At 35.2% G+C, this 144,179-nt stretch overlaps 1 pseudogene; it reads right to left on the minus strand.

Annotated features, from left to right (window-relative positions):
- Window positions 1–60,249: 60,249 nt before the first annotated feature.
- Window positions 60,250–61,102, minus strand: LOC123845016 (glyceraldehyde-3-phosphate dehydrogenase-like; annotated as a pseudogene).
- Window positions 61,103–144,179: the final 83,077 nt, after the last annotated feature.

Genomic DNA, 144,179 nt, shown 5'->3' on the forward strand with positions numbered 1-144,179 from the left:
TAAAAAAAGTCCAATTCACCATTTGAGCCTCAGAGACGTTATATGGTCGAAAGGACACTCAAATCCAAATCTTTAATACCTATCCAGTGTGGGCTTCTGGTTGGCTCAGCTGGTTAAGCATCTGACTCTTGATTTCAGCTCAGGTCATGATCTCCAGGTGGTGAGATTGAGCCCAGCTTCAGGTTTCCTCTGCCCCTCTCCCACTCGCTTGCGGGAGCTTGTGATCCCTCTCAAAAAAAACAAAAAAAACAAAAAAACTTAATGTCATTCTTTATCCACCAAGTGGGTATTCATATAATATTATCATTGTGGTCATCTATTTCATTTATGCCAAATCATGGTATTTATTTGCTTTCAACTCCTTTTTCTCACTTCATAACCTTCTGATTATTATAGATAGAGGCCTATCAACTTTCTCCCGTCTTTGTCTGCAATTCCACTCACAGTTTTTATTCCCTCCCCATTATTAACTACAGGCCTTTTATCACCAAAACCTGCCAGTTCCACTTCCAAAACCACGCAAAGTCTCTTCATGTCTATCCACTTCTGCTCTCACCCTAATCCAAACTGCCATCATCTCTTGGCTATACGACTGCAGTGGCTTCCTACCCTATACTGACTTGTGCTGGTTCTTCAGGTCCTCACTAGACACAAAAAAAGTCTCCTATGTTCTATTGGAAATTTTTATAGAGAGACATAAATACATAGGTTTCTGAAGGGAAGAAAACTGTATCTGAAAATCTTTACAGTGGTTACCTTTGCATATTGCCTCTCTCATTCTTTTTGCTCAGTTAATTAACTGTCAGCCACAAAATACTTACGGAATACTGGGCAGAAAAGACCTGAACATTCTGACCCACTCTGGTTCAACTGTGTGACATGGTTGATAAAAAAGGCAACTGCACTAAAACTCTGTTGAGGTTTTTTTTTGTTTTTTTTTTTTTTAAAGGAAGTATAATTAAGGCAGAAAGTCTACCCCCTTTTGATAAAAAAGACGTATGTTTAAATTTATAAAATGCAAAAAATTACACAATGAAAAGTACAGTAACTCCTAACTACTAATTCTTCCGCTGAGAGTTAATTCTTATTAAGCATTTGTTATCATTTCTTTAAGAAAAAAGTATATTCCAGCATATATATGTATCTATGTTTTCTAACTTCTACAAGTATAATTATACTAAGTTCTGCACCTTTTATTTTTCACTTAATATAGCTTGTATACTTGTCCATATAGCTCAGATGGATATACTTCATTCCTATTGATGACTATATAATATCCCATCAAACGGATGTGCTTAACTAGGCTCTTCAATATCATCATGTCTACTTTTTTTCCAGCTTTGTTGAGATATATAGCATATGTAAGTTTAAGGTGTGCAATGTGATTTGGTACACGTATGTATTGGAAAATGATTACCACAATAAGGTTAGTTATCACCTCCATTCCCTCACATAATTAGCATTTTTGTGTGGTGACAGCATTTAAGATCCACTCTATTAACAATAAAGCATATAATAAAGTATTGTTAATTATAGTTATCATGCTGTATATTAGGTCCTTAGAACTTATTCATCTTATAGCTAGAAGTTTGTACCCTTTGACTAACATCTCTCCATTTCCCCCACTGCCCCCCAGACCCTGGAAGCCACCATTCTACTCTCTATTTCTATGAATTTGGATTTCTTAAATACGGCATTTAAGTGAGAACATATAGTATTTCCTTTTCTGTCTGACTTATTGACTTATTTCACTTAGCATAATGCCCTCAAGTTCCATCCATGTTGTTGCAAATGGCAGGACTTCCTTCTTTTTGTGGCAGAATAATATTCCATCATATATATGCATATATATATACATATATATGTATATATATATATATATGGATGTCACATTTTCTGTGCCCATTCATCCATTGATGGACACTTAGGTTGTTTCCATTTCTTGGCTATTGTGAATAATGCTGCAATGAACATAGGAGTGTAGATATCTTTTTGAGATAGTCATTTTCATCTCAGGGTACTCTTTTATTTTTGGAAAGCCCTGTTTAAGAAAAGTACTTCTTATAACTGAGCTTACATTTATCTCTTCATAATTTCTACCAGCTGATACTTCTCTTCAGTCTTATCTCTACACCTTTGTACCCAAAATTCCTATTACCCAGAATGCCTTATGTCCTTATCTCCTGATTAGCTGAACTCTGCCCATGAACCAAGGGCTTATTCAAGCCCTATCTTCTCTTTAAAATGTCTTGACTTTCTGTTGCTCAGAATGTGTAAATACTGTTTATCTGTCCTCCAGTTCTCTAATTTTATTTTCTGTCATATCCATTTTACTACTGAGCATATCCAGTGAGATTTTTTTTTTTTAATTTCAGCTATTTTATTTTTTAGGTTCTATAGTTTCCAACTGGCTCTTTTTTTATAACCTCTATTTCTTTGAACTTTCAGTTTTTTCCATTTGTTTCAAGAGAATTTATAGTTATTTCTAAAAACATATTTATAATGCCTGCTTTAAAATCTTTGTCAGACAATCTCAACATCTGTTTCATTGGAGTATTGGTGTCAATTGATTGTCTCTTCTCATTCAAGTAGTGTTTTTTTTGGTTTGTTTTGTATGACTAGCGATTTACAGTTGTATCCTGGACATTTTGTGTAGTATGTCTGGAGACTCTTGATCCCATTTAAATCTTCTATTTCAGCAGGCAGTCATCCCATTTAGGTTTTGCCTGTAGGTTGTTGCCTACTTTTGTGAGCTGTAGTTCAAATCATAATTTTCAGAGCCTTGGAATTCTATTCTGATTGCCTTTCTGCTTCTGGTTCCACTGGAGCTCCTGCTCAATTCTTGCATGTGCTGCCTAGGCTACCCAGTGTCATTTAGTGTGAAGTTCAGGAAACCCTAGGTTTTGGTTGCTTCCACTCTGTAGGATCAGTGTCACTGCTCTCCCAGGGATGTGACAGGGACACTCATGTGCTTGCTGCTATAGCAGATTGGGCTATCACTGATTTGGGTGGGGAGTGGTGAATGAGTCCCTGACTGGTGCCATACTCCTATTGTGGAAGATAAGGCTGCTGCTTCTCTGGGTTTAGGAAAGGGATCCTGCTGTTGCTCTTCTGTGGTGGGTTGGGCTCCCACTCTGGATGTGCTGTGTGAGATGGGTTTTTTGCCGGGCTCTGTTAATGCCGCTTCTACAGAAGATCTGGCCATTACTGCCCTGGGTGTTAGACAGGGAACTCTTGGCACTCCCACTATTGCAGAAAAAGCCACCTGCCTCAGTGTACCATAGACACTGCCATTGCTGCTACTCCTATGGTTGGTTGAGGCTACTCCAGGTGTGAACTTGTCAGTATGTCCATGTTGGACCCCACATCTCCTGTGGCTGCTCTGTAGATCTGGCTGATTCCGTCCTGGTTGTTGGGCAGGAATAAAGCTGTTACTGCTGCTGTGTTAGATTAGGCTGTGCGCTGCCTTGAATATAGGGTATGGATGGATTGCTCTACTAGGTCTTTGCTGGGCTGCCTGTTTGGAGTCCTTTGGCCAGAAATATCAGGATTTTCTTGTTTTCTTTTGTTTCTCTTCCGTGCTCATTGGATGTTCTATACTACAGCCCTCTCTAGAGCCCTGTCTGGAATATATGGGAGATAAAAAGGAAAAGCCAAATTCTTCAAATACTGAGGTTTCTAGCCAGTCTGCCTTTTTCTTTTCATCCTTCAAGATCCTTTTATGATGGTCTATTGAACTATTTCAAGAGCATGTAGTTGTATTTAGAGGGGAAGAGCAGGGGAAAGTGAACGCTATCTTTTCCTGGAACGGGAAAATCTATGCCTTTTTATGATGTTTAATAACAGGGGGATGAGGGCTTAAGTATTTTGCAGGGTATATGAAACTAACCTACTGGGATCCATGTTGGAGCAAGATATTAAAAGTAAATATCTGCACTCCTTTCTCCCTTCATATTTAATAGTGTAATTGTGAAGAGGATTAGATATTTGTTTGGCTTTTATTTCTTACTAATGAGGTATCAATTATCACAATGAAGAATCATACCCACTGGGTATATTACCTCCATTTCAGTTGCCATTCGTGTAACAAAATGGGGCATTTCTTTTGATTTTCTGGGATTTTTCTCATTTTTTTTTGCAGTGACCTTAATGATGTTTGCATTCTAGATTTTAATATTAAATTTTGCATAAGGATAACAGATGACAATTTGGAAATTCTAGAAAAAATATTTTACTTAACACAGAGTGAACAATTATATCCATGACTAATGAGGTTTTTAATGCACTGAGTTTCTAAGAAATTTTGCCTACCATTTTGACTAACATGAAAAGATAGAGGATTTAATTAAGCATAACATTTTTGAAAGGTCATTGTTTCAGTAAGCTTTCATCTAAGCCCCAGCCTTCTTTACCACTTGTGATTCAATAAGAAGTTGATATTTTGTTTTGTCCCCAGTTCCTGACACAGAGTTCCTAAAACACTTGGATTGAGTGATGAAGGTGATAGGAATATCTTTTGTTATTTATAACAAGCCCTTTCAACCATACCTACATTTATGCTAATAAAGAGACTCTTGGTGAGCCTCTGGATAGCTTTCAGATGGGGATGTTTGTCAGAGAAACATGTGATTAGAGCTTTGGGACTTTCCACCCCATCCCACACCCCTGGGCTTCCAGGGAGGGGAGAGGGGGTAGAGATTAAATTCAATCACCAGTGGTCAATGATTTAATCAATCATGTCTATGAAATGGGACCTCCATAAAAACCCCTAAGTGATAGGACTTAAAGGGCTTCCAAATTAGTAAACACATCAATGTATTTGAGAGTGGCACACCCAACTCATGGTGACAGAAGCTCTTGCAGTCAAGACCCTTCTGGACCTCACCCTATGTACCTCTTCATCTGGCCTTTCATTTGTATCCTTTATTATAAACTGGCAATAGTAAGTAAAGTACTTTTGTGAGTTCTGTGAGCTATTCTATCAAATTATTGAACCTGAGGAGGGGCTTATGGGAACTCCCTGAATTTATAGCTGGTAGGTCACAAGTACAAGTGGCAACGTGGAACTTACAACTGGCACCTGAATTTGGGGCAGGCCTGTGAGACTGAGCCCACAACCTGTGGGGTCTATGCTAACTCTGGATAATTAGTGTCAGAACTGAATTGAATTGTAAGACATCCAGTTGGTGGAGCATGAAGAACTGGTTAGCATGGGAGGAAAACCCCCACATGTTTGGTGTCAGAAGTGATGTTGGAGAACACTACAGACCACAACCCCCATTGTTTCCCTCAAGTAGATATAGATCTAGAACTGTAGCTGCTGAAAAACAGTGGAATAGTAAGAAGTATTGAGTAAGTAGCTTTTAAATTATCTCTGTTGTCTTGAATAGTATGTAATCGTATCTGGCTTAAATACTTCTTATTCAAATGGAAAGAGTCCACATTTCATTAGAAACTTATATTCTAAATACATACATACATACATACATACACACTCTAGGTTATACTACAATGAAACTTTCTCTTGTAGGAAAAGGATTATGTCTTATGGCTTTCTGTGTCCCAAGCATTTAGCCCACTGCTCTACAACTACAAAGTGCTCAATAAATGTTTGCTCTTGATGATATTGATGAAATTATCATTCCCACAGAGGACACCCTGTACCCTCTGAAATGGAGCAAATATACCACTGCCTTGAACTCTTTGCAGGAAGAACACTTTCTAAGTGACAAGTACAAGTAAGAGTTATCTGAGTGTTTGTTAACCTTTACTATGAAAGCAGATTAAAATTCTCCAGAGTGTAGTAAGTCCCCAGGAGACTGTTCCACTTATTACAAATTTCCTTCATTTATCTCATTACCTGAAGTGAAATTTAACATCTTGCTCAGTTGGAGTAATTTGATCTAATGCACATTATCTTTCTTCTGAACGATGATGGTTCTAGTGAAAGATGAAAGCTCAGTTTTAACAAGTATTTTGTCAAATTCATATAGTGTTGCCAAAAATGTTGCAAGTAGTAATTTAAAGATACTGTCTTTTTAATCCATTTTGAACTACCACATTATTTTCTACTAGCTCTTTTCAGCCTGTTACCTCCAAAATTGTGTGCCTGTTTTTCCACATAATGAGTATCTTGACTTTCCTATTATCCCTTTTTCTGGCCGTATTAACTTCCCTGGTTTGATGCTGTTTTGTCTGCTAGCCAAGTTGATGAGGTCTAAGGTTGGCTATAAAAGAGGCATGGAACTTGAGGTCTGCTGTGAAAATATTTCTAGTCCTTATCATTATCTTTGGTATTGGCTCTTGTCAAACCTGTTCCATTGTAATACACTCTGGATGCGATACTGTAATTTTAATAACCACATATTTGACTATTTGTTATAATATGTTTGAATTAATACTCAGTTCTCTACATTCCTGACTGTAGTTGATTAACCACCAGATGCCTTGAATGGACTCTGGTTGTGCCAATATACTGGAAATTTACAGCCATTACTTCTTAAAAATTTGCTTGAAGGATACATGCTTCCCCTGGAGGAGCTAGCTCCAGTTCCTGAACTGCCTAGAGCTCCACTTTAGGCTCTAAGCTTCCCCAGTATTTTCAATATTTGATTACCTCAGTTTTTATTAACCTCAGATCTTTTGTATACAGCCAAAGAATGCTAATACCCCAAAACCTAATGCAAGGAAATGAAAAATCTCTATTAACACCATACATTTAGCCTAGGAGATATGGATTACATTCTCCCCGTGTGATGGTTAATTTTATGTGTCAACTTGGCTAGGCCACAGAACCTAAATATCTGGCCAAGCATTGTCTTGGATGTTTCTGTGAAGGTATTTTTAAAATGGGATTAACATTTAAATCTGTAGACTTTGATTAAAGCAAATTAACCTCCATAATGGGGGTGGGCCTCATCCAATCAGTTGAAGGCTTAAGTAGATAAAGACTGGCCTCCCAGAAAGAAAAAGGAATTCTGCCAGAAGATTGACTTCAGACTCAAACTGCAACTCTTCTCTGGGTGTCCAGCCTTCTGACCTATCCTGCAGATTTTGAACTTGAACTTGCCAACCTCCACAGCCGTGTGAGCCAGTTCCTTAAAAACGCGCGCACACTTGTGTGTGTGTCTCTGTGTGTGTGTGTTTCCTATTCTCTTCTCTGGAGTACCCTAATATCTTCCAGAGTCACTAGTAGGAATTAAACCTTCTGAAATAATCACTGAATTTTTGAGAAGGAAGAAACCATTTATTTCTTTTTCCATTCTGTTATCTCTAATAAAGTGGATGAAAATGAAATGATTTTTAAAACTTTACTATGTGTTACCTTGCTTTTATAAGCACCAACCTTATGAGGTAAGGTAGTACCATTCTACTTTATAGATTTAGAAACTGAAGATCGTGGAGTTAAATTATTTTACTCAAGTCACCCAGCTAATGAGTGCTAGAGTTAGATTTCAAACTCTGTTTAGCATCAAAGTTAATATTGTTTCAACTTGAAGCACTCACAGAACTCTGTCTGTTATAACAATGATTAAGTCACTTGTTCCTTATACAGATATCTTGGAACATAATGATGGTGACATATCTAGAATAAAATTTTGGTCCATATGTCATGAGAATTTCATCCTGTGAGGGTGATTAAGTGGTTACATATATATTTTGTGTCAAAATCATGAACTGGTGCCTAACCACAGGAACTGGGCAGGTTTGCTTGTTTTAGCACAGACACTCTGATGTCCCACAAAAGCCATCCATCCTTAGCAAACCAGCAGTCAGTCACCTTAGGTTAATTAAACTAGCCCTGTAGAAAACAGAAGTCAGGGGCGCCTGGGTGGCTCAGTTGGTTAAGCGACTGCCTTCGGCTCAGGTCATGATCCCAGGGTCCTGGGATCGAGTCCCACATCGGGCTCCCGGCTCAGCAGGAAGCCTGCTTCTCCTTCTCCCACTCCCCCTGCTTGTGTTCCTGCTCTCTCTGTCTCTGTCAAATAAATAAATAAAATCTTAAAAAAAAAAAAAAAGCAGAAGTCAATAGAGAAGGTTTCCTGTGCAATAAATGAACCAAAGTTTTGCATGTAATTTAGGACAAACCTTTATACAAATAAATTACTCTGTTCATTTCCTTAATATTGGCCTATTAATAGTTATTAATATTTTGATGTTATATGTGGTTTTTGGATTTTTACTGCCCTGTATTTCAAGTTTGTGGAATTAAACATTTGTACTATTATTAACCTACTGACAAGGAAAGTCAACCTATCTAATTAAATATGTAATCATATACATAATTTTTTCCATAAAATATAGATTTTGCAAATCCCTTTTAAAAGTGTTAGGTCAGATAACTTTTGAAACTTGACATTTCTACGATTTTTTTAAACACTCAGTTTAATTTCACAATCACACAGCATCTAGACTTATTTGGCTCTAGTTACTATTTCCAGGGAATGAGTTCCTTAAAAGCAAAGTAACTTTTGGACAGTCCACAATCATGAAATGCTTTACCCCAAAAGAGCAATCAGCCTACATGTGTTGATATAACACCAGAATAGCTAGTTGAAAACTGAGAGATTTAGTAAATAAATCAGTTAATTTGGCAAAATGTCAAAGAAATAATTTGTTGTGTTTGAACATTTTCTCACCACTTAATCTAGCCAAAGACACAGAAAAAAAAAATACCTTTTAGGTAAGCTATTATTCTATGATGCAGTTTCCTTATCACAACCTGATTTACCTTAAAGCTCTTGCTATTATCACACAATAGTGTCCGTATTTGGGGGAGGACTTTGATCTGGAGGACAATTACAAATTATAAAGAAGAAGAAAATTGTCTTGAAAACCCTTTTTCTTTTAGGTGTCTCTAATTATACATTCATTACCTTTTCCTTATCTGTTTATCCATGGGGAAGAGTTCTAGATTTGAGGAAGTTTTTCTTCTTTGTCAAATACCTCTTTTTCCAGTGCTAAGCTGCCCCTCCCATGGTATTTTTATTCACCAGCCATTCTACTTACATATAGCCCTGTCATACTACTGAGTAGTCTCTAATCCCAAAGTGGCCCTATCAGTGCCATGCTATATTCTCCATATTCCTTAGGCAAAGACTTGTCTGGTCTATGTATTACAGAAAGTCCTACCTTCTAAACTATGCTACACTCTTTTGAATAACCTTTCTGGTGGTTTTCCATGCATTGTTTGTGGATCATCACAGAGGAAGAGAAATTTATAGGATTTGCTCAAACAAGGTAGCAGAGAGAATTCTAAGCAATGAAAATGACACACAAAGACTGTAGAAAGAACAAGAAGGCTACCATCACAGTAGCATAGGTAATAAGGTGACAAGTGTCATGAAAAGAGTATGTAATTTTAACTCAAAGCAGTGAATAATATGGACATTTCAGGAAATTTTATGTCTAATTTGGAAAATACTTACAGTCAAGTGTCTTTTGTTCATGGTTTTTCTTATATCTTGGAGGCAATTTTCTATTGGGCCTATGAAAATTAGACAGCTCTATTCAAAACTTCATTCATTCCCCCAAAAAACTTTTAAAGACCCTTTCACTAAGTGACACTTTCTTTAGGGCATATGGACTTCTTCATCCATAGAGGGTGTTGTTATATGTTTTGAGGGCAAAAAAGCCTGGAGGATGTTTTTGAGCTTGACTTCCTTGAAAATATCTGGGTGCTAGAGATACAGTGTACTTTTGTAGAAAACAACAAATGTGGGAATTTTTGTACATATTTCAAACCTCATTTAGAATCTGGATGCTATTTGAGCTGGTGTCAAGGATGCATGAAATTAAATTTAAGAAAGCTTAGCTTTAAGAATTACCAATTTCTTTCTGCATTGGGTAGGTAGATTCTGAGTAGGAATTAAAACTGGTCATTTTCCCTTTGAAATTAATAACACTGGTGAGTTTTTTCATAATTCCACAATAATTTAAGGGGCTGACGTTAGATTCAAGGAGTCTTATAAAAAGAAAAGTAGGTTTGTGGTGTGGAAAAACATCTCATGGGAGTTTGATACTTTCTGACTAAGGGGCAAAAGTCAGATTTTTAAGTGTGTCAGCAAAAGTCATCCTCATAGAAAGTATGTTTTTAACAGAATGATAAACCATATTTTAAAAATAATATTCTACTAGGTGTTTTAATTTAGAAGACTGGAAAACCATATGGTATATTTTGTGAATAACTTAGAGTTTGAATGTTCAAGTTTTCAAATCAAGATATATTTTATTATTTAATTTAAAAAGGTTCAATTTTTAAATATACATTAAAGTGGTTTCCATATACATTTTTAATTCACATGAATAATACTAATGCAATATATTCAAAAACTTTATTGGAGAAAGATTGTTATACCATTTTATAAATGAATTGTAATATGATTTATAAAATTGAACAAACATCACTGGTACCTCTTAGTATATTTTTAAATATTTTTAAATATGTTGTTCTATGCAGTGGGATATTTTTTGAAAGATAGTAACATTTACTTTTTCTTATATTGCAAAGTTTCTAAGTTCTGGATGAGACAGTCATTTTCTCAAGATTCTTTGAATTATAAAATTGTGCATTTTCAATTGCTTGTCAATTTGAACCTTTTTTGACCCATCTCTTGTCATTTGCCCCCTTTTTAAAGATTATTTATTTATTTATTTGAGAGAGAGAGAGAGAGAGAGAGAGAGAGACCAAGTGAGCACGAGTGGGGGAGGGCAGAGGGAGAGGAAGATTCAGACTCCCAATGAGCAGGGAGCCCAATGTGGGGCTCAATCCCAGGACCCTGGCATCATGCCCTGAGCTGAAGGCAGATGCCTAGCCAACTGAGTCACCCAGGTGCCCCTCATTTGACCCTTTCAATGACCCTATGAAATAATTAGAACTGACATGATTGATTATAGATGAGGAAACTGAGATTCAGAGAGCCAACAAGACAAATTAGGATTACAGGGTTAATGGGTTAGAAAGGGAAGACTAGTACTTGGGATCTGTAGCTCCTAATCCATTGTTCTTTCCATTTTGTGTGGTCTCTTCTCAAATTGTCATAATCAGACCACTTAGTTCAACCTATTTCCCCAAAATTCAAGGGCAGGGTGTACCTTATTAATAATGCTACTGACTTGTGTGTGATGAATCTGAAAAACAGAAACAAGTGGATCATACGAATTGCTCATGAAATGGGGAGGATATTAGGAAAGAAATATCAGCTAGTTTAACAAGTTCAGCTGGGTAAACTTGGAAAGACAGTATGGTGCCTTTCACAGTCCTCTGACAAATGGCCCAAGTGAGAAACTGTCACTTAAGTGTCATTTATTTATTGTGCTAGGCACAGTGGATATAATCTTGGCCCTCATGGCATTTACATTATAGGGGAAGATCTAGACAAGTAAACAAGCAATTAAAATAGAGAGTGTTAATATTACAATAGAGGACATATATGCTATAGGAATACCAGAAAGGACATCAAACACTAATTTAGGGACTCATTGGAGATTTACTAAAGAAAGACCTAAAAGATGAGTAAAGAGTTGGGTGATGTGTATTCCAAGTGGAGGAAAGAGGATGGGTTGAGACCTTGAGAGCATAAAAGATTTGAGAAGCTGAAAGGAATTTATTATGGCTGGCATAGAAATCACTAGAGGAGAAATGATGATCAAAACATTGTTTCCATGATCTTAGAGAAGTCTGAAAGAAAAATGAAACGAGGCAAAGTACCAAAGGTAAACCCTGACCCATCTAGTCCAGTTTCTAAATTTCCTATTGTTACCAGGACATTGTTTTCCATCCCTCACAGAGTTGTGTGGCTATTAAGGAAAGGAGCTTTATTAAATGCCAACTCTGACCCATACCATTTCAAGTGTGCCATTTCATTGCAACCTCATGTCCCATGAGGCAGGTACTGGTGCCCCGACTTTACAGAAGAGGAAATTAAGACTAAGTTAGGGAATGAAAATTGCCCAAGGTCCCATGATTAGTAAGCAATGGAGTAAGGACCTGAGCCCACATTTCTGTTTCCCAAGGCAACACTGTTCAACTGTTCTCTGCTTTCTCTTCTTGGTTTTTAGAACCATAATTATGGTACTTCTACATTACTAGTGCTTCAGTAAAATGATTTAAAAGAAAATGATTTGGTTTATCTTAGCTAAAGATGACCTCCTTTGGGTTTACAGGTGCCATTGAGCCAAAGGTATATTTCCTGAATGAATGGATTTCAGAGCTAACCAAGGTGATGAAGATATGGCTAGGAGTCCAACAAGGACTTAAAAACGTTTTTTGCATGTACAATTCATACATTCTCAGATCCAAAGAGAGACTTCCCTAAAGATTTTACCATTTGGCAAAATTCCAGATTGAGACAACTTAAATGACAGAAAAACAATCTCTTGTATCTGAGAGGATTCTCACTTGATAGGTTTTTAGGAATGGAGAGTAGGAGGTGGTAGGATGTAAAACTGACTGGGATCTGTTCCAACTTAAGCAAGAAGTCACATATGTGAAACCTAATATTAGAGAAACTGAATTGGCACACAACAGATTCTGTTATAAAGGACATGCCCTTCTTATGTATTTTTGTAACAGATCTAGCCTTACATTAATGGCATCTATGAAGTAAAATTGTGCAATTATTTAATATTTAAAGGACCTAAGATTGTACAACTGAATTTCTTTCCCATTAGTTTTGAATTCATTTCTCTCAGGACTATTATTAAGAGATAGTTGTGATACCTTTATTAGTTTTATTTTATAATTAATTCATATGAGTCTCAGTTTTAGAGGAGTAAAATAAGTGTATGGTGTCTTTCCTCTTCTGTGTATTATCCTAGACTTTCACTTTTATATTTGAGGCTATTAAAATTGTTAATTTGAATATGGAATACAAATTCTTTCTTGTTCAAAGTATTTAGAAATAACACCATGCATTAGTTTTGCATTGACATTTAATTCAATGCTTTTAATAAGTAGCTAAATAACCAGGAATTAATTTTAATTTATGTACAAACTGTATTTTCTAAAAAATAATAATATTCCTTTTATATTTTAATATGACTACCCATATATGAACAAATTATAAATGCAAAGTTCTTTCAATTTCATTTCTGGCAGTAAAATGAAGAATACTTGCAAGTCATTATTTAACACATCATATGTGATATTCATTATCTTAAAGTGTTGCTTGATATTGTTTGGAATTGATAAATGCTCTGTAATTATAAAAATTAGTTGCTCTATTGAATATAAATACTATGTAGAATATAAATTTTAATTTTTTATTCAGTAAGTTACCAAATATTGCTATTTTTTGATTTTTCTAAAACAAAGTACAACCTGAAGTTGCTGCTGGTGCCTGTCCCTAGGCCCTCTGAGACACTTAGAGTAGTTTAGATTGTTTCAGGCTGTAAACCTAGATAATATATCATGGGCTTTCCAATACAAACCTGAGATAAGAGATGAGAAATTACCTTTAGACAGAAGTGTTTGTGAACCAATGCTTTGCTTCTATATAAGATAGAAAGAAAATAGTACTTTTCTTTTTTGAATAATTTTAATGGACTCTGGTTAAAACTATCCTTTATGGAATCTAATATCTGGTAAAAAAAAATCCACTGGGAAAACTTAGAGATAAAAGGAATTGGAGGCACTGAGGACAGTGATAAATACAGGGGTAGGTTCATAGGAAGTCTTGAGCCTTAATAGAATATGCCTTAGCAAATTTCAAGTATACAATACCATATAATTAACCATAGTCATCATGGTATATATTAAATCCTTAGAAATTATCCATCTTCTGACTGATAGTTTATACCCTTTGACATACATTTCCATATCTCCCCCACCCCTCAGTCCCTGGCAGCCTCCGTTATATTCTCTGTTTCTATGAAATTGACTTTCACTTTTTTTTTTAAAGTTTCCATGTATAAGTGAGATCATACAGTATTTGTCTTTCTCTGCTGGCTTATTTCACTTAGCATAATGCCCTCCAGTCTCATCCATGTTATCACAAATGGCAGGATTACCTTCCTGTGGCTGAATAATATGCCATCGCTTATATATTCCATATTTTGTTTATCCATTCATCCACTGAAACTTTGTTTCCATATCTTGGTTATTGTGAATAATGCTGCAATGAACATGGGAGTGCAGATATCTCCTAGAGATACTGATTTTGTTTACTTCAGTTATATACCAAGGAGTTGGATTGCTGGATCATATGGTAGTTCTAATTTTGTTTTTTTGAGGAATCTCCATACTGATTTCCATAGTGGCTGCACCAATTTATATTCCCACCAACAGTGCACTGGAGTTCCCTTTTCTTCGCATTCTTTCCAGTACTTGTTATTTCTTCTCTTTTCGATAATAGTCATCCTAGCAGATGTAAAGTAATATCTCATTATAGTTTTGATTTGCATTCCTTGTTGATCAGGTCTTAGGCATTCTCAACACACACATACACATGCACACACACAAGAGTTAGCTATGTATTTAAAAAAAAAGTTAGCTATGTAAAGTGATGGATAGGTTAATAGATCTTGGTGATCATTTCATAATGTACATGTATATCAAATCATCACATTGTATACTTTAAATATATAAAATTATATTTTTCAGTTATTCCTCAATAAAGTTGGGGAAGAAAGAAAAGAAATAGACCACACCTACTTCCTATCCATTAGGAACTGTGGATTAAACCAGGTACAATAAATGAGACATTCATTGAAGTACCCAAAAATGATTTCTAGCTTAAACTAATGCCTGATTTGTAGCCCTTGATTGAGACTCCCCCATATTCCTGCTAAAATATCAAATGTAGGCATGGATTAATAATAAATCTCACATCACCTCTTAAATCTTGCATCACCACTGAAAACTAATACTGACCTAATGCTAGATTCTAGAAGGAATTTCCATTACCTAAAAGTGTATGGATATGGATTAAGAAAAGGCCTTCAAGTCTTGTCCAATGAGCTCTTGGATTTCACTTGATGAAATAATTTTTCTCTAAAAGGACAGGAAGAAACCAGGAAGTCAGGGGCAGCTATTCTTGTACACTAAAAACATCCAGAAACATCAAGAACAAAAACATACCACCATAGGAAAAAAGCGATATATTTTCTAGAAATAAAGTTTTGTTGTGGGGAAAGCCAGGTAGGGAGGAGAAGAACAGAGAGAGGAAGAGTCCTGGGAGCCATGTAAACAATTAGTCTATGTGTCAGGAAACCAGATAAAGTGGAAGAAAATTATCTCACTTCCAAACATCAGAACTGTACTAAGTAATAGCTGCTGAGTGTGAGTTTGGGATAGAAACTATGCACATCAACATGCCCCCAGAATTGACTTTAAAAATTAATTTATCTATAAATCAATGAGTAGAAGGCAGTCCTATGGACTGTCAAATGAGTCCAGATAAAGCTTTACTTCATTCAAGGAAATATAGAGGAAAAAAACAAACAAACAAACACAATCACCACCAAAAGCACCTCCAGTTTATGGGAAATATACAGAAAAAGAGAATGGGAACACAAACCCACACTTTCAAAGGAAGCGAGTATATTTGAGAAACAAATGGCCTACTGAATAATTATGAAGACATTTCTAAAGAAGATGTTTGGCATCCTCAAGAGACTGCAAGGAAGAATGGTCTTTTCAAAAAGGGAGCAGATAATCATAAGAAACAAGGTCAGATGTAAACGAAAATGGCTGAAATAAGGAAAGATTGCCAAGAAATTATACTATAATAGAATTAACATTCACATTGAACTGTGAGTAAAGAAAATAATTAAGACGGTCAAAAATCATTTCTGTCCTGTAAGTGACAAGAGTAATACATTGTCTCATACAATAAAGGAAAATGACAAGGACCAAAACCAAACAAACTAGAAGATAATTACAGAGAAAAAGACAGGAGAATAGAAATGTAATCTAAGATGTATAAGTGTTCCTGAGGAAAAAATAGAAATAGCAGTTAGAAATAATTGATGGCATAAATTTTAAAAATGTGAAATGAAAGAAATTTGTGTTTACAGATCGAATGTCCCACAGTTTTCCTTGCAAATTAAATCAAAAGAAAGCCACATTGATATACATTCTTGGAAATTAATCACAAAATAAAGAAAATAACATAAGCATCCAAGAGAACCTCATATTAAAAAAATTAAGTTTAATTAATTTTTAAAAAGTTTACCAAAGTGATTGAGAGCTATACATATGGTCATCTCAATAGATGTTGAAAAGAGTGATAAAATTCAACATCCATACTAATGTCAAAAATTCTTAGCAATAGTGCAGAATGCTACTGGCCAAAATGGATTATAAATATAGATGCAAAAATCCTAAATAAAATATTAGATAATGGAGTATAGCATTATATGGTAAAAGATTAATGCACTATAATCAATACAGTTTATTCTAGGAAGTCAACAATGATTCTAGGTAAGAAAATCTATTGATAAAAATAATAGAAATAGATCAAACGACAAATGTACCCTCATCTCTATAGTGCAGAAAAGGTAGTTGATATAAGTCACCATTTATTCCTGATTAAAAAAATCTTAGAAAACTAGAAAAACAAATCTTCCTTAATACATTAATGAATATGTATCTCCGTCTTACAGGCTGCATCATATACTGTTCAAATTCTAATCACATTAGAATAAGCAATGAGGCAAGTCCTTCTGCAAATCTACTTATTGTCATCATTCCAGAAATATTAATACACTAAAACATAAATAAGAAAGCAAAATCATAGTTTTTGGAATGAAGGAAACAAAGATATTAATTATTAGGAGGTGTGTTTGACTGGAAAACTCAAGGCAAAATAACTGAAAAATAAGTGGATATTGTAAAATAATCTGGATACAAATTTAAAATATACAAATCTATTACTTTATAAAATTAAATAATCAGAACACAAAAAATTAGAAATTATACTTGCCGTGACAGCTATGCAGTATCTAGAAATTAAATAAGTTGTTTTATACTAATTTTCTGAATGATTCAGTAAGTGGAGAGACCTAGGTCTCTTCTCCTGGAGTAGTGACCTACATTACCAAGCCATGAACACTTCTAGAAAATACTCCCTATAAGCTCCAAAGACCTTAAGAATTAAAAGAGTCATTGAAGATAATTCAATTATCTTTCAAATGAGGAAACTGAGACTCAGAAAAATGATGACCAAGGTTAGTGGCCTGGAACTAAAATCCAGGTCATCTGGCACTAAGTTAGATACTTTTTCCATTAAACTGTTTTATTTCGGGAAAAAAAAAAAACACACTTAGAGTTAATTTTCTTCAGATGTTCCTTTCTCTCCTAACATTAAAATGTTGGAGAAAAATTCTATTTAATACAGGATTCTAATTTAGTTTTCTCAGTAGACTTTTTTAAAAAATAAAATTGGAACCATGCTCTATACACTGTGATTCCGCTCAATTTTCCCCATAATAATAAATACAAGGCATGCTTCTAATTTCAGTAATTGTAGGGTAGGTAATTAGCCCTCCCATTGATGAAAACTAAAGACCTGGATAATAAGTTAAAAATATTTTTTAAAGAGCATGCAAGTAATAAAAATATAGTAAAGAATTAATGGGCTGAAAGCAAACACAAGATGCCAACCCAGTGAGATGAACTACTATAGCTTTCGCCATTTTCTAATCTAGAAAAAAGGAGCTACAAAACTGAGGTGTGATTTAGTTGGCAGTGAAGTGAACAGAATTCAAAGTGCAAGGCATAATAAAATATGGGGAGAGTCTGATGAACAATGACATCCCTTTTTAAACAGGGAACTCAAAGGGCTATAACCTCACATGAAGGGTGAACCAAAAATATTCCAGTCATAAACCAGATCTCCTATGGATTTGCAGCTTGAATCCATGACTTACTTGGGTGGTCCAGAGGAATCTCAAGCCTTGATCCTGGATGAAGATAGTCCCAAGTCATTTCCCAGAAGCATATTAATTTTTTTTTTCTGGAAGAAGATAACAAAACCCCTAAATCCCAAATATTTATATCATTTAATAGAAATTTGATGAATTACAGGAATCTTATATTAAAGATATCAGAGGGTTATTGAGAGGAAACAACTAATACTATATAAATTGGAATTCCAGAGAGAAATTTTATTTATTTGCAAGATCTTATTTATTTATTGACACAGAAAGAAAGCAAGAGAGCTCAAGCAGGGGGGAGTGGCAGAGGGAGAGGGAGAAGCAGACTCCCAGGAGCCTGTTGTGGGGCTCAATCCAAGGACCCTGGGATTATGACCTGAGCTGAAGGCAGATGTTTAACCTACTGAGCCACCCAGGCACCCCAAGATGAAACAATTTTTTTTTTTTTTGGTATTTGCATGGGGCAACATTTTTGAAACCTGAAGAGACTTTGATATGGTAAGTTTTCACCATGAGATTTTGCTGACTTCTGGGACTGCCTGAGAGTGGTAGGTAAATGAGGCCACTTGGTTTTGAAAAGCATACTGAAATTATCTGCATTCTCGTAGTGCTTAAGAGACCAAGCCTAGCTAGGAGGAGAGCACCAGCTTTAAATGCATGGTAATTCTTTCCATCAAGGCATTTTCCAGAATTCAAAGTTGGGGGAGTGAGTGTGGGGCAGTTAAAATGCTGAGCTCAAAAAAAAAAAAAAAAAAAATCCAAAGGCATTTCCTCTTTCATAAATGAGGAAAGGAAGATCCAGTAAGTTTTCAGTAAAAAACCCAAGAAGGCCATGCTCCCAAACAGACTGAAACAGTGGTGTGTTGAATGTTACCAAAACATCAACCTGGTCACCACTCAGCTTATTCCTTGATTGTATTCACATGATCACCTCCTCACTCAGTTCTCCCAAAAGAGGGAAGGGAAGATTCTCTGACAGAAAATAACATTATTTAGAGTTTCTGATTTTCTTTTTAAACAATAAAATTTTCTGGACATGAAGAGAGTCATGAAAATGTGGCCAATAAATAAGAGAAAACATCAAGAGACAGTAACAAACCTTCAGATGATACAAATCTTAAAGAGGATTTTGAAATAACTCAGTTATATTCTAAAGAAAATAGAGGACAAGATGAACAAGAGGAATAAAAACTACAGGGAATAGGAATAAAAATGAAAGCATGAAATGGGCATTTGATGCATGAAAAATACAATATCTAAAGTTAAGAGCTAATTGGATGAGCTAAATTGAAGAATGGACACAGCAGTAGATGTGATTAGTGAATTTAAACAGATTAAAAGAAAATATCCAAATTGAAGCACAAAGTAAATTGTAATAGAGCAGGAGAGAGAGTAAGAGACATGTGTAGACACAATGTAAAGCATGTATGTAATTGTACTCCCAGAAAGAAAAAAGGAAGAAAATGGCAGGATGCAATAGTTAAAGAGAAATCGATAAAAAATTTTTCTAAATTGATGAAGAGTATTAATCACAGTTTCAAAAAGCTCAACAGGACCAAGCAGGTCAGAATATAAAGAAAACCACATGTAAGGACATTGTGGTCAAACTGCCAAAAACCATAATTAAAAAGAAATCCTTTAAGGATCCAAAGAGAAAAGATACATTATCTATAAAAAGACTGATGGTTTATTTTGGGTGGAAACTGTGGAAGACCTGAATCAATTTAATGACACATCCAAAATGCTTTAAAAAAAGGAAAATAAATTCTACATTTGTTAAAATCTTCCTTCAAAAATGAAATAAATATGTTTATGAACAAAATATGAGATAAATCATTGCTATACAACATGAAAAACTAAATGGAATTCTTCAGGCTCCAATAATATGATGAAGCCAATGATATTCTATGTGATATAGAAGCACAGGACTGCAGAATAAAATGTGTAACACTAGAAAGGGTAAATAAGTGTGCAATTTATAACATATGTGGAAGAAATATGACCATAGGACAAGAATGGGAGAAGCTAAATGAAGTGAAATTCTTGTAGGTTTTTTGCATTACTTGGAATGTGGTAAAATAAGTGATTTAAGGTAGAATGTAGTAAGCCAAGTATGTGTATTCTAATCCTTAGGGTAAGCACTAAAAGGATTATACAAGAATGTATAACTAAAATTTGGTTGGAGATGTTAACACACCTTTCTCAGTAATTTTAGAACAGACAAAAAGAAGTCACTAAAGATATATAAAATTTGAAAAACGCAAACTAACTGACATATTTTGAATACTCTACCAACCTAACTTCAGAATACTCATCATTTTCTAGAGCATAAGCAATATTTACCAAAATAGATTATATGTTGGACAATAAAGAAAGTCTCAGCAAATTTGAAAGAACTGAAATCACAGAGTATGTTCTCTGAAAACAGTGGAATTAAGCCAAGAATTAACAAGAAAAAGATAATTAGAAAATTATCAAGTGTTCAGAAGTTAACAAACTTCAGAATAACTGACACAAAGAACAAATGTGATGAAAATTAAAAAAAAATGTTTAAATTGATGGTTATGAAATCATTGAATATAAAATTGTATATGATGCAGTGATATGCAAATTAAAAGAAATAAGGCCTTAAATGTACATGTCAAAAAAATAAGAAAAATAAATATCAGTAATTCAAGTATCCATCTAAATAAGCTTAGGATAGAACAGCCAGTCAAATTCAATATATGTAGAAGAACATAATAAATATAAGATATTTTATAGATTTATATAAGATGAAAGTGAAGACATTTAACAAAGCCAAAAGTCAGTTTGTTGAAACGTAGTGATATAACTTTAACAATAATGATTAAAAGCAAAGAGATATGAAATATCAGGAGTGAAAATTGGGGCAGTTTTACTGATCAGACATTAAACTTATAACATATGGTACATGAATTTTATTTCAATGAAGATACTAAAAATAGTGATAGCTTTAGGTAAATACTATAAATGAGTTAAAATCCATAATATCCTGGAAAGCAGAACTTACCAAAACAGACACAAGAAGATATATACAGTCTGAATAGTGCTCTATCTATTAAAGTAGTTGAAACCATGTTAAAAATACTCTAAGTCCAAATGAACTGTTGAATTTTTTCAAATTTTTAAGGAATAAATAACACTAATTTTACATAAACTCTTCAAGGGAATAGATAAGGAGGGAAGAGTCCAACAAAAAAGGGCAAAATGTTTAGAACAGACAATTCATAATGAAAGATTTATAAACAACCAATAAGCATGAGAAAAACATAGTCCATATAATAAGTCATTAAGGAAATGCAAATTAAAACCACAATGTAATAACATCATACACCCACTAGAATGGCTACAATTATGAAGACAGTCAATACCAAGTTAGGAGAAATGCTTTTCCCAGTAAGAAACAGCAGCAGGAAGAGTCAATTCAAAACCACAAAAGTTTGGGAGATCTGGCCTGCTAAAACCTCTATGGACAATAGCCAAACTATGGAAAGAGCCCAGATGTCCATCAACAGATGAATGGATAAAGGAGATGTGGTTCATATATACAATGGAGTATTACTCAGCCATCAGAAAGGATGAAATCTTACCATTTACAATAACATGGTTGGAACTGGAGTGTATTATGCTAAGCAAAATAAGTCAATCAGAGAAAGACAATGATCATATGGTTTCACTCATATGCGGAATTTAAGAAACAAAACAGGAGCATAGGGGAAGGGAGGGAAAAATAAGAAGTCAGAGAAAGGAGCATAATCAATTAATCACATTAACAAAATAAATGAAAAAAATGTAAGCTATTTTAATATATTCCAAGAAAGAATTTAGTAAAAGTTAATATTTATGCAGGGTGAAAACCCTTAGAATACTAGAAATAGAAGAGAAATTCCTCAATTTGATTTAAAAGTATCTGTATAAAGGAAACCAGTACAAATGTACTTGAGAGTCATCACTGAAATGAAAATTAAAACACTTTAGATTATATTACAAAACCACTAGAATGTCAAAACAAAGAAGGAAACAGAAACCTCAAACTATCCAATGATGGCAAAAATCACTAGGTATTAGTACAACCACTTTGAAAACCTTGGACATTATCTGTAAAACTGAACATATGCCATATCCAGTGACCCAGTAATTCTACTTCTAGGCACAAACCTAACAGAAATGCGTACATCTTGCACTAAATATATAGACAAAATATTTATAATGACATTATTTGTAGTAAGCAAGAAGGTGAACAATACAAATGTCTATCTGGAGTGGAATGGGTATATTGTGGAGAATTTTATGCAATGAAATATACAGTAATTAAGAACAAACTACTGTTTATGTTTTGGATTAATTTCACAGATATAATGTTGAATAAATGAAACCAAACATAAACGAATAGAAGCCATGACAGTAGTTACCTTTAGTGGGCAGTAATGACTGAGAGTGCTCTTGGTAGGGATAATGCCTAGGATTGGATAAATAAAGCTTCCTATGTTTTATATCTTATTTTGGGTGGTGATTATTCTGGGATGTTCACTTCGTAGAAATTCTTGGAACTGTAAACTTAGGATGTATGCACTTCTATGTACTTATATTGTGTGTGAGTGTGTGTGTGTGTGTGATTTCTGAAATTAAAGGTATGATGTTTTCTAACATTCTTACACTATTTCTTAAACTATTTTAAGTATTGTCACCTTACACTATGGTTTGTAGATCTCAGTTCAAGTGTACATTAAGTATTTTGATTCTCAAAATTGACTTGACTCATTTGTCTATTAATTATGGTATCTTATCTTTAGAGTCAATTTATTAAGTATCGAAATTAGTCCTTTTGATATTCTTCTTTTCTTAAATTCATAAAATAATTTGGGGTGAAATTATATTTCTTAAGACATAGACTTCAATATTCAGAAACATTATCTCTCATTTACTCAAGTTTTATTTCATCTTATTCGGTATATACTTCTCAATATTTTTCATATTAAAAAAATCTAAATTTTGCTTTCTTAAATTCAAAAATATGTTTACCATAGAAAACTCAGAGCATAATGTTAATCAAAAGAAATATGAATCATCTGTATTGCCATCTCAAAGAGATACACAACGTTTATTCTGTTTTGTAGTGTGTGTGTGTACTTGTTAAAAAAATAATTGCATAGAAGTAGGTATATTTGAGGACAACTTTTTACTAAACATAAATTATGAAATACTTTCTATATTATCAAAATATAGTTTTGCAATCCATTTTTAATTTCTGCATAAAATCTCATTGCATAGATTTACTACAATTTTCTAAAGAAAAAAATTGTATGAACCTTAATTTGTTTACTCAGGCTCCTACACTTAGACATGTAAGATATTTCCTATTCTGACAGACATTATCAAATTAATTATAGCTAAGCCCCATGCATCCTTAATTATTTCCTTAGGATAAGTAGAAGTGAAATTACTCGAACAAATGAAATGTCAATTAATATCTGGTACAAATAGCTACATTGTTTTCAAGAAAGTTAATAAAAATGTTTACTCCAACTAATAGCTTGTATGAATATCTGCTTTCTTGTCCCCATGAAAACTAAATATTATCATATTATTTGTTTTAAAGTTTGCTAATTTGATTGGCTAATTAGTTTCTTGCTATTAGCTTGTATTTGTTGACTACTTGAATGTGAACATATATATATATATATATATATATAATTGGGCTTCTGTGTTTATTTTTCTGACTTTTACATTTATATACTCTGTTTATTTTCTATTGGTGTGTTTGTCTTTTTGTATTTATTCATAAGAATGCTTTAAATTTCATTAAGGAGGGCATGTGTTGGGATGAGCACTGGGTGTTATATGCAACTAGTGAATTGTTGAACACTACAAGAACTTATGATGTACTATATGTTGGCTAACTGAATATAATGAAAAATAAAAAAAATAATAAAGAACTCTTTAAATTTCAAAATATTAAAACTTTGTGAAATATATTACAAATTTTTTCACCACTCAGACCAGAAATCAAGTTGCTTATGTTAAGGATATGGTTTAATCCATATGGATAGGTCATGTGATATCTGAATGTCCAATCAAAAAACTTAATTTTTTCTAATCTTAAAAGATAAAAAGATAAAAACAGAGAGTGTGGCAAACTATAAGAGACTCTTAACTATAGAGAACAAACTGAGGGTTGCTGGAGGGGAGGGGAGTGGGGGGGATGTGCTAAGTGGGTGATGGGCATTAAGGAGGGCACTTGCTGAGATGACCACTGGATGTTATATGTACGGGATGAATCACTAAATTTTACTCCTGAAACCAATACTACACTATATGTTAGCTAACTTGAATTTAAATAAATGAAAAGAAGATAATCTTTTATTTACACTGGGATATCATTTCCAGTTTTTTTCTAATATGCCATTCCATTCACAATAAAACCAAATCATAAATCTATCCTACAATATAAGCAGTAGAGGAATTATCAGGAGGAATGGTAAGAATTATTCTTTATATGCAAACTTCACCTCTAATTTGGGTTTATCCTACGGTGTGTTATCCAGGTAGAGTATTTTCATCTTATGAATTCCTGGCATACTTTGAAACACAGCATTATTTAATAATACTAGAAAACTCCCCAAATGGATCTGTGTGTTTCACGATTCTGATGACAAAGCTATTTCTTAGATCTGTATTCTGTGAATACATAGTCAATATCAAGCTTGCATAAATTCTAAGGATCCCAGTTTAGACTTTTTAGTTATACCATGATTACTAAAGGAGACTGTAAAATACTCTATGATTAAAATGTATTCAGTATATAAATAGGTGTTAAATTATTTCAAAAGATATTATTTAAAGATGTAAGAAAGAAAGGATTATAGACCTGTGTAGGTTTGAAATATCCATTGGTATTCTTTTCTCTTTGAGCAAGAAGACCAGCATAACTCACCCCAATTATCCTGTGTGTGTGCATGAATGCATGTGTGTGTGATATACATATATACATACATATTCAAATATAAAATAACAAAGAAATTTCTGGTTCAAGATAGCTATCTCTCGATAGATAGATAGATAGATAGATAGATAGATAGATAGATAGATAGATAGATGGATAGATTTCTTCTTCCCTCCCAAAATCCCACTGAAATGACAAAAGAAGTGTGAAAAATTATATATATATATATATATATATAGAGAGAGAGAGAGAGAGAGAGAGAGAGAGGTAAAAAGAAGAGACCTACAAAATATTCAATTTCCCAAGATAGGCTAAGATGGACTTCTATGTCAGTATTAGAACCAATGGGGCTGGAAGGAGAAGGATAATTCAGATAATTAAAGAGATGAAACAGCTATGTTAGTCCCCTACCAAAGCAAATAATTTAGGCCTTGACATCCCACTTAAAGCATACATAGAAAGCCAAACCGAGAAAGCTAGTATTGTGTTTACTATATACCAATTGCTGTCCTACTCTCATATTTTAACTCATTTAATATTGATAACATTTAGATAAATTTGATAACATTATTAATCCCATTTAAAAATCTAAATTTTAATTATGTAAATATTATCTAAAATATCTGAAATATAGTGAGTGAGTCATTTACCACAAGAATCGTTAATATCTGAGCCAGGATTCAAAGCCAGACAGTAATATTCCAATATATTCCACTATGCTGTGTTGCCTCTCATAAGACCAAATATATCAGCTATCATAATAACTAAGACAGGGTTCTGATTCAAAGAAAGTGAATCACACATTTACTTCTGATTATGGAATAACTTTTTTTAGAGGATTTTATTTATTTATTTGAAAGAGAGAGTGAATGAGAGAGAGAGAGAGCACAAGCAGGGGGAGAGGGAGAAGCAGACTCCTTGCTGAGCAAGGAGCCTGATGCGGGGCTTGAGCCCAGGACCCTGGGATCATGACATGTGCCAAAGGCAGGTGCTTAACTGACTGAGCCACCCAGGTGTCCCATGATTATGGAATAACTGTTAACAGACTTGCCATCCCTCTGTAAACAGCTATAAAACTGAACAAAATATATGAAACAGATCTTTTTAGGCATTATCTATCAGGAGGAACAGAAAAATATTCCTTGAGAGAAGGGAATCCAGCAAAATTGAGCCCCAGATTCACCTTGCATTCCTTATTGGGACACTTTCCATAATATGGTTCAGGGCAGTGGAGCCCACTTGGAGCAGTGTTTTTGCTAAATTGAGGATGCAAAGATCAAAGTTAAGGGCAGCTGAAGAAGGTGAAATTTGCTTGCAGAATACTGGAAGATGGAAGAAATTCTAACAGGAAACATCTAGATATAAAAGTCTATCTGAGATTTGAGCACTGATCCCTGGCCATAATCCACAAGCAGTTCTGCCAGTCCAGGGACACACCAGGAAACATGCTACTCAGTGCCCCAGAGACATGGCAGCCAAACTTGGTTTAACAGTAGATCTTGAAATAACCATATGACTTGGCTGCAGCCCCTCCCTGCTGTGCTCTGAGAGCAGCCCAGTCAAACTCAGGACCCACTGGGAGACATTCCAGTTTGTGCCCCTGGAGGCAGGCCAGCTAAACTTGGTCCAACAGTAGATCCTGAAACAGTCATGTGACTCAGATCCAACCATTCCTAGCATAGTCTATGAGCAGTTCTGCACAGAGACCCACCAGGAGATATATTAACCATACAAATCATAAAAAATATAGATTAGACTTAATCAAAAACTTAAAATTTCTCATTAAGAAAATGAAAAACTGAGCTATATATATTTATATAAAATTTAATATATATTTATATATTTAATATATATATTTTATAAAGGGGGAAGAACATAGGGGCTTTCAATATAATATATTGGACAGAGGGCTTTCATAAAAATAAAAAACTTAAAATTCAGTTATAAGAAAACAACCTAATTAAAACGGACAAAAGTTTTGAGCACTCATTTCACCAAAGAAAGTCTATAAATGGCCATTAAGCAAACAAAAAGATATTCTACATTTTTATTCATGATAGAAATGCAATTAAAATCACAATGGAATATAACTATACAACCACTAGAAAGGCTAAAATTAAAGGCTGGCAACTTCAAATGTTGGCTAAGATATGGAGCAACTTGAACTCAAACACATTGTTGTGTAAAATGATAAAATGAATTTGTAAAGCTGGTGGTTTACAATTATATTAAGCAAACCTACTCTATGACCAAGTAATTCCACTCTTAGGAATTTATGCAAAAGGAAGGATAGTATACATCCACAGTAACATTTTCCAGGAATTTTTGTAATAGCTTTATTCATAAGAGCTCCAAATTGGAAATAACCCAAATGTCCACAAAGAGTTAATATACAAAGTATGTTAAATTCACACAATTCAATATTACTGTGTAATTTCAAAAATGATATTGACAAGCACAACAATTGACTAATCTTACAATTTGGTGAGCAAGTCAGTCATCAAAAAATTGCATACTATATTATTCTTTTAGATGGAGCTCAAAAACAGCTAAAACTAATAAGATACTAGAAGTAAGGCAAGTAGCTGCCTTTGTGGGGGCAGTGATTGCCTGGAACAGGGAAGAAAATGACTTTCTGGAGTGCAGAAAATATTTTTATCTTTTGATTAGATTGCTGTTTACATGGGTGAATACATTTTACAAAATTCATCAAATGGTGGTCTTAAAAATCTTGGCATTTCAAAAAAAATTTTGTCATTTCAATGTATGTAAAATTTACCTTGGCTTATTTTAATTGTGGTAAAATATATAACATAAAATGTTCCATTTTAATCATTTTAGCTGTACAGATTAATGGTGCAACCATCACCACTATCTATCTCTAGAATTTTTTTATCTTCCCAAAAGTAAACTCCGTACCCATTGATCAATAACTGCCCATACTACAATCCCTTCCCCATGCCCAGCCCCTGACAACCACCATTCTATCACTACTCTAGATATCTCATATAACTACAATCATATAATATTTGTGACTTATTTCATAGAATGTTTTCAAGGATCATCCATGTTTTAGCATGTGTCAGAATTTCATTCCTTTTTATTTATTTATTTTTAAGATTTTATTTATTCATTTGAGACACAGAGATACAGAGGGGGAGAGAGAGCATGAACAGGTGGAGAGGCAGAGGGAGAGGGAGAAGCATGCTCCCCACTGAGCCAGGAGCCCGATGTGGGGCTCGATCCCAGGATTCCGGGATCATGACCTGAGCTGAAGGCAGACACTTAACCATCTGAGCCACCCAGGTGCCCCTTCATTCCTTTTTAAAGCCGATAATATTCCATTGTGTGTATATACCACCTATTACTTATCCATTCATCTATCAATGGATATTTCTGTTGTTTTCATCTTACGGCTATTGAGAATAATACTGCTGTGAACATTATTGCATAAATATCTGTTCAAGTCTCTCCTTTCAGTTTTTTTGGATATATATCCAGAAGTGGAATTTCTGGATCATGTGGCAATTCTACATTTATTTTATTTTTAGGAACTTATTCATGGTGCATAGATCTTTTTGTGTCATTGCATTCAGTTTGCTGGTATTTTGTTGAAGATTTTTTCACCATGTTCGTAAGTGATACAGGTCTGTAGTTTTCCTGTATTGTTAGGGAGTGCTCCTTCCTTTTCAATATTTTGAGTGTTAAATATTTTCAATATTTTGGAAGAGTTTGAGAATAATTGGTGTTAATCCTTTTTTAAATGATAGAATTCATCAGTGAAGACATCTGGTCATGGGCTTTTTTTTTTTTAAAGATTTTATTTATTTATTTGAGAGAGAGAGAGTGAGAGAATGTGCACGAGCAAGGAGAAGGGCAGAGGGAGAGGGAGAATCTTAAGCAGATTCCCCACTGAGTGCAGAGCGCAACACGGGGCTGGATCCCAGGACCCTGGGACCCTGAGATCATGACCTGAGCTGAAATCAAGAGTTGGACACTTAATTCACTGAGCCACTCAGGTGCACTGGTCATGGACTTTTCTTTGCTGGTGCACTGGTAATGGACTTTTCTTTGCTGGGAAGTTTTTGATTACTGTTTTAATCTCCTTATTGGTTATAAGTCTACTTAGATTTTCTGTTTCATTATTCAATTTTGATAGGTTGCATGTCTCTAGAAATTTGTCAATTTCATCTAAGTTATCCAATTTGTATACAATTGTTCAGAGTATTTACACATCATCTTTTTATTCTGTAAAATTGATAGTAACATCCCATTTTTCATTTCTGACTTCAGTTATTTGCATCTTTTTTCTTTTTTTCTTCATCAGGTAGCTAAAGGTTTGTCAATTTTGTTGATCTTTTTGAAGAACCAACCCTTGCTTTCATTGATTTTCCCTATTGTTTTTGCATTCTCTATTTTGTGTATCTTTTTCTAATCTTTATTATTTCCTGCTACCTGCTCACCTTGGACTTAGTGTGTTCTTTGATTCCTTAAAGTGTAAAGTTAGGTTGTTGATTTGAGATATTTTTTTCTTTTTTAATATAAGCTTTTACTGGTATAAATGTCCCTCATGGTACTGCTTTTGCTACATCCCATAAGTTTTGGAATGTTGGGTTTTAATTTTCATTTGTGATTTTCTAATTTCCCCCCTGATTTCTACATTGACATAGTTGTTTAATAATGTGTTGTTTAATTTCCACATAATTGTATACTTTCCAGTTTTCTTTCCCCTATTGATTTCTAGTTGCATTTCATTTTGATCAGAAAAGATACTGGTCTTATTTTCATTCTTTAAAATATATGAGGACTTGTTTTGTGGTCTAACATATAACATATCCTGGAGAATGATCCCTGTGCACTTGTGAAAATGTATATTCTGCTGTGTTGTGTATGTCTGTTAGTTCTAATTGGTCTCTAGTGTTGTTCACATCATCTATTTCCTAATTTGTCTTCTGTCTGGCTCTTTTTTTTTTCTTTTTAAGGAAATAGAAGTTTATTGAACATACCACAAGGGAGCGGCAGGCAGGACAGCAAAGGAGAGGCTATCTGCCTTCTGTCTGGCTGTTCTATCCATTATTGAAAGTGGTGTATTGAAGTCTCCTATTATTGTAGAGGTTTCTATTTCTCACTTCAACGCTTCATGTATTTATGAGCTCCGATGTTCAGTGCATATATAATTGTTACATCTTCTGGGTCAATTAACCTTTTATCACTATATTATCATTCCTTGTTTTTTGTAACAACTTTTGACATAGTCTGTTTTGTTTGATATGAGTATAGCCACTCCTGCTCTCTTTTGTTTACCATTTGTAAGGAATGTTTTTCTATCATTTCACTTTTAAACTGTATTCTTATATCTAAAGTGACTTCTTATAGTTAGTATATTGTTAAATGATGTTCTTTTAAAATCCATTCTGTCATTCTGTCTTTTGACTGGGGAATTTAATCCATTGACATTTAATTACTGAGGGAAAGACCTTCGTTGTTTTGTGATCTATTTTCTGTATAATTTCCAGCTCTTGTGCCTTATATCCTCCCTTACTGCTTTACTGCCTTACTTTATGTTTAGTTGATTGGTTATGGGTTTTTTTTGTTTTTTGTTTTTGTTTTTGTTTTTATATGGTGACGCATTTTGATTCCCTTTTCATTTCCTTTTGTGAATACAATATAGATATTTTCTTTGTAGTTATTATGGAGATTACATAAAACATCCTAAAGTTATATCAATCTTTTTTATTTTTTAATTTTTAAACTATATTTTATTTAAATTCAATTAGCCTTCTATATGTTGGCTATATCAATCTTTTTTAGATTGATGCAGATTTAATTTCAATCACATACAAAAACTATTCTTACAGCTCTACACCCACCCACTTTATATTATTAATATCACAAATTACATATTTATGTATCTTGTACCCATCAACATAGATTTGTAATGATTTTTCATACATTTGTCATTTATTAATTCAAATAATTTCTGCTTCTTTCTTTCTCTCCTTTTCTGGGAATCATGTAACATATAAATTGGTCTTCTTGATGGTGTCCCATAAATCCCTTACACCTTGCTGATTTTTCGTCATTCTTTTCTCTTTTTGCTTCTCAGACACAATAATTTTAAATGTCCTATCTTCAAGTACACTGTTCTTTCTTCTGCCTGTTTGAGTAAGCTGTTGAACCCCACTAGCGAATTTTCAATACAGTTCCTGTATGTTTCTGTTCCAGAATATCTGTTTCTTTTTATAATTTGTATTTCTTTGTGATATTATTATCCTGTTCACATATAGTTTCCCCAATTTTCTTTAGTTCTTTGTCCATTTTTTTCTTTAGCAATTTGAGTATATTTAAGATGATTGTTTTAAAACTGTTGTCTAATATGTCTAATGCTGGTGTTTCTTCAGCGATGTTTGCTGCCACATTATTTTCTTCCTTTGTAGCATGTTTTCTTGTTTATTTATATGCTTTGTGGATTTTTGTTGTTGTTGCAAATTGTTTATTTGAAAAAAAGTCAGTGACCTCTTCCAGTCTTTGCAGACTGGTTCTGTACTGGGAAAGACCTTCACTAATTAGCAGGTCATTTTCTGCACCTTGGGATCAGCCTGGGAAGAAAGGCTTAAGGTCTGCTCATATCTTCTCTGGTTATGCATTTTGCCTTGTCCTGTGTGTGGACAGGACATATCTTGTATGCATGGCTGCTTTTAAATGTCTTAATTTCACAAAGAATCTCAGCTTAACTTGTCCTTGGTGCTGTCCATGTTCTATTGTAGTCCTCTACCTGTAATCTTTTTCCCCAGATGTCATGGATTTATAGTCCCCCTGCATCTTTCATAAGCATGCCTGCTACTTGCCCTGGCTTTTCCTGACCTGTGATCCAAACTATGGTGTTATTCCTCATCTGACCTGAATCAGACAAAACAGAGACCAGTCCCTCAGACAGCTATCACACAGGGTAGAACATTGCAAATAAGATATTCTCTGCTACCTCTGGTTTGAGGGAGGGAATTGGAAACTGGGCTACTTCTCCCTTCAGATTTTGTTGCCATGTGCCCCAAAGGGCATAAGGCAAGAACCAGTAAAAATGCCAAAAAAATTCCTACCATCTTTAATGTGTTTTTTTTCTTGATTTAGCATTTGCTGTGTTGCTATAGGACATTATTTTCTTCTATAAAGTTGTTTTAGTTTTTTTAAAAAAATGTTTTCATGAGAGACTAAAGACCTCAAGCTTCCTAGTTGGCCATTTTGCTGGTGTTACTCTTTTTCTACCTGAATTTTTGAAAAGACTAATTCTCGGATTTGCTTTAAAAAAATTGGTCAATACACTTAAAATGGCATGAAATGAAGAGGTCAGTAAAGACAGATGATGCAAATACTAAAAATTGAAATCAGGTTTGGCACTATCAATATAATAAAGATAGAACAATATGGTGAAAATGATGTTGTCTGAGGTGTGGAGGAGCTGTTTTGGGTGGGTAGGGAGCAGAGAGAGAGAGGGAGGAAGAAGAGAGGAGAGGGTAGGAGAGGAGAGGAGAGGAGCCAAAGTCTCTATTTAGAGAAAATAATGATATTTGACACTCTGCATTAATTCTTCCCAGAGGCTAATCCCATTCCTGAACTTTCCATTGTGTATTCACATGAATCAATAAATACCACATTTTTCTTAACCAAGCTTAAGTTGGTTTGCAATTGGAGTCTTGACTCAGTGTATCTAAGATAAACCTAATAAGATTTGTGCAAGTTCTATATAAAGAAAACACATTTTCTTAAACACATGTTAGTGAATCTGAATAATGGACACACACAAATTGTAGAAGATGCCAATTCTTCCTAAATCAATCTATAAAATCAATGCAACATCTCTCAAAAATCCCAAAAGAAGTGTAGTTTCATCACATTTTTCACTTGAAAAAAGTAAACTGATGTCTGAATATAGGCTCCCATCTGGAGTTAATTGTGTTAACTTTACCACATTTCTTATACACTTGAGATTTTAGAAAATTTTATGATAAAAAACCATACACAATTCAACATATTATATTTACCAAGTGACAGAATTAGCATAAGTATTTTTTAATTTGTTTTGTAGCTTATAGTATGACTTTATTGACTTAAACATACCTATCAATGAGTACATAGAGGATAACATCTCCAAAGCTTATTACATGTTATTCCAGATTGCAAGCATTATTTACGACCATATTTCCTATTTACTATATTTTGTTTGGATTTCCACTGAAATAAGGATATTTTAATTTTTATATCCTTGCAGTTTCCTTTCACTGGGTATGATGTTATTGAGGCTTAGAATATTCCCAACATGAAGAGAAATTGGACCTTTGCAATTTTGATTCAGCAAAATAAAACAAAACAAAAAACTCTTCATGTTCTTCTTTTTCTACATTAGAAAGATATGATTGGATAGGAAAAAAAAGAACATAGATCTGATTATTGCCTTCTGTCTGAGGCATTTCACAGTATGGCATCTTGCTGCTGGAGGATGCAATTCATGGTCACCCTTTTGTATGAGAGCAGCCTGGCTACTTCTGAGCAGCAGGCTGTCCCTAGTAAGAACTTTATCAGTCAAGGTTCACAAACTGCAGGGCTCCCTGTCTGGCTTAGATTATACTGATAGACTTTTAAGAGACTATGTAGAGCCTTTTATCAGAATCATTTTTTCAGACTTGGATGAATTATATAATCTATGAGGGAGAATACCAAGGGGGAATAAGGCAAAATAGCATTCCTTCTTGGCATGCATCTGCTGTTATTTCTGGATCTCTGGTGACAGTTTTATTGATTATACATTCTCAAAATAACCTGTGGAATTATATGCTAGTAAGAACTCCTTGAGAAGAGATCAACTTATATTATAAAATTGTATGTCAATGTTTTTGTCCATCCATTGATACAGATAGAGGTGGGATGATGGATGTTAGGTCTCTTTGGGGAATTTTTTGTTAATGGTTTAGCCTTAGTCTCATTTACCTGTGAAATGTGACACAATCATCACAGTTCTTTGTTCTTTGTCTTCATGTCACTCCTCACGTGTAGGTTTCAACAGGAAACTTTATATAAGACCTGTTAAAGCATAGGGTTCAGACAGAGCTGAGTCCCTGGGATCGATATTATAGACAAGTTAATACTAAAAGGTGAGGTCCAGAAATTATTTAACATAATCCTCTCATTATTTTATTCATATTTTATTTTATCTAACCAATATTTCCTTCTTCTCTGGATTATTTTGAACCTATTCATTGTGTAATCTGAGACAGGACACCAAAGCAAGTATAAAACTGTCCTGGGGCCACTCTGTGCTAAGTGGTCAGAAAGTGAATTGAGAAATCAAAGTCTGGTATCTTCTTGTGGAGCCTAGAATGCATTGCAGTATCATGCTATGTCTTGACCTTTCCACACACTGCTTTGTGGTTATTCAATGTTCTATAATTTGTATTATATAATAGTGAATGGGATGATGATACTCCATGGCATATGTGTACATTTTAGAATAGAATAGAATAGTTTTCCTTTACAGTTTCTTTCAGTTTAGTTGTACTTTTCATCCACATTTGGTTGTTTAGGGGGCTGAATTTTGCTTGAGTACAATGCTTAGCTTGATACTCTGCCAATTTCTTGTTCTTTCACACTTTATGATGTATTCAAGCTAGAGCTTAGCTATTTATCTATCACTTTTGTCAGATCAATTTCAGAATCTGCCTTTTTTGATAAGAGCGATTGCTAATTTCATGTTGATGATAGCTTCCACAACCTCCAATCACAGTTCTATCTACTCCATTTCAACACTGCTGTGAATTACTTACATTCTACAATAGCAGGATTCAGCTTTTGAAGTGTTAAAGCAAAATAATTAAATTGAAGTGTTTACCTTTGCTCAGTCTAGCTTTTTTTTTTTCTCCAGTGGTTTTGGAAGTTGATAACAAAGTTCTGCTGTTGGTCTGGATGCAATGTTCTTTCTTTTGCAAGCTGATAACCTAACACTGATAATATGACACTTTCATAAAAACAAATGGGACGATTCAACCTATGTTGCCTCATGTGATGTCCACCATCAATATTTACTGGAAGGATTGATTTAAGAGTGACTCCACCTTCATGAAACTAGTATCACGTAGAGCCTGGCTTGCTGGTAGGACAGCATTTTAGATTGGTTGCGGGCAAGCATGCTCCCTCGAATTTATCATTATTTTCTGTACAACTACCTGGCTGCTGGGTTAAGTCAATCACCACCTTCAAGGTGAGCAGAAGTGATATTTTCCCTTTACAATTATGAAAATTGAATTACTCACAGATGCCACAAGACCAAAAACAGGAATAACAAAAGCCTGTACATATTATTTATTGATCTCTTCATTTCCTTGGGCTCTTGCTTCAACCTGAATTCCCAAGGATATATCTGTTTTCTATTTCTTTCACCTAGTGCGTAGAACAGAACTGTGTCATGTTGCATAAATATCCCTAGGCAGTAAAGAATATAGTTATTTCTCTGGAATGTGTTTGTAACAAAATAAAACCTATAGCAGTGAGTCAGGTGTGTCTTAGCCAATTATTCTAATTATCTTGGGCTAAATCTAAAAGAAATCAGGTGAGAAATAGGAAAAAGCACAACTACAACTTTTATTGGGATTGTGCTCTATAGATTAATGAGAACTGATTTTTTTATTGAGGTATAAATGACATATAACATTATATCAGTTTTAGGTGTAAAATGTAATGATTTGATACTTGTATACACTGTGAAATAATCACAATAAGTCTAATTACTATTCATCACCATGCAGTTACAAATTTTTTTTTTATAATTTGAACTTTTAAGGTTTACTCCCTTAGCAACTTTCAAATATACACCATAATATTATTGACTATAGTCAGTATAGTCCTCCGCATCCTCACCAACACTTATTATTTCTTGTCTTTTTGATAATATCCATCCTAACAGGCATGAGGTGCTATCTCATTTTGATTTGCATTTCTCTGATGATTAGTGATGTTGAGCACCTTTCATGTGTCTGTTGGCCATTTATATGTCTTCTTTAGAAAAATGTCTATTCAGGTCCTCTACCCATTTTTATAACAGACTGATTATTTCTTTCCTGAGTTGTAGGAGTTCTTTATATATTTTGGATATTAACCCCTTATCAGATACATGGTTTGCAAATATTTTCTCCCATTCAGTAGGTTGCCTTTTCATTTGGTTGATGGTTTCCTTTGCTGTGCAAAAACTTTAAATCTGTTGTGTTTCTATATACTAACAACAAAGTATCAGAAAGAGAAATTAAGAAAATAATCCCATTTACAACTTCACCAAAAAGAATAAAACACCTAGGAACAAATTTAACCAAGGAGGTGAAAGACCTGTACACTGAAAACTGTAAGATATTGATGAAAGAAGTTGAATAAGACACAAAAAATGGAAAAATATTCTGTGCTCATGGATTCAAAGAATTAATATTGTCAAAATATTCATATTACCCAGAGTAATCTACAGATTCAATGCAATACCTATCAAAATCCCACTAACATTTTTCACAGAAATAGAACAAACAATCCTAAATTTGTATGGAAACACAAAAGACCTTGAATAGTTAAAGCAATCCTGAAAATAAAGAACAAAGTGGTTAAAATAGTAAAGATTCTATAAATATACTGTACTTACAGTATGCTATACTTTGGATGTAAGACTAAGTCTATTCCACACTCCAAGGTGTGAAAAATTAAGATCTAACTTTTGGGGGAGTATTTATGTATATTTAGAATTTTCATCTAAGAATTCATCTTCTAATCCACTTATTTATTTATCTAATAACTTATGTCAGTGTGGGGTCATGTATATTTATTTTATACTTTTGATTAAAATTTAATATTATTTGTTTTGCTGCTCAAAATAAATTTATTTTATATAATAAAATATAAACATAATATATAATAATAGGCAATAGTGTATATAATCTATAATGTATATTTCATATAATAAAATGTAAATATTAAAATATTTTTGCATATAGTACTATGTTGTTTATTTTATTCTAATTTTGGCCATTGGGAGCTCTTTCAGATTGATTCCTGTGTCCCTTTGACATGCCTCCATCCTTGTGTATCTTGAGCACAATCTTGTTTTCTGGCACTATAAGATGCTACAAGACCACCTTCAGTTTCACTTGCTCCAGACTTAACATCAGCCATCTCTCCAATGAACTCGAGTTTCTTTATTTGGAAAGTGATATTTAGAAACCAAGATCTATGCACAAGGTATGCTTTGCTACTAGGTTGTCAGTGTTTCTAAGTCTTTTCAATAGACACAACTAGGAAATGTTTGTATTTATACTAACCCATGCTTATATCTTTTAAAAAATGAACTTAGTTCCCTGTTACCCTGCTTTCTTATTTAACATTTTACTCTCTGGTTTGGTTGTTTGGATTTTTGTTTGGTTGCATTTGTTTTTGTTTTTGTTTTTTATTTTTTTCCAGTATTCTTTAAAACCCACCCATGCTATACAACTATAAGTATTTTCTATTTTCCTTTTTCCTCTCCTTTTTCTTTGATTTTTTAATTAAAAAAAATTAAAAGATTTTATTAATTTATTTGTCAGAGGGAGAGAGAGAGAGAGCACAAGCAGGGGGAGTGGCAGGCAGAGGGAGAGGGAGAAGCAGGCTCCCCGCTGAGCAAGGAACCTGAAGCAGGACTCGATCTCAGGACCCTGGGATCATGACCTGAGCTGAACACAGAGGCTTAACTGACTGAGCCATCCAGGCATCCCATTCTTTGATTTTTTTTTAGATGCATAATTTTAATTTTCTTGTAATACATAACATTTATAGTTTTGTACCTTCATCTTCACCTAGGTTTTAGTCTTACAATATACACTTATGTTTTTAAATATTCAACATTAGTCTTTTGCTGAAGTTATCTCTGTCATCACTTGTATAACAATTCATCATCTAGTAGATTCCTCAAGAAAGGCTAATGGGTGCAGAATTCCTTAAGTTCTTTTTAAAAATCTTTCCATATATAGTGAGGTATAATTGGCAAATAAAAATTGTATATATTTAAGGTCTATAACATCATGATTTAGTATATGTATATATTGTAAAATGATTACCAGTCAAGCAAATTAACATATCTATTGCCTTTCATAATTACCTTTTTTATGTGTTAAGAAAACTTAAGATCTACTGTCTTAGTAAAGTTCAAGTATAAAATTCAGTATTATTTTTTAAGACTTTATTTATTTGACACAGAGAGAGGTAGCAAGAGAGAGCACAAGCAGGGAGAGTGATAGGCAGAGGGAGAGGGAGAAGCAGAATCCCCACTGAGCAGGGAGCCTGATGTGGGGCTCAATCCCAGGGTCCTGGGATGACCTGAGCTGAAGGCAGATGCTTAACAAACTGAGCCACCCAGGTGCCCCTTAATAACATTGATATTTAAAGGACACCTTGGCTGGATATAAAATCCTTGATTCACACTTCTTTGTTAAATAGTTTAATATTTTATTTTATTATTTTTTTAGATTTTATTTATTCATTTAAGAGAGAGAGAGACAGAGAGAGACAGAGAGCTCACACAAGCAGGGGGAGAGTCAGAGGGAGGGAGAAGCTGACTCCCCGCTGAGCCAGCCAGGAATCTGATGTGGGGTTCCATCCCAGGACCCAGAGAACATGACCCCAGCAGAAGGCAGACACCTAACCATCTGAGCCACCCAGATGCCCCCACTTTAATATTTTAAATAAACTTTATATTTTATGTGTGTTTTAAATTTATAGCAAAATAAGTAAAATAGTATGGAGTTCCTATAAATTCCATATCCAGTTTCCTGTTATTACATCCTTCTGTACCATGGTATATTTGTCATGATTAATGAGCCAACATTGTTACATTATTATTAATAGAAATGAATACATTATTTATATTTCCTTAATTTTTATTTAACATTCTTTCTGTATTCCAGGATCACATCTAGAGTACCATATTACATTTAGTTTTCATGTCTCTTTAGGCCCCTCTTGGTTGTGATAGTTTCTTAAACTTTACTTGTTTTTGATGGCCTTGACAGTTTTCAGGAGTACTGGTCAGGGATTTTTGTAGAATGCCCCTCCATTGGGTTGTGTCTGATGTTTTTCTCATGATTAGATTGGAATTATGGATTTTTTTAAAGATTTTATTTATTTGACAGAGAGAGACAGCAAGAGAGGGAACACAAGCAGGGGGAGCAGGAGAGGGAGAAGCAGGCCTCCTGCTGAGCAGGGAGCCTGATGAGGGGCTCGATCCCAGGACCCTGGGATCATGACCTGAGCCGAAGGCAGAGGCTTAAAGACTGGCCACGCAGACACCCCTGGAATTATGGATTTGAGGGAGGAAAGCCATAAGAACTAAAATGCCATTCTCATCATATCATATCAGAGTACATATTGTAATATAACTTATAATTCTGATGTCAACCTCAGCCACCTATAGCTGAATTAGTTTTTTTCATGGCTCTCCACTGGAAAGTTACTCTTTTTTTTTTGAAAAAAGTCATTATGTGCAGTCCACACTTAGGAGGGGAGATTAAAGTCCGTCTTTATACCCCCTTACAAAAATCCTGTGATTCATCTATTCAACCCTCCCCACAGTAAACCCATGGCAACCACTGATCTATTTATTATCTCTAGAATTTTGCTTGTATCCAGAATGTCATATAAATGGAGTCATATAGTATGTAACCTTTTAAAGAGTGCCTTTTTTAACTTAGTAATGTGTACTCAAGATTCACCCATGATTTTGTGTAGCTTCATGGCTCATTTCTTTTTATTGCTGAATAGTATTCTCTTATATAGATATAGCACAGGTTTTTTTTTTAAAAAAGATTTTATTTATTTATTTGACAGAGAGAGAGATAGCGAGAGCAGGAACACAAGCAGGGGGAGCGGGAGAGGGAGAAGCAGGCTTCCCGTGGAGCAGGGAGCCCGATGCGGGGCTTGATCCCAGGACCCTGAGATCATGACCTGAGCCGAAGGCAGACGCTTAATGACTGAGCCACCCAGGCGCCCCTAGCACAGTTTTTTTATCCATTCATGTATTGAAGTACAACTTGGTTGCTCATAAGCTTTAGAGATTTTGAATAAAGCTTCTATAGATATTTGTAGGTGTTTGTATGGATATAAGTTTTCAAATCAGTTGAAACTTAGGGTCATGATTGCTAGATCATATGATAAGACTATGTTTAGCTTAGTAATAAATTGCTAAATTGTCTTCCAAAGTGGCTGCATCATCCCATTTTCTATTCCCAACAGCAAAGAATGAGATTTCCTAGTGTTTGTGTTTGTTTGTTTTGAAAGTTTTTCATATTAAGTGCTTGCTTTAATATATTTAATTCTTGTTGTAGTGTAGACTTGCAGTTTTATTCTGCTTCAAATGTGTTTTTCAGGTTTGGTTTACTCAGTTGATTTTGCAAATATTTCTCTATGGGTATTATATTCCTCCTCCTCATTTTTATGGCATTGGGGTGATTTACAGGATTCCTTGTTTAATGTTGCCCTTTATTGTCAGTCTAGAAAAGTCCAGGTGCTACAGTAATGTTTTTTATTTTGTTACCTTGATGGTAAAAGAGGGGTTTTGAATGTTGTGAATGTTTATTTTTAAGTTTATCTTGTATTTTTCAGGACTTTAAATTTTCATTTTTTTCTTATTTTTTCCCATTATCATCTAGTTGCCATAGACTGATTTTTCCTTCCTTTTACCCTTTATTCTTCCCCAGAAGCTAAGAGATTGTAAAACTGTCCTTTCAAATTTTATATATCTCTATAAATTGCTTCTGGCCCTTTAAATCAAACTTATTTTGAAATTTCCTACCTGTACTCATACTCTGTTTTGCCTGGATACTTTATCACTGTGTTTAGATTTAGGGTTGGTTTAATCTTTTAGGTGCACATTCCAAATCACCCTTAGGAACCTTTGCTAGCCCCAGTCTTCCTCACAGCTTTTCCCAGTCTGCATTTGCTCATTACAAAGCTCTGTAGCAGGGCAGAGGTGTGGGGGAATGAGTGTGAGTGACTGTGTGCTAAGTATTGTTGATTTCACTTTGTTTCCCTCAGTCATTTTGCAGTTTCATTATTCTGTCTTGAAGTAAGGCTGAGGTGTGATTTTGGTGTAAAATGTTCATAGTTCTGAAATTATTTCACATACTTAGTGGAGGAAATTTTGGGAGTTGATAACTACACTATCTGGAAGTTCCAGCTCTATCTACCTGTCTCTCTGACTGTTTCTTTTATTAATGTCCATTGTAGAGTATTAAATTTTTCAAAGATAATTATAAGATAAAGAATGCAATTTGGTAGTTGTGAGTGGAAGCCTTGGACGCAGGTTTGAATTATAGTTTTGGCTTTTCTGTTTATCTTGGGCAAGTTATTTAACCTGTTTGAATCTGTTTTATAATGTTATTGTGAGGAATAATAAAAAAATCTAAGAAGTACCAAGTGTAAAGTATGCCACCTGTAAAAGTTTATTGACTATCAAATCTTAGTGGCAACGTATCAATATGAGAATTATAGTTGGTTTGCATATCTTCTATTTTTGGATTATTTCTGCATTAAAAACTCACAAGCTCCATTTAGTAAGTCCATCCATTACTAAAATATTGTATTAGAGTCCAAACTGCATGTTGCATTATAGATAGAAAACATTATAGACTTGTGAACCATAGGAAACTTTATATTTAAATTTAATTTCACAAACCAAAATGCAAAATAATAGTAATAATCGGCCAATACCATAAGAGGTAAAATCTGTCAAAACCAAGGCTTTTGGAGAGAGGAAGATGGCGGCAGAGTAGGAGGATAGTAGGCTCACCTCATCCCACAAATACAATTAGATAACTATCAAATCATCCTAAATACCCCCAAAATCGCCCTGGGACTGACAGAACAAACTCCACAACTAAAGAGATAGAAGAAGCCACGTCAAAGAAGACAAGAAGTGCAGAGACATGGTTTAGGGGAGAAATGGGATCCTGGCTGCTGTGGAAGGGAGGACACTGTGGTCATGAAGAAGGGAGAGAGAGAGAAAGAAAGGAACACACACGGGAACACACAAGGAGATTGTTTACCTATAACCATTGGCTTGGAAAACAAGAGGGGCTGAATTTCATAAGTTCTTGTAGCCAGGACTTAAATCTTGGCATTTGAAAGGTCATCAGGCTTGGCTGGGACAGAACATGGAGGGCACTGTGCTACTCTTGGAGAGAAGGCAAGTGAACAACCCCAGGGACATATAGTATGGAAACAGTGATCAGAAGAGCATCTGGGGCACACAGTGGGAGTGTATTTGTTCTTCTTGGAGCATGTACCTGAGAGGCAGAAATCATGGAGACACTGCTCCAGGAACAAAGGAACTGGCCAGGAGCATTTCCCTCCCCTGACCCTCTGCATAAACACAGAGCCACCTGCAGTAATCAGCAGAGTGGGACACTGGCTGCCTAACTTGCTTACAGGAAGCCCCACTCTGCTGTGCTTGGATGGAACACCCTTTCTCAGTGATGCTTACTTTGGTCCCAGGGCAGTGGGCCCCTGCCAAAAAAGACCAGCACAAACCTCTGCCCACAAAATGTCTCCCTATCAGAGTTCTGCAGGGCCTCAGTTCTGGTGGAGGTAGTGACAGGTGTCATTTCACAAGGAGAACAGAACACACCTAGTGAAAACTTACCTTATTCAGGCCAGAGACCAAACACTATGGACAGCAGGCAAGGAGAGCCTCTCCAGATGACTGGCCTGAAGAATACAGCAGCCAGAACACAGCAGCAAAGGTCACAAAGCACATATTGGAGGCACTCCCTGAAGCACAAGGCTGTGGGCACCACAGGACCTCTTCTTGATAAGGCCATTACTTTCAGGAGAAGGAGACATAAATGGCTTTTCTAACACTAGAAGAAGGCAGAGACTTGGTAAAATGAGAAGACAGAGGAATTTATCCCAAATGAAATAACAGGATAAGGCCATGACCAGAAACCTAAGCAAAATAGATATAAGTAACATGCCTGATGGAGAATTTAAAGCAGCAATCATGAGGATACACACTGGGCTTGACAAAAGAATTGAAGACATCTGTGAGACCCTTACCACAGAGATAAATGTACTAAAAAAGAATCAGAGATGAAGGGTGCAATAAATGAGATAAGAAAAATGCTTGATGCAATGAAAAAGCAGGATGGAAGAAGCAGGAGAATGAATTAATGCCCTAGAAGACAAATTAAGGAAACCAATGAAGCTGATCAAAAGAGAGAAAGAAGAAATATGGTACATGAATATAGACCTAGGGAACTCAGTGACTCCATCAAATGTAATAACATTCATATTATAGGAGTCGCAGAAAAAGAAAAGAGAGAAAAGGGGCAGAAAATTTATGTGAAGAAATAGTAGCTAAAACTTCGCTAACCTGGAGAAGGAAACAGACATTTAGATTGAGGAAGTACAGAGAACTCCCATCAAAATCAACAAAAGCAGTCCCACACCAAGACATTGTAATTACATTTGCAAATTATGGCAATAAAGAAAAAGTCTTAAAGGCAACAAGACAAAAGAAGTCCCTAACTTACAAGGGAAAACCTATCAGGCTAGCAGGAGATTTTTCAACTGAAACTTGGCAGGCCAGAAGGGAGTGGCATGATATATTCAAAATGCTGAATGAGAAAAATCTGCAGCCAAGAATCCTCTATCCAGAAAGGTTATCATTCAGAATAGAAGGAGAGTTACAATTTCCCAGACAAACAAAAACTAAAAAAGTTCATGACCACTAACCCAGGCCTGCAAGAAATATTAGAGGGGACTCTTTGAGTGGAAAGGAGAGACTGAAAGTGACAGCAGAAAGGTAGAAAACACAAAGGCAGTAAAAATGAATATTTTTGTAAAAAATCAGTCAAGGAACTCACAATATAAAAGGATATAAAATATAATAATATACCTGAAACATGGGTAGGAGAGGAGAAAAGAATGGGTTCAAACTTAAATGACCATCAACTTAATATAGACTGCTATTTGCAGAAGAGGTTATATACAAACCTAATGGTAACCATATATCAAAAAAATACTAATTAACATGCAAAGAATTAAGAGAAAGAAATCCAAATATATCACTAAAGAAAACCAGCAGAACATGAAAGAGAGAAAGACAAGAAACGATTAGAGAAAATCTCCAAAAACAACCATAAAACAAGAAACAAAATGGCAATAAATAAATATCTATCAATAATTACTGTGAATGTAAAAAGACTAAATGTTCCAATCAAAAGACATGGGGTATCAGAATGGATAAAAAAAATCCAAGACCCATCTATATGCTGCCTACAGGAGACCCATCTTAGACCTAAAGACACCTGCAGATTAAATGTAAGGGGAGGGAGAAACATTTATCTTGCAAATGGATGTCAAAAGAAAGCCAGAGTAGCAATACTTATATGAGACAAACTAGATTTGAAAACAATGACTGTAACAAAAGACAAACCATGACACTCTAATAATAAAGGAGATGATCCAACAAGAAGATATAATAATTGTAAATATTTATGCACCCAATATGGGAGCACCCAAATATATAAAACAATTAATAACAAACATAAAAGAACTAATCAATAATAGTACAATAATTGTAGGGGACCTTAACCCCACTTACATCAATGGGCAGATCATCTAAACAGAATTTCAACAAGGAAATAATGGCTTTGAATGACACATTGGAAGAGATCAATCTAACATATATATTCAGAACATTCCATATTAAAGTGGCAGTATATACATTCTTTTCAAATGCACATGGAACATTCTCTAGAATAGATCATGTATTAGCCCACAGAACAGGCCTCAACAAATACAAGAAGATTGAAGTCATACTATGCCCCTTTTCTGACCACAACATCATGAAACTAGAAGTCAATCACAAGAAAAAAATGTGGAAAGGCCAAAAATACTGGCAGCAAAACAACATGCTTCTAAACAATGGATGGATCAACCAGGAAATAAAAGAAGAACTAAAGAAATACATGGATACAAATGAAAATGAAAACACGACAGTCCAAAACCTTTGGGATGCAGCAAAAGCAGTTGTAAGAGGAAGTATATAGCAATACAGGCCCATATCAAGAAGCAACAAAAATCTCAAATATACAACATAACCTTACACCTAAAGGAGCTATAAAAAAATAAACAAAGCCTAAAGTGAGCACAAGGAAGGAAACAATAAAGATTAGAGCAGAAATAAATTATATAGAAAGTAAAAAACAAACAAACAAAAACACAGAATAGATCAATGAAACCAGGAGGGGTTCTTTAAAAAAATAAAATAAAATTGATAAACCTCTGGCCAAACATATCAAAAAGAAAAAAGACCCAAATAAATAAATAAAATCACAAATGAGAAAGGACAAAAACAACCAACATCTCAGAAATACAAACAATTATAAGAGAATATTATGAAAAACTATATGCCAACACACTGGAAAACTGAGAAGAAATGGATGAATTTCTAGGAACATATAAACTACCCAAACTGAAACAGAAAGAAATAGAAAACTTGAACAGACTGATAGCCAGCAATGAAGTTGAATCAGTAATAATAAAAACATTTCCCAACAAACAAAAGTCCATGCCAGATGGCTTCACAGGCAAATTCTACCAAACATTTAAAGAAGCATTAATATCTTTGGGTAAATACCTAGTAGTGCAATAATAATAAAAAAAATATGCCTAGAGGCAATTTTTTTAAAATACAGAAAAGTAAAATAAAGAAATGATCTCTTCTCTTAAAATAAATAAATAAATAAGCATTAATACCTATTCTTCTCAAGCTATTCCAAAAAATAGAAAAGGAAGAAAACCCAAATTCATTCTGAGACCAACATTACCCTGATGCCAAAACCAGATAAAGACACCCCAATAAAGGAGAACTACAGGCCAATATCTGATGAACATGCAAAATTCCTCAACAAAATACAAGCAAACCAAATTCAATGAAACATTAAAAAATCATTCACCATGATCAAGTGGGATTTATTCTTGGGTTTCAAGGGTCGGTCAATATTCACAAATCAATCAGTGAGATGCATTATATTACCAAAAGAAAGGATAAGAACCATATGATCATTTCAATAGATGTAGAAAAAGCATTTGACAAAGTATATGTATTCATGATAATAATGCTCAACAAACAAGGTTTAGAGAAAACATACTTCAACATAATAAAGATCATCTCTGAAAAACCCACAGCCAATATCATCCTCAATGGGGAAGAACTGAGAGTTTTTCTTCAGTCAGGAACAAGATAGGGATATCAACTCTCACCACTGTTATTTAATATAGTACTGGAAGTCCTAGCCACAGCAGTTAGATAACAAAAAGAAATAAAAAGGCATCCAAATCAGCAAGGAATAGGTAAACCTGTCACTATTTGCAGATGACATGATACTATACAAAGAAAACCTGAAAGACTCCAAGAACCTGCTAAAACTAATACATAAATTCAGTAAAGTTGCAGGATACAAAATCAACTTACAGAAATCTGTTGCATTTCTGTACATGAATAATGAAGTAGCAGAAAGAGAAACTAAGGAATCAATGCCATTTACAATTGCACCAAAACCTATAGGATATCTAGGAATAATCCTAACCAAAGAGGTGAAATAGTTGTACTCTGAAAACTATAAAACACTGATGAAAGAAATTGAAGATGACACAAAGAAATGGAAAGACATTCCATGTTCATGGATTGGAAGAACAAATACTGTAAAAATGTCTATACTACCCAAAGCAATTCGGAGATTTAATGCAATCCCTATTAAAATACCAATAGCATATTTCACAGAGCTAGAACAAACAAACCTAAAATTTGTATGGAACCACAGAAAACCCCGAATAGCCAAAGTAATCTTGGTGGAGGCAAATTGGAAGCATCACAATTCCAGAATTTAAGCTATATTACAAAGCTGTAGTCATCAAGACAAAAACAAACACATAGAGCCATGGAACAGAATAGAAATCCCAGAAATGAACTCACAACTGTATGGTCAACTAATCTTCGACAAAGCAAGAAAGAATATCCAATGAAAAAAGTCTCTTCAACAAATGCTGTTGGGAAAACTAGACAGCAAGATGCAGAAGAATGGATCTGGACCACTTTCTTACACCATACACGAAAATAAATTCAAAGTGGATTAAAGACCTAAATGGGAGACATGAAACCATAAAAATCCTAGAGGAGAACACAGGCAGTAACTTCTTTGACATTGGCTGTAGCAATTTCTTTCTAGATATGTCTCCAGAGGCAAGTGAAAGAAAAGCAAAAATAAATTGTTGGGATTTCATCAAAATAAAAAGCTTCTGCTCAGTGAAGGAAGCAGTCAACAAAACAGAAAGACATCCTACAGAATGGGAGAGGATATTTACAAATGACATATCCAATAGAGGGTTAGTATCCAAAATATATAAAGAACTTACAAAAGTTGACACTGAAAAAAGGAATAATCCAATTAAAAAATGGACAGAAGACATGAATAGACATTTTTCCAAAGAAGATGTGCAGATAATAAATAGACACGAAAAGATATTCAACATCACTCATCATCAGGGAAATACAAATCAAAACCACAATGAGATACCACCTCACACCTGTCAAAATGGCTAAAATTAACAATTCAGGAAACAATAGATGTTGGTGAGGTTGTGCAGAAAGGGAAACCCTCTTACACTGTTGGTGGGAATTCAAAGTGCTGCAGCCACTCTGGAAAACAGTATGGAGGTTCCTCAAAAAGTTAAAAATAGAACTACCCTATGATCCAGCAATTACACTACTAGGTATTTACCCCAAAGTTACAAAAATACTAGTTCAAAGGGATACATGCACCCCAATGTTTATAGAAGCATTATCGATAATAGCCAAATTTCAGAAAGTGCCCAAATGTTCATGGACTGATGAATGGATAAAGAAGAAGTGGTATATATATACAATGGAACATTACTCAGCCATCAAAAAGAATGAAATCTTGCCATTTGCAAGACATAGATGGAGCTGGAAAGTATTATGTTAAGCAAAATAAGTCAGTCAGAGAAAGACAAATACAACAGGATTTCAGTCATATGTTGAACTTGAGAAACAAAACAGATGAACATAGGTAAAGGGGAAAAAAAGAGAGGGAAGCAAACCATAAGAGATTCTCAACTATAAAGAACAAACTGAGGGTTGATGGAGGGAGGTGGATGTGTGGGGGGATGGGCTAACTGGGTGTTGGGTATTAAGGAGGAAATTTGTTGTGTTGAGCACTGGGTGTTATATGTAAGTGATGAATCACTAAATTCTACTCCAAAAACCAATATTACACTATATGTTAACTAAAATTTAAATACAAATTTGAAAAAGAAAAAAATGAATGAAAAAATAAAATCTTCTGCACAGTGAAGGAAACAGTCAACAAAACCAAAAGGCAATGTACAGAATGGGAAAAGATATTTGCAAATGACATATCTGAAAATGAGTAGTATCCAAAGTATATAAAGAACTTATAAAAGTCAACACCCAAAAAAGGAATAATCCAATTAAAAAATGGACAGAAGACATGAATTGGGGACATTTTTCCAAAGAAGACATGCAGATAGCCATGAAAAAAATGCTCAACATCACTTATCATCAGGGAAATGCAAATCAAAACTACAATGAGATATCACCTCATACCTGTCAGAATGGCTAAAATCAACAACAGAAGAAACAACAGATATTGGAGAGGATGTGGAGAATGTGGAACCCTCTTACACTGTTGGTGGGAATACAAAGTGGTGTAGTCACTCTGGAAAACAGTATGGGGTTTCCTCAAAAAGTTAAAAATAGAACTACCCCACGATTAGGCAATTGCACTACTAGTTATTTACCCAAAAAATACAAAAATACTAATTCAAAGGGATACATGCACCCTAATGTTTATAACAGCATTATACAATAGCCAAATTATTGTTCATTGATGAATGGATAAAGAGGTGGTACACACACACACACACACACACACGTATGCCTATATACACACACATACATATATATGTATACACACACAATGAACTATTACTCAGCCATAAAAAAGAATGAAACCTTGCCATTTGTAATGATATGGATGGAGCTAGAAAGCATGTTATGCTAGGCAAAATAAGTCAGAGAAAGATAAATACAATAGGAACCAAATGGGAAAAAAGAGAGAGAGAGAGAGGCAAACCAAGAAAGAGACTCTTAACTCTAGAGAACAAACTGAAGGTTACCAGAGGGGAGGTGGGTAGGGGGATGGGTGAAATAGGTGATGGGATTAAGGAGTGCTCTTGTTGTGCTGGGCGCCAGGTGATGTATGGAAGTGTTGAATCACTGTATTGTATATCTGAAACTAACATAACACTGTATGTTAACTAACTGGAATTTAAGTAAAAACTTAAGAAAATACAAAGTTATCCAGCAAACAAACAAAAAAAAACAAGTTTCTTCTAGTAGATACTTAACTGGAAAAACAGAATAGATTATTGATATAAAACATTTATTAATTTTTTCATTTTATGACTCTGGAGTCAATGTTTACAGAAAAATTGACCAAAAGAAAATTTCAGGGCCTCTTATTTGACTAATGTTCTGGGAATGAAATTTCGTGTGCATGGATAAATTCATTCTTTTTTTTTGTCCTAGTATTTGAAACTATCATCATTTTACTCTACTGATTTTATTTAAATTATTATTCATGTAGTAAGGAAATAAGTAATATTCTAGTTCCATTGTTTTGTTTTTGATTCACTAATAATTTATCCATTAAAATATTTTTCTCACAAATCCAAGCTTTGTAACTAATATGGCAGAATTTTAAATTGATCTAATTGTGATTTCATGAATATTTTTTGGGGCAAAAAATATAATGAGGTACTGTTGGACAATTTCTAGTTAGAAGATGATATGAAAATTAAAAATCAGCTTTTGAACAATCTTTTTCTTTGAATTTAAATATGTTTTGATAGCTCCAAATAATATTTGAATTGAAAAATTCCTATCTTTTGGGAATTTAAATTTTATGAACAGTGTTTTTTTCAGGCTACTTGAAGCATACATTTTTTATGGATATGCAAGCTACTTAAGAACATAGAATTTTATAAGAATACCAATACTTAGTTTCTGAAAAGAAAAAGAAATCTAGTATATACATTTGGCTGTATTTGCACACATGTATTAAATTATGAATCAAAACATCAAAGTTTTATAGCATAGTCCACCATAAAGTTTGACTGGCATATCTGGTATGTTTCATATAAATCAAATTGGCACTACTAAATGCTTATGACCCTAAGTTAAGGCTTTTTGCCTACACCATGTAGGTATAACAAAGTACTCAGATGTGATGTGTAGCTGTTGTCTGGCAGGTTTAAAAGACAAATACCTAGTTTCATAACTTTAGTAGAGACTAGCAGAACATTTAAACGTGTTTATTTTTTCAAAAGATACATTAATAAGCATTCTGTTTTATTTTGTTCCCTAAAGAAAATATTTCTCTCTAAGCTAGGGGAACTAAGTACCTGCGAGATTTAACTAAATCTATGCCATTGTGTCTAATAGAACTACTGCATAAAAGCAGATATATATTCATTAAATAGAGCAGAAAATCATATTCATTAACCTGAATATATCATGAATGAATAACTTATCCAAAGCAAAAGGAAACTCTTTCTGCAATTTATAACATGCAAAATTTTGTTGGTGCTCATTAACAAGAAAGATACCCATTTCAATTTGGCAGCTGACTTAAGATCCCACTAATACAGTTAAGTTTTTTACTTTTTATCATATCTTGCCCTAGGATGAAATAAAAAAATAATCTGTATTTTTTGTAGCCTCAACTTGTACTTTATGGGAAAGCTGAATATACATTATATAATGCCAACCTTTTTGGTTAAATAGATGCTATGTGTAAAAATAGAAGCTACATGGCCCTGGTTGCAATTTTAATTTTTTTCTTTGTTTTTCTTTTATGGTCTCTGAACATTGATGACATTTTTGGAAAAATTACCAAAGGTACAAACCATTTCTCTTTAGAATGTCTCTGAAATCCTTCACAGCCTAACCCAGTCAACAGAGTACTTTAAAGATTTTATTTATTTATTTGAGAGAGAGAATGACATAGAGATAGCATGAGAGGGGGGAGGGTCAGAGGGAGAAGCAGGCTCCCCGCCGCCGAGCAGGGAGCCTGATGCGGGACTCGATCCTGGGACTCCAGGATCACGACCTGAGCCGAAGGCAGTCGCTTAACCGACTGAGCCACCCAGGCGCCCCAGAGTACTTTAAATCTTGATTCAAATGTTCACTAATAATTGATGTGAATAAAATCAAAATATATTTCCAAGCTAATAAGGAGTAAAGTACATCTTCTAACTTGATTTTCCCCTACATAAAGATTTGAACATACGAGGTAGCAGGTGGTTCAATGCCTAATAACTGTTTCGGGGCCAGGAGGTCTTATTTTGGAGTTCATGGATCCTGGGTTTTTGCTAATTAAATTCAACTGGTATGTGAATTTGCATAGGGAAAATTACATCTCTTTTTTTCCCCATCCCCTCAAATTAGCATTTCCTTTGATTTAGAACGTAGGCAAGAGACCACTGTAATACAAAGACCTTACCTATGGCTTTGTCAGCAGTAGACAACACAGATAATTCCATGTCATGTAAAATGTTATAATTATATTGAAATAAAATTTGAGCTTATCTTATTTCAAGTTTATGGTCATTTTAGACCTGATAATCTTGTTATCAAATATGTTAAAATGAAGAAAATATATTACTGTATTATATAAATTTAAAGATACTTTGATAACTGTATTTCAATATAACTTTTTTATTTGTAAATGAGTATATTAAAAGTACCTACTTCAACTGGTTATTCTAAAGATAAATGGGTTAATATACATAAAGTGCTTAGGATCAGATCTGAGACAAAGTATATGCTATTGTTACCTGTTTTTAGAGATTTTGTAATTCTACTGGATATACAGAACATGCTTCCATGAAAGTTACATATATGAGACAGAATGTAATATGTACCAAAATGAATAATAGAAACGATATTTATTTTAGGAATCCGAAGAAAGGGAGAAATTAGAGTTGTCTAGCATTCTTCTAGGATGATCATGAAGGAGAGATTGGGTTCAGCTGGATTTGATGGAAATGTTCCCACGGTGTCCTCAAACTCATAAAGGTTGATTTACTATACTGTATATGTGCATTGGTGAGTGTAAGCAATGGCTCTGGAATGGATTTTAGGACCACTTGGAGGGGTACTTGAGATGGTACAAAAAGATGAATTACTTCTTTGACAGTCTCATAATTTGCCTATGTGATTACTGCTGGTGCTATTATGGATAACTGATATAGTTCCGTAGGCAAACAAGAAAAGCAGTGTGGTGGGGTATGGAAAGCATGGATTCCTGAATCAGTTGTGCATGGCTTTAAAGCCTGCTTCTGCAGCTTTTGGAAAATTTCTTAAATTCTCTAAGTTTTTTCACATGAAATTCTGTTTGCTCATTCATTAAGCAAATGTTTATCACTTGTTTATTTTGTGCCAAGTACTATGCTAGGTTCTGACGATAAGGCAAATAACATACATAAATCCTTATGGAATTTAAAATCCCTAAAATGAGAAAATTATACATACCTCATAGGGTTGTGTTGGAGATTAGGAATATTATGAATTCATTTTGTAATACTGTGAAATGTAAAGAAAGCAATATATTTAAACTCTGTGACCCCACACCTGACCTATAGTAGGTCCCCAGTAAATGGTAGCTGGTCTGACTGGTATAAACTCTGAAAAGTATTCAGGTGAGTCTAATATGCAGCCAGACTTGACAACCACTGATCTGGAGCAGTGGTTCTCAAACTTGACTGAATGTTGGAATCATCTGGGGAGGTTACAGATTACTGATCATGGGTCCCACTCCCCAGAAATTCTGGTTTATTTCATCTCAAGTGTGGCCTGGAAGTTGGGATTTTTAAAAGCTTCTCAGTGATTAAAATTTGCAGCCAAGGTGGAGAAAAACTGAGAAAATACCAAGCATCCAAATATGCTAAATATGAAGTATTTGACTTTTTATTTTCACTCTCTGTCCTAAGTTTTTGATGATAGCATTCATTAGAGATTTTGACAAATGCAACTTTACAATGGCAAGACTCCTTATATGACATAAAATTGGAGAAAAGTAAGAAACATGAAAACATTCATTTATCATGTTTTTTTATAGCATTACAATGAAGGAACATGTGGAGCCAGGCTTAATTAGCAGCACTGGAGGACATCTACCTGTTCACGCTGTATCAGGAATTAAGGTGAGTGTGTTATGTCATTGTTATCGTCCTTGCCATTATCATGTCAGCACTACTTATTGGGTTTTACAGCTAGAAACTAAGAAAGTATGTGTGTGTTTGTATACTTCTCATAACTACCCTATGATATAATATTATCCTATTTAGATATGTGTAAAGAGGTTTATGATAAATAACTTGACCATGGTAATAAACCTATGATGTTTTAAAGTCTTGGTTGAAAACCAATTCTGCTAGACTCCAAAACATGCTTGACTACTTTATACTGTCTCATGAAGAGGTGACTCTGTGCCTGTATTTTAGAAGTCTTTCCTTGCTTTGACCAGAAAATATTCCCTCATGCTCTTGGCTGTCATTTGGCTCTTGATTTGTTGCTTTTCTAGGTTCCCAATGTTTATGTATGCTATCATTATGGATCTCAACCTGTAGTGACCTGCAACTTTATGTGACATTTAGAATCTGTTTTAATACTCGCACAAAGGTAAATGCAGTGATTGTATATTACAGATGAGAAACCTGAGGCTCGCAAGTTAGGTAACTTGCCACAGGTAACAACTAGTTAGTATTGAAGCCAGTACCAGAATTCAGGAATACCAAAGTGCATTCCTTCAACCACTACAAGGGAATCACACAACTATTCCACCCTACTCCCCTTTTCATATCATTTCCCATCCCCCTCCCAGACATCCAACAACTGTCTGCAAGAGAACCACACATGGCAGTGGGGGGGAGGGAATCTCCATCAGGGCCTGAGCTACTTAGGAGAAACTAAAGCCCATCAGTTTAAGATCACATGCAAATTAAAGTTAACTTGATAAAGAAGCATTGAACCTGATATTCTTAAATGGGACAGCTGATCAAAAGAAAGGAAATAGTGCTATGCCACTCATTTTGTGCCTCAAGTAATCAAGAAAAAGGTTTAATACAATTTGTTAAATTAGTTGAATTCTAGAGGTTTCATTTCAGAGATGACTAAATAAAAGGGGGAATGGTTTCGGAGCTTAAATGTATAAGTTGCTGGGCGCCTGGGTGGCTCAGTTGGTTAAGCGATTGCCTTCGGCTCAGGTCATGATCCTGGAGTCCTGGGATCGAGTCCCGCATCGGGCTCCCTGCTCAGCAGGGGGTCTGCTTCTCCCTCTGACCCTCTTCCCTCTCGTGCTCTCTGTCTCTCATTCTCTCTCAAATAAATAAATAAAAATCTTTAAAAAAAATGTATGTTGCTGTTATTTAGAAAATTAATGTATATATGCTACTTTATTCTCTAATAAGAATAAAATAAGCATATATGTAATATAACAACTCCTTTTTGGTAGATTGTTATCTCTGAATTGGAATTTAATGTTATCCTCCCAGCTTTTATCTGAAGATGCTATAAGAAGCAATTCACAACTGTACTTGCTATGGTATTTTTCTTTTTTCTTTTTTTTTTTTTAAAGATTTTATTTATTTTTTAGAGAGCGAGCGAGAAACAGCATGAGAGGGGAGAGGGTCAGAGGGAGAAGCAGGCTCCCCGCTGAGCCGGGAGCCCGATGTGGGACTCGATCCCAGGACCCCGGGATCATGACCTGAGCCGAAGGCAGACGCTCAACCATCTGAGCCACCCAGGCGCCCCTATGGTATTTTTCTTAAGGACATATCCACAATGTTATTTAATGTCCTGTATAAAGGCATGCATACAAACACTCATACATACACATTCCTTTCACACCTATTTCTAGTTTAGTTAAAGCTAAGCTTCCCATAAATAATAGTATGGTTTATAATCATGAGAATGTCTTAAATTTGGCTGAAAATTATTTAAAATGCCAACAGTATTGAAAGTGATTTATTAGGGATGCAAAGTTGCCCATGGAATGTACAGATGGCTTTTCAATAACGTGATAATAAAGTAATTAGACCAGCATTTCCCAAAGCTCCTACTAGAGAACATTAATTTCATGGGATATATTTTTTTAAAGATTTTATTTATTTATTTGAGAGAGAGAGAGAATGAGAGACAGAGGGGCGCCTGGGTGGCTCAGTTGGTTAAGCGATGGCCTTCGGCTCAGGTCATGATCCTGGAGTCCCGGGATCGAGTCCCGCATCGGGCTCCCTGCTCGGCGGGGAGTCTGCTTCTCCCTCTGACCCTCCCCCGTCTCATGCTCTCTGTCTCTCATTCTCTCTCTCTCTCTCAAATAAATAAATAAAATCTTAAAAATAAAATAAAATAAAATAAAATTGGTATGCAAAAATATTCTTAATAAGTCTGAAAACACTAGGTTAAATGTATATACATTTTTTCTTATAGGACTTCTCAATGACTTTAATGTGCTAGTGCACATTTTGATTTCCCCAAAGGAGAAGATATTATGCAACATTTCCCAAGCTTATTTTACCATTTAACTATTTGTTTACAGGGTATCCCATAAACACAGAAGAGATAATGTTGCTTTAGATATTTTAATGAATAATGAAGGTTTGGGGAATTTGTACTGATGCTGAATTAAAGGAAAAGAAAGGAAGTAGAATTTTAGCAAGGCTTGCTTAGCCTGCTCCTCTCTAATCTGAAACAGCTGTTTTAATGGCTTTGAAGGACATTAAGATATTCTTGTTTGGTCAGGGCTGATCTGGATAAGAGCCAGATTACAGGTCCATTTGGGATAGACACACCCCAGGAATAAAAAGCACCTTGGGACTTCATCTCAAAAGAATGGAAGGAATATTTCTAAATACAGATTTCTTTTTTTCTTTGTGTTTATTCACTGTATGATTCTATTTATACAATGAGCAAGTTAAAAAATCTAATCTATTATGGTGATAGAAGTTAGAGTAGTAGTTACCTCTGGGGGTTAGGTATTGACTGGGAAGGACACAAAGGGAACTTCTAGGTGATGGAAATGTCCTATATCTTGATCTAGGTGAAGATTATGTATATAAGCAACTTGATACATTTTTTACACATATATATAAACTTATATTTATAAATACATATATCTGTAAAAATGTATCAAGATGTTTACTGAAGATGTGTATACATTATAAGATGTAACATTTACACCAATAAAGAGTAAAATTTAAAAACTTAGATAATAAGTATCTATATATACCTCTCTCTATATTTTTTCTTACCTATTCAATACAGATTTCTTTTTTTTAAAGATTTTATTTATTTATTTGAGAGAGAGAGCATGAGAGGAGGGAGGGTCAGAGGGAGAAGCAGACTCCCTGCTGAGTGGGGAGCCTGATGTGGGACTTGATCCTGGGACTCTGGGATCATGACCTGAGCCAAAGTCAGATGCTTAACACACTGAGCCACCCAGGTGCCCTCAATACACATTTCTTAATAGAAATTTCTTAATACAGATGTGTAAAGGGAACTCTGCACTGCCCTGGCAACCATATCAACATAAAGAATGGAAGAGTGACTGCACATTCATAAGTAATATTTACATGTTAGCACATATATTTGCCATTTGCTGTTAGAGAGCAGCATACGAAAGGAAGGATGGGCAATGGGAGCAGTCTGCCTCAGTGAGGAAGAAGGTGTTATCACTGAGGTTATTTGAAATTGCTGGTGCATGGTGATATTTTTAAAAAAACTTTCAGAAATGTTATCATTATTTTTAAATTCTCCAAAAGCAATGCACCCCCTCAGTGCCTGCACCTAGAGTGAACCACTTCCCCTAGCCTATACTTGGTATCTCACTGCTCTTAGAAGTTGTCTTTAAATAAATCCCCACTTAAGACATTAAATTGCTAACAAACTTTTACACAATAATGATTGATTCATATGTCTTTGGAAACATCTAAAACAAATTTCTGTCAATACCAGATATTTTCACATGTGCTAAGATTTATTCAAAACTAAAAAAAAATATGGAAAAAATTCAGTAGAACTTCTAAAAATTGGCATGAATGTGACCATAGAAGTGAGTAGTTATAAACCTTGGCATGGTTATTTTGAAACTCACTTAATAAACCTGGAAATTTTAGTTGCATAAATTTACCCCCACATGATCATCTTCATTAAAGTAATACTTAAATTGATTATCACCTGCATCTCTTATTTCTTGTATTTTGAATGTACAACATATTTAAAGTGGACCAAAATGATGTCCCTAGCCAGACACCAAATTAGAAGGGCCATTATTAATTGGGCTCCTCTAGGATTTCTATTTCTACCTCTTCTCTCCTACAATCCTAATTCTGCTTGGAGACCTTATATTTCTTTTTCTCTCCAGAGGTTTTCACTGGCTTTGTGTTATGCCCTCCAGTCTCTGATCCAAAATTACTTTTGTCCCTGAGTACATCCTCTTTGCGTCTCAGAAAGAAATGACACAGTATAATCTTATTACTTCTTTTATCTGCTGCAAATGGAAAAAAAAAAAAAACTCAGGGCCTGTTAGAGAAATAGAGGGTTCAAATGTCTTTCAGCAATATAACACACAATCCAGAATGTGAAGAGGACAGTAGTGGTACTTTACTAGAGGTAGCAGAAATGAAGATAATATAATTGCTAATTAATGATGGGATTAAGGTCAATGTTTGCTAAAATAAGACAAAAATTTATTTGTATTCTGCATTTTGTTTCTTGAATTGCTGTTAAAAGAATGAAAAAATCCATCTGGTCTATTTAGTTCTAATAATAACATACTTTTATCTAAAAGATCAATATTATAATAATAATTTATCACATCTATATGATAGAATACTACAGAAATGTATCAGGTTAAGGAATTTGGCTTTTAAAAAATCTTGAACCCAACTTCCAACAGTATACAAAAACTAAGGTATATTAGAAACTGATAATTATACTTTCAGAATCTAGATGCAATTGGTATAGATAATGCTATTCGGAAAATAGATTCCTGTCTCACATTCTTCTGTTTTCCAAATAGTATTACCTATGTCAATTGCATTTAGAATCTGAAAGTACAATTATAAGCTACTAAGTTATCACACACACAAGATGGATATCATTATTTAAAATAAATCAATAAAATAATAAATGTCAGCTATTAAAAAACACAAATAATCACTTGTTGAAAGAGGACTGAACTGAGAAAGTGTATTTCTAGACGTTCTGTCAGTAACCAGCTATGTGATCTTGGGCAAGTCTCTTAACTGCTCTGGCTTTCAAATTTCTTATCTATAAATGAAAGAGTTGAGTAGATCATCTTTAAAGTCATTTTCAGCTCTTTTAAAATATATCATTTGTAATGTCATCACTGTTTGACCTGTAACACCTCATTTATAGAGAGTCAGCTCTTTTCTGTTTCTTCAAAGATAATTTTTCATCTTAAAATTTTCCATGCTATCCATGGAAAATTTTTAGCTTTTTAGGCACTTTATTAATGAACTTCTGATATCATTCTAATGTATAGATAACAGGGCTTAGGTTAATTCTCTAGGGCATCTGATAGTATTAACAGGAACAAGAATATTAACAAAATTCCTAGGAGTTAATCATCTATATCTCAGTTTGAACTATGGTACACTACATTCAATTTTCTGGTTAAAGAAAAGACCACCACCTCCTTCTATCTGTGACTACTGCCAGTCAATTTCATATATTCAATTCTGAAACTTTACAAGAGACATGAATCTAGCTTAACTATAAATTTTTCTTGTTCTTCGAGGTAGCATGATTTAGTTCTTCATACCTACCACCTTGATAATTACTGATGTCTGGCTTAATTGTGCTTCAGTTTGGAAATTATATCAGACTCAAAATGTTTCTTTATTAGCTCTTAACTTTTTTAAAAGTAGGTCTTTCTCATTTACTTGTAAAAGTGTATTTTATCAAAATGTTGGCAATATGAACATGTATATTAGAAATATTTCTCTTTCTACATTTGGCTCAGTGTAGCAAATATTTACTGAAGATCAAAAACCAGGGGAAGCATCAGTGCTAAATGTAGGTATTTGCTATGACTGCATATTTTCTCTTTATTCATTATATTAAGTGAAAACTTAAGTTTCAGTTGTTTTCTCTAATGTGAACATCAGTGTTAGGAATCACAATTCTCCTAGCCATCTAGAGACATTTAGAGTACTAACATTGTTATTAAAAAAAAAATCACATCTTAATATAGCTTCTAAAGGGTAGTATTCGAATTTACTGGTAATTTTTTATTTATAGAAGAATATGCTTAGAAAACATCTTGAAGCTATTAATAACTCCTCTTCAATTAGAAGTCATAGATTAGAATTCTGTGAGCATACTTGTCAAGTGATTTCTCTCCCTCTGAGAATAGTAGTATGTAGAAACAGAAACCCAAACCAAACCAAATAAATAAAATGTGAATGTTTCACTAAATTTCAGGGATAGAAAAAATTGATGGTTATTGGCTCCAACTCTATATATTATAGGCAATATGCTACTCTAGATAAATGAAAATGACTTCTTTTGCAGATTTAGACTTTGGGATTTTTCCTAGTCAAGCAAGATAGGATATATAAGGAGAAATACACACACACACATCATACAGGTCTTTGGAATCATATTATGATTCTACTCTAGGATCTGTAATTTTCTAACTTCAAATAACTTTACTCCTCATTAGTTTTTTAATCTATAAAATGGACACAATGAATGATATCTAGTTCACTGGGTTATCATGAAAAGTAAACTAAACAAAATATGGGTAGCAGAGTGAAAATATGTCATTTAAACAGTTGGCAACAGAATTCCTCTTATTAAAGGAACTGTCTTTATTCAGAAAAAGTAAACTATTTAGGCTGGGTATAGTATACTTTATTGATGGTACATGACAAAGTAGGGCTCCCTAAGCCCTTTGCCTTTATGGGTCTGGGATGGAAACTGTCAAAGTCAGGATATTCTCAGTGTGTTGGGGGGATTGAGTTGAGTCAACAACTTGCCAGCAGCTGAGTCCTCTCTTGTACTCTCACGAGAGCTGGTGGTCCAGGGAGCTCTTACTTTTTAGAGACTATGTGGACCATAAGGTCCACCTGTTGGCATAGCAAAATTTATTGTCATTCTAGGAAATAAGCTTGAAAAAGTGATTGTTGAGGGCACTGCCACTCCAGAATCAGAGGTGGCAGAGTGGGTGTCAACTGTTAAAGTTGCAGGAGACAGCCTAGTCCTCAGTGTGGCCCAGGATTCCCTTTAGGGAGCCCTCTGATAACTGTTTCACCACCTTCTTGATGTCACTATATTTAGCAGCTTTCTCTAGGCAACAGGTCCGATTCATGTTTGACACGTTGGGAGTGGGGACACAGAAGGCCATGCCAGTGAGCTTACCATTCAGCTTGGGGATGATCTTGCCCACAGCCTTAGTAGTGCCAATAGAAGCAGGGATGATATTCTGGGCATCCCTTTGATCATCACGCCACAGTTTCCCAGAGGGGTCATCCACAGTTTTTTGGATGACAGCGATGGTATGGACTGTGATCATCAGTCCCTCCACAATGCTGTAGTTGTCATGGATGACCTAACTTGCCTGGGCAGGGGCAAGCAGGTGGTGGTGGTACAAGTATTGCTGTCAGTCTTGAGGGAGTTTTCATTCTTCTCATGGTTCATACCCATCACAATCATGGGGCATCAGCAGAAGGGACAGGGACGATGACCTTTTGGCTCCATTCTTCAAGTGAGCCCCCCAGCCTTCCCCAAGGTAGTGAAGACACCAGTGGACTCTGCAACATATTCAGCACCAGCATTGCCCCCATTTGATATTGGCAGGATCTTGCTCCTGAAAAATAGAGATGGGCTTTCCATTGATGACAAGACTCCCATTCTCAGCCTTGATGTGCCACTGAACTTGCCATGCTAGAATCATATAGTAACATGTAGACCATATAGTTGAGGTCATTGGTGGTGACGGTATCCACTCCATCAGATTTAAAAGCAGTCCTGGTGACCAGGTGCCCCATATGGCCAAATCCATTTACTCTGACTTTCACCATTGTGTCTTAGGGTTGTAGCTGGCATTGCACAAGAAGATACAGCTGTCTGTTGAATGGAGAGGAACACAGAGCCTAAACTATGTATTTAGCTATGGAAGATAAGGTCCTGAAACCATGATTTAGAAAAAGACAGTAAGAAATAATTAACTTCTCTGCTTGAGAAATGAATAGATTTCTTAGTCATGAGGAGAAAGAAGAGAGAGATAATCAATTGAAATTATGGAAGTCTGAACTATGAATAAATAAGTGGCTGGAAATGTTCAGTGTCAGGATGGCCAAAAGGCTTAAGAACATAAATAACTAACTTTAATTTCTTGGTATTATTGAAATGTTAAGTTCTCCTACCTGCTCAAACCTTTAGTAAAGTAAACTACACACACAAATGTCTTTTGTAAATAGTTCTTATAAATGGTTTAATACAAAGAAGAGAATGTTGGTATAATATTAGAGAATAAGATTCAGGCATCAGTGAAAGCAGGGACCTAGAGCCAAAAGTCAAAAATTCCACAGAAGAGCAGAAATCTTGGGGAGACCACTGGGCTCCAAAGAATGAGTAACACATGCTTAAATTAATATGTCTAAATATCAAAAGCCAGAGTTACCTCTGCCAATATTTGGATTACTTGTATAATTAATCTGTATGGGGCATACATAAAGTGCTCAGTAAATATCAACTGTTATTGTATAAATTGTAAGTAAATGTTGTATTATATTCTAGGAATTACTGAACTCAAATAAGAAAAAAAGACGAGGAGAGTTTCAAATACTACCTTCTCTTTACCCTATAGTTGAAATTAGTTGCTCCCTCCTTGACACTTCCAAAGGAAAATTCATAAGCATGGCTGCCTCCTTCAGAACACATTAAGTTTCTTGAAGGTAGAGGACATTCAATATTAATTGCTAGATTGCTATTGCTCACTGCAAAATCTAGCCTGCAATAGATAGTCAAATGAAACACAGTGACCAAATGCTTAGAATGTAATTCAACATGAAAAGATAGAGAAAACCTAGAAATGTAGTGATATGAACATATATTTATATTATATGTTCTTCTGCCCCCTATGGCAACACTGGGACTAGGTCCTTTCCTTGTACTCTGAACCACAGAGGCCATTGTCATCCTTTAGAGCCTACCTTGGAAATTGAGGGAAGTATAATCCTGTGACTTTTATTCATGGGTAATAAGGGGACAGTTGCCTATAAAGCACACAGAAAAAGATAGTTGCTCTCATTCTTTTTATTTTAGGGTCACCATTTTATTTATGCCTTTGAACTATCTTTATCTTAGATAAGTAAACATGTGGTATTTTAATTTTGTCCCTTTTGTATTTCATTTATGTTGTTTAAAGCCTTGTTTTAGTGGTTGCTTCAGTATTGCAATTGAATCTTTTCAATATTGAAGTGCCATTTTAGCCTGACTGTCAGAGAAATTTAAAATAAACACATATATTGACAATATGCAGGAAGTGATTTATGACTACTTCAAATCTTGCTTTTCATTGTTTGGACTAATTAAAATAAATTATCAAGGTAATAAAAAATCTTCCAACAAAGAGAAGCCCAAGACCAGATGGTTCTACTAGTGAATTCTTCTGAAAGTTTAAAAAAAGAATTAATACCAATCCTTTTCACTTTTCCAAAAAATTTAAAAGGAGAGAAGATTTCCAAACTTATTTTATGAGACCAGAATTACCTTGATACCAAAGCCAGACAAAGACACTACAAAGAAAGAAAAAAAAAAACTACAGGCCAGTAATCCTGATGAATATTAATGCAAAAGTCTTCAACAAAATCCTAGCAAGCCAAATTCAACAGCACATTAAAATAATCATATACCATGACCAAGTGTGATTTACCCCTGTGATGCAGGAAGGTTCAACATACACAAATCAATGTGATACAACACATTAACAAAACAAACAATAAAAATCACATGACCATCTCAACAGAAAAAAAATCATTTGACAAAATTCAATAGCTTTTCATGCTGAAAACACTTAAACTACTTATAAAAGGAAATTGCCTCAACATAATAATGACAATATATGAAAAGCCTATAGCTAATTTATACTCAGTAGTGAAAGACTAAAAACTTTTCCTGTAAACTCAGAAACAAGCCAAGCCACTCTTACCATCTTTTTTTTTTTAAGATTTTATTTATTTACTTGTCAGAGAGAGAGAGTGTACAAGCAGGAGGAGTGGCAGGCAGAGAGAGAAGCAGACTCCCCACTGAGCAAGGAGCCCGATGCGGGACTTGGTCCCAGGACCCCGGGATCATGACCTGAGCTGAAGGCAGACATTTAACCAACTGAACCACCCAGGAATCCCATTATCTTTAATTACTATAGTACTGGAAGCCTAAGCCATAGCAGTTAGCTAAGAAAAGGAAGTAAAAGACATCCAAATTGGAAAGCAAGAAGTATAATCATCCCTTTCCAAGATGACATGATCTTAAAAGTAGAAATCCCTAAAAATTTATGAAAAAACTTGTTAGAACTAATAAGTCAATAAATTTGCAGATTAGAAATCACTCAAAAATCAGTTGCATTTCTATAAACTAACAACAATCTGAAAAAAATTAAGAAAACCATCCCATTTACAATAGTTAAAAAAGAATACAATACTTAGGAATAAAGTAAACCAAAGAGGAGAAAGACTTGTCAACTGGAAACTAAAAAAGAAAAATTTTAATTAAAAAAGTTGCTGAAATAAATTAATGAATACACAAATAAATGGAAAGATATCATATGTTCATGGATTAGAAGATTTAATACTGTTAAAATGACCAAACTACCCAAAGCAACCTGCAGAGTAATGCAATCCCTATCAAAATTCTAATGACATGTTTTTAAGAAATAGAAAAAAAATCCTAAAATTCATATAGAATCTCAAAGGACTCTGAATAGCCAAAACAGTTTGAGAAAGAAGAACAAAGCTGGAGGATTCACACTTCCTGATTTCAAAACATATTATAAACTACATTAAGGGGCACCTGGGTGGCTCAGTCGGTTAAGAGTCTGCCTTTAGCTCAGGTCATGATCCCAGGGTCCTGGGATCAAGGCTTACATCAGGCTCCCTGCTCAGTGGGGAGTCTGCTTCTCCCTCTCCCCCTGCTCATTCTCTCTCTCTCTCTCTCACTCTTTCTCAAATAAATAAATAAAAACTTAGAAGAAACAATAAAGCTACAGTAGTAAAAACAATATGTTATTGGATAAAGACAGACATATACACCATTGGAACAGAAGAGAGACCCCAGAAATAAACTCTCACATATATGGTTAACTGATCTTCAACAAGGGGGCCAGGATGGCACAATGGGGAAAGGGTAGTCTCTTCAACAAATGGTATTGGGAAAACTGGATATCTACATGACAGAGAGTAAAATTGGACCCTTGTATATACCATATACAAAAATTAGCTCGGGACGCCTGGGTGGCTCAGTTGGTTAAGCGACTGCCTTCGGCTCAGGTCGTGATCCTGGAGTCACGGGATCAAGTCCCTCACCGGGCTCCCTGCTCAGCACGGAGTCTGCTTCTCCCTCTGACCCTCCTCCCTCTCATGCTCTCTGTCTCTCATTCTCTCTCTCGCAAATAAATAAAATCTTAAAAAAAATTAGCTCAAAAATGAATTAAAACCCTAAAGATAAGCTCTAAAATGATAAAACTTCTAGAACAAAATGGGGAAAGCTTCATGACATTGGAATGGGCAATGATTTTTTTGGATATGACACCAAAAGCACAAGTAACAACAGCAAAAATAGACAAATGGGACCTCATCAAACTTTAAAACTTCTGCACAACAAAGGAAATAAGAAAGTAAAAAGGCAACCTATGGGGTGAGAGAGAATATTTGCAAATCATATACCAAATAAAGGGTTAATATCCAGAATATATAAAGAATTTTTAAAACTCAATTAAAAAAATCAAATAACCTAGTTAAAAATGGGCAAAAAGGTTGAATTAATATTTTTGCAGTGAGGATCTACGAGTGGCCAACAGATATAAGAAAGTGTGCTCGGGGGTGCCTGGGTGGCTCAGTCGGTTAAGCGACTGCCTTCGGCTCAGATCATGATCCTGGAGTCCCTGGATCAAGTCCCATATCGGGCTCCTTGCTCAGCAGGGGGTCTGCTTCTCCCTCTGACCCTCCCCCCTCTCATGTGCTCTCTCTCTCTCATTCTCTCTCTCAAATAAATAAATAAAATCTAAAAAAAAAAAAAAAAAAGAAAGTGTGCTTGGGACACCTGGGTGGCTCAGTCAGTTAAGCATCCAACTCTTGATTTTGGCTCACGTCATGATCTCAGGGTTGTGAGGTCTAGCCCATCATCGAGCTCCGTGCTCAGTGTGGAGTCTGCTTGTTCCTCTCCCTCTGTTCCTCCCCCCCCACTCTCTCTCTCTTAAATAAATAAATAAATAAATAAAATCTTTTTAAAAAAGGAAAAATGTTCTCAACATTACTTATCATCAGGGAAATGCAGAACAAAACCACAATGATAAATCCGCTGATACCCATTAGGATGACCACTATTAAAAAACCCCAGGAAACAACAAGTGTTAGTGAAGATGTATAGAAATTTGAACCCTTGCACACTGTTGATGGGAATGCAGAATGGTGCAGCTGCTTTGGAAACAGTATAGAGGATCTTCAAAAAATTAAAATTAGTACTACTGTTGACCTAGCAATCCCTCTTCTGGGTATGTATCCAAAAGAACTAAAAATAAGATCTTGAAGAGAGATTTGCTGCAGTATTCACAATAGCCAAGATGTGGAATTTGGAACCTAAATGTCCATTAATGGATGAATGGAAAAAGATAATGTGGCATATATATATACAATGGAATATTATTCAGCTTTTTTAAAAAAGGAAATTCTGTCATATGCTACAACATAGATTAACCCTAAGGACACTGTGATAAGTGAAATAAGCCAATCACAAAAAGACAAATATTACATGATCACACTAACATGAGTTACTTATAGCAATCAAACTCACAGAAACAGAAAGTGGAATGATGGTCTTCAGGGACTGTGGGGGAGGGGGAAACCAGGACTTGTTATTAATGGGTATAGAGAGTTCAGTCATGCAAGATGAAAAAGTTCTAGAAATCTATTGCAATTTGCATATGGTTAACAATACGGTAGTGTGTGCTTAAAAACTATTAAGAGGGTAAATCTATGTGTATTTCACCCCGAAAAAGAAAATATGATGCAAATGTTCAAACTGTGCTACATAATTAACTTTACTCTTTACCAGAAGTCTTTCTGTGATTAAATTGGAAAGCCTTCCATTTTGGGAAAATAGCCATCACATGACGTGCTGCCCTCCTCGGGGGTTGCCCAGTCGGTGCCCTGTGCCTGGACCTCATTCCTTTATATGGAAGTCTACTGCCAAGCCGTCTCTTGGTTTAGGATTCTTCTTCCATTGTAGGAGAAAATTTTCCCTGTTTTGGGTGCACAGTGAACTTCCTTGTGTTACTTAAGCATGTGTTCCATAATGCACTTAGCCAGTGCCACCAGTATATCTGTCCCTACCTGGAAGGGAACATGGTCTTTTTGCTGCAGCAGGAGAGGAATGTGTGCAGTCCCTTGCTCTACCTTGGTATTGGGAGGGACCCTCTGGCCACGGGGGACCAGTGCACAGTAGAGATGCTGATCTTATTACGTCTCTTCTTTTTGTGAGTCAAGCATTGTTCCAACCAGTGCCTTGTGGGCCAAGATCTGTGGGCTCCTACTTCTGGTGGCTGGCATTGTTATTCTTTGCTTCCTCTGCCTAGTGGTAATCTTCACCTATGATTGGTAGCTGGATCTTCCCATTCAACAATATCAGTGGCTAAAAGGAATGTATTGAGATTTGGTGTGATGAAATTAAAAAGTGAAGTGTGTCTATATATTTGAAATAATCACTTTTGAATCTATGCTGAAACTTAATCAAGTTAATAGGTCATCCTTTTAAGACTAGCTCCTCAAATGTGGGTTTGTTAGAATGTATTTTTCAAAATACTGTTAATATAAAGGGAAATTGGTGGCAAAACCAAATTATAATCTATGTTTTCTTCTGTTCTATGAGTTAGTAATAATTTATAAAGGAACATAATGCTTTGTGAAAAGATGCATTTAAAACAGTGAGGATATACAGTTTACTTGATTTACATTCTTTTCTCTACTAGGAAGAACATAGATACTGTGAAATGTGGACTTTAATGTTTCTTCAAAAACCAAATCTCTTGCCTGTGTATCACAGAACTATGAAATTCAGCAGTGGAATGAGTACAGGATTATAATCAGCCAGGTTCTTCTGTACTTTTCCTCAGGAAGTCTTTATTTTCAAGACTGTTTCAGTTTATTGTAAAAATCAGTTTCTATTTTCTTATTAGTGCCTTTAAAGTGTATGTATTGTCTGTTTTGACTAAAGCTAAATATTTACCTATTCTATTACTCAGCTATCTATTTCTAGGTACCTACATATCCAAGACAAGAGAGGGCATATGTCCACCAAAAGAAAAGTACCCAAGTCTTCATAACAGTTTTACTCATTGTAGGCCCAAACTGGAAATAATCCAATTGTCCATCAAAAGTATAATATATAAATGTGGTATAAACAATAGAATGTTGTATAGCAATGAAAATTAATTAAATACTGCATTAAAATATGTGAATTGATATTACAAATATAATGTTGAGTGAAAGGAACTACTCACAAAAGAATACATACTATATGGTACCATTTGTATAAAATTCTAAAACTGGAAAAATCAATTCATTGTAACTGAAGTCCAAATAGTGGCTTCTTCTGGAGAGGGTGTCTATAATGGGAAAGGGAGTGTCTATAATTAGAAGGGACATGAAGGAACCTGATAGGGTATGAATAATGTTCTATACCTGCATTGATATATGTGTCCTAGAACTGTATACATATTACTGTGCATTACTCACTTTCCTGTATATAAGTGCTTTACTCACTTTCCCATATATAAATCCAAATTAAAAAAGTAAATACCCAAAGGGTACAAAAATACTGATTCAAAGGGGCACATGCACCCTATGCTTATAGCAACATTTTCAACAACAGCCAAATTATGAAAAGAGCCCAAATATCCATTGACTGATGAATGGATAAAGAAAATGTGGTGTATATATACAATGGAATATCACTCATCTATAAAAAAGAATGAAATCTTGCCATTTGCAACAACATAGATGGAGCTAGAGTATATTGTATACTAAGTGAAATTAGTCAGAGAAAGACAAATACCATATGATTTCACTCATATGTAGAATTTAAGAAACAAACAGATGAACATAGGAGACGGGAAAAAAAAAAAGAGAGGGAAGCAAACCCTAAGAGACTCTTAACTATAAAGAACAAGCTAAGGGTTGATGGAGGGAGGTGGGCAGGGGATGGGCTAAATGGGTGATGGGTATTAAGGGGGGCACTTGTTGTGATAAGCCCTGGGTGTTATATGTAAGTGATGAATCACTTAATTTTACACCCGAAACCAATTTTACCATATATGTTAACTAACTAGAATTAAAATAAAAACTTGAAATAAAAAAATAAAATGAAGCACTAAGAAAAAAGGCAAATGTTGAAAGAACAGTAAATTTGCTAAGACAAAAAACCCACAAAACCTTACTAAATTTGAAGTAAAAAATAGTGCCTGTTACTTAATTTCATCCATATTCTCAAGAAATTCTTAAATTCATTCAGACACTCACAGCTTTGATTCTGTAACAGCCTCTTTTATGGATATTATTGTTGCTATTTTGATACAATATGAACATTTTCCACCAGTGTGTGTTCTCCCATAGGACTCTTTGTGTCGTACAAATAATACTAAATTCAAGTCCCAAAGACCGAGTTTGAATACTGGATCCTCCACGTACAAGTTGGTTTATTTTAACATCATGTTAAAATTAAAATTTATATTAATTTTTTCTCATTGTGTAGAAGAGGAAAAATCCCTCTAGTTATAGTGCCTTAAGATGAATAGTATAAACATATTGGTATATTTTCTTCCAGTCTCCTTTTTTCTGTGCATTATATTTTGCTTAGCTGTTATAATCTGCATTCAATGCTGCTTTACCACATATATTTTTAGCATTGTCACTTGGACATGTCACTGAATAGTCATCTCAATTATTGTTTCTGTATCAAACAGCTTTAAAACTACCATTTCAGTCATCACCTAACCCTGTTCCCATTTTCTTTTCTTCTTTATTTTTGCGAGACCTTGTTATATTCTGATATATTCTTGCTTATTTATTTATGTATTTAATTTTTTTTAATGTTTTATTTATTTATTCATTCATGAGAGTCACAGAGAGAGAGAGAGGCAGAGGCAGAGGGAGAAGCAGGCTCCCCGCCGAGCAGGGAGCCCAATGTGGGACTCGATCCCAGGACCCTGGGATCATGACCCGAGCCGAAGGCAGACGCTTAACGATCTGAGCCACCCAGGCGCCCTATGTATTTAATTTTAATTCCTGACTCTCCCCACATGAATGTAATTTTCATCAGAGCAGAGGTATTACATGTCTTGTTCAGGGTTTAAGTATTGAGTAGATCTTTGTTGACTTTTTAATTTTTGTTGAAAAATAATCCATTGGAAATATATTTATTCCTTTGACACTATTGTAAGAAACATTGTGGTCAACAGTTCTAGCTTTCTCTATATTTTGAAATAGTTCACAGAAGTGGATAGATATATCAAAGGGTGTGAATTTTTAAATTAGCAAGTCTTTTAACTTTTGAAAATCTCAGCATTTTCATTTATAAAATGAGTATAAAAATTTATACCCATGTCATCATCATCTGGGCTTATGAGATGCTCAAATGAGGTAATAGATGGGAAGTGCTTTGGAAATTCTAGAGTAATATATTCATAAAAGTACTATTATTATATCTTAAAAGTGTTTATGGGCATATATTCCTTTTTCTATGTGATATTGATTAGGTAAAATTGAACTATGATACTGTGATATGGAAGGATCACCCAGGATACCATGCTGTAAAAAATCTTAACATTACTGCCTAATTAAAAGTTGTGGGTGGAGCAGGGGTCCATGTTACAAAGTAGCTTATAGTCTTTTTAAAGAAGCACTAGGGTATGAATATATGCTATTAGTGAACAAAACGTTAACTGGTAGTAAGACAGCAGTATGTAACTGGTGCTGGTATGTTCATTGTTTTAGTGTTCATAGGAGAGAGTAAAATGATGTTGTATTGTTGGGCCCATAGGAATGGTGGATAGAAGTGGCATGACATAAGGTTAGGGAAATTTGATTATTTAAATTTGTGGTCACAGCATGACCTGAGATATTATTTTATACTCTGAAGTACTGAGAATTTGAACGTGGGAACTATAGAAACGTATGAGAAATGAAGAGGAAGGATTGACAGGTCTGGATAATTGAATCATTATGTAAGGGATAAACAAAATGGATGAGTTTCCCATCCTTGTCTGAGAGAATTAGCATGTTCAGGGGAAAATGAGGAGGACATTCACAGAAATGTTCAGTAGGCAATTTACATCAGAGAACTTGAACTCTGGTGATAGGATAGGTCAAGCCTACAGATCTAGAGAAGGTAATTGAAGATATAAGATAGAATTCACAAGGATAATTAGTTTAGAATAGTAATTCCATGGTCAAGAACTATGCCTTTAGTAATGCTTACATTTGGAGAAAATTTGGAGAAAGCTAAAAACAACAGAGATTAAAAAAAAAAAAAAAACAGCAATTCAAGTAGATGATAAAAGAGACTAATGAAATATCTCCCAAACTGACAGAGTGAAAGTGCATTCCAAGGTAGCCTTGAGGAACCAGTGAACAGTACCAAATGCTGCAGAAGGGGCGCCTGGGTGGCTCAGTTGTTAAGTGTCTGCCTTCGGCTCAGGTCATGATCCCAGGGTCCTGGGATTGAGCCCCACATCGGGCTCTCTGCTCAACGGGAAGCCTGCTTCTCCCTTTCCCACTCCCCCTGCTTATGTTCTCTCTCTCACTATGTCTCTCTCTGTCAAATAAATTAAATCTTAAAAAAAAATGCAGAAAATTTGAGTTAAAAGTAACAAAAAAAATTTTTTAAAAATTAAGTACAAAAAAATTGACTAGATTTTATACTTATGACATTAATTACCTTCAACAAAGCAGCTTCTTGGAATCGTGGGGGTTAGAAATAAAATTTTTTAAATGAAATCATTGAGTGGAAGAGTTGTGGTTTAATGAGGACAAATAACATAGTCTAAACTTATAAGAAATATTTTAATATTTTAATTGAATATTCATACACACAAACTAAATGTGAGTTCTAAGACTGGTAAGTGGTATGAGGGAGGAATATATGGTTTCATGAGAGTGTTGGGTCTGTAAATTTGAAATAGGCTCAGAATGACATACTAAAGGGAGATGATAACAGACTTCAGGGGAATGTAAAGCATCAAGATGGAAGCTAGAGGAAACATCAATGTCAATTTATTTAATTTTTAAATAAACATTGGGGAAGCTTATACATGTTCAAGGGAGAAGAAAAGGGACTACCATAATATTTGTGTAAGTGTGTGTGTGTGTGTGTGTGTGTGTGTGTTGGGAGGGGGTCAATTTGACTGCTTTTAGGAACAGCCTCAAAGAATATCTGTACTCTGATAGGATTTTCATAATTTCAGGGTCAGAAACTCAATTTCATCAGTTTATCAGAGGAAACTCAATTCTTAGAGATTGCTAACTGAACTCTTTTTTTTTAAAGATTTTATTTATTTATTTGAGAGAGAGAGAGGAAGAGAGTAAGCACAAGCTGGGCAGAGGCAGAGGGAGAGGGAAAAGCAGACTCCCCTCTGAGCAGGGAGCCCAATGTGGGGTTCGACCCCAGGACTCTGAGATCATGACTTGATCCAAAGGCAGACACTTAACCGACTGAGTCACCCAGGTGTCCTGTTAACTGAACTTCTAAGAAAATGATTTTTAAAAGCAAAAACTATCGATATATTTGTTAATACTAAGCAATAAAAGTGCCAAGTGGAAGAGAAGATTCCTATTGGCTGACTTGTGTGATACCTGTCCAAGGGGGAAGCCAAGTCAATATTAGAGAGCCTCTTGATGAGAAATCAATTCAGTGATTTAAAGAAAGTGTGTCCAAGTTTGAATTACCAACTATGGAAATAAACTTCTAGAGGAGATGGAAAGAATAAGAGAGAAAACACTCAGGCAGAGGAGTTAAGAGCACTAGCAATAGATTGATTGTGCTACAACTTGATTAACTGAAATTTGCCTTTATACCCAGTGCTCAGTAAAAGTGAATATGAAATTGAGAAAATAGGTTCAGTGAGAAATATTTTCCCAGGGCAATAATTGACTATCACTTTAGTAAATAGCAATATTTATGCCAACTTAAATTCCTATAATGTTATTCAATTTGAAGTATTCACACATAAGTACACATTTTATAGATATGCATATATACCCACATACATTTATTCCCAGAGAACAGCCATAAAAATCTGAATCTTTTATCTGAATACGTTTAGATCACTGTTCTCCATGCTTTTTAGAAACTATTCAGAGGCACCTGGGTAGCTCAGTCGGTTAAGCATCTGTCTTCAGCTCAGGTCATGGTCTTAGGGTCATGGGATAGAGACCTGCATCAGGCTCTGCACTCAATAGGGAGTCTGCTTAAGGATTCTTTCTCCCTCCCTCTGCCCTTACCCCTGCTCGCTCGCTCTCTCAAATAAATAAAATAAAGTCTTAAAAAAAAGAAACTATTCAGCAGCATCAGGGCCTAGATGGAATGTAACCAAGTATGCTTAAAATTATAAGAAATTCTTACACTTATTTTTCTATTTTGACTTGGGATATCTCACCATTTCCCCCTATTTTGACTCTATCTTTAATTACAGCTATACCAGAAATCAAGTTCCACCTACTGATGATTTTCTCCCTTCTGGTAGATTTCCCAGACATGTGCCCAACAGGTATCACATTCACACAGATGTTAAGCTTCCTAAACATACCATAGGAGAAGCAAGTTACATTTGAAGAGTCTGTTCTTCCAGCTAAATTTACTCCATCTCATATTTCTAGTCAATCAAGCTTTATCTGGGTTTCTTTGGATTTTGAGACCATATTTAGCTCTCTTTTATTCTAGCAAAGATAAGGAAACATGTCTTTTCTCTTTATACTAGCAAACACAATGCCGAACATTTAAAGAAACTGAAAAAAAAAACTCTATATAAAAATGAATTGATGATGTTACAGAATATGTCTCAGCACACCTTAGATTGCATGTGGACTTTAGTTCCTTTTTCATCCTGTAACCTGGTCTAGGCTGGGTGCAAAACATAAATAATATAAATTGTGTAAGGGAAATATGGGCAAGCTCAACTAGGTAGGCTGAAGGGAGCCATAGATCCTCCCACAATCTCCTTATGTTATGTTAATGTTAATGTTATGTTATATGTTAATGAGTGAATAGGAGAAGGATAGACACTAATTTAGCTCTGAACAGGTCTACAAATGAACAGGTCCAACAAACACTCTAATCTCCCATTATCAAGTTGTCAGAGCATCTTTGGATCTGATTCAGAAAAATTACCTCCACTCAATTTCAAACTTCTCTGACCTAATTTTTGGTGTATTAGCCTTTCCCTTTTGTAAAATACTAGTGTCATGAAAATTCTATCTCATCCATGGCTCATCATTTTTCATAAATAAAAATGGACCTTTCCCTGTCCCCCAGCTTAAATGTGAGTTTGTCTATAAGGATCTTCAGGTAAAACTCTTCTTTAGGGGAATGATTGAGTTACTGGAACCACACACAAAACATATGTATGCAGAGCTGAAAGTACCTGGAAATTAATATCTCCCTTGGATTGCCCCTAAGCCTATGACTGAATGGGGGCAGAGTATGAAAACCTAGCTTTCTTGATTCAAGTTGGGACAGACTCTGAGGTATAATTTATGTTCCAGAACTTTCCATGGGATCAGACTGAGTCTGGGAGTTGACCTAAAATATCACTCTTGTTTGACTTCTTCCTTTTTACTGTTTTCCCTTCTTTTATTTTTCTCCTGTGAGTATCTTTTTAATAAATGAATCCTTTACTTAGGATCCATTTCGGAAACTAAAACCTAAGATAGACCCCTTTATCACAGTCATCTGTGATGTCTGCCATAATTGTTGGTTCCTGGCCCAAACCCAAAGATTAAAATCCCATTTTAACACAAATTCTGGATAATGCATATGTATAAAACTTAAGAACCGGGGGCCTGAATCATAACTATTAAGCAGTTATGGGCAATTCTCAATCTGAGTTTCTAATGCAGCCTACTGACTTAGCTTCCTTAAATGATCAATACCATCTTCCCTTGATACCTGCCTTCATATCACTCCCCCAATATCCAGAATGACAAACATAAATAACACTTTTCTACATATTTTATTTTACAAAGTAAGTTCCAAACTTCAAATAGTTTCTACACAGTAGAGGATTTAAAGTGAAATATAAAATTCACTCTTAAATTTATGAATTTATATAGTTACAAAAAATAACTATAAAAGGTGAATAAATCTAATCTTGATTTTGAATGTACTTTCAGAATAAGGTCTAAATCCCTGTGCTTGCTTAATTTTCCAATTCTTCTATAATCTTACATTAGTCTAACTATACTATATTTGTATGTCAATCTAATTGTCTACGTGTTACTTGGTGTTTTCTGAGAGAACTACTGGGGACAATGACCTGAATTGTATTTCTTATAAATCTCTTCAACTACTCTTTGCATAGAGAAATATCGCTACCCACAAAGTTCTCCAACAAAGCCTTGGAATGTGGGAAGGACTATTTCTCAATTTTGAAAGGATAGGATAACTCATAAGGACATGAGTTATGTAAATCTTTTTATAGGCTGGATTCAATTTAGGTGAAGGCAGAGGTGGATTTTGATCGTCCTTTAAGTATGAACCTGTACATAATTTTATAGGGTGGGTCACAAGACACTTTAGTGGTAGAGATTAATTTACTAGCTCTATAAAGAGTCTTTTTTTTAAAAAAAAATCATTTAATCTTTATTTTATGAGGGAGCAAATCTCCTCCATTCTAAAAAGCTTGAAATTACATTTATAATTAACACTTTTTATTGTACCAAATCTATTCTAGAATTCTTGTTTTCTGAAAATATTGTGGAGAATTAATACCATCTCTTTCTTAAATCTTTGGTAGAATTCACCAGGGAAACCATCTGGGGCTACTGCTTTCTTTTTTAGAAGGTTATGAATTACTGATCAATTTCATTAGTATGTATGTCTATTCAGATTACCTACTTCTCCTTGTGTGAGTTTCGGTAGTTTATGTCTTTCAAGGAATTTAAAAAAATCTCATCTAAATTACCAAATTTTTGGACTTAGAAAGGTTCATACTATCCCTTTATTATCCTTTTAATATCTGTGGGATCAGTAGTGATAACCCCTCTTTTGGTTCTGATATTAGCAATGTGTGCCTTATTTTTTTCTTGGGTAGCCTGGATAGAGATTTACCAATTTCTTTATTTTTTTTATTTTTATTTTTTTTGTATTTTAAAATTTAGCTCATTTTATTCCCTTCTTAAGTATCTTGATTATCTGATTTAACAAACAAACCTTCCAGAGGTTATATAAATCTAATAAATTACACTTATAAATGCAGTAAGCTTTAAATTTGCATAACCATCCCAATGCTGTAGATGAACAGTAAGCTTTTAACTTAAAATCATGTTTATTTTTTTATTTTTTAAAAATTTTATTATGTTAGTCACCATACAATACATCATTAGTTTTTGATGTGGTGATCCACGATCCATTGTTTTCGTATAACACCCAGTGCTCCATGCAGTATGTGCCCTTCTTAATACCCATCACCAGGCTAACCAATACCCCGTCCCCCCTCCCCTCTAAAACCCTGTTTGTTTCTGAGTCCATAGTCTCTCATGGTTCATCTCTCCCTCCGATGATGAAGGCGGGGGAAATCGGAGGGAGGGATTTACCATTTTTTATAATTGATTTTAAAGAAAGAACCAGCTTTGGCTTTGTTGATTTTTTTTTTCTTTATTGGCTTCCTGTGTTCATTTTCACTGATTTTTGCTCTAATTTTTATTGTTTCCTCTTATTGTTTTGTGCTTAAATTGTTCTTTTCTAGTTTGAGATAGAAACTCAGATCATTGATTTTAGATCCTTTTTTTTTATTATGTGCATTTAGTGCTATAAATTTCCCCTAAGCTCTGTCTTCTCTACATCCCACGAATTTTGATAAGTTGTATTTTCATTTTTATTCAGTTCAAAATATTATTTATTTTATCATGAGATGTTTTCCTTTGACCCTTGTCTTATTTATTTGTGTTGTTTAATCTTCAAATATTTAAGGATTATCCAGCTCTTTCTGTTATTGATTTCTATCATAATTCTCTTGCAGGGGACATATTATATATGATTTCTATTTCTTTGTGTTTATTGAGGTGTGTTTTATGGCCCAGAATGTGGTATATCTTGGGTAAATGTTCCAGCAAGCTTAAAAAAAATGTTTTCTCTTCTGGTACTGGATGGAATATTTTATAAATGTCAATTAGAAAATGTTGATTGATAGACCTGTTCAGGAAAACTATGTCCTTACTGATTTTCTGCCTGCTTGTTCTGTCAGTACTGAGGGGTATTAAACATTCCAACTATAATAGTGGATTTGTCTATTCCTCTTTGCAGTTTTAGCAGTTTTTATCTCATGTTTTTGATGCTATGTTGTTAGGTGCATACATATTTATGATTATTATGTCTTCTTAGAGAATTGATCCTATTATAACTATGTAATGCTCTTCTTTCTCCCTGATAACTTTTATCAGTTTGATTTGCCTAAAATTAACATAGCAGCTTCAGCTTTCTTTTCATTGGTGTTATGCTATATTTTTCTCCATCCTTTTACTTTAACCCATCTGAGCCTTTATATTTAAAGTGGGTTTCTAGTAGACAAGGTGTTTGGTCATTTTTTAATCCACTTTGATAATCTGTCTTTTAGTATGTTTAGATCATTGGCATTTAATATGATTATTGATATAGTTGGATTCATATCTACCATGTCTGTAATTGTTTTCTGTTTGTTATACTTGTTCTTTCTTTTTTGCATCTTCTTTTTCAGTCTTCTCTGGTTTTCAGCATTTTTTGTTATTCCAATTTACTATTAATATAGCTTAAAATTTTTTGTGATTAAAAAATAAATGTTTTATGATTTACTAGAGTTTACAATATGCATCTCTAACTAATGTAAGTCCAGCTTTAATAACACTATTTCACGTGTAGTGCAGATAACTTATAAGAGTATTATGAATTCCTCCCTCCTATCTCAAGCTTCTTTCCATCATTCATCTTACTTATCCATATGCTGAAATCACTCAATTCATTGTGACTTTAATTACTTTAAATAGTTATGTGTTAGATCAATTGAGAATGCAAGAAATAAAAGATTTATTTTATCTTCATTTATTACTTCTTCAATGCTTTTTCTTCCTTTTTATAGTTCCATATGACAGACATATATCATTTTCTTTCTCCCTGAAGAAAATCTTTGAACATTTCTTGTAGGACAGGTCTGGGAGTGATCAATTTTCTCAGGATTTTTTTTTGTCCGAGAAAACTTGTTAGTTGTCTTTCACTTTTTAAAATAGACTCTATTGTTTAGAACAATGTTGGGTTTACAGCAAAATTGGGCAGAAAGTGTAGAGAGTTCCTGTATAACGCTGACCCTGTACATACAGTCTCACCCATTTTCAACATCTTGAACCAGAGGGGTACATTAGTTACAACTGATGAACCTATATTATATATGTCAACATGGTTACACAAAGTCTATCATTAACATTAGCATTCACGCTTGATGTGGTACATTCTATGGGCATTGACAAATATATAATAATATGTATTCTCTATTATTGTATCAAACAGAATACTTCAATTGCCCTAAAACTCCTCTGTGCTCTACCTATTCATCCCTCCCTTCCCTCTAACCCCTAGCAGCTGCTCAACTTTTTTCTGTCTCTGTAGTTTTACCTTTTCCAGAATGACATGTAATTGGAATCATAGCACACAGTCATTTCAATTTGACTACTTTCACTTAGTAATATGAATTTAAAGTTCCTCTATGTCTTTTCATGGCATGATAACTCAGAATTTTTGCTGCTGAATAGTATCCCATTGTTTGGATGTGCCACAGTTTATTTATCCATTCATGTACTGAAAAACATCTTGGTTGCTTCTAAATTTTGACAATTATGAATAAAGCTATTGTACATATCCATGTGGGATTTTTGTGTTGACATTAGTTTTCAACTCATTTGGGTAAATACCAAGGAATATAATTGTTGGATTGTACGGTAAGAGTATGTTTAGTTGTGTAAGAAACTTGCAAAGTGACTGTACCATTTTGTATTCCCACTAAAAACAATGCGAGTTCCTATTGCTCCAAATCCTTGCCAGCATTTGGTGTGATCAGTGTTTTGAATTTTCCCCTTATAATAGATGTGTAGTGGCACTCTCAATTTTGAAGGATAATTTCATTTGATATAGAAATCCAGGTTGTTGGGGTTTTCTTCAACACTTTAAATATTTTACTCTACTCTCTTTTGCTTTCATGTTGTCTTGTGAAAAACCTACTATAATTCTTATCCTTTTTCCTATATAGGCAAGGTGGGATATCCCCCCCATCTGGCTTCTTTAAAGGTTTTTTCTTTGTTTTTCATTTTGTGTGTGTGTGTGGCCTATGATACATCTGCGTAGTACTTTCAGTGTTTATTATGCTTAGTATTCTCTGAACTTTCTGGGTCTATAGTTTGGTTTCTGTCATTAATGTCATTGATTTCAGAAAGTTTTAAAACTTTCTCCTTCAGATATTCCATATATGTTTCATATTATTCTTTTGATACTTTTCTTTTGTTATTGTCCTAAATTTCTTACATATACTGCTCTGTATTTTCACATTATTTTTCCTCTGCATTTCAGTTTGGAAAGTTTCTATTGGCTTACCTTGAAACTCACTGATTCTTTCCTTGCCTTGTCCAATTGTTGAGCCCCTCCAAGGCATTCTTTATTTCTGTACAACATTTTGATTTCTAGCATTTCTTTTTTTTACCATTTTTATTTTTAATTATTTTTATTATTTTTAAGTTTTTATTTAAATTCCAGTTAGTTGGGACACCTGGGTGGTTCAGTCAGTTAAGTGTCCAAATACTGATTTCGGCTCAGGTCATTATCTCAGGGTTGTGAGATAAAGCCCTGCATTGGGCTCCATGTGGGGTGTGGAGCTTGCTTAAGATTCTCTCACACGGGCACCTGGTTGGCTCAGTCAGTTAAGTGGCTGCCTTTGGCTCAGGTCATGATCCCAGGATCCTGGGATCAAGCCCTGCATTGGGCTTCTTGCTCAGTGGAGAGACTGCTTCTCCCTCTCCCTCTGCCTGCCTGCTGCTCCCCCAGCTTGTGTTCTCTCTGTCACTATCTCTCTCTGTGTGTCAAAAAAATAAATAAAATCTTTAAAAAAAAAGATTCTCTCACACTCTCTCTCCCCCCACCCTTCCTCTCAATAAAATAAAATAAAGTAAAATAAAAAATTTAAAAAATTACAAAATTAAAAGAAATAAATCTCTGTTAGTTAACATGCAATGTAATTTTAGTTTTGGTTGTGCAATATAGTGATTCAGCACTTCCATACAACACTCAGTGCTCGTCACAACAAGTGCACTCCTTAATCCCCATCACCTATTTAACCCATCCCCTGCCCACCTCCCCTCTGGTAACCTTCAGTTTGCTCACTATAGTTAAGAGTCTGTTTCTTGGTTTGCCTCGCTCTCTCTTTTTTTTACCCTTTTCTCATTTTCTTAAATTCCACATATGAGTAAAATCATATGGTATTTGTCTTTCTCTGAATGACTTATGTCACTTAGCATAATACTCTCTAGCTCCATCCATGTCATTGCAAATGGCAAGATTTTGTTCTTTGTTATGGCTGAGTAATATTCCATTGTATGTATATACCATTTCTTCTTTATCCATTCATCAGTAGATGGACACGTGGACCATTTCCATAATTTGGCTAATGTAGATAATGCTACTATAAACATTGGGATGCATGTATCACTTTGAATTAGTATTTTGGTATTTTTTTGGTAAATAATGAGTAGTGCAATTGCTGGATCATAGGATACTTCTATTATTTACTTTTTAAAAAATTTTATTTATTTATTTGAGAGAGAGAGAGCATGAGCAGGAGTGGGGGGAGGGGCAGAGGGAGAGGGAGAAGCAGACTCCCCACTGATCAAGGAGCCCAATGCAGGGCTCAATCTCAGGACCCTGACCTGAGCTGAAGGCAGATGCTTAACTGACTGAGCCATCCAGACACCCCTATTTTTAACTTTTTGAGGAACCTTCATACTGTTTTTCAGAGTACCTGCACCAATTTGTATTTCCTCTGATAGTGCAAGAGGATTCCTCTTTCTCTACATCCTTGCCAACACCTGTTGTTTCTTGTGTTTTTTATTTTAGCCAATGTGATGGGTGTAAGGCGATATCTCATTGTAGTTTTGATTTGCATTTCCCTGATGATGAGTGATGTTGAGCATCCTTTCATGTGTCTGTTGGACATCTATATGTCTTATTTGGGAAAATGACTATTTGTGTCTTCTATCCATTTTGTAATTGGATTATTCCTTTTTGAGGTTTTGACTTTTATAAGATCTTTATATACTTTGGATACTAAGCTTTTATCATATAATTCATTTGCACATATCTTCTCCCATTCTCTGGGTTGCATATGTGTTTTGTTGATTGTTTCCTTCACTGTGCAGAAGCTTTTTATTTTGATGAAGTCCCAATAATTTAGTTTTGCTTTTCTTTCCATAGCCTCAGGAGACATATTTAGTAAGAAGTTGCTTCAGCCGATGTCAAAGAAGTTACTGCCTGTGTTCTTCTCTAGGCTCTTTATGGTTTCATGTCTCCCATTTAGATCTTTAATCCATTTTGAATTTATTTTTGTGTATGGTATAAGAAAGTGGTCCATTTTCATTCTTTTGCATGTTGCCGTCCAGTTTTTCCAACATCATTTGTTTGAAGGGACTATCTTTATCCCACTGTATATTCTTTCCTGCTTTGCCAAAGATTGACCATATAGCTGTGGGTTCATTTCTGAGCTTTGTATTCTTCTGTTGATCTATGTATCTATTTTTGTATCAGTACCATACTGTTTTGATTACTGCAGCTTTGTAATATAACTCGAAGTTCAGAATTGTGATGCCTCCAGTTTTGCTTTTCTTTTTCAAGGATGCCTTGCCTATTCAAGATCTTTTGTGGTTCCATACAAATTTTGGGATTGTTTGTTCTAGCTCTATGAAAAATGCTGGTGATATTTTGATAGGGATTGCATTAAATCTCTAAATTGCTTTGGATAGTATAGACATTTTAACAATATTTGTTCTTCCAATCCATGAGCATGGAATGTCTTCCCATTTCTTTGTGTTATCTTCAATTTCTTTCATCAATGTTTTATAGTGTTCAGAATACAGGTCTTTCACCTCTTTGGTTAGGTTTATTCTTAGTTATCTTACTGTTTTTGGTGCAATTGTAAATGGGATTGATCCCTTAATTTCTCTTTCCTTTTTTTTTTTTAAGATTGATTGATTGATTGATTGATGAGAAAGAGAACACAAGCAGGGGAGGGGCAGAAGGAAAGGGAGAGAGAATCTCAAGCAGACTCCCTGAAGAGTGTAGAGAATGATGTGGGGCTCGATCTCAGGACCCTGAGATCATGAATCAAGCCAAAATCAAGAGCTGGACACTTACTGACTGGCCACCCAGGTACCCCATTAATTTCTCTTTCTGCTGCTTCATTATTGATGTGTAGAAATGCAACAGATTTCTGTACATTGATTTTGTATCTTGTGACTACTGAATTCATGTATCCATTCTAGCAGTTTTTTTATTTTGTATCTTGTGACTACTGAATTCATGTATCCATTCTAGCAGTTTTTTGATGGAGTCTTTCTGCTTTTCTATATAGTATCATGTCATCTGCAAATAGTGAAAGTTTGACTTCTTCCCTGCCAATTTGGAGGCCTTTTATTTCTTTTTGTTGTTTGATTGCTCAGTCTAGGACTTCTAGTACTATGTTAAATAACAGTGGTAAGAGTGGACATCCATGTCGCTCATACCTGACTGAAGAAAAGCTCTCAGTTTTTCCCCATTGAGGATTAGCTGTGGGTTTTTCCTAGATAGCCTTTACTATTGAGGTATGTTTCCTCAAAACTTCCTTTGTTGATGGGTTTTATCATGAATGGATGTTGTATTTTGTCAAATGCTTTTTCTTCATTTATTGAAATGATCATATGGCTCTTATCCTTTCTCTTATTGATGTTATGTATCATGTTGATTGATTTGCAAATATTGAACCACATTTGCAACCCAGGAATGAATCCCACTTGGTCATGGTGAATGATTTTTTAATGTATCATTGGATTTAGTTTGTATTTTGTTGAGGATTTTTGCATCTGTGTTCATCAGGTATATTGGCCTTTAGTTCTCTTTTTTAGTGGTATCTATCTGTTCTTGGTATGAGGGTAATGCTGGCCTCACAGAATGAATTGGGAAGTTTTCCTTCCTTTTCTTTTTTTTGGGGGGGGATAGTTTGTGAGTAATAAGTATTAACTCTTCTTTAAATGTTTGGAAGAGGGGTGCCTGGGTGGCTCAGTCAGTTAAGCATCTGCCTTCGACTCAGGTCATGATACCAGTCCTGGGATCGAGCCCCCATCTGGCTCCCTGTTCAGCAGGGTGTCTGCTTCTCCCTCTGCTCCTCCCCCTGTTCATGCTTGTGCTCCTACATGCACTCTCTTTCTGAAATAAGTAAATAAAATCTTTAAAAATAAATAAATAAATGTTTGGTAGAATTTGCCTGTGAAGTCATCTGATCCTGGACTTTTGTTTGTTGGGAGTTTTTTTTGTTTTGTTTTGTTTTGTTTTACTGATTCAATTTCTTTGCTGGTTATCAGTCTGCTCAAGTTTTCTTTTTCTTCCTGTTTCAGTTTTGGTAGTTTATATGTTTCTAGGAATTTATCCATTTCTTCTCAGTTTTCCAGTGTGTTGGCATATAGTTTTTCATAATTTTCCCCTATAATTGTTTGTATTTGTGTGGTGTTGGTTGTTATTTCTCCTCTCTCATTTCTGATTTTATTTATTTGAGTCCTTTCTCTTTTCTTTTTGATAAGTCAGACTAGAGGTTTATTGATTTTTTTCAAAGACTCAGCTCCTGGTTTTATTGATCTGTTCTATTGCTGTTTTAAGTTTCATTTATTCATTTATTTCTGGTATAATCTTTATTATTTCCTTCCTTCTGCTGGTTTTGGGTTTTGTTTCTTGTTCTTTTCTAGCTCTGTTAGGTGTATGGTTAGGTTGTTTATTTGAGATTTTTTTCTTGCTTCTTGAGGTAGGCCAGTATTGCTATAAACTTCCCTCTTAGAACTGCTTCTGCTGTATCCTAAAGGTTTTGGACCATTGTATTTTCATTTTCATTTGCTTCCATGTACTTTTTAATTTCTTCTTTTATTTCCCCGTTGACCAGTTCATTGTTTAGTAGCATGTTATTTAACCTCCCTGTATTTGTGGTCTTTCCAGATTTTTTCTTGTGGTTGACTTCTAGATTCATAGCATTGTGGTCAGAAAAGTTTCATGGTATGACTTCAATCTTCTTGAATCTGTTGAGGCTTGTTTTGTGGGCTAATATGTGATCTATTTTGAAGAATGTTCCATGTGCACTTCAAAAGAATGTGTATTCTGCTGTTTTAGGTTGGAATGTTCTGAATATATCTGTTAAATCCATCTATTCCAGTGTGTCATTCAAAGCCATTGTTTCCTTGCTGATTTTCTGTTTAGATGATCTGTCCATTGATGTAAGTGGGTTTAAAGTCCCCTACAATTATTGTATTATTATTGATTAGTTCCTTTATGTTTATTATTAATTGTTTTATATATTTGGGTGCTCCCATATTGGGTGCATAAATATTTACAATTGTTATATCTTCTTTTCAGATTGTCCCCTTTATTATTATATAGTGTCCTTCTTTGTCTCTTGTTACAGTCTTTGTTTTAAAGTCTGATTTGTCTGATATAAGTGATGCTTTTCAGCTTTTTTTTGACATCCATTTGCATGATAGATGTTTCTCCATCCTCTCACTTTCAATCTTCTGGTGTCATTAGGTCTAAAATAAGTCTCTTGTTGGCAGCATATAGATGTGTCTTGTCTGTTTATCCATTCTGTCACCTTATGTCTTTTGATTGGATTGTTTTAGTCCATTTACATTCAAAGTAATCATTGATAGGTATATATTTATTGTCATTTTATTATTTGTTTTGTTGTTTCTGAAGATTTTCTCTGATTTTTTCTTGTCTTTCATGTTTTGCTGGTTTTCTTTAGTGATATATTTGGATTTATTTGTCTTCATTCTTTACATATTTATTAGTGGGTTTTAATGTAGGTTATCATTAGGTTGGTATATAACCTCTTCTGTATATAGCAGTCTATATTAAGTTGATGGTTGTTTAAGTTTGAACCCATTCTTTATTCCTCTCCTCCTCAGGTTTTAGGTACATGTTGTTATATTTTATATCCTTTTATATTGTGAGTTCCTTGACTGATTTTTTTATAGAAATAATCATTTTTACTGCTTTTGTGTTTCTTACCTTTATACTGTCTCTTTTGTTCTCTCCTTTCCACTCAAAGAGTCCCCTTTAGTATTTCTTGCAGGGCTGGTTCAGGGGTCGCAACTCCTTTAGTTTTTGTTTGTCTGGGAAACTCTTCATCTCTCCTTCTATTCTGAATGATAGCCTTGCTGGATAGAGGATTCTTGGCTGCAGATTTTTCCCATTCAGCACTTTGAGCATATCACACCACTCTCTTCTTGCTTGCAGTGGTTGTGTTAAAAAATCTGCTAGCCTTATGGGTTGTCCCTTGTAAGTTACTATATTATTTTGTCTTTCTGCTTTTAAATTTTGTTCTTCATCACTGTTTCTTGCCAATTTAATTATGTCTTGGTGTGTGTCTGCTTTTATTGATTTTGATGGGAGTTCTCTGTGCCTCCTGGACCTGGATATCTATTTCCTTCTCTAGGTTTGGAAAGTTTTCAACTATTATTTCTTTAAATAAATTTTCTACCCCTTTTCTCCCTTTTCTTATTCTGGGACTCCTATAATATGAATGTTATTATATTTGATGGAGTCACCAAGTTTCCTCAGTCTATTCTTGTTTTACATACTTCTTTTTTCTCTCTTTTGTTCAGCTTAGTTACTTTCCATTACTCTGTCTTCTAGGTCTCTAATTCATTCCTTTGCTTCTTCCATCCTGCTGTTGATTCCTTTAAGTGTGTTTCTCAATTTGCTTATTGAGCCCTTTATCTCTGCTATGTTATTTCTTATCTCTATGTTAAGGAGTCACTCATGTATTTCACCCTTTTCTCAAGTCTAGTGAGTTTTTTTATTGCTTTAAATTTTCTATCAGGCATGCTACTTATATCTGTTTCACTTAGATTTCTGACTGTGGCTTCATTCTTCTCTTTCATTTGGGATAAATTTCTTTGTCCCTTCATTTTTTTTTAACCTCTCTGTCTGTTTCTGGGTGTTAAGAAAGTCAGCTATGTCTTCTGCTCTTGAAAGTAGTGACTTTATGAAGAAGCAGTCCTGAGTGCCCTCAGTACAGTGTCCCCTCTTTACCAGAACCTGGCACTTCAGGAGAGTATCCTATGTATGTTGCTTATGCCCTTTTGTTACATTTGAGTTACTTTTCCTTTTAATGTAGTTGTCTGTACTGACTCTCTGTTCATTGTGGCCTGAACTTCCTCTCTGTGGTGTTAGTGGGACACAGGCATGCCAGCTCTGAAGGGGTGTGTCTACCAAGGAACTTGGGAGTGGGTGGCAGTATTAGCAAAACTTGCCCACTCAGCCAGTAGTCCTATGCCATGTCCTCCAAAGCACTGCAGTGGCTGGAAGATGCACGCTGCAACATCTGAGGGTGTGTGAGGCTGGGGAAAGCATATGGTGATGGCTGGATGTGTCTGGGTTAGGTACGCCATGGTGGCATGGGGCACATGGCTGGGTATGACAAGGTGCAGCAGCTGGGCATGGCTCAGCAGCTGGGCCTGGCAGCAGTTGTGTAACTGGCACATGGGCACAGTGTGTGATGAAAACAAATCACTGTGTAAAAAAAAACTACTAACCAGGTCTTGCTTTGAATTCCTTGGAATGGAATAAGTATGTTTTTATGATAGTTCATTTCTACACAGTGGCTTAATTGTTAGGCAACAACTGATTAGCATAATTGCTGGGTTTTTTGGAGGAAGAGAAGAAAAGCCATATTGGGCTGCTGGCTTACTAATGGGGATATTTGGGTTGAGGGGAGACCAAGGAAATAGGAAACTTATTGCTGTTTGGGCTTTGTGCTTTTCATGCTTGATTCAAGTACAGCAGTAATAATAATTTGTTTATTTTTTATTAACAAAAGGTCAGAAATCACCACTAGACAGTTATCTAATTATTAAATTCAACTGGAGAGGTGAATGCATTACAGGTCTCTGCTTCCATTTATAAAGATTTATTACTCCCAAAGTGGCTGATTCTTCTAGAAATTGTTCAGGGTTAGCTATATAACTGCTAAAACAAAAATTCACTTGGTAGGTTTATCATCTAATTCTTTTTCTAATTCTCTATGTGATGCTACTTTAAATAAAACTGTGTAGTTAATGGGTTAAAACTTAAACACACCAGATTTTATTTCGGACAAGTGATCATGTTTATGATATCACCCTCCTTAACAGGAGATTTCCTAGTTTCTGCATTTTAACTGAAGTCCTTTGAAACTGAGATAAACTTTCCAGGAGAAAAAAAAAAAAAAAACTTCCCAGAATGTTGCAGATTTCTCCTTAAAGATAGTCAGGATTTAAATAATTCCAATTTCTATGGTTTAAAAAAAGAGCTAATGAGGGATGCCTGGGTGGTTAAGCACCTGCCTTCAGGTCAGGACATGATCCCAGAGTCCTGGGATTGAGTCCCGCATCAGGCTCCTTGCTCAGCAAGGAGCCTGCTTCTCCCTCTGCCTGCCGCTCACCCTGCTTCCCTGTTTGTGTTCTCTCTCTCTGGCAAATAAATAAATAAAATATTTTTTTTTAAAAAAGAGCTAATGATTAAATGATGGTGTACTGGCATTGCCATATTCAAAGTATCAATAAATTATTTTTTTGTACCAAATTGTGGAGAGTATAACAAAGTAAAACATAAATAAACTGATGATTTTTTTCTGAAAACACAGTATATTACTTCAATCAATTCTTTATATATCAGTATGATGTTTGAGATTTACTGTGATGTCCCTGAGGTCCCATAACTAGATCATGAGGTGCCTTCTCAGTCATTAAACAATATAAATTGTGTTCAGTGTTGCCTTACAGTGAAATGCCATTTTGTTGAAATGGGGTAATCCATATAATGTATATATGGTAATTGTCAGCTAAATAGAAGAGCAAATGAACTGAATCATCCAATTAACCATGTAGACAAGTGAAGATATATTTGTGTCAAATAAAGTTACTCAGCTTACTCTCAGAAATCACTTAGAGGGTGTTTACTCACTGTGGTGTAAAGGAGCACTTAATACTTTTAGAGGTGCCCCCTGAGATGATACCTATGCTGTCTTGGCAAAGAACTATATATCTGTTGCTTAATTCGGATGACTAAAGGCTGCAAGGAGTAATTTGCCCTGAATTAGCAGAATATCTTATTATTATCTATATTACAGTAAGATTTAAAAAAAAAACAAAATCAATACTTTAATTTCCATCATTATATTATCCTGATGTCTTAAGCATCTGTCAACCCCTGTACAATGAGGAAAAGTGGTATACTCTTTTAAAATATACCTAGGACTAAAATAAATTTAAATAAGGGGGCACCTGGGTGGTTCAGTCAGTTGAGCATTTGACTTTGGCTCAGGTCGTAATCTCAGAATCCTAGGATCAAGCCCCATGTCAGGCTGTCCATAAGCAGGGAGTCTGCTTATCCCTCTCCCTCCACCCCTCTCTCCACTCCTGTTCTCTCTCTCAGATAAATAAACAAAAATCTTTAAAAACAAAAAAAATTAAATAAAATCCCTTTATATTTAACTATTATGCTAACTTCCCAAACTCTAAATAAATAAGTAAATAAGAATTTATAAATTGCCAAAGAGTAATTATTTTTATGATTGAGTTATTTAAAATTATTTTACCAGTCTTCATACCAATCAAAAACTCATCTCCTTTTAGAATCACAATGCTTTTTAAAAGTATGTTGTTCTAAGATCAATTCAAATACTATGAGATCATTTATGTATCTAGCTAGTATGGACTGAATGCTTGTGTTCCCTCAAAATTCATTTGTTAAAACCCTAACCTCAGTGTAATGGTATCAGGAGGTGGGTTCTTTGGGAGGTAATTAGATTTAAATGAGGTCATGAGAGTAGAGTCTTTCTGATGGGATTACTTCCCTTGTAAGAGACCAGAGTTTGCTTTTGCTTGCATGCTCTTGCTCATACTTGTTCTCTCTCACTTCACACTGTCACCACTGTATGAAGAGATGACCATCTATAAGACAAGAAAAGTGTCCTCAGGAGGAACTTGAATTGGCTAGCACTTTGATTTTTCCAGGCTCCAGAATTATGAGAAATGAATGTTGTTTTAGTCACCCAGTTTATGGTATTTTGTTACAGCAGCCTGAGCAGACTAAGACAATGACTAACTTTATTTTCTCATGATGCAAAGTATATGTTAATTTATTGATTGATTGAGTGCACAGTTTTTTCTAGGAAATCTGGTAGTTATTGGCAAGACAAAGTAACTTAAACATAGTTCTTAACCTTTGGGAGCTTACAGATTAACAGGAGTGACTGGCAATGACATATCCAAAGTAAAAAGTAGAGGATTCTATGAGAAAATATAAGTGGGGCACGTAACTTGAACTGTCCTGCATAAATGAATCTATTGTCCTACCTAGCAAGGTAAAAACCATCTTACATATATGAAACTTTCTCCACCTCCATACCTTGTAATTGTCCATCAACAGTATTCTGGAACTTGAGGTTTTCATCATTATCCAACTTAACTGAAAAATTAAGACCATATAAAAATAACAGATAATTCAAAATCAGTCCTAAAAAGTTAATTTTTGGATATGAAAGAGTAGTATTTGATATATGGAATTAAAGTTGTGGTGATCTTAAATGGTAGTATAGCCAGATTATTTAGGGATACCTGAATCCTGCCTCTGCCCCAGCTCATCCCTGGATGTTTACTAGAAAGCTGTATGCATGTCTGAAAATGCTAAATTAGATATGAACTGCCACTCTATTATTGTCCAGGTCACTACAAACTGAAGTGCAAGGCTCTCTCATAAGACTAAATTAGAACATGTAACTTAGAAATGTAGAAAAGACCATACATTTGACTCACTTCAAATCTGTAGTTTACAACCAGTCTTTCACTAAACTTAAAGTAATAAGAAGGCCTAAATTCCAGAAAGCCCATGAGGGAGAATATGCTACATATCTTTACTTTCTCTTGATGCTACATAAAAAAGAGGAAGAAGGAGAAAGAGATTCATGAGCATTTATAACAGTTACTGCTCATAGTAATTGCAACCTTATCAGTTTCTTAGTATCTCACAAATAAGATTATTATTTCACCCTTTTTGGTTTGGGGAGTTGGGTAGAAGGAGGTACTGACAAAAGTGGACAGGGAAGAAGTCAAAGGCTAAGAGGCTTCTCCCTAATTCTCCCATTTTCCTTTCTTGTTTAAGCCATTAAGTTTAATGGGTAAGCCCATGATGTGGTTGTTTCCCTCTGGAAAATATAGATAAAAGGCCTATCAAAAATAGGATTTCTATATTTTGTTTATAATTTACCAGAGCTTCTATTGATCCTTCTTGGACCAGTACAATAGACATTCTAGTTGATTGTCCTCAAAAGTTCCAGAGATTGGTCAGGACCATAACTTAAATTACCTCTAAGTCCTCCCTATTCCTGAAGCTGAATGTTTGACTCCTATTCTTTAGTCCAATAAATAAAAGGTAAAGTTATACTATCTTACTAATTCTTCATAAAGGGTTATACAATAAAATAGAAGAGGGCTGAATTTTAAATATAATCAACCTCTATCACATTATTATAATTTCCCAAAGAGACTTTAAAAACACAAAAATGAAATATGGGGGAAATCTTGTACATAAAGTAAACTTCCACAGAAGTTCAAAACCCAATAATCTCCTCCTTTATAATTTTTGTTCTGTGACTCTCTGCCAGGTTTTAGGGATCTCACTTACTTGCCGAAGTGGAGGTGGGCTAAAATGTGGGTTATCTTCCAATAAAACTACTGTCATTTCCCCATAGAAATTTGAGATTTGGATTAGCCAACCCCTTATTACCGAACATTTGCATTTTAAGTATTTTTATTCTGTAAAATATTACACCTGATGTCAGAAGGAAATTTTTTCTTGTGACTAATTATTTCCTCAGAATAAATTTCTTGAAAATAAATTTCTCTGTATAAAGTTATTCATATTGTCTTAGCCTGGGTTTCTTTCAAATAAAACCTAGAATAGGGGCCCACATAAGGGTGTTTTTATGGAAAGTTATGTGAGATTGCAGGATTGAGGGCCCATGGAGAGTGAAACCTAGGACAAAGGAAAAATAACAGTTACCCTGTGCTTTGTTCCACAGGAATTTCTAAGAATTCTGTACCAGATGCATTTGTAAAGTTTCTGCTGGAGCATAAAGGGCAAAAGCACTTATCCTTTGACTCTCATCTTCTTTTGGTAACAGTTGTCCCATTGGGGTATTAACTCCCCCACACTTCTTGGTAGAACATATACAAGTGCTGAGGATTCTTCCATAGGTGGCTCATGCTGCAGCATCAGAGAAATCCTAGAGCCATAAATGAGAGAAATGTGGAACCCTCTTAGGGCAGTTGGTGAGAAGTAGGATGAAGCCTGCAGAAAACTGTTCGCCATAGGCATGGTGAGATTCAGAATTGATGTTGAGATTATGTGAGGTGGTACACAAGAAGCCTGATACAATTAAGCCATTTATTAATGTCTATTAGCCTTGAAGTTTGTGGCCAGTCACAATCTCTAAAAAGGTTTTAATACAGGAAAGGCAGTAGAAGAAGCTCCAAGTCTTACTTGTCACTGATTCTGATGACGTAATTATCATTCACTCTCATCCTTCACTATACATTCTAAATTTCTCTCACCATAACTAACCCTCTAGCAAGTCTAATTTTCTTGTTTGGGGGTGGTGGTAATGAAGATGCTCATCCCTGAAGCACCTGAGACAGTTTCTTCATCCCTATTGGGTCTTGTTTGCTATAATTACATATTACAAAGTATTTTCCTTTTCATTAATCACCAGGTAGATAGTTAGATAGATAGTTGATAGATAGATAGATAAAACTATGCCACTTTACATTTCTATCAAAAGTGATGAGGGTGCATTTCCCAAACTCTTATCAATAATAGATATTGTTAGTATAAACAAAATTGCCAATATTGTAGATAAAAAATGGGATCTTATTACTTTAATTTTGCTATTTGATTTCTAGGGAATTAAGCATGTTTATACACAATTCTTATGCTTTCACATTTCTTCATTTTTGAAGACCCTATTTTTCTCCTTCTCTTATCATTCTGTTGTGCATTTATATAAGTTGTATTTATTTTTAAGAGCCCAAAAATATTTAATAAGTAATATGATAAGCCTCAAATGTGAATGACCCTTGGTAAAGATACTTGGGGCAATAGCAGTTTTCTAGTGCCTTATAAATTGTACTGGGTAGATTGTTACTCATTTCTTTGCACCACTTGTAAAATAGACCATTATAATGAAGAGCTCTTAACCACCAAACCTTAGTTTTAAACCTAGGATTATGGTGAGTAGAGCATTCTTCCTATAAAAACTAAAAGGAGGGTATTTTTTGAAGTTTTTATTTAAATTCTAGTTAGTTAACAAACAGTGTAATATTAGTTTCAGGTGTATAGTAAAGTGATTCAACACAACACCTAGTGCTCATCCAAGGAGAGCACTTTAAAAGTGTATTATATTGATATTTCTGGACTAAAGTGTTATTAATTACTTGAAAATATTTTCTGGTTCTGCTTAGATAATAGAATCAAAGTATTTGAATGAGATGCTCATGCATATTACTCTAATTTTCCCCACTGGTTATCACCAAGGTAGGGTACCAATTGAGTTTATAGATTTATCAGTCACTTACAGCACTGTTTATATTACGTGGGCTTCCTTAAAACCCATGTCATAGAACAAATTTAATTTTCTGCTCAAGAGCACTGCTTAATTTACATTAAATGTGTTCTGTTGTTTAGGGTTTAGGCTTTTCAGAAAATAGTTTCAACAGAACACTTCCTGAGGCTGGTTATAAATTCTAAGTTGCAGAATATCACTGAAGAAATTTAGAAAAGTACCTTTTCATTAATTAAGCCCAGTATGTAAATTAGCTTTTGAGTAGAAATTATAAAAGGCAAATTTTGGTTCAAGATAAGAAGAATAATTTAATAATTTTAACTACTTAAAAATGGAGAACACTACCTCAAGACAGTAAGTTCTCAATCATTATCAGTGTTAAATGTCCAGAAACTCCATTGTTTTAGAGGAAAATCATACTGGAAGTGAGAGGTTGACCTAACCCAATGTCTGTATAAGGACAGATTAGGCCCTGCACATTAACAAACCACTATGAAAGTAGGCTTAGGACAAAAAAAGTTTCTCACAGGGCACCCGGGTGGCTCAGTTGTTTAAGTGTCTGCCTTCAGCTCAGGTCATGATCTCAGCATCCTGGGATTGAGCCCTGTGTTGGGCTACCTGCTTCTACTTCTCCCTTTCTGTGCTCTCTCTCTCTCAAATAAATAAAATATTTTTTTAAAGATTTTATTTATTTATTCATGAGAGACAGAGAGAGAGAGAGGCAGAGGGAGAAGCAGGCTCCCAAGGAGCAGGGAGCCCGATGCGGGACTCAATCCCAGGACCCTGAGATCATGACCTGAGCCGAAGGCAGACGCTTAACCATCTGAGCCACCCAGGTGCCCAATAAAATATTTTTTAAAAAGCTTTCTCACATGCTAACAGTACAAGGGAAGTTGGGGGGGGGTAGTATACAGTTGGTTCTGCTCATCATCATTAAATAGGGACTCAGGTTGATTGAGTTCTCATTTTGGCATGAGCTTCTATTATCACTAGAGCACTGGAAAGAGAAGATAGTGAATCACACAATATCTCAACATTTCCCTTGTAAATGTACTCCATTTTATTGGCCAATGAAAACATTACCTAACTTCAACAGAAGCTGAGAGTGCCATCTTGCCATGTCACTATAGAGAAAACTAGATATGTGAACAGCCCTAGGATCAACCACAGTGCCCAACTATTTTTCATTTCTGGAACTATTTTGCTACCAAATATCAGAAAGTTAATAGGTGGATATAGAAATAGAACCCACTTTAGTATAGCAGAGACTCAACTTGACTACCTCTGTGTCTTTATGAAAGCATTTCATGGAAGCAAAGGAGTGAATACAACCAAAAAATTAATGGATGTTTTCTTTGCTATATACCATATCTGGATAAATATTGCATCTTTCAAGGATGTACAGAAAGAAAAGAACCATATATGGAAACTTTGAAAAATAAAATACTGCAAAACAAGTTAAAGAGAAGACTCGGATGTAAACTACTAACAAACCTAATTATAATATTTCAAAGAATATTTTTTCTTTCCTTATATAGTATAAGAAATCATGAATTCTATGTAATAGGAGCAGAAATATAAAAAGCTAGTATATATTGACATGAAAAACAGCAGATGAGTCAAAGTAGCAGACAGGAATGGAGACCTGGCTACCTCAAAAAGAATCATTCAAAATATTTCTATAATCTGTATACTTATTTCTATATGTATTATTACCGTCAAGTTCAAGCCACCATAATCTCTAGTTTAGACTATTTCAATGGTCTCCTAGTTAGTGTCACTGCTTTATCTTCTATTACTACAACTAATCTTATTTCCAAATTGCAAATATACTGATATTTTTAAAATGCAAACATTATTTTGTTACTCCTTTCTTTTTTTCTTCTTTTTCTCTCTCTTCTTTTAATTGATGTATAATTGACATATAGCATTATATTAGTTTCAGGTATACAATATAGTGATTCAACACTTCCATACAGCACCCAGTGTTCATTGCAACAAGGAGGGCATTGTTGAACATGATTTGATATCTGTACACATTGTGAAATGATTACCATGTAAGTTTAGTTAACATCCTTCACCATACATACTTACAAAAAGTTTTTACTTGTGATGAGAACTTTTTAAAGATGTGCTTTCTTATTCTTATCAACTTTCAAATTTTCAATACAGTATTATTAACTATAGTCACCATGCTGTACATTACATCCCATGACTTACTTATTTTATACTGGACATTTGTACCTTTAACCTCCTTTCTTAACACACCTCAAGGCTTCCACTTGCACTAGAAAACTCTCTCTCTCTCTCTCTCTTTACCATGACCTACAAGAGACTAAATGATTTGGTCTTTTTCTACTTCTCCAACCCCATCCTATGCCAGTGGGAGGTATACTTACTCCATCAAGCCAAATGAAGGGTTTCAGAGGCGATTTATGTGTATTTCAGAGGGGACATCTTGAAGATAAGAGTGCTCATACCTGATTCATGTCTGAAGAAATGAAGATGAAGGATTGGGACATGTAGGGGAGTAGAGCAGAAAGATACAGCTGTTTGGAAATAGCTTGCACCTTCAGAGATTGACTGTATATAGAAAGATGTGTGCAGCCCACGTTTCCTGTAGGCTAAATGTGGATCCCACAGAAGGAACTCAATTTGGGTCATCCCAAGGGAAACTCTGTAGGGGCAAAGTGACCCAAAATGTAAAAGTAATACATGTGTTGCCTTCTATGGCTGTTTTTACAATTAAAAATTTTGTGTGGGGTTTCAACAACTTTTCTATGATGAGCATACACAGTTTTCTTTTTTCATATTTTCTCATATACTAGTGATTTTTTTAAGTGAAATATAGTTGACACGCAATCTTACATTTCAGGTGTATATCATAGTGATTCTACAACTCTATATGTTATGCTATGCTCACCACAAGTGTAGCTACCATCTGTCACCATACATTATTATACCATTGACTATATCCCCTATGCTGTACCTTTCATCCTTGTGATTTATTCATTCCATAACCGGAAGCCTATACCTCCCACTCCCCTTCACTCATTTTTCCTATCTCCCCAGTCCCCTCCCCGCTGGCAAACATTGTTTTGTTCTTTGTATTTACGGGTCTGTTTCTGCCATACTGTTTGTTCATTTGTTTTATTTTTTTAGATTCCACATATAAGTAACATCACATGGTATTTGTCTTTCTCTGTCTGACTTATTTCACTTAAAATAATACCCTCTAGGTCCAACCATATTGTCTGATAGCAAGATCTCATTCTTTTTTATGACTAATATTTCACTCTGTGTGTGTGTGTGTGTGTGTGTGATTTCTTTATTCATTCATCTATTGATGGACACTTAGGTTGCATCTGTATCTTGACTATTATAAATAATGATGCAATAACATAAGGGTGGCTATATCTCTTTGAGTTAGTGTTTTTGTTTTCTTTGGGTAAATACCCAGTAGTGGAATTATTGGATCATATAGTGTTTCTATTTTTAATTTTTTGAGGAACTGTTTTCCATAGTGGCTGCACCAATTTACATTCCCACTAACAGAACATGAAGGTTCCCTTTTCTCTACATCCTTGCCAACACTTATTATTGTCTTTTGATTACTAGCCATTCTGACTGAAGTGAGGTGATAGCTTATTGTGGTTTTGATTTACATTTTTCTGATGATTAATGATATTAAGCATCTTTTCATGTGTCTGTTGGCCATCTTTGTCTTCTTTGGAAAAAAATATCTATTCAGGTCCTCTGCCAATTTTATAATTGGATTGTTTATGGGGTTTTTCTTTGGTCTTTAGTTGTATAAGTTCTTTATTTTGGATATCAACTGCTTATCAGATATATGATTTGCAAATATTTTCTCCCATTTAGTAGGTTGTCTTTTCCTTTGGTTGATGTTTCTTTTGCTGTGTGAAATCTTTTTACTTAGGTGTAATCCCAATGTTTATTTTTGCTTTTGTTTTCCTTGACTGAGGAGACATGTCTAGAAAAATGTTACTAAGGCCAATGCCAAAGAGATTACTGACTATTATTTTCTTTAAGGAGTTTTATGGTTTTAGGTTTCATATTTAGTTCTTTAATTCATATTGAGTTTATTTTCATGTATTGTGTAACGAAGTGGTCCAGTTTCATTATTTTGCATGTAGCTGTCCAGTTTTCCCAGCACCATTTATTGAAGACACTCTCTTTTCTCCATTGTACATTCTTGTCTTCTTTGTTGTAGATTAATTGATCATATAAGCATGGGTTTATTTCTAGGCTCTCTATTCTGTTCCATTGATCTATGTGTCTATTTTTGTGCCCATACCATGCTGTTTTGATTACTACAGCTTTGTAGTGTATCTTGAAATCTGGGATTGAGATACCTCCAACTTTGTTCTTTCTCAAGACTTCTTTGGCTATTTAGGGTCTATTGTGTTTTCACACAAATTTTAGGATTATTTGTTCAAGTTCTGGAAAAAGTTCTGTTGATATTTTGATAAGGATGACATTGAATCTGTAGGTTGCTTTGGGTAGTATGGACTTTTTTTTTTTAAGATTTTATTTATTTGAGAGAGAGAGAATGAGAGACAGAGAGCATGAGAGAGAAGAGGGTCAGAGGGAGAAGCAGACTCCTTGCTGAGCAGGAAGCCCGATGTGGGACTCAATCCCGGGACTCCAGGATCATGACCTGAGCCGAAGGCAGTCGCTTAACCAACTGAGCCACCCAGGCGCCCCAGTGTGGACATTTTAACAATATTAATTCTTCCAATCCATGAACATGAAATATCTTTTCATTTGTGTTGTGTTCAATTTATTTCATTAATTTTTATACTACAAGTAGTTTTCTTTGCATTTATACTTCTTGGGGTAGCACATTCTGAATCTGTAGCTTGATATTACCTCTCAATTTTGAAAATTCTTAGGCATTGCCTGCAAGGATTGTTTCTGCCCAAATTTCTATTTTTCTCCTTTTGTGATGCCAATTACATGTATGTCAAAATTCTTCCCCATGCACCATATGTTTCTTATACTTTTTTTCTGTTATTTTGTTTCATAATATAGTTTTTCTTTAATTCTCACACATATTTCAATTTGTTTCTTCTCTCTTCATTTCTAATATGCTATTAAACCCATCCATTAAGTCTAGTTATAATTATAATTTTTCATTCTAGAATTCCTATGTGATTTTTTGGTTTCAATTCTTAGTTCTCTGCTAAATTCTTCACCTTGTCATTGAACTTCTTAAATTGTTGATCATTATTTTCTTTTAAGGTTCATGTCTAAAATCTACAATTTCCAGACTTTACATGGGTTTGATTATGTAGTCTCTTTTTCTTGGTTTTTAGTAAAAAATTTTTATATGTTTTAAGTAGAGTGCAGATTACTGTGCATGAAAAGTAATTGAGATTATTTGAGGCTCCATCTATGGTATTCTGTAAGGTCAGCCTGAATGGACTAAGACAGTCTTGGTACTAATTATAAATATTTTATAACACATTTAAGAAAAAACAATTTATTTTACTATTTATATGTATGCAATCATGTTGGAATATAAAGTTGTCTCAAAATTAATTGCCATAATTATCTTTTGTAGATTAACTCAACTGCAGATATCCTCAGAAATCTTTGCTACAGACAGAAACATTAATTTGCTTTTAGCTACTGTATTATGAATAATGGATCTTTCTCATAAATTATGGCCACTAAGAGTAATACTTTTTCTCTTGTTTTCTTCTGCTCTGAGAGCCAATTGAAATTGCTTTCATAGTCGGTGCTTTCCTAAATTAAGATATCTTGCTGGGCTATCACAATTTAAATAATTGATGGTTATTTATTTATTGGTTGATTTATTATTATATTTACTTATTCAACATTTATTGAGCATCAACTTTTTGTTAGGCCCATTGCTAGGATGCTGTATATATAGTAGAGAGTGAGATAGGCAGACAAAGAACTGAAATGCAACAGTTAATGCTATAATTGAGAAATGTGCATAGTTCAAAAGGAGCACTAGAAAAGAAACTAACTCTGCCTAGGAAAGTCAAGGAAGGATTCACAGAGAATAGTTAGCCTTTTAACTAAACTTTTAAAAATCCTTAGGAATTTTCAAGTGTGATGCACCCTACAAGACACACAGAATGGTTGCTAAATTGTGTCTTGAGAGAGATATTGAACAGATTAGGTGCTTAGGATGTAAAAAGGGTCCAGATATGAAGATAGAATAATAACACTGAAGGATTCTGATCAATTCAGCATGAACAGAACTTGAAGGTGGGATAGTGATGGTGGTTGTAAGCAGAAAGATGGTGAGGTGTAAAGCTGGTGAGAAAAGCATGAGTATGATGGCTCTTAAAGGCCATGTTCACAAATCTGGCCTTCACTTTGTAGGAAATGGATAGTCATTAAAACATTTTAAACAGGGGTGTAACATGATCATATTTACATTACAGAAAGATAATTCTGGTTGCATCCTAGAGAATGGTTTGGAGAGGGGCAAGACTTAGAGGCATGGAAACCAGTGAGGAGACTGTTGCAGTAATCTAAGTGAGAGCAAGTTTTGAGAAAGGTAGGATAAATGGAAAAAGAGAGATGATCATCTAACTGCTATCTTTATTACAGTATTACTTCTGCTTCTCTTCATACAACTTTTTCTTTTCCTATTCATAACCAGAATCCTTGGGGTTACTTCCTCACTAGTGAAAAGAGTATTTAATGGGCAACTATGTTTCTATTTTACTCTTTCAAAGTAATTCCTATCATGACACTATTCAAATACTAGAAAAGGTTCTTTAAATTTTGGTAAATTTTAAGTATTCTAAATATTTAATTTTAAATATGTTAACTCACATTTGAACAGCACAGATTTTACAAAGAGTTTTACAAAATGGATGCCTCACATATATATTCAGACTATGATGAGGGTTAATTTTCTTAATCTATTTTTATTTATTTTTTTTTACTTTTCACTTAATTTTTTTTTAAATTTAATTTTATTATGTTATGTTAGTCACCATACAATACATCATTAGTTTTTGATGTAGTGATCCATGATTCATTGTTTTCATATAATACCCAGTGCTCCATGCAGTACGTGACCTCCTTAATACCCATCACTGGGCTAACCCTATCCCCCAAACCCTCTCTCTTCTAAAATGCTCAGTTTGTTTCACAGAGTCCATAGTCTCTCATGGTTTGTCTCCCCCCCTTCATTTTTCCCTTCCTTCTCCTAATGTCCTCCATACCATTCCTTATGTTGCACAAACAAGTGAAACCATATGATAATTGCCTTTCTCTGCTTGACTTATTTCACTTAGCATACTCTCCTCCAGTCCCATCCATGTTGATGTAAAAGTTGGGTATTCATCTTTTCTGATGACTGAGTAATATTCCATTGTATATATGGACCACATCTTTATCCATTCATCTGTTGAAGGACATCTTGGCTCTTTCCACAGTTTAACTATTGCGGACATTGCTGCTATGAACATTGGGGTGCATATAGCCCTTCTTTTCACTACATCTGTGTCTTTGGGGTAAATACCCAGGAGTGCAATTGCTGGGTCACAGGGTAGCTCTATTTTTAATTTTTTGAGGCACCTCCGCACTGTTTTCCAAAGTGGCTGTACAAACTTGCATTCCCACCAACAGTGTAAGAGGGTACCCCTTTCTCCACAACCTCTCCAACATTTGTTGTTTCTTGCCTTGTCAATTTTTGCTATTCTAACTGGTATAAGGTGGTATCTCAGTGTGGTTTTGATTTGAATTTCCCTGAGAGCTAATGATGATGAACATTTTTTCATGTGTCTGTTAGCCATTTGTATGTCTTCTTTGGAGAAGTGTTTGTTCATGTCTTCTGCCCATTTCTTGACTGGATTATTTGTTTTTGGGGTGTTGAGTTTGAGAAGTTCTTTGTAGATCTTGGATACCAGCCCTTTATCTGTAATGTCATTTGCAAATATCTTCTCCCATTCTGTGGGTTGCCTCTTTGTTTTGTTGACTGTTTCCTTTGCTGTGCAGAAGCTTTTTATCTTGATGAAGTCCCAAAAGTTTATTTTTGCTTTTGTTTCACTAGCTTTTGGAGATGTATCTTGAAAGAAGATGCTGTGGCCGATGTCAAAGAGGTTACTGCCTATGTTCTCCTCTAGGATTTTGATGGATTCCTGTCTCACATTGAGGTCTTTCATCCACTTTGAGTCTATTTTTGTGTATGGTGTTAGAGAATGGTCGAGTTTCATTCTTCTGTATATAGCTGTCCAATTTTCCCAGCACCATTTATTGAAGAGACTGTCTTTTTTCCATTGGATATTTTTTCCTGCTTTGTCGAAGATTATTTGACCATAGAGTTGAGGGTCCATATCTGGGCTCTCTATTCTGTTCCATTGGTCTATATGTCTGTTTTGGGGCCAGTACGATGCTGTCTTGGTGATCACTGCTTTGTAATATAGCTTGAAATCTGGCAACGTGATGCCCCCAGCTTTGTTTTTCTTTTTCAACATTTCCTTGGCCATTTGGGGTCTTTTCTGATTCCATACAAAGTTTAGAATTGTTTGTTCCAGCACTTTGAAAAATGTCATTGGAATTTTTTTTTTTTTATTTTTTTAAAGATTTTATTTATTTATTTGACAGAGAGAGACATAGCGAGAGTAGGAACACAAGCAGGGGGAATGGGAGAGGGAGAAGCAGGCTTCCCGGCGAGCAGGGAGCCTGATGCGGGGCTCGATCCCAGGACCCTAGGATCATGACCTGAGCCGAAGGCAGACGCTTAACGACTGAGCCACCCAGGTGCCCCTGTCATTGGAATTTTGATCAGGATAGCGTTGAAGGTATAGATTGCTCTCGGAAGCATAGATATTTTAACAATGTTTAATCTTCCAATCTATGAGCATGGAATATTTTTCCATCATTTTGTGTCTTCTTCAATTTCTTTCATGAGTATTCTGTAGTTCCTAGAGTATAGATACTTTACCTCCTTGGTTAAGTTTATTCCAAGGCATCTTACGGTTTTGGGGGCTATTGTAATGGAATCATTTCTCTAATTCCTCTTTCTACAATTGCATTGTTAGGGTATAAGAAAGCAACTGAACAATGTTATATGCCAGTTATATCTCAATAAAGCTGGGGAAAAAAGATAAAAAAAAAAAAAAGAAAGCAACTGATTTCTGTGCATTGATTTTGTATCCTGCCACATTACTGAATTGCTGGATGAGTTCTAGTAATTTGGGGGTGGAGTCTTTTGGATTTTCCACATAAAGTGTCATGTCATCTTCGAAGGGAGAGAGTTTGACTCCTTCTTTGCTAATTTGAATACCTTTTATTTCTTTTTGTTGTCTGATTGCTGTTGCTAGGACTTCTAGTACTATGTTGAACAATATTGGTGAGAGTCGGCATCTTTGTTGTGTTCCTGATCTTAAGGGAAAGGCTCTCAGCTTTTCCCCATTGAGGATGATATTCGCTGTGGGTTTTTCATAGATGGATTTTTTGAACTTGAGGAATGTTCCCTCTATCCCTCTACCCTGAAGAGTTTTAATCAGGAAAGGATGCTGTATTTTGTCAAATGCTTTTTCTGCATCAATTGAGAGGACCATATGTTTCTTCTCTCTCCTCTTATTAAGTGTTCTATCACATTGATTGATTTGTGAATGTTGAACCAGCTTTCAAAGAACCAGCTTCTAGTTTCGTTGATCTGATCTACTGTGTTTCTGGTTTCTAATTCAGTGATCTCTGCTCTAATCTTAATTATTTCTCTTCTAATGTGTGGCTTAGGCATTGTTTGTTCCTTTTTCTCTAGTTCTTTAAGGTGTAAAGTTAGTTGGTGAATTCGGGATTTTTCTGTTTTTTTGAGTGAGGCTTGGATGGCTATGTATTTCCTCCTTAGGACTGCCTTTGCAGTATCCCATAGGTTTTGGACCGATGTGTTTTGTTCTCATTGGTTTCCATGAATTGTTTAAGTTCTTCTTTGATTTCCTGGTTGACCCAAACATTCTTGAGCAGAGTGGTCTTTAGCTTCCAAGTGTTTGAATTTCTTCCAAATTTGTTCTTATGATTGAGTTCCAGTTTTAAAGCATTATGGCCTGAGAATATGCAGGGAATAATCTCAATCTTTTGGTATCAGCTGAGACCTGATTTGTGACCCAGTACGTGGTCTATTCTGGAGAAAGTGCCATGTGTGCTCAAGAAGAATGAGTATTCTGTTGTTTTAGGGTGAATAGTCTGTATATATCTATGAGGTCCATCTGGTCCAGTGTGTCATTCAAAGCTCTTGTTTCTTTGTTGATTTTCTGCTTAGATGATCTGTCTGTTGCTGAGAGTGGAGTATTGAAGTCTCCTACAATTAATGTATTTTTATCAATATGACTCTTTATTTTGGTTAACATTTGGCTTATGTAGATGGCTGCTCCCATGTTGGGGGCATAGATATTTACAATTGTTAGATCTTCTTGTTGGATAGACCCTTTAAGAATGATATAGTGTCCTTCTGTGTCCCTAACTACAGTCTTCAGTTTAAAATCTAATTTGTCTGATATAAGGATTGCTACCCCAGCTTTCCTTTGAGGTCCACTGGCATGGAAGATGGATCTCCATCCCTTCCCTTTCAGTCTGGATGTATCTTTAGGTTCAAAATGAGTCTCTTGTAGACAGCGTATGGATGGGTCCTGTCTTTTTTATCCAATCTGCAACCCTGTGCTGGTTTATGGGAGCATTTAGGCTGTTCACGTTGAGAGTGATTATTGAAAGATGTGAATTTATTGTCATCATGTTGCCTGTGAAGACCTTGTTTTTATAGATTGTCCCTGTAAATTTCCGTTCTATATCACTCTTGGGGTCTTTGATTTGATAGAACCCCCCTTAATATTTCTTGCAGGGCCAGCTTAGTGGTCACATATTCTTTCAGTTTCTGCCAGTCTTGGAAGCTCTGCATCTCTCCGTCCACTCTAAACGACAGCCTTGCCAGATAAAGTATTCTTGGCTGCATGTTCTTCTCATTTAGTGCCCTGAATATGTCTTGCCAGCCCTTTCTGGCTTGCCAGGTCTCTGTGGATAGGTCTGACGTTATTCTGATGTTCCTCCCTCTGTATGTAAGGAATCTCTTCCCCCAAATGCCCTTAAGATGGTTTCCTTGGTTCTAAGAGTTGCAAGGTTTACTATTACATGCCGGGGTGTTGGCCTGTTTTCCTTGATCTTGGGAGGGGTCCTCTCTGCCTCTAGGACACGAATGTTTGTTTCATTCCCCAGTTTAGGGAAGTTCTCAGCTACGATTTGCTCAAATATATCTTCTAGTCCTCTCTCTCTCTCCACACCCCCCAGGGATCCCAGTAATTCTGACATTGGAACGTTTCATGGTGTCACTTATTTCTCTGATTCTATTTTCATGGATTTTGAGTTATTTTTCCCTGGCTTCCTCTTTTCCCTTCTTGTCTATTAATTGGTCTTCTAGATCATTAGTTCGTTCTTCTGCCTTGCTTACCCTAGCTGTTGGATTATCTAGATTAGATTGGATCTCACTGATAGCATGTTTAAGTTCTGCCAATTCTGCTTTCATTCCTGCCCTTAGAGACCGTGTTGCCATTAATCGATTTGTCCATTCTAGGTATTGTCTTCCCAATTGCTACCCTGAATTCCATCTCTGACATCTTGGTTATATCTGTATCCATTTGTAAATCTGTGGCAGAAGTCATAGTCTCTGAGTCTTTCCTATTTTGGGGGATCCTCCTCCTAGTCATTCTGTTGAGGGGTGGTTGAGGGAATGTATAGAGTCCAAATTATTGACCACAACCCAAGCAGGATGCACCTGTTTCATAGGGACCTTAGGGTTGCTGGCCTCTTGTTTCCCCAGCCTGTCTTCTATGGGAGGGGCCTGCCACGCTGTTACTCGAGCAACCGTTTGGGCAGAGTTGCCCTGCCCCCTGTGGTGGTGGATGGGCTCAGTGAAAACTGGTTTGGGGGGGCTTTTGTTCTCTGGGGCTTTCCCTGGCAGCTTTCCATGTCTCTTCCGAGAGTCCGAGCAGAGCGTTTCGAACCCTCTGCCTCAGAGCAGAGAGATTGCACTCTGTTCTTCGGTGAGCTCTGCAGACCATGCTATCTCCATTTCTGTCTGTGCTGCTATAAACTGCAGCATCTGGGTTGTGTGCCCCTCAGCTGCACTCCCAGTCCTTGCCTCCAGGTCAGGACACGTCTCTGCCCTTTGTGTTTCTAAAACCGCCAGCTGCCCCCAGTTTGCACACATGGCCCTGCCACTCCAGGTTTCCATCCAGGGGGCTGCCCTAAAGTCCTTTCCCTGCTACCTGTCTGTGAGTCTGTGCCCTGACCCCAGCACAGGAGGCTATCACTCACTGGTGATGTAGGATCCCTATGGCTCCCTCACCCTTCTGTTTATCTTCCTGTATCTGCCCTTGGAATCATGGCTCCCCACTTCATACCTCAAAACCAACAGCCTGCGATATTCTGTTTGTAGAGATCCAGATCTATCTTACATCTCAGGCTGATTTCATGGGTCTTCAGAGTGGTCTGGTAGATATCCAGCTCAATTCGGGGGACCAGTTGGAATAGGGTCCCCTACTCTTCTGCCATCTTTTTCTCCAAAATTATACTGAAAGCCTGTATCCATTTTTTAAATTGAGTTATTTGCTTTTTTGCTATTGACTTGTTACTTACATATTTTGGACATTGACCCTTTATCAGATACGTGGTTTGAAAATATTTTCTTTCATTCTTTAAGTTGCCATTTTGGTGATTATTTCCTTTGCTATGCAAAAGCTTTTTAATTGATGTAGTCCCACTTATTTATTTTCACTTTTGTTCTCTGGCTTTTGGTGTCATATCCAAAAAATTATTGCCAAGACCAAACTCTGTGTTTTCTTCTAAATGCTTATAGTTACAGATCTTGTATTTAAGTCTTTAATCCATTTCTAGTTGATTTTTTTTTGTATATGGTAAAAGATAAGTGTGAAGTTGAATTCCTTTGCATGTAGATACCCAGTTTTCACAGTACCACTTATTGCAGAGACTATCTTTTCCTATTTGTGTATTCTTGGTGCACTTGTCAAAGATAAGTTGAATATATAGAGTTTATTTCTGGGCTATTGTGTTCCATTGGTCTGTCTACATTTACACTAGTATCACACTGTTTTTATTACTTTAGCTTTGTAATACAGTTTGAAATCAAGAAGTGTGGTGCCTCCTTCTTTATTCTTTCTAAAGAGTGCTTTTTTTTTTTAAGATTTCATTTATTTGAGAGAGAGAGACAGAAACAGAGCACAAGCAGGGGGAGGGGTAGAAGGAGAGGGAGAAGCAGTCTCCCTGCTGAGCAGGGAGCCAGATGAAGTGGGACTTGATCCCAGGAGCCTGAGATCATGACCTGAGCCAAAGGCAGACGCTTAACCAACTGAGCCACCCAGGTGCCCCTAAAGAGTACTTTTACCACTCGGGGACTTTTGTGGGTTTATATGAATTTTAGGATTGCCTTTTCTACTGTGAAAACTGCTAATGGAATTTTTTATAAAAATTGCATTGAAGCTGTAGATTGCTCTGGGTAGTGTGGCCATTTTAACAATACTAATTTTTCTACCCCATGAATCCAGTATATCTTTCAATTTATTTATATCTTCAATTTTCATCAATGTTTATAATTTTCAGTATACAGAATTTTCACTTCCTTGGTTAAATTTATTCCCAAGTGTTTTATTATTTTTGATGCTATTGTAAATGGGACTGTTTTTTAAATTTCTTTTGGGAGAAGTTCACTGATAATGTATAGAAACACAATTGATTTCTTATGTTAATTTTGTATCCTATATCTTTATTGAATTTGTTAGTTCTAATAGTTTTTGTTGGAGTATTTGGGGTTTCCTATGTAGTAATCATGTTTTCTGCAAATAGAGACAATTTTACTTCTTCCTTTCAGATAAGGATGATTTTCTTTTCTTGCCTAATTGCTTTGGGTAGAACTTCTAGTCCTATGTTGAATAGAAATGGCAAGAGCCGGCATACTTGCTTTTTTCCTGTTCTTCCAGAAAAAGCTTTTAGCTTTTCACCATTGAGTATAATGTTAGCTGTAGGCCTGTCATATATGGCCTTTATTATGGTTGAGGTACATTTCTTCTCTACCTAACTTGTTGAGAGCTTTTATTATGAAAGGGTGTCAAATTTGATCAAATTTCTTTCTGCATCTATTGAGATGATCATATAATTTTTATCCTTCATTCTGATAACATGATCTATCACATTTATTGATATGCATATGGTGAGCCATCTTTGCATCCTGCAAATAAATCCCACTAATCATTTTAATAATCCTTTTTTTTAATGTGCTATTAAATTTCATTTGCTAGTACTTTGTTGAGGACTTTTGCATCAATGATCAACACAGAGAGATATTTACATATAGTTTTCTTTGCTTATAGAATTAAAATCTGGCTTTTAGTATCAGGGTAATGCTGTCTTCAAAAAATGAGTTTGGAAGTCATGTTCCCTCTTCAGGTTTTCTGAGGCTTTGAGAAGGACTCACATTAAATCTTCCTTAAATGTATGGTAGAATTCACCAGTGATGCCATCTGATCCTTCATTTTTCTTCTTTGGAAGATCATTGATTACTGCTTTAATCTCTTATTTCTGGTCTGTTCAGATTTTCTATGTCTTCATGATTCAGTGTTGGTAGGGTGTTTGCTTCCAGGAATTTATCCATTTCTTCCAGATTATCTAATTTTTCATGTATGTTTCTTCATTTCTAACTGTCCCTACAGACAACATTTTGAATAGCAATGCTTAAAACCATTATCAAATTAGCATATATTAGATTACCAGAGATAAACTAGCAAAGCCCCTTTCCAGGAAGGAAGGACAAGATTTATGTACAAATTTGGGAGTGGGAGAAGATGGGGTGGATTTAGAATACTGGATTTCAACAATGTGCTCCTATTATAAATTCCAAATCTCCATGTTCAAATTTCTACCATGAAAGACTCATATTTTCAAATGTCTAGTGAATATTTCCATCCAGGTTTCTCCAAAATTACTCAAATTTAATATGTCCAGAAATAAAAATCTTCTTTGTGTATTTCCAAATAGAGTTTGTGCCTTCCCCAGGAATATATTAAGTCTGCATAGAAACCTAATTTATCCTAGCATATTCCCATCCCCCTATTTCACAACATATATCTAATTAGTCATTTTCGAAATGTCTCTCAGATTCACCACATTTTTCCATTTCCATTGGCAACATCTTAATTTAGTCTTTTATTGTCTTACAACAGGAATAATGTGAAAACATTTTATCAACTTCTACTCTCTATTGTAAATAATAACTAATATCTCGGCTCAAGATATCATTCTAAAACTTCTAATATTTTACTTCAGGAAAAAGGAAGTTGAACCCTGAAAGAATCAGTTAAATGTAAAAAGTACTGATGAATAAGGAAATTTATAAATATATATTTTGGGGTTTTTGTTTTGTTTTGTTTTTAAATTTTAATTCCAGTATAGTCAACATACAGTATTATACTATTATATTAGTTTCAGGTGTACAATATAGTGACTAAATAATTCTATATATTACTCAGTGCTCATCAAAATAAGTGAACTCTTAATCCCCTTCACCTTTCTCACCCATATCCCCAACCCACCTCTGTTTTTATAACCATCTGTTTGTTCTCCATGGTTAAGAGTCTGTTTTTCAGTTTGTCTCCTTTTTTGTCCTTTATCTGTTTTGTTTCTTAAATTCCACATATGAATGAAATCATATAGTATTTGTTTTTCTCTAACTTATTTCACTTAAAATTATACTCTCTAGCTCCATCTGTGTTGTTGCAAATGGCAAGATTTCATTCTTTTTTTATGGCTGAATAACATTCCATTGTATATATACACCACTTCTTTATTAAGCCATCTATTGATGTACACTTGGGCTGCTTCCATAGTTAGGCCACTGTAAATAATGCTGCAATAAACATCTATCCCTTCAAATTAGTGTTTTTGTATTCTTTGGGTAAATATCCAATAGTGCAATTACAGGATCATAAGGTAGTTCTATTTTTCATTTTTTGAGGAACTTCTATACTGTTTTTCCACATTAGCTGCACCAGTTTGCATTCCCACCAACAGTGCAAGAGGGTTCCTTTTTCTCCAGATCTTCACCAACACTTGTTTCTGGTGTTGTTGATTTTAGCCATTCTGACAGGTGTGAGGTGATGTCGCATTGTGGTATTGATTTGAATTTCCCTGATAAGGGATGTTGAGTATCTTTTTATGTGTCTGTTGGCCATCTGTATATAAATATGTATGTTAATCTAAGTTATAATTGACTATTAAAATCACTATTATTAATAACTAGTTTGGTATGTAACCAGAAGGAACTAAAATATTAGCAAAAAATATAAGCTGGGAGGAGTAGGATCTGGGATAAAAAATTGTGGGTTTTTTTTTTCTTTAATTTATGAGGAGGTTAAACAAGAATGAGGATATGTGATAGAAAAAAATTACAAAATATTGACCATTATTTAATTATGGAGATGATTACATGACAGATCATTAGACTTTCTACTTCTTTTTGCAAGCTTGAACATTTCTGTGATAAAATTGAAAAACAAAACAAATAAACAAATAGATATAAAAAGAAAATGAAAAAAGGTAGATGCAATCCAAAAGAAAGCTGATATAGCAAAAATAATACTAAAATAGACTTTTATGTTAAAGGCATTTTAGAATATAAACAGCATCTTTACAAAAAAATCACAAGGAACATTTCACTAAGAAGAGGTTAAAATCTTGGCCCTGTGTGTGTCAAACAATATAGCCTCAAAGTATATAAAGAAAAATGATTATACATATATGCAGACATTAACTCCACAATCTTACTGGAAGATTTTTAACATCTCTCTCAGATACCAAATGACTGAACATAACAAATCATAACAATATAAAATATTTAATTGATCCAATTAACCAGTTTAATCTAATGGACATATATAAAACATACTATATCCAACAATTTAAAAATATCAATTATTTTCAAGCACACATAGACTATTTTAACTTCTGACCACATAATAGTCCATAAAAGCAGTTGTCAACAAATACCAAAAGTAAATACTACAGATGACTCTTAAACAACACAGTTTTGAACTGTGCAGGTCTACTTATACATGGATTTATTTTCAATAAATACAGTACAGTACTGTAAATGTATTTTCCTAATTATCTTCTTAATAACATTTTCTTTTCCCTTGCTTACTTCATTGTAAGAATATAGTATATAATACATATAACATACAAAATACATGTTCATTGCTGTCTATGTTACCAGTAAGGCTTCTAGTCAACAGTAGGCTATTAGTAGTTAAGTTTTGGGGGAGTCAAAAGTTATATGCAGATTTTTCATGGGGGTTGGCACCCCAACAACCCCTGCATTATTCAAGGGTCAACTGTATACTAACCACATTCCATTACCACATTTAAAATTCAGTATCAGTAATGGAAAGACAAATAAAATCTCATGTTAGAAATTTAAAAAAAACACTTTTCATGTAATTAATGGATTGCAGACAATGAAAGTGGAAGTGAGTATATAATTTGAAGAGTATGACAATAAAAAAAACTACACATAGGTTGTGGAATGTAGCTAAAGCACTGCTTACCTCATGGATTTTATTATCTCTACATTATTCCTACTGCTGCATTACATAGATTTTCATTCTAACTTTTTGTGAATATTCATTCTACTGCTTCTGTCATTTCTGTGTGATCTGATTTCATTTCCCTCTATTTTTTTCTACAAGTTTTTTCATTTATATAATTTTTAAAAGACCCACAAGCTCAGATAAATATGAATATTGTAAATTATAGTTTACTCTGTCATCACCCATACTAAGGGCTGAATTGTCTTCCACCAAAATCCATACAAGGGAGTCCTAACCTCTAGCTCAGAATGTAACTGTATTTGGAAATAAAGTATACATGGAAATGACAAAGTTAAAATGAGGCCATTTGTTTGGGCATTAATCCAATATGAGTAGGGTCCTTAAAGAATAGGAAGGGACATCAGGGATGTGTATGCACAAAAAGATAACCATGGGAAAAGGCAGCAGGAAGGGAGCCATCTGCAAACCAAGGAGAGAGATCTCTGAGGAAGCCAACACTTCTGGCATCTTGATCTTAGGCTTCCAGCCAGTAGAACTATGACAAAATAAATTTCTGTTATTTAAGCTACTCAATCTGTGGTATTTTGTTGAATTATGTAGGGACTACACCATTATTCTTGGTAGTAATTTTTATTATTGACCAACTAAAAGAGATCTTTGATATCACAGCTGGCTTAATCACCCTTCTGATTGAGGTGAGGTTTCAGGTATTTTTGGTTTCTGTTGTTTATCTCTTGTTGAGCAAATATTAACCTTTCTGTATAATTAATGCACTTTCATCCTTTGGTAATTGTAGACTGAGGGAATCAAAATTCATTAAGCCTTCAAACCATTCACATAGAAGTATTTATTCTTAGAGATTTTTTTTAAGCTGGAAGAATAAATATCAGTCGATTTCATTAGTAAAAGCTTTTAGGAACAAAAGACATTGAAAAAAGGGTTCAGATGGATAAATAGATAACCTTGAGTGGAGTATTCTCATATATAGGTAAGTCCTTCTGTTATTGCTCATTCATCAAATGAAATAATTATGTGTATGCCATAAATATGGGATGGATCCATAAAAAGAGTGTCCACTGCAAACTTCATCAATTAGAATCTTCATTATAATTCTATTCTATAAAAATGAAAAGTTTATAAGCTTAAATAGGGCCCTGAGCCTTCTTGAGATCTGTCAATCAAGTAAGAAAATTGAGTACATCTGGGCCCTTGAGAGAAAATATTAGTAAAGGTTAATTTACACATACTTGTAAAAATGCATGCTTTCAGGTCCATTAATTTTTCCTCCGTAGGCTAATAACTATAATAAACTATAGATGAATCTGGGGCTTCTGGGTGGCTCAGTCAGTTAAGCATCTGCCTTCGGCTTAGGTCATGATGCCGAGGTCCTGGGATTGAGCCCTGCATCAGGCTCCCTGCTCAGTGGGAAGCCTGCTTCTCCCTCTCCCTCTGCAACTCCCCCTACTTGTGCTCTCTTGCTCTCTCTCTGTCAAAAAAAATAAATAAAATCTTTAAAAAAACTAGAGATGAAACAATTTAAAGAAAATGGAACTACTATGACAATAGGAATAAAAACAAAATGCTCAATAATGAACATTTACTATTTTCCCCATTTGTTGTAATTAGGCCTTGATATAAGATGTCTAACATATAGAATCAAAGATTTAGAAAGGACACTAAAAATCAGTGAGTTAAGTTGATCCCAGTGAGAGGACTGTCTTCATCAGAATTCTTGATTATTCTTAAAAATATAGATTTGTTGGCTGTACCCCACATCTACTGAATCAGACTTTCTGGGTGTGGGGCCTTTCTTCTAAATTTTAAACCAGCATCACAGTTTTGATTCTGATGGAATACAGGTTAGAAACAACTGAATTAGTTTAACTTCCACCATTATATAAAAGTACCTTGTAAACAAACTTGTTCTGTAAAAAGCCAGATAGTAAATATTTTTTATTTTGTAGGCTATACAGTCTCTCTCATGACTCCTTAGCTCTGCCATTATAATGTAAAATAATACACCGACAATATATAAATAAATAGGCATGGCTGTGTTCTAATAAAAAATTACATATAAAACCAGAAAGAGGAAGGTCACCAAAAATGGTAGAGGAAGAACCTCTGGAAATTCTTTTCTTCAAGAAAGCAATGAAAAAACAGGCAAAAATACACACTCAAATTTCTCAGAATTATGGAAATTCACCAAAATCTTGTGAAAGTCTGAAGAATGTATATTCAAGAAAGAAAAAAAAAAAAAACCAAAAGCTGAGTCTTAGTAAAAAGAGTAATATTTGTGGGTTTTAGCTTGCCTTATTACCATCTTTTTATCCCCTCCAGTTCCACAGTAACTCTGAAAGCCAACAACCCTCAATCTTGGTGAAAAGGAACAGCCACACAGTGACTGGAGGTGGCAACATGGGGCTTCACAACAACTAGAGGCAGCAGAATGGGGCTGGAGTCCCTTCAAAGCCCCGTTTCCTGAGAAATGTCACTATTTGACCTGTGTGATAGTTCTCTGAGAAATCCCACTTGCAAAGCTGTTTTTATGTGACCATACATGGAATTTGCCCAGCATGAAAAGACTTCTCCCTGGGGGCATATGTCAAAAAAAAAAAGAAAGAAAGAAAAGGAAAGGAAAGTACTAAATTGATTAACTTGTAGCTGCCTAAGGCAGGCTATCCAAAAAGCTTTTTAAAAAATCTAGAGGGCGCCTGGGTGGCTCAGTTGGTTAAGCGACTGCCTTTGGCTCAGGTCATGATCCCAGCGTCCTGGGATCGAGTCCCGCATCGGGCTCTCTGCTCCTTGGGAGCCTGCTTCTCCCTCTGCCTCTCTCTCTCTGTCTCTCATGAATAAATAAATAAAATCTTAAAAAAAAAAATCTAGAAATTAAGATGTCCAAGGAAGCTTTGTAATGCTCAGAGGTATTCCTGGGAATGTAGATGTGTATAGTTATGCACATGTCTAGGGCTGTGTGAATGTCCAAGAAAGATATGAGAAGGCCTTAAGCTCTCACCTCTGGCTAACCTTGAGACTTTGCACAAGCAGGAAGTGAAATATGAATTTTGAAGGAATCCAATAGATTGAAGTTTTCAGTTACCTAGCTGAGTGTTAAATGTGGGCCTGACCAAGCACAAAAAGCTCTGTGGGAAAGACTAGGAGAATTATTGATTCCACATGACCACTGCATTAATTGAGTAGCCACACACAACAAAGACTTCATGGAATTAGTTTAGAAAAGTAACTAAACAACAAATAAAAGAAAAAACAATGCACAGCAATAGCAACAAACCCTGAATAGGGAGGATAATCTGATTACCAAAGTTTCTATATTGTTTGAAAATTCAGTTTTTGACCAAAAATAAATATGAGATGAGCAACAAAAGAAGAAAGTATGGCCCATACAAAGGAAAGAAAACAATGAATAGAAACTCTCGCTGAGAATACCCAGACATTGTACAAAGACTCTAAATCAGCTATTTTAAGGATGTCCAAAGAACTAAAGGAAACCATGTTTAAAAAAATAATAATAAATATAAGAATGATATCTCACCAAATTGAGAATATCAATAAAAAGAAATTATTAAGAAAAATAGAATTTCTTCAAAGTTGTGAAAAATTCACTGAAGGGGTTCAACAACAGATTTGAGCAAGCATAAAAAGGAAAAAGCAAACTTGAAGAAAGGCCAATTTAAAGTACCCAATCAAAGAAACTGAAAGAATGAAGAAAAATGAATAGAAGCTCAGAGATCTGTGGGATACCATTAAGAACAACATGTACAAAATAGGATTCCCAGAAAAAAAGAGAAAGAGAAAAATGATCAGAAGGACTATTTGAATAATAGCCAAAATCTTCCTAAATTTGATGAAAAATGTTAGTAAACTCATCCAATAAACTCAACAAACATCAAATAGGATAAACTCAAAGAGATCTACAGACACATCATAGTCAAAAGGTCAAATGCCAGAGATAAAGGAAGAAACTTTAAAGAAGCAATAGAAAGGAGATTCATTATGTACGAGGAATCCTCAAGAAAATTTACAGCTGTTTTGTCACTAGAAACCATGGAACAGAGGCAGTGGGGTGACATATTTAAGATGCTAAAAGAGAAAGATTACAAAGCATGGATTTTATATTTAGCAAAACTGTACTTCAAAAAATAAAGGAGAACTTAAAACATTCCCAGGGGAAAAAAAAACATTGTTAGCAGACCAATTCTACAAGAAATACTAAAGGGAATTCTTCAGGCTGAAAGCAAGTGAACTCAGATAGTAATTCAAATCAGGATAAAATGAAGGGATATTAGACAGTAACTTGAGTCCACATGAATAAATGAGGAGCACTGGCAAAGCTAACTACTAAGTAAAAGTAAGAGACAATATAAATACATTTTGCTTGTAACATTTTTAATCTTTTATCAGATATAAAAGACAACTGAATAAAGCAATACTTACAAATATGTGTTGATGGACATAGAGTATATAAATTAATTTCTGTGAGAATAATAGCACAAAGAAGGGAAGTCAGGATGAAGATATAGAGAAGAAACAGTTTTGTGTATCACTGAATTTAAATTGGTATTAATCTGACATAGATTATTATGAGTTAAGATATTTATTGTAATGCCCAGAGTAATTACAAAAATAAATTTTAAAAATATACTAAAATCAGTAAGGGAATTAAAATAATACATTAGAAAGTATTATTTAGGGGACCCTGGGTAGCTCAGTTGGTTAAGTGCCCGAGTTGATTTTGGCTCAGGTCATAATATCAGGGTCCTGGGATCAAGCCCCCAGTAAAATAAAATAAAAATAAAATAAAAATAAATAAATATATTTTTTTTAAAGTATTATTTAACAGGACAGGAGATGGTAACGGAAAAAGAGAGGAGCAAAAAGATGTAAGACATAGAAAACAAATATCAGAATGGAAGATGTAAATTCTATTTATCAGTGATTACATCAATTATAAATGAGTTAAACATTTTATTTTTTTAATTTTTTAAAAGATTTTATTTATTTACTTATTTGAGAGAGAGAGAGAGAGCGCATGAGAGGGGGGAGGGTCTGAAGGAGAAGCAGACTCCCCTCTGAGCAGGGAGCCCCATGTAGGGCTCAATCCCAGGATTCTGGGATCATGACCTGAGCTGAAGACTGATGCTTAACCAACTGAGCCACCCAGACACCCTGAGTTAAACATTTTAAATAAAGGCATAGTTTGGAAGAGTGAAATAAAAAATTTATTATATGCCTTCTATAAGAAACATACTTTAGACTCAAAGACACAAATAGGTTGAAAGTAATGGAGAATTATATACCATGGAGAGAGAAGCCAAAAGAGACCTGGGAATGCCTATATTAATGTCAAACAAAATAGACTTTATGACAAAAATTATTAGCGACAATGAGAAACATTTTACAATGATGAAAAGGTCAGTTCAGCAAGAGGATATAATTATAAACATGTATGATCTAAATACAGAGCCCCATAATGCATAAAATAAAAACTGACAGATTTCAATGGGGGGATAGAAAATTCACCATAATAGTTGGACATTTCAATACCCCCACTTATAATAATGGATAGAACTAGACAGAAGAGCAATGAGGAAATAAGGAGTTGAACAAAGCTATAAAGCAACTGGGCCTAATAGACATCTATAGAACACTCCAACTAAAAACAAAAAAATATATATTTTTCTCAAGGACACATGGAACATTCTCAAGAATAGATCATGTATTAGACCATGGAACATTTTTCAATAAATTCAAAATAACTGAAAGCATACATATTATTATTTGATCAAAATGGAGTTAAATTAGAAATCAAACAAAAGGAAATTTGGTAAATTCACAAATATGTAGAAATTAAGCAATATACTCCCATATAACCAATGGGTCAAATTACAATCACAAGAGATATTAGAAAACATTTTGTGATAAGTGAAAACAAATATGCAACATGAAATGTATGGAATACAGCAACAGTAGCACTTCGAGGAAAATTTATAGCTGAAAACACCTACATTAAAAAAGAAAAGGGTGGGGCGCCTGGGTGGCTCAGTTGGTTAAGCGACTGCCTTCGGCTCAGGTCATGATCCTGGAGTCCCGGGATCGAGTCCCACATCGGGCTCCCTGCTCAGCAGGGGGTCTGCTTCACCCTCTTCCCTCTTCCCTCTTCCCTCTCGTGCTCTCTGTCTCTCATTCTCTCTCTCAAAAAAAAAAAAAATCTTAAAAAAGAAAAGGGTGGCTTAGTTGGTTAAGCTTCCAACTCCTGATTTCCTCTCAGGTCATGATTTCAGGATTATGAGATCAAGCCCCGTGTTGATCTCCACACTGGACATGGAGCCTGTTTAAAAGTCTCTCTCTCTCACCCCCTCTGCCCCTCCCCCAACCCTTTTTCTCCCTCTCTCTAAAAAAAAAAGAAGAAAAAATATCTCAAATCAATAATCTAACTTCCCAATTTAAGACACCAGAAAATAAAGAGGTAACTAAACACAGAGGAAGTAGGAAAAATACATAATCAGTATTAGAGTGGAAATAAATGAGATAAATAAGAGAAAAACAATAGAGAAAACTAAGTAAAAACATGATCCTTTGAAAAGACCAACAGATTTAGCAAATCTATAGCTAAAACTGACCAAGAAAAAAAAGAGACAGAACACTGAGATTACTAGAATCAAGTAGAATCAAGAATGAAAGCAGAGGTTTTACAACCATCCATATGGGGGGGGGGGAGCTATAAGGAAATACTGTGAATAATGATACACCAACAAATTATATAACTTAGATGAAATGGACAAATCTCTAGAAATGCAAAACTACTGAAACTACAAGATCTATATCAAGTAAAGAGCTTAAATTAATTATCAAAGACTTTCCTATCCCCTCAAAAAAGGTTAGAAGCAGATGGCTTCCCTGGCTAGTTCTACCAAACATTTAAAGAAGAATTAACACCAATCCTTTTCAAATTCTTCCAAAAAACAAAAGAAGAAATATTTAGCAGCTCATTCTACAAGGCCAACATTACCCTGATATCAACACTAGATAAAAATATCATAAGAAAACTATAAACCAAGCTCCTTATGAATATAGATCAAGATAATCATCAAGATAATACTAGCAAGCTGAATCTAGCAGTGGAATTATACATCATTAAAAAGATCATACATCATGAACAAATGGAATTTATCTGCAAGGCTGATTTAACATATGAAAATCATAATATACCATATTAATAGAAAAAGGAAAAACTATAATCAACAGATGCAAAAAAAAAAGAATTTGATGTCTAACATGCTTTCATGATAAAAAATGAATAAATTAGAAACAAAAGTACTGCCTCAAACTGAAAAAGGGTATCCATAAAAAATGCATATGTAACATCATGTTTTTTACTGAAAGATAATACTTAACCTTATGATTAGGAACAAGACAAGAATGTCTGCTCTTGCTATTTCAGTTTATATTGTACTGGAGGTTCTATCCAGAGCAATTAGGTGAGAAAAATAGACAAAACACATTGAGATTGGAAAGGAAGAAGTAAAACTGTATCTATCACAGATGACATGATCTCGTAGATAGAAAAGCCCAAAATATTCACAGAAAAAGTATTAGGGCTTTTAAATGACTTCAGTAAGATTGCAGAATACAAGATCAGTAGACCCAAATCAATTGTATTTCTATACACTAGGAAGTAACTATCAGAAAATTAATTTAAAAATTGATTTACAATAGTATGAAAAAGAGTAAAACACTTAGGAATAAATCTGAACAAAGAAATGCAAAACTTGCACAATGAAAACTAGAAAGTATCATTGAAAGAAATTTTTTCAAGACCTAAATAAATGGCAAGACATCCTGTATTTGTAGATTGGAACACTTAATATTGTTAAAATGACAAGAATTCTCAAAGTGATGGATAGATTGAATACTATTCTTATCAAAGTCAGAGCTGTCCTTTGCAAAAGTTGACATACTGATTCTAAAACTCCTATTCAAGACCCTCAGCATAGCAAAGGCAACCTTGAAAATGAAGAACAAAATTGAAAGCCTCATACATCCTAATTTTAAAACTTACTACAGGGCGCCTGGGTGGCTCAGTTGGTTAAGCGACTGCCTTCAGCTCAGGTCATGATTCTGGAGTCCCTGGATCGAGTCCCGCATCGGGCTCCCTGCTCGGCGGGGAGTCTGCTTCTCCCTCTGACCCTCCCCCCTCTCATGTGCTCCCTCTCTCCTCTCATCCTCTCTCTCAAATAAATAAATAAATAAATAAAAATATTTAAAACTTACTACAGTAATTAAGATTGTTTTACTGGTATACTGATAAACATATGGAACACTGGAAGATCTAGAAATTGACACTTATGGTCAATTGATTTTTGACGATGATATTAAGACAATTCATCAGGTAAAGGATAGTCTTCAAAGGTGCTGGGACAACTGGATATCTGCATACAAAGGAATTTAGACTCCTACCTCACACCATGTACAAAATTAACTTAAACTTGTTTAAGACCTAAATATAAGAGCTAAATCTATAAACTTCTTAGAAGAAAAATGGGTATAAATCTTTCTGTTTTGGATTGGGCAGTAATTTCCTAGACATGACACCTAAAGCATATGTAACCAAAAAAAAAAAAAAAAGGTAAATCAGGCTTCCTTAAAATTAAAAACTTCCGTGCATCAAATGACACTATCATGACAGTGAGAAGGCAACGTATAGAGTGGGAGAAAACATTTGCAAATCATTTATCTGATATCATACAAAATCATGTATCTCTGATAATCCTTTGTTTTTCAGAGCTCCCATAAAGTTATTTTAGCGAGTACTTAGGGTTTTATTAAAAATTTCATTTCTGTGGGGAAATAAGTTCCTGGAGTTTTCTACTCTACCATCTTTCTAAACCCTCAAATTGCAAGGTTTTAAAAGTTCTTATGCCTCGCTTCTATTTTCTAGGCTATCACTGCTTTAATCAATTATACTCTAATACTTGGCAAGTATTAGAGTATTCCTGATATACAAACATTGAAGTTTGGAATTCCACTGACAGATTTGTTCAGGGCAGATAGAACCTCTTTCTCACCTTATACACTCATGTTTCTTTCAAATTCTTTTTATTTTATTTTATTTTATTTTATTTTATTTTATTATGTTATGTTAGTCACCATACATTACTTCATTAGTTTTTGATGTAGTGTTCCATGATTCATTGTTTGCATATAACACCCAGTGCTCAATGCAATACATGCTCTCCTTAATACACATCACTGGGCTAACCCATCCCCCTATGACCCTCCTCTTGAAAACCTTCAGTTTGTTTCTCAGAGTCCATAGTCTCTCATGGCTCATCTCCCCGTCCAATTTCCCCCCCCTTCATTTTTCCCTTCCTATTATCTTTTTTTTTTTTTTTAACATATAACGTATTATTTGTTTCAGAGGTACAGGTCTGTGATTCATCAGTCTTACAGAATACACAGCGCTCACCATAGCACATACCCTCCCCAATGTCCATCACCCTGCCCCCATCATCTCCACCCCCCACCACTCCAGCAACCCTCAGTTTGTTTCCTAAGATTAAGAGTCTCTTATGTTTTGTCTCCCTCTCTGGTTTCATCTTGTTTCATTTTTAGCTCCCTTCCCCTATGATCCTCTGTCTTGTTTCTCAAATTCCTCATATCAGTGAGATCATATGATACTTGTCTTTCTCTGATCGACTTATTTCGCTTAGCATAATACCGTCTACTTCCTTCCATATCATTGTAAAAGGCAAGATTTCATTTTTTGATGGCTGCATAATATTCCATTGTATATATATACCACTTCTTCTTTATCCATTCATCTGTTGATGGACATCATGGCTCTTTCCATAGTTTTGTTATTGTGCACATTGCTGCTATAAACATCGGGGTGCACTAACCCTTCGGATCACTACATTTGTATTTTTGGGGTAAATACCTAGTAGTGCAATTGCTGGGTCATAGATTAGCTCTATTTTCAACTTTTTGAGGAACCTCCATACTGCTTTCCAGAGTGGCTGCACCAGCTTGCATTCCCACCAACAGTGTAGGAGGGTTCCCCTTTCTCTGCATCCTCACCAACATCTGTCATTTCCTGACTTGTTAATTTCAGCCATTCTGACTGGTATGAGGTGGTATCTCATTGAGGTTTTGATTTGTATTTCCCTGATGCCAAGTGATGTTGAACACTTTTTCATGTGTCCTTTGGCCATTTGGATGTCTTCTTTGCAGAAATGTCTGTTCATGTCTTCTGCCCATTTCTTGATTGGATTCTTTGTTCTTTGGGTGTTGAGTTTGATAAGTCTTTATAGATTTTGGATACTAGCCCTTTATCTGATATGTCATCTGCAAATATTTTCTCCCATTCTGTCGGTTGTCTTTTGGTTTTGTTGACTGTTTCCTTTACTGGGCAAAAGCATTTTATCTTGATGAAGTCCCAATAGTTCATTTTTGCCCTTGCTTCCCTTGTCTTTGTGGATGTGTCTATGAAGAAGTTGCTGCAGCTGAGGATGAAGAGGTTGCTGCCTGTGTTCTCCTCTAGGAATTTGATGGATTCCTATCTCACATTTCGGTCTTTCATCCATTTTGAGTCTATTTTTGTGTGTGGTGTAAGGAAATGGTCCAGTTTCATTCTTCTGCATGTGGCTGTCCAATTTTCCCAACACCATTTGTTGAAGAGACTGTCTTTTTTCCATTGGACATTCTTTCCTGCTTTGTTGAAGATTAGTTGACCATAGAGTTGAGGCTGTTTCTGGGCTTTCTATTTTGTTCCATTGATCTATGTGTCTGTTTTTGTGCCAGTACCATACTGTCTTGATGATGACAGCTTTGTATGAGAGCTTGAAGTCTGGAATTGTGATGCCACTGGTTTTGCTTTTCTATTTTAACATTTCTCTGGCTATCCGGGGTCTTCTCTGGTTCCACACAAATTTTAGGATTATTTGTACCATTTCTTTGAAAAAAGTGGATGGTATTTTGATAGGGATTGCTTTCAATGTGTAGATTGCTCTAGGTAGCATAGAAGTTTTCACTATATTTGTTCTTCCAGTCCATGAGCATGGAACGTTTTTCCATTTCTTTTTGTCTTCCTCAATTTCTTTCATGAGTATTCTATAGTTTTCTAAGTACAGATTCTTTGCCTCTTTGGTTAGATTTATTCCTAGGTATCTTATGGCTTGCGATGCAGTTGTAAATGGGATCGACTCCTTAATTTCTCTTTCTTCTGTCTTGTTGTTGGTGTATAGAAATGCCACTGATTTCCGTGGATTGATTTTATATCCTGCCACTTTGCTGAATTCCTGTAAGAGTTCTAGCAGTTTTGGGGTGGAGTCTTTTGGGTTTTCCACATAAAGTATCATATCATCTGCAAAGAGTGAGAGTTTGACTCGTTTGCTGATTCATATGCTTTTTATTTCTTCTTTTTGTTGATTGCTGAGGCTAGGACTTCTAGTAATATGTTGAAAAGCAGTGGTGAGAGTGGACATCCCTGCCGCGTTCCTGACCTTAGGGGAAAAGCTCTCAGTTTTTCCCCATTGAGAATGATACTCGCTGTGGGTTTTTCATAGATGGCTTTTATGATATTGAGGTATGTACCCTCTATCCATACACTCTGAAGAGTTTTGATCAAGAAAGGATGCTGTACTTTATCAAATGCTTTTTCTGCATCTATTGAGAGAATCATATTGTTCTTGTTCTTTCTTTTATTAATGCATTGTATCACATTGATTGATTTGTGGATGTTGAACCAACCTTGCAGCCTAGGAATAAATCCCACTGGGTCGTGGTGAATGATCCTTTTAATGTACTGTTGGATCCTATTGGCTAGTATTTTGGTGAGAATTTTTGCATCCATGTTCATCAGAGATATCGGTCTGTAATGCTCCTTTTTGATGGGGTCTTTGATTTTGGGATCAAGGTAATGCTGGCCTTGTAAAATGAGTTTGGAAATTTTCCTTTCATTTCTATTTTTTGGAACAGTTTCAGAAGAATAGGTATTAATTCTTCTTAAAATGTTTGGTAGAATTCCCCTGGGAAGCCATCTGGCCCTGGGCTCTTGTTTTTTGGGAGATTTTTGATGACTGCTTCAATTTCCTTAGTGGTTATAGGTCTGTTCAGGTTTTCTGTTTCTTCCTGGTTCAGTTTTGGTAGTTCATACATCTCTAGGAATGCATCCATTTCTTCCAGATTATCTAATTTGCTGGCATAGAGTTGCTCATCATATGTTCTTATAATTGTTTGTATTTCTTTGGTGTTGGTTGTGATCTCTCATCTTTCATTCATGATTTTATTTATTTGGGTCATTTCTCTTTTCTTTTTGAGAAATCTGGCCAGGGGTTGATCAATCTTATTAATTCTTTCAAACAACCAGCTCCTAGTTTTACTGATCTATTCTACTATTCTTTTGGTTTCTATTTCATTGATTTCTGCTCTGATCTTTATTATTTCTCTTCTCTTGCTGGGCTTAGGCTTTATTTGCTGTTCTTTCTCCAGCTCCTTTACGTGTAGGATTAGGTTGTGTATTTGAGACCTTTCTTGTTTCTTGAGAAAGGCTTGTATTGCTATATACTTCCCTCTTAGGACTGCCTTTGCTGCATCCCAAAGATTTTGAACAGCTGTGTTTTCATTTTCATTTGTTTCCATGAATTTTTTAATTCTTCTTTAATTTCCTCATTGACCCATTCATTCTTTAGTAGGATGCTCTTTAGCCTGCAAGTATTTGAGTTTTTTCCTACTTTCCTCTTGTGATTAAGTTCTAGTTTAAAAGCACTGTGGTCTGAAAACATGCAGGGAATGATCCCAATCTTTTGGTACTTGTTGAGACCTGATTTGTGACCTAGGATGTGATCCATTCTGGAGAATGTTCCATGGGCACTAAAGAAGAATGTGTATTCCATTGCTTTGGGATGGAATGTTCTGAATGTATCTGTGAAGCCCATTTGGTCCAGTGTGTCATTTAAAACCTTTATTTCCTTGTTGATCTTTTGCTTAGATGATCTGTCCATTTCAGTGAGGGGGGGTGTTAAATCCCCTACTATTATTGTATTGATGCTGATGTGTTTCTTTGTTTTTGTTATTAATTGCCTTATATAATTGGCTTCTACCATGTTAAGGTCATAGATATTTAAAATTGTTAGATCTTTTTGTTGGATAGACCCCTTAAGTAGGATATAGTGTCCTTCCTCATCTCTTATTATAGTCTTTGTTTCAAAATCTAATTTGTCTGATATAAGAATTGCCACCCCAGCTTTCTTTTGATGTCCATTAGCATGGTAAATTGTTTTCCACCCCCTCACTTTCAATATGGAGGTGTCTTTGGGTCTAAAATGAGTCTCTTGCAGGCAGCATATTGATGGGTCTTGTTTTTTATCCAATCTGATACTGTGTCTTTTGATGTTGGGGTATTGACCTATTTTTATTCATTTTGAGGGGGGTTCTCTCTTCTCCCCACTCCTCCTGGATTTTGATGCCTGTTTCCTTCCCCAAATTAGGGAAGTTCTCTGCTATAATTTGCTCCAATATACCTTCTGCCCCTCTCTCTCTTTCTTCTTCTTCTGGGATCCCAATTATTCTAATATTGTTTCGTCTTATGGTATCACTTATCTCTCAAATTTGGCCCTCGTGATCCAGTAGTTGTTTATCTCTCTTTTTCTCAGCTTCTTTATTCTCCCTCATTTGGTCTTCTATATCACTAATTCTTTCTTCTGCCTCATTTATCCTAGCAGTTAGAGCCTCCATTTTTTATTGCACCTCATTATTAGTCTTTTTGATTTTGACTTGGTTAGATTTTAGTTCTTTTATTTCTCCAGAAAGGGTTTCTCTGGTATCTTCCATGCTTTTTTCAAGCTCAGCTAGTATCTTTTTAATCCTCATTCTGAACTCTAGTTCTGACATCTTACTAATGTCCGTATTGATTATGTCCCTGGCAGTTGGTACTGCCTCTTGTTCTTTTTTTTTTAGGTGATTTTTTCTGTCTTGTCATTTTGTCCAGTGGATAATAGATGAATGAGAGAACAAAATGCTAACAAGGTAACAACAACCCCAGAAAAATATACACTAAACAAATCAGAAGAGATCCAAAATGGGTGGGGGGGCGGGAAGAAAGGGAAAGAAAAAGAAGAAAAAAAAAAGAATATGATCAGGCTGGTGAATAGATCAGAGCCACACACTAGATTTTGGGCATATTTTGGTCTGTTAGAAGAAACTGCCTCCCAAAATTTTAAAGAAAGAAAAATTATATATGTACAAAAATAAGGGTAAATACGATGAAGGGATGGAATATGACTGTAAGGATGAAAATTATAAAAGATTTTATAAAGGAATTTATAAGAAGTTGGTTGAAAAAAGAAAGAAGAAATATTAAAAAAAAAAAAGAGAGAGAGAGAATGTGATCAGGCAGGAGACTAGAACAAAGCCATACACTAGAGATTTAGGGAATATTTTGGTCTGTTAGAAGAAACTGTATCCCAAAGTTTTAAAGAGAGAAAAACTTATATATATATATATATATATATATATATATATATATATATATATATATATATATATATATATATATATAATGAGGTTAACTACAATGAAGGGATAGAATATGACTCTAAAAATGAAAACTTAAAAAGATTTAAAAAGAATAATTGATAAGATGTTGGTTGAAAAAGGAAAAATGAAATATTCAAAACAAAGAAAATAAATAAATAAAAAAAATAACTTTGAAAGACTAAAGAATCATGGGGAAAAAGCCATGAATTCTATGTGTTTTATTCCCCTAGTGCTGGAATTCTGCCATTCTCACTGATCAGTAAACTTGGTCTTGGCTGGCTATTCTTGCTGATCTTCTGGCGGAGGGGCCTGTTGCCATGATTCTCAAATGTCTTTGCTAGAGGTGGAATTGCCCTGCCCTTGCCGGGTCCAGGCTAAGTAATCTTCTTGGGTTTGCTCTCGGGACCTTTTGTTCCCTGCAAGCTTTCCATACAGCTTTGGAAGACGAGAGTGAAAGTGGTGGCCTCCCAATCTCCGCTCTGTAGGAGCCGAGAACTGGGGCCCCCACTCCTCAATGAGCCCTCAGAGAAAAGCAGTCAATCACTCCTGTCTCCCCGGTCTCCAGCTGCACTCCATGCTCACCCGGCCTGTGACCGAGCATTTCTATCTCTGGCACCCGACCCTGTTTGGAGTCTCCAAACCCAGCAGATTCCTGCAGCAGGCTCCTGCACCACTCCTACTGGGGAAGGAAGGGGAGTTTCCCCAGATCTGCCGCTTGTTGGGTCCCTGCTCGAAGAACAGTGGCCTGACTGTGCTGCAGATCAAAGTTTATGGCAACCCCAAGCTGAGAGCCCACTCCTTGGTTCCGTCTTTGCAGCCGGCTTCCCCGTTCCAATACTTGGGAACTCTGCCACACTCAGGCACCCCCGGTCTTTCTGTGACCCCGAGGGTCCTGAGACCACACTGTCCCAGCGAGGGTTCCACCCCCCGCTTAGCCACTGGAGCGACATCCCTCAGTGGAGCAGACTTCTAAAAGTTCCAATTTTGTGCTCTGAGGCTCTATCACTTGCTGGTAGCTGGCTGAGGAGGCTCCCTTCCTCTGCAGTCTATCTTCCCAAATATAGCCTTGGATTCACTTCTCTGCGCATCTTACCTTCCAGAAAGTGGTCACTTTTCTATTCAGAGTTGCTGCTATTATTTTCTTCGATCTCCTGTTGAATTTGTAGGTGTTCAGAATGGTTTGATACCTATCTAGCTGAATTCCTGGGACCAGACGAAATTTAGGTCTCCTGCTCCTCTGCCATCTTGCTCCCCCTCCTCTTTCAAATTCTTTTAATGACATTTTAAAAATGCTCTGCAATGATCATAAATTCTGAAAAAGCCTTAACAATAAGTTTTTTTTGTTCTTTGTTGTCACTCAGCAATATTACCATCAACCTGAAACTTCAGTTCATTTTGGCCATTACCCGTGTAAACACTCTTCTCACAGTCTCTTTTGATACCATCAGAAATATTTACAAATCTAGGTTCACAAAAAGGTTCATTTGTAGTTTCATTGATTGCTTTGGGTGCTTTAATCTTTTCTTCCTTCATATTATTATTCATAATCATAGTCATAACTCCATTTTTGAGAACATTTATGCCTCTTTAATCATTATCTTGTATTTTAGAGTGGGATCAGACATACCTTCTTGCTTAATTTTTTGGTCTTTCTTTCTGAAATCCAAGGAAATACAGTAGTATCCCAATATTTTAACTGCACATGAATCTACTTAGATATGACATCATTTAGTTCTTAAAATGAAAAGTTTAAAGAGAAAGTGAGTTAGAAAAATATAAGGATTATCCACCTCCTTGCAGCTAATTAGAAAATAGCAATTACTCCTTTTTTTTTTTTTAAGATTTTATTTATTTATTTGACAGAGAGACACAGCGAGAGAGGGAACACAAGCAGGGGGACTGGGAGAAGGAGAAGCAGGCTTCCTGCTGAGCAGGGAGCCCGATGTGGGGCTCGATCCCAGGATCCTGGGATCATGACCTGAGCCAAAGGCAGACGCTTAACGACTGAGCCACCCAGGCGCCCCAGCAATTACTCCTTTACTTGAACCAGACTATTTTAGAAGCACAGGGTCACTGACGTTTGACCTCTTGGCTTCATTCAACCCTGTATCTTGTAGTGAATATGCCTACATGTTCCTTATTCCCTTGAAGAAAAAAAAAATGTTTACATTCTATATTAGTTCCTATGATGACTATAATAAAGGACAAAAACTAGATGGCCTAAAAGAAAAGAAATTTATCCTCTTAGTGTTCTAGAGGCTTCTAAGTCTGAAATCACGGTGTCAACAGGATCATTCTCCCTCTGTGACTCTGGGTAGAATCCTTCCTTGCCTTCTGCTAATAACCAGAAACCCTTAGCATTCCTTGTCTTTCAGCTGTATTATTTCCATTTATGCCTCTGTTTTTCATATGGCATTCTCCCTGTATAGTCTCAATGCCTTTTTTTTCTTATAAAGACATCAATCATATTGAATTAGGGCCTATCCTAATGACCCAATCTTTACTTGATTATATCAGCAAAGGCCCTATTTCCAAATAAGATCACATTTATATGTACTAGAGGTTAAGACTTCAGCATATCATTTTGTGTTACAGAGCTTAATTTGTAACATACTCTAAAGTTCGAACTCCAAAAATGATTAAATCTAAAATACACCCCCCCCCATTTTTCAATTACTTCGATAAGCATCACTGCAACCATTCTCTCTAAACTGTTTCTTCCAATGGTACAGAGAATTGCTGAAGATGATGAGCCATTTTAGGGGAACTAAATTCTAATTAACTTTGTGACTGATTAACTTTGTCAGTGTTTTTCAGGAAACAGGAAAGGATTTAAAGATTAATGCAGGTTGTCACAGGTGGCAGTAGACAAGGCCCCAGATGCTCACAAATCCTTTCACCCCTCAGGGGAATATGCATTGTTTAAAGTAAAAATATAAGAAAAAAATTGGAAGGCATGCAATACAACTGACTTCTTAAAACTTTTCACATTTTTCTAACCATTTGGTAGTAGAAATATGTAATAAGAAACGGAAATATGGCCGGAATTAATGCAATAAAAGGCCATGAGAAAATTATACCTGATTAATCAGCTCCTGAACAAAACAAGATCTGTCTGAAATATTAAAGTTAATATTTCCACTAAGCATAATAATATGTTATCATTTTAAAAATAAAATACATTGTCATATATAATGTAATGTAGTAAAACTCTCTCTTGGCAATATTATACATGAGAATTAAAGCAGTTCTCTTAAAATTGGGGAGGGATTTTTTTCCCTAGGCATTGCTTAGAAATGAATCTATAATATAAATCCAGACTTTTTCTAGATTCAAAATCCCAAACTTAATAAAAACTGGGTCTCTAGATATTTAGACTATTGTTCTTGCTAACACTAAATTATATTTTATTCAACCATCTGTCCTTCCCCAGTTGGAAAATAGAGAGAGCTATAGCATAATCAAGGAAGAAACTTTATACAAACCCATTACTATTTGCCAGTGCATTTAGAATAATCACAAACACATAGTAGGTACTCAGCAAGTATCTCCCTTAAAATTAAACAAAGAATCCTAGAAATAATGAGTATTAACTCCACATTAAGATTTGTAGTCCTATTACTGACTAAATTTTTACAAGTGTTTTTTCTTTTAATTAAAATTAGAAAATTAATGTGAAACCATTTTAAATTACAAAGACCTTCACAAGTATAAGTTAATAATATAATTAATGAATTGATAAATGACATTTTTTTTTAATGAAGCCTTTTTTTTTTTTTTTGTCTTTGGATCATTTATTGTTTACCTTCTGAGTAAAGTTTGATTTTTTTCCATTAAATTCGTTCTCTGGTTCAGATTTTAAGAAGAATTTGGAATGTCTTTTATGTGAAATATATGTTGAGATGAGAGAGAAAAACTATATTCATAGGATTTGTAGGATTTAAAATATATTAACAAGGAGCATCTGGGTGGCTCAGTCAGCTGTGTCTGACTTCGGGTCAGGTCATGATCTCAGGGTCATGGAGTCAGCTCCATATCAGGCTCTACATTGGCCTCCACCTTGGCTTCACATAGGCTCTTCATCTCTGCACTGGGCTCTGTGCTCAGTGGGGAGTCTGCTTCTCTTTCCCCCTCTGCCCCTCCCCTGGCTCATGCTCTCTCTCTCCAAAACAAATAAATAAAATCTTAAAAAATAAAAATAGGAACCTTGAAAAGTTGGCAGATGAGTAGGGGACTTTGTTCCAACTGGTCCCCAGAATTGAGCTTGATATCTACCAGACCACCCTCCACACCCACAAAATCAGCCTGAGAGGTAAGAAGATAGACTGGATCTCTACAAACAGAACATCACAGATGGTTGGTTTTGAGGTATGAAGTGGGGAGCCAGGATTCTGTGGGCAGATATTGGAAGATAAATGGAAGGGAGAGGGAGCCAAGCTGTCAGGATCCTATACCACCAGTGAGCAATAGCCTCCCATGCTGGGGAGGGGGCACAGACTCACAGACAGGTAGCGGGGAAAGGACTTTAGGACAGCCCCCCTGAAGGAAACCTGGAGTGGCAGGGCCATGTGTGCGAACTGGGGGCGGCTGGCGGTTTTAGAAGCACAAAGGGCAGATGTGTCCTGACCTGGAGGCGAGGACTGGGAGTGCAGCTGAGGTGCACACAATCCAGATGCTGCAGTTTATAGCAGCACAGACAGAAATGGAGATAGCGTGGTCTGGAGAGCTCACCGAAGAACAGAGTGCAATCTCTCTGCTCTGAGGCAGAGGGTTCGAAACGATCTCTTCAGCTCTGACTCTTGGAAGAGACACGGAAACCTGCCAGGGAAAACCACCAGAGAACAAAAGCCACCCAAAACCGGTTTTCACTGAGCCCATCCCCCGCCACAGGGGGCAGGGCAACTCTGCCCAAACAGGTTTGCTCGAGTAACAGTGTGGCAGGCGCCTACCCAGAAGACAAGCTGCGAAAACAAGAGGCCAGCAACCCTAAGGTCCCTATGAAACAGGTGCATCCTGCTTGGGTTGTGGTCAATAATTTGGACTCTATACATTCCCTCAACCACTCCTCAACAGAATGACTAGGAGGAGGATCCCCCAAAATAGGAAAGACTCAGAGACTATGACTTCTGCCACAGATTTACAAATGGATACAGATATAACCAAGATGTCAGAGATGGAATTCAGGGTAGCAATTGGGAAGACAATACCTAGAATGGACAAATCGATTAATGGCAACACGGTCTCTAAGGGCAGGAATGAAAGCAGAATTGGCAGAACTTAAACATGCTATCAGTGAGATCCAATCTAATCTAGATAATCCAACAGCTAGGGTAAGCAAGGCAGAAGAACGAACTAATGATCTAGAAGACCAATTAATAGACAAGAAGGGAAAAGAGGAAGCCAGGGAAAAATAACTCAAAATCCATGAAAATAGAATCAGAGAAATAAGTGACACCATGAAACGTTCCAATGTCAGAATTACTGGGATCCCTGGGGGGTGTGGAGAGAGAGAGAGGACTAGAAGATATATTTGAGCAAATCGTAGCTGAGAACTTCCCTAAACTGGGGAATGAAACAAACATTCGTGTCCTAGAGGCAGAGAGGACCCCTCCCAAGATCAAGGAAAACAGGCCAACACCCCGGCATGTAATAGTAAACCTTGCAACTCTTAGAACCAAGGAAACCATCTTAAGGGCATTTGGGGGAAGAGATTCCTTACATACAGAGGGAGGAACATCAGAATAACGTCAGACCTATCCACAGAGACCTGGCAAGCCAGAAAGGGCTGGCAAGACATATTCAGGGCACTAAATGAGAAGAACATGCAGCCAAGAATACTTTATCTGGCAAGGCTGTCGTTTAGAGTGGACGGAGAGATGCAGAGCTTCCAAGACTGGCAGAAACTGAAAGAATATGTGACCACTAAGCTGGCCCTGCAAGAAATATTAAGGGGGGTTCTATCAAATCAAAGACCCCAAGAGTGATATAGAACGGAAATTTACAGGGACAATCTATAAAAACAAGGTCTTCACAGGCAACATGATGACAATAAATTCACATCTTTCAATAATCACTCTCAACGTGAACAGCCTAAATGCTCCCATAAACCAGCACAGGGTTGCAGATTGGATAAAAAAGACAGGACCCATCCATACGCTGTCTACAAGAGACTCATTTTGAACCTAAAGATACATCCAGACTGAAAGGGAAGGGATGGAGATCCATCTTCCATGCCAGTGGACCTCAAAGGAAAGCTGGGGTAGCAATCCTTATATCAGACAAATTAGATTTTAAACTGAAGACTGTAGTTAGGGACACAGAAGGACACTATATCATTCTTAAAGGGTCTATCCAACAAGAAGATCTAACAATTGTAAATATCTATGCCCCCAACATGGGAGCAGCCATCTACATAAGCCAAATGTTAACCAAAATAAAGAGTCATATTGATAAAAATACATTAATTGTAGGAGACTTCAATACTCCACTCTCAGCAACAGACAGATCATCTAAGCAGAAAATCAACAAAGAAACAAGAGCTTTGAATGACACACTGGACCAGATGGACCTCATAGATATATACAGACTATTCACCCTAAAACAACAGAATACTCATTCTTCTTGAGCACACATGGCACTTTCTCCAGAATAGACCACGTACTGGGTCACAAATCAGGTCTCAGCTGATACCAAAAGATTGAGATTATTCCCTGCATATTCTCAGGCCATAATGCTTTAAAACTGGAACTCAATCATAAGAACAAATTTGGAAGAAATTCAAACACTTGGAAGCTAAAGACCACTCTGCTCAAGAATGTTTGGGTCAACCAGGAAATCAAAGAAGAACTTAAACAATTCATGGAAACCAATGAGAACAAAACACATCGGTCCAAAACCTATGGGATACTGCAAAGGCAGTCCTAAGGAGGAAATACATAGCCATCCAAGCCTCACTCAAAAAAACAGAAAAATCCCGAATTCACCAACTAACTTTACACCTTAAAGAACTAGAGAAAAAGGAACAAACAATGCCTAAGCCACACATTAGAAGAGAAATAATTAAGATTAGAGCAGAGATCACTGAATTAGAAACCAGAAACACAGTAGATCAGATCAACGAAACTAGAAGCTGGTTCTTTGAAAGCTGGTTCAACATTCACAAATCAATCAATGTGATAGAACACTTAATAAGAGGAGAGAGAAGAAACATATGGTCCTCTCAATTGATGCAGAAAAAGCATTTGACAAAATACAGCATCCTTTCCTGATTAAAACTCTTCAGGGTAGAGGGATAGAGGGAACATTCCTCAAGTTCAAAAAATCCATCTATGAAAAACCCACAGCGAATATCATCCTCAATGGGGAAAAGCTGAGAGCCTTTCCCTTAAGATCAGGAACACAACAAAGATGCCGACTCTCACCAATATTGTTCAACATAGTACTAGAAGTCCTAGCAACAGCAATCAGACAACAAAAAGAAATAAAAGGTATTCAAATTAGCAAAGAAGGAGTCAAACTCTCTCCCTTCGAAGATGACATGACACTTTATGTGGAAAATCCAAAAGACTCCACCCCCAAATTACTAGAACTCATCCAGCAATTCAGTAATGTGGCAGGATACAAAATCAATGCACAGAAATCAGTTGCTTTCTTTTTTTTTTTTTTATCTTTTTTCCCCAGCTTTATTGAGATATAACTGGCATATAACATTGTTCAGTTGCTTTCTTATACCCTAACAATGCAATTGTAGAAAGAGGAATTAGAGAAATGATTCCATTACAATAGCCCCCAAAACCGTAAGATGCCTTGGAATAAACTTAACCAAGGAGGTAAAGTATCTATACTCTAGGAACTACAGAATACTCATGAAAGAAATTGAAGAAGACACAAAATGATGGAAAAATATTCCATGCTCATAGATTGGAAGATTAAACATTGTTAAAATATCTATGCTTCCGAGAGCAATCTATACCTTCAACGCTATCCTGATCAAAATTCCAATGACAGGGGCACCTGGGTGGCTCAGTCGTTAAGCGTCTGCCTTCGGCTCAGGTCATGATCCTAGGGTCCTGGGATCGAGCCCCGCATCAGGCTCCCTGCTCGCCAGGAAGCCTGCTTCTCCCTCTCCCACTCCCCCTGCTTGTGTTCCTACTCTCGCTATGTCTCTCTCTGTCAAATAAATAAATAAAATCTTTAAAAAAATAATAAAAAAAAATTCCAATGACATTTTTCAAAGTGCTGGAACAAACAATTCTAAACTTTGTATGGAATCAGAAAAGACCCCAAATGGCCAAGGAAATGTTGAAAAAGAAAAACAAAGCTGGGGGCATCACGTTGCCAGATTTCAAGCTATATTACAAAGCAGTGATCACCAAGACAGCATCGTACTGGCCCCAAAACAGACATATAGACCAATGGAACAGAATAGAGAGCCCAGATATGGACCCTCAACTCTATGGTCAAATAATCTTCGACAAAGCAGGAAAAAATATCCAATGGAAAAAAGACAGTCTCTTCAATAAATGGTGCTGGGAAAATTGGACAGCTATATACAGAAGAATGAAACTCGACCATTCTCTAACACCATACACAAAAATAGACTCAAAGTGGATGAAAGACCTCAATGTGAGACAGGAATCCATCAAAATCCTAGAGGAGAACATAGGCAGTAACCTCTTTGACATCGGCCACAGCATCTTCTTTCAAGATACATCTCCAAAAGCTAGTGAAACAAAAGCAAAAATAAACTTTTGGGACTTCATCAAGATAAAAAGCTTCTGCACAGCAAAGGAAACAGTCAACAAAACAAAGAGGCAACCCACAGAATGGGAGAAGATATTTGCAAATGACACCACAGATAAAGGGCTGGTATCCAAGATCTACAACGAACTTCTCAAACTCAACACCCCAAAAACAAATAATCCAGTCAAGAAATGGGCAGAAGACATGAACAAACACTTCTCCAAAGAAGACATACAAATGGCTAACAGACACATGAAAAAATGTTCATCATCATTAGCTATCAGGGAAATTCAAATCAAAACCACATTGAGATACCACCTTACACCAGTTAGAATAGCAAAAATTGACAAAGCAAGAAAGAACAAATGTTGGAGAGGTTGTGGAGAAAGGGGAACGCTCTTACATTGTTGGTGGGAATACAAGTTAGTACAGCCACTTTGGAAAACAGTGTGGAGGTGCCTCAAAAAATTAAAAATATAGCTACCCTGTGACCCAGCAATTGCACTCCTGGGTATTTACCCCAAAGACACAGATGTAGTGAAAAGAAGGGCCATATGCACCCCAATGTTCATAGCAGCAATGTCTGCAATAGCCAAACTGTGGAAACAGCTGAGATGACCTCAACATATGAATGGATAAAGAAGATGTGGTTCATATATACAATGGAATATTAGCCATCAGAAAGGATGAATACCCAATTTTTACATCAACATGGATGGGACTGGAGGAGATTATGCTAAGTGAAATAAGTCAAGCAGAGAAAGGCAATTATCATATGGTTTCATTTATTTGTGGAACATAAGGAATAGCATGGAGGACATTAGGAGAAGGAAGAGAAAAATGAAGGGGGGAAGTCGGAGGGGGAGATGAACGATGAGAGATTATGGACTCCAAGAAACAAACTGAGGGTTTTAGAGGGGAGGGGCGTGGGGGGATGGGTTAATCTGGTGATGGGTATTAAGGAGGGCACGTATTGCATGGAGCATATGGGTGTTATACGAAAACAATTATTAATGGAACACTACATCAAAAACTAATGATGTAATGTATGGTGACTAACACAACATAATAAAATAAATAAATAAATAAATAAATAAATAAATAAATAAATAATAAATAAATAAATAAATAAATAAATAAATAAATAAATAAATAATGGATAAAGGGCTTGAATAGTCATTTCACCAAAGAAGACATACGAAGATTCAGCAAATATTTGAAAAGTTGCTCAACATCCCTAGTCATCAGGGAAATGCAAATTCAGGCCTCAACATCACCTAATAGCTGTTAGAACGGCTACTTCAAAAAGACAAAAGGGTAGTGAGCATGTAGAGAAAAGGCAACCTTAGTAAGCTATTGGTGGGAATGTAAATTGTTCCAGACACTGTTGAAAACAATATTGAATTTCCTCAAAAAATTAAAGATAAAACAACCATGTGACCCAGAAATCCCACTTCTGGGTATTTGTCCAATGGAACCCAAATCAGGATCTGTTCATTTACAACTTCAGGAGCTGGGAACCCCACCAGATTCTCACATAGAAGATCCAATGAAGATCTCCTCACGGTTCTAGAAGGAGGTGAGAAAGAGTAATCCATGTAAAATAAGACTCAGATCATTGTCTCTAACAGATGCTTACTCTCCAGGGTTAAAGATTTTAGTCCCAGAGCCATAAGGATAGAGACTTCCTCTAACCTTCCTGTTTCACTGATACTTGGTGGCGGAATAAATTAAATTAAAATATTTATACAATAAAAAAACACTTGTGAAGGTCGCAGGCCAAAGACAAAGGCCCACTAAAAACTGAGATGTAATTGGAAAATTATAGAATTCTACTTCCCCATACCTTACCACCATCCCAGAAGGGATCTAATATAATAATAATGGATTGGTGCTGAAAGAGCTGAAAGATACAGAATCTCTGTAAGGAAGAGTACTTAGGAAAGACCAGGGCAAGAGGGGAGATGAAAATAAGGACAACAGAGGAATTCAAAGCCTCTGGCACCTATAGCAACAGCAAATATAAAACAAAGTGCAATTTTTAGACACATTATCATCAGACTTCACACTAGAGGCTTATTTACCTCTGTTCCTGCTTAGTCTTCAACAAAAAACTATAAGGCATATTAAGAGGCAAGTAAAATTGTGAAAACATGGTCTGCAGAAGAAAAGCAAGCATCGGAACCAGATTCAGATATGACAGACCTGTCAAAAATATCATACAGAGAATTTTAAATAATTATGATTAATATGTTAAGGGCTTTAATGGAAGAAGTTGACAGCATGTAAGAACAGATGGATAATGTAAGCAGAGACATGAAAAGTCGGAGAATAAAAAGGAAATGCTATAAATCAAAAACACTGCAACAAAAATGAATAGTGTCTTTGATGAGCTTATCAGTAGACTGGAAACAGCTGAGGAAATAATCAGCAAGCTGTAAGATATGTCAATAGAAATTTTCCAAACTGAAATACAAAAAATAAAGGAATGAAGAAACAGAACATTCAGGACATGTGGGACAATTTCAAAGATGTGACATATTCATGATTAGAATGCCAGAATGAGAAAAGAGAATATAGCAGAAGAAATATTTGAAATAATTGTAACCAAGAAGTATCCAAAATTAATGATAGACACCAACCCAAAGACCAAAAAGTCTCAGAGAGCACCAAGAAGAATAAACATCAAAAGTACTAGACAGAGATATCATATTCAAATTTCAGAAAAGCAAATACAAAGAGAATGACTTGAAAGGAGGTGGCAGAAGTGAGGGGAGTAGGGGACACAATATTTATATAGGAACAAGAATAAGGATTACACAAAATTTCTTGTTAGAGACCATGAAAGCAAGAAGAGAGTGGAGTAAAATATTTAAAGTTTTGAAAGAAACAGACTAACAACTAAGAATTCAATATTCAGTGAGGTAATTCTTCAAAATGATAGAAAGACTTCCTCAGACAAAAACTGAAATAATTCATCACTAGTAGACTTGCTATGCAAGAAATGTTAAAATGTTTTCTTCAGAAAGAAAAAAATTACATAGGTCAGAAATTTGGAACTACATAAAGGAAGAAAGAAAGAGTATAGAGAAAGAATGAATGAATGCAAAATATAATCTTTTCTCATTCTTAAATTATCCACAGCTCTAGGATGCTTCATTCTTCTTTTTTAATTTTTATGTATTAATTTGGGTAATTTTTATTGACTTACCATCTAATTCATTGATTTATTCACCTCAATTATCTCGAGTCTACCTAAAGAATTATCAAAAGCATTCTTCATCTCTATGACCATCTTTTTTAGGTCCAGCATTTCAATATGACTGTTCTGTATAGTTTCCGTCTTTCTGCTGAAAATGTCCATCTATTCATATTGTCTGCCTTTTCCACTAGGGCATTTAGTATAATAAATCATGGTTATTTTTAAATGTTTATTTTATAATTTCAAAATTAGCTTCATCTCTGAAGCTGGTTTTGTTGATTGCTTTGAAACTTGTTTCCCCCACTTTTTTACAGTCTTATTTTTAATTGAGTACTAAATATCATGTGTACAGCAATACAGACTGATGTAAACATAAGTTATTTTTGGAAATGGTCATTCTTCTTCCTCTGCTAGGCCTGTATTGTATAGTGTTGTGCCAATCCTGTCAGGAGTTGAGCTGGGTATTATGTTTGTTGTTGCTATGGAGACAAAAGACAAATGGTTGCTAGGTACTGGAAATTAGGAGGTTTTAACTACGAAGGGCATGCTATGGTCTGAATGTTTGTGTCACCCCCCAAATTCATATGTTAAAATACTCCAAGGTGATTATATTTGAATGTGAGGTCCTTTTGGAAAATGATTAGAGCCTTGCTGAATGGAATTAGTACCCTTATAAAAGAGACCTAAGAAAGCCCTCTTGCCCTTTTTGCCAAGTGAGGTTACAACAGAAAGACAGCCATATAGGAAGCAGGATCTCATCAAACACTGAATTAGTTGGCACATTGAATTTGGACTGTGAGAACTGTATTTATGTTGTTTATAAGCCCAAACAAACTAGAACAAAGCATGAGGGAACTTTTTGAGCTAATGGAAGTGTTCTCTATCTTGATTTTGATGTTTATACAATAATATGTATTTGTCAAAAGTTATAGAACTATATACTAAAAGAAGTATATTATACTTCAATAAACATATTTTTAAAAGTACTCCTTGTGTACCTAGGCCTTGAAAGACACTGCTAGGTAGTATAAGGAGTATAAAAAAGAAGTGTTTAGGGAGTTTTCAGCCAAAATGTATAGTAAAAATGTATAATAAAGGTGTGCCAAGCAGTCAATTAATATAAATATTTTAATATTTTTCTGAATTTGTTATTTTTATAGTATTTATCAGTGCAATGTTTAATTTTATGTGTCAACTTGACTAGCCTAAGGGATGCCCCGATAGCTGGTAAACTATTATTTCTGAGTGTGTCTGTGAAGGTATTTCTGGAAAAGATTAGCATTTGGATTGTTGCAGAAAAATAAAAATCAGACCAGCGAGAGACCAAGTGACACTCGGAGAAGTAGGAGAACTTGGATTTATTTTACACCAGCGGACCCAGATGAGCTCATGCTTGAAGTTCTGGGTCCCAGGCAATGGTGTCATAAGGCTTTTATAGGGGACTGCAGGCCGTCAGGTTCCAAGGACTGCTGCTAAGTGGCTGCTTTAGGCAGGAACAGTAGTGCAGGGAGCCTGTGGTGGGAAGCCTATTTACAGAAGCAGAAAGACCTGGTTATCTCTTGCTCCCAGTAGGGCTTCTGGTTATCTCTATCTTATTGTTAGTAACTTTCCATCTTCTGGGGCCTCCTGGCCTGGGCCTGCTCTGGGTAATTTTCCCTTCAGGATGAGTAGACTGAGTAAAGGTCCTCTCTCACTAGTGTTGGTAAGTATCATCCGATCTGTGAAGCTTGAAGTAGAACAAAAAGGCATGGTAAGGTAACTTCTCTCTCCCTCCTTGAGTAGGAACATCCATCTTCTCTTGCCCTCAGATATCAGAGTTCTTTTGAACTCTGAAATTCACACCAGCACCCACCTCCCCCAATTGTCACGCTTTCAGCCTCAGGCTAGGAGTTACAGCATTAGCTTCCCTGGTTCTCAGGCCTTTGGACTTGGACCCAGTTATATACCACAAGTTTTCCTGGTTCTCTAGTGTGCACACAGCAGATTATAGGAGTTCTTGGTTTCTGTAACCAGGTGAGCCAATTTCTATAATAAATCTCCTGCTTTATGTGTGTGTATATATATATGTATACACACACACACACATATGTATCAATCACTGTTTTTAGAAGTTGGGAATTCTATAGTGAGCAAACAGACAAGGTCCTTGCCATCATGTGGCATGTATTCCAGTTGGGACAGTATAGTGAGAATACCAGGTGTAACCATTTTCTATTTTCTGTTCTTTCTGGCATACAGCTAGACTATATTTTTCCAACCTCCTTTTGCATTTAGATGAACATGTGACTGAGTTCATGTGATTAAGTCCAGCAGAATATAAGTAAAAGTGAATTTGAAGTCTGGTTCTTAGAATATTCTACGTGTGCTCTCCCATGCTCTTTCTCCTCTGGCTACCTGGATGAGGAAGACAAGGAGGCTCTATGTGATTACAAATCAACAAGATGGAAGGTTGAATAGAAGTGAATAGAAATGAGCCAACAGTGGTATCTAAATAGTCATGTAGGACTGCTAGGTGAGTAAGAAATAATATTCTGTCTCTGAGACATCACATGTTTGGGTCTATTTTTATATTGGTTAGCCTACTCTTAACTGCTATGGGGAGAAATATAGTAAACAAATGTATATATAATGTGGCTACCAACATGTACTATGATAAAATAAGGCAGACCAAGGGGAGGGTGGCTGGGAAAGACCTCTATGAGAAAGTGACATCTGGTCAGAAACCTCAGTTAAATGAAGGAGTCAGTCATGAAACTGTTTACAAGAAGAGTATTCTAGGAAGAGTTAACAGCAAATATAAAGACTCTGTGATAGGTAAATAGACTTGGTGTGTAGTTTAAAGAACATCAAGAATCACATGGCACAAACAAAGTAAGCAAAGGAGAGTGTCAGGAAAGCAGGATAGAGGGACATATAGGAATAAGATTATGTAGAATTTTATAAGCTATTGTAAGATCTTTGGATTTTATTCTAAATATGGGAAACTATGAATCAAGATATTCTCCAATTTACACTCATATATACACATATGAATGTAATATATATATATTGCATATATATATAGCTAATATTTTACTGAGGTGAAATTTACATAGAGCAAAATACACGAATCTTAAGTATACATATCAAGAAATTTACACTATATATATATGTAGTGATATATACATATATATGTGTGTGTGTGTGTGTGTGTGTATATATATATATATATATATATATATATATACACACCTTACTACTATCCAGATCAAATACAGAACATTTCCATTATCCCAGAAAGTCCCCCACAAATATTTCCAGTCAATCACCCTGCGCTGCTACCCTCTACCACTATGCAAATACTATTCTGATTTCTGTCACCAAAGATTGATTTTTAATGTCAACATGATACATTGACTACCTGCAAAATATATATGTCCCTACATATGCTGAATGGTATGATAAGATGCAGATGGGATGAGAGGTAAAAATTTGGACATTAAGAGAAAGTAATACCCAAGAGGCATCTGGAATTCTTCGCCATCCTGATTAGGAGATGGCCGGAGCCTTGAAGAATATGAACACCTTCTTTCTCTAATTGCTTCTATTAGCAACTTCTTTTATCTCCCTCCCCACACTACAATCTTTGACTTCTTGTGTCCTGGTAAATTAGTTTCAAATTTATAGCATAGATTGGAAAATGGACTTTTTTGTTTGATATTTGGAGGTTTTCAAAAGAATGGCACTTTATATTACTCTATAAAAAAATCAATATCAGAAGCTGCAATATTAGAAATATCATTTTATTGAATCAGGTGGGATTTTGTAAACAGCAAGGCCCATCTTTAGGTTTTGAAAATGATGATTCCACAGATATAATAGCATCAAAAATCACTATGTTCTACTTAAGGATTAACCTTACTAAAATAATATAAATGATCTGAAATGTACGATTCATTTGATTTCCTATCAGATATGTTAGTAGGGAAATTTAGAGACCTTTGGAGGTTCTTGTTACAGTTTAATGCTGCAAAGGATCTCTGAATCACCCAAGTTAATTTTTCAGGACTGGCTTTTATGGAATTTTTTTTCTTGCATAATATCTCCTTTAAACTTGATTTCAGCTCACTGGGAAAAGAAGAGCAAGTGATTCTTAATAAGGGGTGGTAATTATAGTACAGTTACTTGGAAATGTCTTGAAATACACAGAAAACAGGAGCATATCAAATAAATACACATTTTAGCATCTGTATCTGTGGCTGGACCCTTGTGTATTCTGGTTCAGTGACTTTGTGACAATAATATTTTATCCCTAATCAAAAAAGGTACTAATCTCAAAGAAATTTCCATTTTAGGTCAAAATGAAAAAAAAAAAACATGTAAATGGCAACTTGTGTGGAACACAGTATAACCAGTGTCATCTTCCTTTTCAACCTGGAAGCAACAGCTCATGCATGATAATTGCATATATAACTTACTGAACAGGACTAACAGATGAGCATATTAGTTAAAGGAGGGTGAATCAAGGTGACTTTAGAATCAACTCGTACAATAATCTCTTAATTTTCTGGTATTCTTTTTTTTTTTTTTTTTAATGTAGACTTGCCAGTAAACAACATCCATGAAACATTAACAAATTTGAAGTGAACCTTGGCCAGTTTCAGATATTACATTTTATAATGCTCTGTATTTTAGTATGAAATATGTGAAACATTTTGTTAGTTATGATTTATGAAAAAATAATCCTAAAAAGAGCTCCTATACCCAACAGGCAGCATATAAAAATACCAAATTCTGAGAACTTTTGAATCCCTCCTTGATCATATCCCCTTCTCTTCCTGTTCTCTCACAGGTATTGCTTTTTATTTTAATTCTACCGCATGGATATAGATCCCAAAACAATATACCCTTTAATTTTACATGCATGTAAATTATAGAAATAGAATCAGACTGTATGTATTCTTCTGTAATTCACTTTTTCAGTCAACTTTGTGAGATTCATCCACATTGAGATGTATAGCTGCAGGTCTTTCAGTTTCACTGCTGTGTTGTTTTCCATCCTGTGACTATATTATAATTTATCAATTTGCCTGGATGTAAATTTGTTTTTTTCCAGGGTTTTGCTTTCCTACATCACTGTTATGTACATTCTTCTACATGTTACATTGTCTTTATATGTGAGAATTTCTCTAAGGACTATATTTACAGCTAGAATTGTTACATCAAAGGATATGTGCATCATCAACTTTACTAGATAATGCTAAATATTATTTTTTTGCAAAATGATTCTAATAATTTATACTCCCACAAGCATTTTATGAGTGTTCAAGTTCTACAGCCTCACAAGTTAACAGCAATGTCAAATTTTTAATCTTTGCCTAGTTGGTGGTTGTGAAATGGTATGCTTTTAGTATATATGCGCTAGGTTACTTAATCAAAGTATGCATCTATTCATATATTTTTAAGTCCATTAGTTTTCACTGTTCTGTGAAATGCCTGTCCATGTCTTTTGAACTTTCCTTTCTATTAGGTTGTTTATCTTTACTTACAGATTTTAGAAATACTTTATGTATCATAGATAATGATACTTTTCAGTTATTTTTATCAGACCATCTACTCTCATTTTGTGGACTCTCCTTTCACTATCTTTATCATATCCTTTAGTAAACGGTAGTTCTTGATTTTAATGCAGTTAAATTTTACAATCTTTTTCTGGTTTTAACTCTGTGGTTTCTGTAAGAAATATTTTCCTATCCCCAAGTTCATAATGTTAATATTTTGTATATCTTTATCTTTTTTAAAGTTTTGCCTCTCACTTTAAATGTCCATGTGTCTGTCTTCTCTCTTTTTTCTTAATTAATGTGCTGGGGTTTCTTAATGTTATTAGTATATTCACCAATTTGGGTTTTGTTGATCTCTTTATTAAAAATTTAATCATTAATTTATGTTCTTACCTTTGTTATTTAATTGTTTCTGTTTAATTTGGATATATTATATTAATCTTTCTAACTTCTTAAATGGTGTACTTAGGTAATGAATTTTAGTCTCTCTTCTTTTATATTTATATCTATATAGCACTTAAGCTGCATATCCTGTTTTGTTCCTTTGGTCAGCCTAAAATATTTTTAAACTTTCATTATTATTTCATCTTTAACCAATTCATTTTTTATTCATGTATTTCTTAATTTTATGTATATATGTACACAAACAATTTGTAGGTATATATGTGTACATATATACAGCTTTTAGTCATTTTACTATTGATTTCCAGATTAATTTTCTTATTATAGATATACTCTATTATTTTGGTTCTTTGAAGTTTTTTTGACTTGCTCTCTGATGCTGTATTATGTCCAGTTTTCATAAAGGTTGCATATATATCTCAAAGAATGTACACTCCACAGTTGTTTCTCTAAATATTCCATATGTGTTCATTAAGACAATTTGTTATTTCTTCAAATTTTCAAGTTTGTGAAAATTTTGTCTCCATGTCTTATTAATTACTAAGAGAGACATGATAAATTCTTCGATTATGGTCATTGAGTATTCTGTTTTCCCTGAATTTCTGTCAATTTTTGCTTGGTATATTTTGAGGTTTTATCATTAACAGCATGCATATGCAATATTGCTATATCTTTCTGGGGAATTCAGTCACATATTATTATGAAATCATGTATTTACTTGTGGTAATACTTTATACCTTGACATCTATTTGTCAGGCATTTAGGTATACCAACTTTCCTTTATATTGGGATGATAGGATACCCCTTTATTGTTTTGAGGAGACCTTTACATGCTGCCTAAATATTAACACTTCTTCTAACAGGTTTTGATGAAATTTTTGACCCAATTTGTACACTCTTTTAATTGTTATTGTGATATCTTTATATAATATTTAATATTCATGAAGTAATATTTATATTTCCTTTTACTTTCATATACTGGCTTATATATACATATAAAGCATTTCTCAATCAAGAGGTCATATAGATATTCTTCTAGATGCTCTTCAAATGTTTAAAAATATCTATAAAACCTCTTTCATTTATTTGGAATACATTTCATTTTGTAATGAGAAGTCAGGATCTAAGTATTTTTCTCAAATAGTTGACACTCATTATTTATTGTTATATCATTGATTTCTTTACCATTTTAAGGATTTATTTTATAATAATTCTTATTTACAAAATCACTTGTAAAAACTGTACACAGAGTTCCTGTAAACCCCTTCCCTTGCTTCTTCAAATATTAAAATCTTATGTAAATACAGTACAGTCAATAAAACCAAGTAATTAGCATTGATATCTGACTCTCATTATTGAAAATACTACTCCTGTGCTTATTCCTATTACATATATGATTTCAGAATTGCTAGTACATACCTTCAGGAAAAACAAATTTACTAACTAGTATATAATATATAATAATCACATGCCTTTGATTTCTGTTAGCAACTAAATGTTATATATTGCTTGCTATTTGGCAGTGTTCTACATATTATATTTATATATTAATTCATTTAATCTTCACAATCACCCTATGAGGTAAGTCCTGTTATTATCCTTTCTCTACTGATGAGGGAACTAAGGCATAGAGAGGTTTAGTAATTTGTCCAGGGTCACACAGATAATAAGGAGTATATCTCGAACTTGGACCCGAGTATTCTGGCTCCA

Source organism: Mirounga angustirostris, unplaced genomic scaffold (genome assembly GCF_029215605.1).
Source record: "Mirounga angustirostris isolate CCGP_5_RB_7025 unplaced genomic scaffold, mMirAng1.0.hap1 SCAF_11, whole genome shotgun sequence".
Classification (NCBI taxonomy): Eukaryota; Metazoa; Chordata; class Mammalia; order Carnivora; family Phocidae; genus Mirounga; species Mirounga angustirostris.